General features: G+C 37.9%; 4 protein-coding genes across 4 annotated transcripts; 2 read left to right on the forward strand and 2 right to left on the reverse strand.

Moving 5' to 3' along the window:
* Positions 1 to 25,116: 25,116 nt before the first annotated feature.
* On the reverse strand, positions 25,117 to 37,144 carry cth (cystathionase (cystathionine gamma-lyase)). Its single transcript, XM_015008188.2, has 12 exons — positions 36,895 to 37,144; positions 34,733 to 34,814; positions 33,445 to 33,540; positions 33,195 to 33,304; positions 32,844 to 32,978; positions 32,708 to 32,765; positions 31,520 to 31,597; positions 30,981 to 31,133; positions 29,854 to 29,975; positions 29,294 to 29,346; positions 28,909 to 29,047; positions 25,117 to 25,538 (listed from the first exon to the last, which is right to left on the reverse strand). Exons 1-12 carry the CDS (start codon positions 37,075 to 37,077, stop codon positions 25,521 to 25,523), a joined length of 1,227 nt encoding a protein of 408 aa, XP_014863674.2. The 5' UTR covers positions 37,078 to 37,144; the 3' UTR covers positions 25,117 to 25,520.
* Positions 37,145 to 40,333: 3,189 nt separating this feature from the next.
* LOC106930554 (ankyrin repeat domain-containing protein 13C) lies at positions 40,334 to 73,041 on the forward strand. The gene is made up of 13 exons (XM_015008183.2): positions 40,334 to 40,970; positions 44,686 to 44,727; positions 49,972 to 50,076; positions 57,258 to 57,343; positions 58,239 to 58,284; positions 59,996 to 60,062; positions 61,230 to 61,374; positions 63,319 to 63,450; positions 65,561 to 65,722; positions 69,050 to 69,129; positions 69,253 to 69,351; positions 69,886 to 69,986; positions 70,079 to 73,041. Exons 1-13 carry the CDS (start codon positions 40,616 to 40,618, stop codon positions 70,207 to 70,209), a joined length of 1,551 nt encoding a protein of 516 aa, XP_014863669.2. The 5' UTR covers positions 40,334 to 40,615; the 3' UTR covers positions 70,210 to 73,041.
* Positions 73,042 to 74,136: 1,095 nt separating this feature from the next.
* Positions 74,137 to 81,093, reverse strand: LOC106930555 (uncharacterized). The gene is made up of 12 exons (XM_015008185.2): positions 80,760 to 81,093; positions 79,452 to 79,585; positions 77,017 to 77,126; positions 76,841 to 76,930; positions 76,710 to 76,756; positions 76,492 to 76,625; positions 76,178 to 76,259; positions 75,977 to 76,090; positions 75,785 to 75,874; positions 75,630 to 75,701; positions 75,378 to 75,555; positions 74,137 to 75,215 (listed from the first exon to the last, which is right to left on the reverse strand). The coding sequence occupies exons 1-12, from the start codon at positions 80,879 to 80,881 to the stop codon at positions 75,012 to 75,014; spliced, it is 1,377 nt and encodes a 458-aa protein (XP_014863671.2). The 5' UTR covers positions 80,882 to 81,093; the 3' UTR covers positions 74,137 to 75,011.
* A 376-nt stretch (positions 81,094 to 81,469) lies between these two features.
* xxylt1 (xyloside xylosyltransferase 1) lies at positions 81,470 to 102,653 on the forward strand. Its single transcript, XM_015008186.2, has 5 exons — positions 81,470 to 81,588; positions 82,454 to 83,074; positions 87,167 to 87,314; positions 93,919 to 94,051; positions 100,700 to 102,653. Exons 2-5 carry the CDS (start codon positions 82,544 to 82,546, stop codon positions 101,094 to 101,096), a joined length of 1,209 nt encoding a protein of 402 aa, XP_014863672.2. The 5' UTR covers positions 81,470 to 81,588; positions 82,454 to 82,543; the 3' UTR covers positions 101,097 to 102,653.
* Positions 102,654 to 144,179: the final 41,526 nt, after the last annotated feature.

The raw sequence follows: 144,179 nt of genomic DNA on the forward strand, positions 1-144,179 counted from the left end.
TTGAAAGCACCAAACATCTTTGGAAAAATTTTCTTTCTGACTATATTTTGTGCTTAAATATGCAGTTATCTTAAAGACAATGTTGCACCTAGTAAAAAAATTTACTTCTCTTTACATTTAATACAACAAAAACCCTACTTTCTACTTGATGACTACAGATCTTTTTCTAGATCTGGTACTGTTGCTAGGCAACACAAAGTTTCAGGTCCTTCCATAGACTTTCTGGCCTTGCCAATTTCTGGAGATTGGCGAGGCTACTAATAGTAACTGCTGTTCTTCAGAGAGATGTGATACTTGCAGGGCTGCTAAATCAGTGATTTCACTCCAAAAGTTGGCACATATGTTTCTGGCACTGCTCAAGATTAAAGTCATGATAACGCTCCTCCACATTGTGCAGCTCTCTGATATTTTTCTGATCCACTGAGGCGATTGAGATGATATTTTGTAGTCTGCAAATAATAACCCAAAAAAAAAAATATGCAGTGACATAAATCAGTGGCCAATCAATTAATGCAGTCTGATGTCAAACAAATCGCTTGTGCATAATGCCCAACTTAGCCTGCCTTGTACTACACCTGAAGTGGTTACAAAAAACAGAGAAGAATGGTGCAGGATCTGCTGTTCAGACCTGGTTAAAGCAAACAGAGAAGCAACTTTAAAGACCGACTAAGAGGGCTGAGAAACCCAGAATTTTTGCTGGTTGGAAGGTGACCAAAACGCTTACTTAATGCAATAAAATACAATTTAATGATAATACAACGTAATTTTATTCTTTCTTTCACAGTTAGATGAAGATTACCGGACTCCGAAGAATGAAGAGGTCCATTCTTAAATCCTGTAAGGACTGGTCATTTATCTCTGTCTACGCACCCATCAACCCTACATGTACTTTAAATAGCCATATGTGGAAAAATAAATCAATCCAATGAAAATATAACATGAACAATGTTTTAATTATTTCTTTCCTAGTGATATATCCAGCATAGTCTCAACACCTTTTGCTTCAACCACCATAATAATTGTGGTAAAAGCAGCTGGGTCACCTGACCCACTTCCATCATCTCTGAACCTCTGTGTCCAGGTTACAGTAGCTGACAGCAGTGGAGAGAACATGTTGTATCTCTGTTCCAGGTGATTTTTTTATAAAGCTCACTTCTCAATCTAGCTGTCCTCTTTCCCCGAAACGTAGAGCTTCATATTCATATTTAAGCAGGCACCAGTGTGTGCTGCCAGTTTCCAGCTGACCTGGCTGAAGGAAAAGGGAAGAAAAATTTCTTTTAATGGATGTTTTAAGACTCACAAAAACCTGTCATGCTGTAGACAGTTTAAGGAAGAAAGTTCAGAAATCTATGTTTTGCCATGTAATTAACTCTTAATCAAATAAAACAGGATTGAAATGTCATGCATAACTGCAGGAGCATTCTATTTTTTTTTTCTGTTGTCACACATGATGAGCACATTGAGTAGGATGCACTGTTACCAAAAGAGAGACGCAGTTGTCTGAAGCGCCCTGCTGAGAGGAAAGAAATGTGAGAATCACAGATTTTTATATCGAGTCACTGAAGAGTTTGATGCTCTAAGGCTGATGGTTCACTAAAGCAATCAAACAATTTCACAACACTGCATCATTTTTCATGAGTCCAGGCTTGTCATTAGGCATGAAAATGCCCGAATGGCACTAATCCCCTGATGTCGCAAGCAACGGGCTGCTTACTAATTACTTCACAGGGCGAGGACTCGTGTCCTACAGTGAGCAGGACCGTGGCATAAACTCGATCCCTGTTAACTAATCAGTTTGTCTGAATGACTGAGGGTTCTTGTGGTGCTGCGGTTTCTATGGAAATCTTCAAGAGAATTACCACTATGCACACCTGGGGTTCTCCTAACAGAGCAGCCACATGCTTCAGGGTGATGCTGATTTTCCTCATTTGGAGCATGTTCTTTTCGTGCCTGCTCCGCTACGGAAAGTTTTCCACCTTATCTCAGAATAGACAATGAGATTTATGGCCTAAAAAGTCTGAAAATGTTCCCTTTTTATCACTTGAACCTAAGCGGTACCACTTTAGCACTGTTTGCTGATGAAAATAAGTAGATGTTTATCTATGTTAACATGAGCGGGGCTGGTGTAGAACATGTTTATAGTTTCTTGGACTTGAGTCCTGCTTAGCAACATTGTTTGCACTGGCAACAATTGGAATAGGCACAAAGTTAAAACTCCTGCACATTGCAGCTCGTTCAAGCACACAAAAATGTTGTTACTGGCATTTCATGGAGCAGCTACAGCAATAAATCCAATAAAGAATATATATAAACCTTTCCTAAACGTATGATTAAAACTCTGTACCTCATAATCATCCACTGGGCCAAACAGAGGAGAGGGTTCACCATTACAAAGAATTAGGTTCAAAGTGGTTAAAGATTTGTATGTTGCAATAAATCGTAAAGCAATTACTTTAAACAGGGTGACTGGCTCAGGACACACAGAACACAGGCTTTGGTGACTGTGTTACCATTTGCGGTGGCCTGGTGCTGCCTCAGCGTTCTGATGATGGCGGAGAACCTGGCAGCAGCAGTAGGAAACCTCAGATCAATACGGAGCAACTCCACATTACAGCAATAAATAAAGACATGAATAAATAAAAAGGAGAAAATGAACAAAGTGTGCTGTAATAACACTTTGGACAACAAGTTCTTTATAATGGGACTTTTGAAAAAATAAGTGAGGAACTTGGCTGGAGGGAAATTGTATTTATGCTTAGCTGAGACTACAGGAGTTTGAAGATCCTAAATTACTCATCTAATCTAATCTCCAAATACAGGATTCAAGGGCCGGTGTGCTGCAAGGGTGTGCTGCTAAATAATGACACTTTTAATTCAAAGTTGACACATTTAATTGGCTTTTAAATTGAGTTTCAATGGAACTTTATATTAAAAGTATCATCACTTGCTGAATAATGCAAACTTTACACTTTTAATGAACTTTTAATGCAACATTTTTATTAAAAACCTTTGTGTTAAAAGTGTCATTATTTACCAAATGACACTTCAGGACAACAGTCATAATCATTTGTGAAGAGTCATTCCTGTTTATGACAGGTGTTATGTCATGTTTGTGACAGTCCCATGTCAGTCTTATGCACAGCCCTTCAAATAAAGTGTTACCCAAAAAACGGCATGTCGCCTAGAGCTTCAGCAAATATCAACTTTTTCTCAGTTCCACAACTCCTTTAAAATTTAAGATAACAAATATAAAACTGAGCTTCACAGATAGTATTGCAGTAAGAAAGCCCAGAGTTCAAATCCTTGTTTATGTTTTTCCCAACTTTATTTTCTTTATTGAACTCCGTAGTTTTGTCACACAGGTCAACAACATGCAAGTTAGACTAAATGTCTAACTTGTGTATGTATAGTTGTGTGTGTGGTTTATTTGTCCTTTGTGTTTCTGTGTTTCTGCTATGCAGCAGCCCCCAGCAGGAGCCCCCCGACTCTGAACCAGATTATCAGTGTGTAGAGAATGTGCTGCGGTTCTCTTGTATTTAAAGTCAGGGTTAGAATGTGTTTCAATGAATCATCTGGTTGGCTTTCTTAGCTCGTTTGCTTGACCTCAAAAGTGATCCTAAATACCAGGGCATTCATTTTGCAAGTAATTGAATTGGCTGTCATACTGTAACTGATAGCCAAAATAACACCAGAGTTACTTGTAACACACCTTATTGTGAAACATTTCCTTGCCTGAGAACCTGAGCTCATGCACTTTACCAGGGGTTTATTACTGCTCTGTCAGAAACGAGGCACCCAATAGCGAACTATGAGCATGCATGTCAGTCAACCAGCAACTTTTTTCTTTTATGTTTTTCATCTCTTCTTCACAAATATGAGCTGCTCTTGCACTCGAGCAGCGAGTTTCGTCGTGTCACTCTAGGCTGTGGACTGCTGACGCACGAGAATTGGTTCTGCCAAAACAAGGTGCTGCACTCATATTGAAACGATCGATCGATAGCATAATAATGACCAACTCTCACTCCCTGTGCTTAAGACTTGACATGAGAACAATAGTCCTCTAAATGCCCTATAAGGGTTCATGGGTTGTCGTGACTTTACTCACACAAATGTTCTACCAGAGCTGCACCAGGTTGTTGCTTTGCAGCAGTTTACACCTTTGTAACATCTGTGAGGGCTCAAATTCAGGAGTCTCTCAAATGACAAATGCAGTTAATTCACCGAGAAGACAAAAATACTTCAGAGAGCACAGCTTAAAGACATGATGTTTATTGGCTCGACATCTACTGCTTTGATCAATAAAGCGGCAAAACATGGACGAGGAAAAAGGAAATGAGATCTGCTATGTTGTGTTCTACAGTTTCTTTCTGTTCAGTTATTCTCACAAAAAAAATGCACTGAGAAATGTGGTCCAGTTTTCCATCCAACAAACCGTATACCTCCTCATTCTAACCTGCATTTCCTCCTCAGCGAAACACACTGAGCAGAGAAACATGCTGCAGGTCCATGATCAATCCTGGCTTTAATGATTGCCAATGTCACTGTGGTTAGTGTTTTTCCCCGGATAAAACCAGTTCCCACAACAGATGGAGTCGATGCAGCCAAGGGAAGCTTCAGCTCCTGTTTAAACAAATTAGCCAAAGGCACAACCTTAAATATTTCACTGCTCAGTGCACAGGCGTGTTCATTAGATCATCTATATCAATGTTCCTGCATGAGACGGGCAGTTTCTACCAGATGGCTACAGTCGGTCCAGGCAGGACCTGATGAATGCTGCAGCAGCTTTATTAGTTTTACTGACAGGTGCTTTTATCTTCGCTCTGAGTTAACAAGCCAAGCTAATTCTGGATGTACTTGTAGTTCAATAAATAGAAAGGCAGTGGGAAAATATTTTTGTTCTGGGAAAAATGAACACAACAGGATCTGACCAGTATACACTGGTCATCTTTTCATTTCAGCTGAATGTTTTCATCTCTGAACATTTTTTTGAAGTTTATGTGTCAGTGCTTTGATTGGTTGTTTCTGTCTTGATATTACATGGCAGCATTTGTTCATAATGTGTCATAGTACCTTGACAATTTGTAATTTTGCACAGCATTTAAAATTTGCATACTTTTTTTAACCATCATGAAGTACGTGAATATTTCTAATGTTTCTTATGTATGTCTTAAATTTTAAACATGCATTTCTTCACAATATGAACTTTCTTCTCAATAAAAATTGAAAAATCTTCATTAGTAATAAATAGGTCAAACTCTTCTTTTAGTTGCTGATAAGCACCTTGCATGTTTCAGTTGGTATATTGATATGTGCTGCAATTCTGAGGCCTAAAGCCTTCCTTCCAATTATCCTAATCTTTCTTTACTTTTTTATAATCCTAATGTAATCTTTTTATTATTATTATTATTAATTTTTATTACTCTTACCATAGTCTGTCACTCCTTACACAGAATCTCTTTTAGTTTCATGTCTAGACTCCAGGAGAGCCATTCCAAAACATTTATATTAGTTTATGTCAGAGGAAACAGGTTTGTAAAATTAAAAGCTTACTTTAAACCAGGGATATGAAAAACGGTGAACTTAATCGTAGCTCTGATTTATAGTATGTCTTAATATGCTCAGATAATATACAAAGAGACCCACGTGTGTCATGCGATTGGGTAAACGGTCATTTATTTAAAGAAAGCGTAACAATCCTATTTCAGAGCCAGACAGCCAAAACTCAAAGCATATATACAATTTAAAAACATTTTACTAAACCAACAAACAAAATGTCAGTACAACATCATTTAACAAACACAGAACTTTACATATCAGGGTAATACGTTGAATGAATGCCTAAAAGACGGAAGAGACTGCACGGCAAAAAAAAGACATCCTGATAAGACACTGATAAGATAAATGTGTAGACAGATCTGCAATGTTCACCTGCCCAGTGTCAGCATAAAGTGTTGGCTCCTTTCCTGCCGAAGACCGATTAAAGCTGGTCATAAAAATAAACTTCTAAGAGCCTGATGTCAGCAGTATACCTAGGGGTGGTTTATGAGCTCCAGGTCCCTTTTAAAGTCATAAAAGATCAATTTCAGTGAAGTAATGTTTTCATGAAGTTCTCTCAAAAATTATTTCCAAATCAGCAGGTTAGGATGTAATAGACAGGTACAGAGAATTTGTTCACTTGATATATTTAGTTGTTTTTTTTTTCCTGAAAGTTTTTCTTAGACTTATAAAGTATCATACCTGAGTTTATTAGGTATAAAAAGTGAACAAAAATAATGAGCTGGCTACAGAATTAGATTTCACAAACATTTCTTTCTAAGAACGATGTTTGTGAAATTTACAAGTCTTGCAACATGTTGTGATCAACCTCCTGCAGAAATTAAAATCCCTACAGTTGCAGGAATGGAGCTGAACAGGTACACTGATTAGCTCCTCCTGTAAAGCTAAACAGAAATGTGTTTTACAAACAATATAGTTGATTCTTTATGAAAGTAAATAAATGTCTTTTTTTTCTTAGTGACTGCTTCTACTTAAGCACAGCCTCATCTCAATATATCCATCCGTCCACAGCTTTAAAAATTGATGATAAACCGCCTTATGCTTTCAGTGTATTATGTAACTTCAACTATTAAACTAAGCTAGTAATCAGCAGCTGCTCTGCAGTCACTTCACATTGCTTCTTACTGTAAAGTGTCTCTGTACCTGCTCTTTTCTGACAGATGGTTTCCGTGATAAACCATCTGGCATAATATCATGTTAATTTGTTCCAGAGGGTAACAAAGTCATTTACCAACCACAGTTAATTGATATTACATGAAGAATATCAGCAGCCCTATCTAAAGAACACAAGTAGTCATCATGAGTCAGTTCATGTACAAGGCGCTTCATAAACAGGTAACAATATATTTGGCTTTTCTTCCACCAAGAGTGTTTGTGGCTCCTTTCTAATCCAAGTCAGACCATGACATGACTAATTTGTCATCAGTGTTTGTTTGAAGCGATTCTTCATGCTCTGACTCAGAGTTCTACGGAAATGGGAGACATTTGTATGCTGCACATCACATTTTTAATATCACTGCAGGGTGTGAACTGGAAAAAGTTGGCAGGAAATCCAAATGAATCGCACAACCACTTAACCCACTGCTGTGGTTAGTGGTGCATCCTTAGAGCGCCTTCTTTTTTGCAGCATCACATTGTGATTCTGATCAAGGAAGCCAGCAGCGGTGGAGGCGGAGTCAGAGTCAGACAAGTTCATTCCCATTTAGAGATGCCAGAGCAATAATGACAGAGTCTTGGATTTAGATGTTTTCAGAAAGGGACTGAGAGTAACTTTCTCACAGGGTGTTTCTGTGTTTGCAAACCACAAATATAAATTGGCAACAGGTAGAAAGACATATATTTTTCACTTTAGTCTCAACTTAATCATAGACACTCTGAGTCAGAATAAATTGATTTTTCACAAAAATTTGTGTGTGTGTGTGTGTGTGTGTGTGTGTGTGTGTGTGTGTGTGCGTGTACAGACAAAAAATATTTCTTCTCAAGTGCTCCATGTGTTGAGCATACATTATACTCCTTGTTGCTTTTCATGTTGGAATTTATTTATATAAATTTGCAGTGAAGTGAATTCCCACCTCTATCGGCCACTGTTTTAAATATCAGACAATTTGGTTGTTGTGATCTGTGTTTTCTGTGTATTTATTTTGAGGTTTTTCTCTGTTTATTGGCCAGTTCCCCTGAGTCTATGTTCTCCCTGTTAATTGTTCCCAGCTGTGTCTTGTTTCTTTGATTACCCTCCCAGTGTATTTAGTCCCACCTGTTGTCTTTGTCTTTGGTCGGATCCTTGTCATGTGTACTAGCCAGTTTCCCTGTGCTGTCGTGTGTTAGTTGTGCTCCCTGTTGTTCTGTTCTGTGGATATTTATCATTAAATCATCATCATCTTCATCACAACCTGGGTCTCTGTGTCTCTCCTCACCACCTCATCCACACATCATGACATTGATGTCTTCTACATTTCTACATGTGAGAACCCCTGGGAAAGCCATGGCCCTGACACCATCACTAACATTTTTTACTCTTTCTGCAAAGTTCTTACCCAGGAGAAAACGTCTATAATTGTACCTGTTCCAAAAATTAAAAGACCTACAGAACCCAAGGCCTTTCAACCAACAGCACTGACATCTCTGTTCATGAAGTGTCTGGTAAAGAGGTACCACCATCTTATGGAGCTACTGAAATTCTCCAAATCATCCAGGGGGGTGGAGGATGCAATTCTGACATTAATGAAGTGTGCACACACACACATCTTAAGACACCGTAGACTCATTTATTTGAGGATTTATCTTCTACTTTTAATACTATGATATCAAAGACTCTTGCAGACATGCTGGCTAATGAATTTTGGGTTATGGACTTGCAAGTGAGTCAGAGGAGGCTGTTTTCCCTCTGCTAAAATGACAACAAGCAGAGTTGTTTTATCACCTCTACTTCATGCACTAGCACAGGGGTGTCAAACTCAATTTCACCAAGGGCCACTTCAGCATCTTGGCCACCCTCAACGGGCCACATTGACGGTACAAATCAGGAGTGCATCCCTGCTAAAACACCCCAGACAAAAGGTTGACTTCCCTCATTCAGTTCTGTAGAGGCTTATAATGAGCTTCGATTTCAAAGAAGCCTACATTGAAGTCGATTGGCAAATGAACCATCACGAAAGAGGAAGGCTCTTGTTGTCTCACTGCACCCCAAGAGATGCATAACCTACAAAAACCGTTTCTGTCTGGTTTCGAACCAGAGACCTTTTGCGTGTAAAGCAAACATGATAACCACTACACTACAGCAAGTCATGCTCTTTGTAGTGTTCCTGGTAGATGATCCACATTTTGTTAGAGACTAATGTCAACCATTGGCATGGAACAATGTCAAATACTTATACCACAGATCCTCTCAGAGAGCACAGTAACTTGATGAACAAACTGTCAGACTTATAATTGTGCCTAATTTCACATTACAGTCCATAAACTAAGCCTGGGATCAAAAAATTGTATTGAAGATGTCATTAGCAGAGACAAATGGTTCTACAGAGACTTGGCTAAATGGCTATAAAATAAAATCAATACCTACAAATAAAAAATGGTTCAAAAATAAAATTAACACATTAAAATAAAAAATATCTCTGAAATACAATCAACACTTGAAAATTAAAAATGGTTCCAAAATACAATAAACACTTCAAAATACAAAATCTCTGGAAAATAAAATATTATGTATGTTGTTTTGAAAAACATTAGAATATAAGCACTTTTATCAAATCTTCATTCTGGTAAGATCATGTAAGTTCTTCTTAAATTTGTAAGGTAGGTTAGCTCAGCAGGTTAGAGCACCATGCTGGTAATGCTGAGGTCATCGGTTCAAACCCCGTATGGGGCAATTCATGTCTGAGGTCCTTCAGACAATCAACACTTCAAAACAAATAAGGGTTCAAAATCAACACTTCAAAATAAACAAGGGTTCAAAAATAAAATCAACACTTCAAAACAAATAAGGGTTCAAAAACAAAATCAACACTTCAAAAATAAATAAGGGTTCAAAAACAAAATCAACACTTCAAAATAAATAAGGGTTCAAAAATAAAATCAACACTTTAAAATTAAAAATGGTTCAAAAACAAAATCAACACTTTACAATTAAAAAGTGGTTCAAAAATAAAATCAACACTTTACAATTAAAAAATGGTTCTAAAATAAAATCAACAGTTCAAAATGTGTAATGGTAACTGTTTCTGTGTGTTCAGTCCATAAACTAAGCCTGGGATCAAAAAATGTATTGAAGATGTCATTAGCAGATACAAATGGTCATTAGCAGATACAAGAGACTTGGCCAAATGGCTATAAAATAAAATCAATACTTACAAAACATGGTTAGGAAGCACATTACAAACCTTTGGTTGAAATGGAGCATTAAATTCAAGTCTCCATTACAGACCAGAGAAAACTAAAGAGAATGCAACGTTGTGTTAATCCATTTGAGGAGCCGGCAGTTTATCTTGAGGAAATAAATGACAACGCAAAAGTTAATTAGACTGTAACATGCGCAATCCACTGCGGACTGCGAAGACTTAAAAACCGCTGGGAGTAACTCATCCAGCGGATTTAACAAATGGAGCCTTCTGGGTGCATGTTACCCAGGAGAGCGGCGCTCTGGAGGAGCTGCAGACGTAACATCTGTCCGTTTCAGAGAAGCGAAACCACGCAAAAAAAAAAAAAAAAAAAATCCTGGTAAAAGCTCACCGGACTGTGCAGGGTCAAACACTAAGAGTTCAGTTGATCTGTTTGGATCAACTGAATCTGGATCTGTCTGTTTGGATCAGACAGATCCAACTGACTGATGAATTAGCGCAGATTTTTCTGCAGATGGGAACCAGGAGGAAGTGCGTTCAGACCCCAGCGGGTGAAGTGATGCTAATTTAAGTGAAGTCGCTTAATTTAATTTATTAAAAGTTATTGGGGCCTCAGTCAGTGGTTTTTGTCACTACGAGAAAAATGGAGATGCATTTATCTGCTTAATTTGTGATGGGATCTGGATTCACGGTGAATATTAACTAAACCGCATAAAATGCGACTAAATAGCCGATGTTAATATGATTGTAATTTCACGGATAAAAATAGTACATGGCCGATTTTTTTTATGTTGCCGGTCAAGATAACGGATAACAAAAAAAGTCTAGCGCGACCTGCCGCCCTGACACCAACTCACACACATCTTCATTCACAGTCTTACTTGTAAATCGATGTTTCTTTTCTTGGACGTTTTGATGTTAGCTTGTCGATATCTCAGTTTTATTCGCTGGGAAAATCAATAAGCAGCTTGAAGTGACTCTGCTGCTCTCTAGTGGCGAGAAGCCGTAATGTTGGCTGGTAAAAATCGGAATGCATTGTGGGAGATGTAGTTTGTAGTCAATTCGTGCTCAAAACCTATTTTAAGTCAATCATCGGTCTATAAAATGCTGGGGCGGGCCACATAAAATGACATGGCGGGCCACATGTGGCCCGAGGGCCTTGAGTTTGACACATGTGCACTAGCACTTTACCTAACAGGCACTTTATTAAATATGTGGACAACTCAGCTTCGGTGAGCCTCCTAAATGAAAGGGATGCTGTGGTCCACTTTTATATTCCCTTTTCAACTGGTTCAATAAGTCAAACCTCATTTAAACACTAATAAGAATAAGGAAATGTCCATTGATTTTAGAAGGTCACAACCCTTCTCTGCCACAGTCATTAACGGAGAGACTATTCTGTCACTAATTACAAATATCTTGGCACTGTGCTAGACAACAAGCTGAAATGGGACGAATCTCATGCAAATTAAGTCACAGTAAAGATTACACTTCTTAAAAGAATTGCTTGTTTCTTGTGTCAACAGCCAAGAAAAAAACCTTTATTCCAAGTATTTTAGCTTATTGTATGATCTGTTACTTTGGCAATACCACTTAGGTACAGAAAAAGTCAGTCAGAAACACAGTCACAGCTGCCAACAAGTTACTTAGGATTGCTCCAAGTATGAAGAGAATTTAAAAAACTTTTTGGTTAAAAAGGAAAATCACATCATCTGTGACTCTACATACCCACTAGTATTTTAATTCAGACCCTCTCCATTGAGATGTTTCTGTAAACCTCTCCCCCTTATGAGCCCATCACTTCTAACCAAGAACAGTCATAAGTTGTTTTTTATCTCAGAAGGATTTGAAACTTTAAATGAGATGAAATAAACTAGTCATAAATCTGACCTGGTCAAACCCAAAGGTAATCTGCTGTTCAACTTGTGATTATGAATGGTCTGTGCTTGTTCCCCCGGTGCACACTCGTATTAGAAAACAAGTTGAAATCCCTGAGACGCCAACACACAGAGTCAGAAGCATAAAATTGTTCACAATGTCTCAGTAAGCTGCAGCATTAAAGGTTCCATTCAGTGGAACCACGTGGCCCAGTCCAATGATTTAAAAAATATGCTTACATCATAACTTTACACTTGACACAATAAAAACAAATGCTATTTTCCTGACAGCTGCAGAGCCTAGATTTAACCCATAGAGTCTCAGACAGAGAGGCATGATGATTAATCACTCCAGAGAACATGTTTCTGTAGAGTCCACAGGCAGTGTGCTTTACAACATTGGAGCCAATGCCTTGCATTGCATGTGATAATGTAAGACTTGAATGGAAATTTATTTCATGAAGCTAGCTAAACATCCTTCTTAGACTATTCTGAAGGACCAATAAAGGTCCTTTAGACCTTTATTAGTCTGAAGGACCAATACAGCATTAATTACTTTCTGTAACTAATGCAGAAAGTTAGCGTTCTCAGCTCACTACTTCTGTGACTTTGCTCTTTTACATGATCTACCACTTTATCACTGAGCTTCTGTCATTACTAATCTCTTCCATTTTCTTGTAACATCCTTAAAACTTGATAGTGGAAAATTTAACAGAGAGGAAATTTCACGACTGGAAATATTTTACATGAAGGCTCCCATCACAGTACGCACACTTGGAATTTACTAAGTTCCCTGAGAGCCACCCATTGTTGTACAAATGCTTGCAAAAGCGATCTGCATGTGAAAACTACAACACTTTGACCTTAACAGCTATTTCACAAAGATGTCCTTTCAGTCAGCACCATTTAATCAAGCATTTATTGACTTCACTAAATAAAGCAAATTATTTACATTAAAATGTTGGACTTAATAATTAACAACTGTAAAATACATCAAACTAATTTCTAAATTAAACAAAAATAAAAATAGGAATCTTGAAAAGATTGCTGTGCTCAATCTTATCCAAGAATCCAAGAAAAACTTTCATATGTACTGTCAGGCAGTCAGATTAACTAACTGTACAGCATCAAAACAAGGCAGTCAGCTCCTTATGTTTAAAGTGCAGGGAAAGCATAACCACATCCCTGGCAAATTTTGAAAACACTGTTAACGTGGCAGACTTAAAAATAAGTGTAGCACTGGAGAATGGTATTAATGTGAAAAAAACACTGAGGCCCCTGATATTTGTTACTACTGCAGCCAATGCCTCTGCAAACAAAATTTCAAAATTCAGGTGTTTCACTTTAAAGTCTTAATTTGATTTTCTTGATTTTTTTTTTCTTTCATTTTTGCACCAGTCCTTCATTCAAACGTCAAAAGGCTGATATTCCCCTGAGTATAATCATATTGATGATGGTCTTTAAAAATTTCATTGCAGAAGACAAGGTCCCAATAAATCTGGAGCATCACTAACAAGTCAATTTAACTGTTGCCATGCCTGAGTGTGAAACCAGGTCCCTTTGTGATTCCTGTCTGCTGAAACAGACGCCTGCTTTAATTACTAAACCATAGAGTGGCTACAGACATAAATGTCATCCAGATCCAATTTCTAGTTTAATTTGAAACTAAGTCAATGCAAGAGATGTAAAATAATTTCCCAACAGTTAGTGGACACATTGTTTTTTTGTCAGGCAGTTTGTGATAGTATTGATTTCATATCTTTAAGTGTGCCAAGTCAAAAGGCACACTTTTCATTCATTGTTCCATTACCAGGGAACAATGAATGTCAATGTAAATGTCTGTTTGGCTATCCAAAGATTTATTTCCTCAGAAGCAACTCTGCATCCCATTTAAATAAGTGGAAACTACTTAGCTGCACAGCACACTCGTTATTAACGTAAACAGATAATGTTTTGTATGAAAAGAAGACAAAGAAAAAGTTGAGATGATGAATTAAAAAGCAGAGATTCTTGTCTTTTTGTTCCACTTTAATGTGAATGTTTGCAAAACTTTGGAGAGAAACTCAATCAGTTACTATCTCATGTCGTGAACTTGCTTAAGGTAAAAACTCAGGCCAAAGTAAGAAAAAACACATCAACCTAAACCTACTATTTGTCTTACCGTTATTTATTCAGTTTATTTATTTTTCATTTTGTGTAATTGAGACATACTTTGCACTTTGAGTAAAACTCACAGCCAAAATCCATAAGAGAGTCTACATTTATTCTTAATTCATGTGTCAGAAAAATATTATCTCGCCAAGTTTGTATTGGAGGTATTTTAGCTACTACTTCTTCTTGCGGCAATAAAACATAAAAATAAAAAATAAAAAAACTGTAAAAATCCCAGTATTTATCAAATGTTCTGAATTATACCAATAATGAGAACTTTTATTCTTGATGAGAGAAATGGTTAAGAAGTCAAAATGAGGAGCCTGTTCAGGGTTTGTGAGCTGTTGGGGGACTCAAAGTGCCTGCTGGAGTAACCATGGTAACGAGCTGAGCAGATAATGGATGAAAATGACCTCTGGATGTGTTGTAAAGTAGTGATGAAAGACTGGCGGGGGATAAAACAGCATCCTGCTTTTAATTTTGTACTGACAATGTACAAAATCATATATTCATTTATTCATGACTGGGGCATGTTCTGTTCTCACAGCCAACATATGATCTTTTTTATACTTCTTAAGTGCCAAAGTTGTAAGAAATTCAGGTGGAAACTGCTTTTTATTCTGTTTGTCCATGACTTTATTGCCCTGAAGCGCCTCGCTGAGGGCAGGAGTTTGAAGAGGTGGTGGGCGGTGTGTGAGGAGTCCTTGATGATGCTGCTGGTTCTCCGAAGGCAGCGAGTCCTACAGATCTCCACTTTCTTCACTCAATCTTTTAAACAAAAGTTGCTGTGGTATTTATTTATTTTTTTTTTTGTCTAAAAATAAAAAATTAATTCCATGAGACTTATTTCTCCATTATTCTTTATTTTTGTTAGTCGAGTAGTCCTACATTTTATCTTGAGCAAATTATGATTCATAGTACGTGTGCTGTTGCTTTCAGTGTGCGCTGGCTGTGACTCATGTTGCTCGAGAGACTGAGGGTCGGATTCATCTGAGGATAGAGTGAGATACAGTTCAGTGAATGAGTTACAGTTAAAACATGTGTAAGCTGATGAAGGTCTTGCAGAAAAACACAAGGACTTCGGGGAACCAAATGAAACATCACAGTGAGCCAGAGCCAGAGATCAACATAACCCACCTACAGAGTTTAAATAATTGATACCACGGCTCCACTGAAAGGTTAAAAAATGAGTCAGTAATCCCCCTAGCAAAACTCCTGTCATTCATTGTTTCCCCTTTTAACACCAGCAATTTGTTTACATGTTGAGGCATTACTTTGTCCTGTTCATAATGTTTTCAAATCCTTCTGGGCTTGGATGGTAAGGAAACACAAAGACCAACACGCGGTTGAGTGCCCTGGAAACAGATCCTGTGCAACGAGCAGATGGAGAGTAATAATTCAAATGAAATTGTAAATTCATGTCTGGTCTGTACATTTCCAGATAGCAGCAAGTTGTCTTTTCCTACAATATGTCTTTTTTTCTTTGTGTTAATAGGGAACTTTAATAGAAAGCACAAATAAAACACACATCTTTCGGGGAATACTAGTTTGTTTATGTTGTAATTAGTAGTTCATCAGTAAAAGTTGAACTACTTGTTTTGGGAATGCATCTAGAAGGATTAAGTAATATTCATGCACTTGATCACAATGCTTATCAGATGCCAAACATTAGGCCAGAGATCGTTCAGCTTTAGTTTCATTCTCAGCAAAGGGAAAGTTTGAACTCGACTCTAGCTGCAGAAAATAAATCAATGCAGTTCATTTTCCAAACAAGCAAAAACTGTGTTGCTTCTCATGTTCTTCTGTGGTCTCTAAAGGAGTTCAAATATTGTATGGTCTGCTAGAAGGATTCATGAACTGTTTATGTCATCCAAAACCCTGTGAATCATTTTCACTTTGTTTGAGTGGCGACTTCTCACTTAGAATGGCGCTCCATAAGTTTACAAAAAGATTTATGAATTTCTTTTTTTCTTTTTTCAAATAACTTCAACAGTTTGGATTTTGTATACTCTCTTGCAAGTGGCAAGGTGGGAAGCATTACATTTCTTTGATAAACATTTAGATAATGCATATCAGTTGTATTTAAGAACTTGAAACACATCGTTTCCCTGGCCTTTATACAAAGCATTCCTTTTATTACGTCTCCTGATGTACCATGCAGGTTGCCTTTCATTTCCCGCAGCAGCTTGTGAGGCTGGCTAAAACCTTCTTCACCAGTATTTGCTGATTCATACTAGCAGTATTTTCCTGGACAGGGTCCATCAGCAGAACTCCTGGTATTGTTGCTGCAGAGGCACAAACTTGGAGTGGCTGACTGTTTATTGGTTGTAACCCCCATGACTTTTTTTCTTGGAGATGTGATGGAGGAGTCCCTGTCTCAGTCTGCTGCTGTTTAAATGTTTCACTGTGTATGTATTTGTTTATGTTTCGATCATGTCCCAAGATGCCCCCGTGCATTAGGATAAGAGTTTCAGGAATGTTTTGTGTTTTAACTATCAAAATGGACTTTTATAAACGTCTCTAGATGTGGTCTCAACTATTTGAGGAGTTCAGCTTTTGAGTGGTTTATTCTATTCCCTAACACTAATATAAAAGCAGGACTAACAATAAAATGAAGAGCTAAAAAATGTGTACACTGGTGTTCCTGCTTTTTATATTTTTTATACCAGTGAATCTACTGAAGCTCAATTTATTACCAAGTACTCCTGTTTTTCTATATCGTGGCATCAGCTCTGCTGTTTGGTTGTTGATCACTACTGGAGGCATGGAAGTGAAGCTTTTGCTAAAGTCAGTGCACATTTTCTTCATATTATCCACGTATACTTTTAAAAAGGAATCTTTTTAAAGCTTCCTTTTTAAAAATCTCTTCCATTTTAAAATAAACATTCTAAACAGACCATGTTCTGTGTTTTATCTACTGAAAAGCAACAGAATGACAGAATAATCTGAAAACTTGATGGCAATTCTAATAGTCATCATTGGTGTAAAAAAAAAAAAAAAAAAAAATATATATATATATATATATATATATATATATATATATATGCCATTATTGTGAATTTGATCTCATATATTCTGCATCTTCTAGAGGAGAAAAAAAATAGCTGTTAGATGGATAACTATTTATTTATTTGGCCATTTTAATTCCTGGCCGCCCAGGAACAGGCACTAAACACCAGAGCAATAGAGGCTCAGATCTACCACACCAGACAAGACCCAAGGTGTAGGTTGTGCAAGGAGGCCTCTGAGACAGTCCAGCACATAACAGCAGGGTGCAAGATGCTGGCAGGGAAAGCATACATGGAACGACATAACCAAGTGGCGGGCATAGTGTACAGGAACATCTGTGCCGAATATGGACTGGAAGCCCCGAGGTCAAAGTGGGGAACACCCCCAAAGGTGGTGGAGAATGACCGAGCTAAGATCCTGTGGGACTTCCAGATCCAAACAGACAAGATGGTAATGGCGAACCAACCGGACATTGTGGTGGTGGATAAAGAACAGAGGAAAGCCGTTGTGGTGGATGTAGCAATACCAAGTGACCACAACATCAGGAAAAAGGAGCATGAGAAACTGGAGAAATACCAGGGCCTCAGAGAGGAACTGGAGAAGGCCTGGAAGGTGAAGACCACAGTGGTGCCTGTGGTCATAGGGGCCCTCGGGGCAGTCACCCCCAAACTGGAGCAGTGGCTCAAACAGATCCCAGGAACAACATCAGACATCTCAGCCCAGAAATGTGCAGTTCTAGGCACAGCCAAGATACTGCGCAGAACCCTCAAGCTCCCAGGCCTCTGGTAGAGGACCCGAGCTCAGAGGATGAAAGAGACCACCCGCGGAGGGTGAGAAGGGAATTTTTTATATATATATATATATATATATATATATATATATATATATATATATATATATATATATATATATATATATATATATATATATATATATATGGGGAGAGACTACATGACCCCTGGGAGACGTGGCTGATAAAGAGGCTTGGATAAGTCACTATCTACTCTGTTGAAATTTGAGGTTAGATACAAAGCTGAAAAAAAATATAACATTATCTGATCAGAATCTTGATGCCCTCCAGAAGTTAAGAAAGCTTGGAAGTTCCCTTATTGCATAATCTACTCTTCTCTTTGACCAATAAATGATCTAGAGAGGGTCCAGTTTGTCCTGTATCAAGTCCAATAGCTCATTATTAATTTCTCTAATTTCTTAATGACTAAAGATGTCAAACCCACTGGTCTGAAATCATAAAATGACTTTGGTGTTTTGAACTTTGGGACAATTATTCACTCCTTTCATAGACAAACAACATTATGTAAATCCAGGGACATTTGGAAATAGAAAAAAAGAATATATAACCTACAGCATGAGTCCTACAACACTAGGCATTTCATTTTAATTTATGTATTCCTATTGGCTTTAAAATGCAATGAAGCAATATCTGTCAAAATAATATAGTGGTATTGTGCACAATATGGAAGCAGAGCTCCAGCAAATGGTGCTGAACTCCGTTTTATTGTGCATGCAGATCATTCTCGTCACCCGTGACTTTTCTATGCCCATCCAAGGCCAAGACCAGACTGCTGTTATGATCAAGCTCTGCTGCACCGCAGAGCCAGAAGAGTAAAATATGAGCTGTCAACTTTAAATTTAATATTTGGTGCCAAAACTAAAGATAAATTATATTTGGTGCTTACATTGAAGATGTAGTTCAATAAAATGCAGGGGGGGGGAGAAAACAATACTTCCCATCAGCAGCAGCGTTTCAACAAACATTTACTAACTAAATTAGTGGTAACGTTCCTTTAAATGTCTACTGTGGGATCCCAGCTGCATCTAGTTGTGGCTGTCGGTGAGGTACATCAGCCCACAGATCAACAGCTTGGACCGCTCATGGTTTTTCCAAGAACTGCAGCATAATTGATGTTAGTCACAATCGATACAGGAGTAATTTCGCTGTTTTTCTTAGTCGAACACAACTCCAAGTTTCAAGATCCTGTAATCACTGCTCTTCAAACCCTTGACAGCTATAGCATTATATCACCGGGGTATTTGCCATGTCAGCCTAAAAAAATTGTTGTCTCCCTAGCAAAGATTAACGACTACCGCTTGTTAGGGTTACTCTTGACCATATTTATAAAAGATAAAGTGTGCGAAATTAAAATTGCCAAATAAATAAATATTTATCCATCTAACAGCTATTTTTTTTCTCCTCTAGAAGATGCAGAATATATGAGATCAAATTCACAATAATGTAACATGCTTGAAAATATAACTGTTTTAGAGCTGAAAACAGAGTAATATCGTCTAACATTCAGGAAGAGGAGCTAAGCTAAACATGTTGCTTCTTCTTGGACATTTTTCTTCTTACTCATGATATCCTGAATGCAGGTATTTTTATACTAATTTCTGCAATTTACTAAACAAAATAAACACATTGTAACTAAGCTGGTTATTTGAAATTATATGGAAATATATAATATTGAGTAAATTGCCTTCACCAACACTAACCTTAGTGACATCCCATTCTTAACCAGAGTTGAGTTTTAACAGCCTCAACTCTTCTCTGAAGGTTTTCCACAAAGTTTAGTGTGTTTAGCTGAAAATGATTTTGTCTTCCCAAACGTCATTTTGAAAATAGGAACAGATGTTAGACGAGAGGGCCCGGCTCCCGGGCTCCACTCTAATTCCTCCCAAAGGTGTTTTATTAGGTTGAAATCAGAACCCAGTGCAGTCCAGTCACGTTTCTCCACACCAAACTAATCCGTGATTTTATAGACATTTTCTTTGTCCCCATGGGTCACAGTCATGTTGGAACAGGAAGGGGCAGCTCCAAACTGTTCCCACAAAGTTGGGAGCATGAAATTGATCAGAATAACTTAATATGCTGGACGATTATGAGTTCCAGTCAGCAAAGTGCTGTTCTCCTGGTGACAGCAAATCACAGATTTATCCATTGGATAGCCACACAGAGACGTGATTCATCTCTCGAGAGAAAATGTCTCCACCCCTCTGGAGTCCAGTTGCACACTGCTATATATTGCACCTGGCATTTTACATTGCACTGATGCAAGTCTTGGATTCGGCAACCTGGCCATGGAAACATATTGCATAAAACGCTTTGTACGCTGTTCTTGAGCTGACCTTAAAACCACATAAAGACTGGAGGTCTGTAGTAATTTACTCTACAGAAAGCTGGTAACCACAATTTGCCTGTTTTCTCCAATTGCTTTTTTTATTGTTATAATACCATTAATAGTTGGCTGTGGAATGTCTGTAAAACAGAAAAGTTCACAGCTTGATTTTTTGCGTCGGATTACACTGAAATTGGCTTAGCTCCTAAGAGCAACCCATTCCTTTACAATGACAAATCTATACATAGGTTCTGATTTTTTACATCATTGGCCATTGAAGTGAACACCTGAATTAAGTTATCTGAAGGGGTGATCAGATACTTAATGATTAATTTATTTAGATTCATTTCTAGACAATACCAACATATAGTCTGTTTTAAATCCAACTATATACAGTCCAATTCAGTTCTCAGATCCAGTTGGTGATTTAATGTAAATTCGTGAAAACAATCCAGCCCAGGTCAGGTGACTGAATGAAGCATATGAATTTTCAGCTGACTATAAACTTTATTTACAAGGGAATGTTTTAAACCTCTTCTAAAGAGTAGAAAAGGTTCCTGCCTCACATGCAAAAACTGGGAACTGGAGAGGAATCTAACAGTAAAAACTAATTATAAAATGAATGTTATCTTAAAATGATGTGTCATGCATTTAAGGTACTACATTATTCACATGCATAGGGGAGTGGAATGTGAGGTTTCATAGTATGAACAAATAAATTAATGATGCCGAGTATGAGAGCATGAGTGCTGCAGGCTCTTTGTCTCATGTGTTATCCATGTGATGAAGTGGTGATTTGTCCAGTGTGTGCCCTGCCTGCCCTCGTTTCTCCCCCAGCAGTCTGCGCATACTGTGACCCTGAACAGAGCAGAGCAGATCTTATGAATGACTGCAGCACAGCCATTTTATCACTACAAAAGGAAATGAGGAACATGGAAAAAGTGCTCCCCCGGTCAGATTCAGATTCAAAGCCCTCGGGTTTCTATAAGGAGACAAAGCTGTGCTTACAGTGAAGATGCAAAGCTGAGGTGTGAAAACTCCTGAAAACGTTCTGATAACACTGCTTGTAGCTTGGGAGAAGTGATTATATACATTCTGAAGTGGTGATGCTACGAGTGCACAATCACATCTGCAAAAATAAGGCACAAATGAAAAAGATAAAAAATTAACATAAAAAAAAGAAAACTTTTGGTGCATGTGAAAAATGACAAAAAATGAGAAAAAATATGATTGATCAAATACCAAAAATTATGAAAACAGGCAACACAACATCAAGCAAGAGCTGAAAACTCAGATTTGTTTTTGACAGCACAGCAGTTCCTGTTTTAAAACCCTCAAAGAGGCATACAGGTTCTCTTAGTTTTCTAAACAAGGAACTAAGAAGAGGCTGCAAGAAGTTTATGAATTAAATTTCTTGCAAGTGTTTTTGGTTTGATAAGGGGTTTTACCAAGGTTGAAACCAGATGTTTGTGCAACCATTTAATTATGACAACTCAAATTTCTCTATTTGCTAACAGGCTGACAGATTTTTTGCATCGCATTCTTTAGACTCAGAAGCTTGCATAATTAGAAATTAATAAATCTTTTGATTATGTCATAGCTTTGTAAGCTTTTGATTAATCATTCGGTTAATTGAGAAGATTTGAATTAAACTGATTTATTTTAAGGCAACACATCGAGCAAACTGCTTCCTTTGACATCATGAGGAAAAACTCAAGCAGCATATCAGGAAGAAGATTGTGGACCTTCACAAATCTGGCATAGTTTTCAGATGTTTTAAGATGCCATGTTTATCTAGCAATTATAGGTACAAACACCAGGACAGAGTCCAACTATCAAACTGTCCAGGTTATGTACTCCGGAAATGAACATTTTTTTAGTTTAAAATGTCAACTCCAGAACAAAAGACCTTGTGAACATGATGTCAGAAGCTGAAAAATAAGAGTCAGTATTCACAGTAAAATGTGTCCTGTGCCTACATGGGCTGAAAGGTTACTCTGCAAGACGAAAGCCAATACCTTGAAAGCAACATAAAAAGCCAGATTACAGTTTGCAAATGCACTCAGGGACAAGAAACGTAATTTTGAAGGATATTTTTTCAACATATATTAATACGGTCTGATTAATCTAAGATTGAAGTGTTTGGTTGAAATGACCATTTTTACATTTGCAGGAGAAAAAAAAGGGGGAGGTTTGCAGAGCGCTATCCCAAATGTGAGGTATGGGGGTTGGTAAAATCATGTGTGCATGTTTTGTTGCAAGAGGGACTGACGCTCTTAACAAAATAGATGGCATCATGAGAAAAAACATCATGAGGAAATACTGAAGCAACATTTCAAGACATTAAAGTTTGGTGTAAGATTTTTTTTTTCCTTTCAAGTCGACCCTGACCCTAATTATACTGCAAAAGTAGTCATAAAATGACAAAAAAAAATTCGCTTTAGAAATGTCCATTCCAAGTCTTGATCTCAACACCAAAGGAAATCTCTGAGCAGAGCTAAAACTGTCTGTGAGCAAGGCCATTTTCTGTGAGGCAACATTGATGTTTCAAACCAGTTCTTTGTAGCACAAATAGCAAGGTCACCTTCAAAATGAAAGTTTCTTTTTTAAATCTATAGATATTTCAAAATTAATATAATCTCTGACTTCAGATCAAACAGCAAGACGACTCTTTGAAAAAGACAAAAGGTGTGTGAAACACTGACAGAATCATGAAAGAAATACATTTATTTTACCTTCTAAACACTCCAAGGACATAATTTTATGAGTATATGAAGTCACTGTTCCCATTTAAACTTTAGATGTACCAGGACATGTTTTTTGGTCTTTTTCCAACATCCAAAATTAGTCCAACAGACATGGAAACTAAGATTTGGTTAGCCCAGTGTTTCCCAAACATTTTCTCCAGGGACCACCTCCACCCCGTGCCCCCCCCTCCAAGTGGTTTCCCAACATTTTCTGGGCCCCCCCTATGGATTATAAATAGGGAGAGCCAGACTCTAGACTCTCGCTCTGTTGTTGAACTATGTGTGTGAGCGGGGGGTGGCACAGACTTCCTGTTATACGATGTGTGTCTGGGTGTTCTCGGGACAGGGAGTTCTTAGAGACTCCCTGTTATATTCTTCCATCCACTCAATCACCCCCCCCCCTCCCACACCCTACCCCCAGCGCACCTCAGTTTGGGAACCTCTGGGTTAGCCCATCTGATCAACTCTAAACTTTTCAGTCACATTCTGTGAGAGGCATATTTATTTAGTAAAACTAAATACTCAGTTCAGATGAAACTGACAATGCTGAAGGTCTTCTGGAAACAGCCAGAAGACCTTCTGGTGAGTGTGACTTTCTAGCTTCAGCTAACAGCTAACAGGAAGTTACTGCTGGCTAATTTATGAGGTGTTGGTAGCAAAATGGTAAGCATACAGCAGAACCTCTTAAAGTCTTGCTTCTTTTAGTCTCCTCTTCATATTTGCTCCATAACCCCAAACTATCCCTGTCCGATTTCACTGAATTCTACAGGAATATGTTAAATCATCTTTATGAGGATGATTTAACATCTAGCAATTCAATTCTAAAAGTGAAACACATAAATTACATAATTCATATAGTTTTTTTTTTATTTTTATGATTGTGACTCAGCTGCTGAAAACCCAGGATCCAGTTCCTCAAAAAACACCAAAATTACTATAGCAATAAAAATATTTTAACACAGAAATTTAAGCATTTTGAAAAGTATGTTCATGAACTGCACAGTATACGAACTTAGCACTTTTCCAGAACTTCCTTCACAGGAATTACTGCATCAATGTGACTTTATATGGGGGTGATCATCCTGCTGCTCTGTTGAGGAGTTAAGGAAGTCCAGGTTGATTTAATAGCAGCCTTTAGCTTGTCTGCATTGTTGGGTCTGGTGCCTCTCTTCTTCGTCTTTACAATATCAATTAGATGAGGCCAGTTCGCTTTCCAATCAGGCAAAGTGATATCACAGTCATTAAACCCATTTTTGGTACTTAGGATAGAGTAAATGAAATCTGTACTTTTATTGAGCTTTCCAGCCTAAAGAAGCATGAAGTGCTCTTAAATTTAATGGCAGCTGTCTGCATGATAGACTTGATAAAACACAGGGGACCAACACCAGGATGACACTCACCCAAATCCCTGAAGGGCTGTGGAAACTACACTCTGCACGTCTGTTCAGGCTGTTCCACTCCTTCGCCAGGGCTCAAGTACCTTCATTTAAAAATTAGAAACTAGTTTTTTTTTATGTCTTGAATGTTTTCTAATGAATTCCTAATTTATTAAAATGTAACTTATATAAGACCACAAGTTAAATTAACAACTCTGCTAATGTAAACAGAGATTTGGGAATTATCAGGGTTAAATGATCAATGCTTATAAGTAAGGGAAAACTGAACGTTGAACGTAAATCTAAAGGATGGAAGTGCTTTTCTTTCTGGAGGAAATTAACATTTACCCTGATTTGTTATTACGAATTGACCTTAAAAGATACGAACTAGCTGATTTGTTTAACAGTCATTTCTTTCTCACAGGAAAGAAACAGGAACCGTTTCTTTCCTGTGAGAGAAGCTCTAGGAAATATGAAGTGTTTATTCATTAGGCTACATTTATAACCATAGAGCTGGTAACATGATGGATGAGTAGGAAGGAAGGGAAAAATCCACCAACGTCTGTTGTTAATAAACCATTAAAAACGAATTAAGTCTCGACCTGGGGGAAAAAGTTGCCGTCCACATTAGCCCAAATGTCAGCTATGAGAGGACAGAAACAACTCCTGCTCTTGCATCTTTAAAAAACTCATCCACAGCAAATATGTGCCGAGAAAGTCTGCTCCAAGTAAGATAAGTGCATTCCATGGCCTTTTGACTAGTGTTGGTGGTAAATTTGTCGACCTGACACTCTTTCTGCTTGGCAAGAAACACCAAAATCCTGTTCTTTTTTGTGCATAAGATGTTTAACATTTACAGGAACTAACATTTGATGAGTAGATCAAAGCAAAAGCTAAGCTTCAATTAAAAACAAAGTAATTTTTACAAGTTGGCATTATAAAACCCACTTTAATACAGATTTCACTTGTAAATGCAGTTTTTGGAGTTAAGATACTGAAAACCATTTCAAGATGTCTAAATGGAATTTTTCTCTCATAAAGCTTTCAAAAAAAAAAAAAATTAAAACAGACAAGTATATAAACAAAGCAAAACTGGCATAAGATAAATAAGCTTACAAGTGAGTGCAATAGTATATGCATTAAGCGGTAATAGTGTAAAAATTATGATAATTATTCACAGTTGACATAATCTGTGCCATTTCCAGAACATTTTGTCTCCTGAAAGGTGGAACCGAGGCACCACGTGTTGATCGTCATCTGGTTTTTAGATTTCAGGTGCTTCCGAGCATTGTAACCCCGACAACCTCAGGCTCGAGGACGCCAGGCGGATGTTTCAATTCTTCTTTGGGTGCTGTCAGAGACAACAGGAGAAAAACACAGAGATCAATAACCTGAGCATTCAGACACGGGGAGACAGATGTGAGTTTACAGCCGATGGCTCGCAGTGATCCAGGGAGCAGAAACAGGGAAGCCTAATCTACAAAATCAGTCACCTTGTCTTTATGAGCAGAGGCGGGATGCTGGGCAGCCTGTGATAGCTGTGGGTCAAAGCCAGAGTAGCAAAAGACAAACCAGAGACAGGGGGTGACAACATGTCCATCCATCCATCCATTTTCTGTACACCCTTGCCCCTAGTGGGGTTACAAGGGGTGCTGGTGTCTTTCTCCAGCGAACATTTCGGGCAAGAGGCGAGGTACACCCTGGACAGGTCGCCAGTCTGTCGCAGGGCAGGTGACAAAATGTCTACCGATTAAAATTCACCAAACCCCAAGAGAGTTTTCCACGGTTACCCAACAGCCAGGTTCCTGATCCGAATCCTTCGATAAGCATCACTTGACCTGGAGTCATATCCAATTAAAACTTTCACCATCAGAGGAGTTTTTTTTTTCCTGGGACCATATTTGTCTCCATTTAATTTCCATTTGCTACAGATGGCCAGCAGAAGGGATGCAGCTACGTTATCTGAATGCAGAGAGGAGGAGGCACAGGCAGTCGTGCAGGACGCAGCTAAAGGAGGTCGCAAAGGGGGTTTGGAAGAAATTTTTATTCTTTCCAAAGGATCCTCTACCAGTAGTTGCTAATAAGAGGTGAATCACTCAAACCAGCATACCAAATCTCAGTTAACACAGTTTTAACACAGAATCTCAACCACACTTGGTCTAAATAAATTTAAACAAGCTGTGGGATTCTAGTGGTTTTATTGAACTGTGTTTTTCAGTCCCTAATTATTTTTTTTCATTATATAAAACGCACAGGGACTCACATTCATGACCATCACCCGCTGAATAAAACAATCACAATGTCGTCAAATGAGTTTGATGAAACATCCTGGCAGGGAAAGAAGGGAAGGGGTGCAAGAAAACCCACGCCTTCAAGAAGGAATGCATGTGTGTGTGTGTGTGTGTGTGTGTGTGTGTGTGTGTGTGTGTGTGTGTGTGTGTGTGTGTGTTGGGGGCGGGGAGAGAAGGAAAATATCTGGACAACGTCTGAAATCTGAGTGCAGCGGTGCGCAGCGTGCACTCAGGTGAGAGAGAGGCTCAAACCAAGCAGTGAACCTCAAAGAGGATTCTGCGGTACTCATGATGAGCAGTCTGTCTGGCTCACAGATACGAGAAGAAATGTTTCACAGCAAATACATATGCAGCCAGTTAATTGAATGCATGGTTCGTTAACCAAAGATGTGTCTCTGCACAACGCCGAGTATTTGTTTCTCACTTTAACTCGGAGAACATAAAGACGAATTAATCCAAGAGATTTTTATGAGGAGAGCCATTCGTCTGTTTAGCTCTACGCTGCACCGCCTGCAGCAGAGTCAAGGAATGATGGATCTGCCCCGGCGGCACAGAGAAGGGGTTTATCTGCTCAACTCTGGACTGTTATTACTCCTGCACTGACTCTCTGTAAATATTCCCAAAATTTTCCCAACACTTCCTCTGGTCTGATTTGTCTTCATCTTGAGCCATCGTTCTCTTTACCACATGAGTATTAATACGCCGGTGGCTCCTAAGACTCACTTCTTGTACCGATAAAGATTGGAAAGCCTCCCACATTAACTATTTCTTTATCAGTAATGTAGTCCAGGTTTTCCCCACCAGCAATGCTTCTTTTATACCCGTGTGTGGGAATCGCTGAAGGCTTGATTTGCTTTTTGATGAAACGTTTAACCTGTCCAACATGTCCGCAGTTAAAAATGAGAAAGGAATCTGAAATCAAACAGCCTGTGCACATCAGCTTGCCCTTTGCCAATCCAAAAAGTATTTATCAATCTCCTGAAAATTTCTCAATTTGAATCAGTCTGAAAAGTGAAGAGCTCATCAAAGCTGAGGTTTGATGCCTCAGGTTAACTACAGATTTTGTAGGACAAAATGCCATACTTTTCCAAAAACGAAAGGGAGGGAGGGAGGGAGGGAGGGAGGGAGGGAGGGAGGGAGGAAGGAAGGAAGGAAGGAAGGAAGGAAGGAAGGAAGGAAGGAAGGAAGGAAGGAAGGAAGGAAGGAAGGAAGGAAGGAAGGAAGGAAGGAAGGAAGGAAGGAAGGAAGGAAGGAAGGAAGGAAGGATGGATGAATGAATGAATGAATGAATGAATGAATGAATGAATGGATGGATGGATGGAAGCAAGGAAGGAAGGATGAATGAATGGATGGAAGCCTTTCAGAGAATGGATTGGGAAAGAATATCTGGATTGAAATTTCCGGGAATGGGATTGGAAGAAAAAGAAAAGACTGGATGGATGGATGGTACGTGTGGGGAGAAAGGCTGGTTGGCTGAGTCATTTAGAAAATGGGATTGGGGAAAAGAACCTTGGATAAAATATACGGATGGATAGAAGGACAATTGGAAAATGAATGGATAAAAAAGTCAGGAAGGCTTGATTAACCCTTCGGAAAAAGGTGATTAGGGGGGAAAAAATCTTGGATGGATTGTGGCAACCAATAATGTAATACCTGCTCATAACGTAATAACTTTGATCATATGTAATAAAGTCAATAACCTGATAACAATCTAAAATTTTGATCAATAACGCAGGCTCATCAGGTCCAGATTCTTTGAAAATTACATACTTGCAGCTGGTAGAGTTAAAACACATGCAGTTCTTGGAAATTTGTATTTTTTTTGTTAGTTTTTAAATAAAGTTTTATGCAATCATCACTGTATGTGTGTTATTGTTTTGTTTATTCTGAAAAAAATATGGAAAGCCTCTTTGGGGTTTAAATCTGGTGGGCCTTCTGAGCTCTCTGGTGTCCCCTGTATGTTATTCTAAACCACACGCTCTGCACCAAATAAACCCAGGAAAAAAAAAAAAAAAAAAAAACATGTGGCAGCGAAAGAAACAGGATGGATATTACATGTTTCTGTAATCAGTAAACTTTAGATCATACATACTTGGGGATCCATCCCACAGCTTTTATCTGCTAGGTTGCAAAAATGTCTGTGATTGAGCCGAAAGACAAACATTCTTATTGTAGTTTCTACTTATTGTAGTTTCTACTTTGTTTTAAAAGTAAAACAAAGACAAAAAAAAAATCTGCAGTCAACTGTACTACAGGCTTACTTTCTCCTGCTGGCAGATTTCTAGCTGGAACCCAGGAGAAACAGTTTATGCCTTAGTCTTGCTGGGAAAGCTGGCAAAAGTTCAGATTCTCACACCCATATTTAAACCCTGTTTTGACTAACAGACTGAGGTTCTTCCTCAGTTTGTTTTGACTATTACTGATACTTACAGCAACGTTCAGTGCCTGGTCAAGGTCTTCGATGATGTCAGCCGCGTCTTCCAGTCCCACTGAGAGACGGATCAGTGTGTCACTGATCCCAAGAACGGCCCTCTCTTTCTCTGGCACTGAGGCATGGGTCATGATCGCTCTAAATCCAGACAAGAGACAAGAAACTTCAACATGTGCTGAACACAGAAAAAAAATCCTGATGTCCTGAAGGAAAGCAGAACAGTCATTGCAAAAAAAAAAAAAAATCCTAACGTAGGGGTTGATTCTATTTTTGAGCTTTGCTGCCCTCTTGTGGGATTATTTCAAAATGCAGTTTATCTTGCAAAAAGAAAGGTGTAAAATTGTTTCGAAAGCTCTTTTAGGAGTACAGATAGATGATACTTACGGATGTTCTGCTAAGCTTTCATAACCACCCAGGCTCTCTGCGACTGCAAACATCTGAAACCAAACAACAGACATGAAGGAAACGGCAGCAAATATTAAACCGCATAAGGATTTCTGTTTTAGGTTTTACTGATCTCACTGTCGTGTAAAGTCTTTTTTTTTGTTTTTGTTCTTCCACGTTTTAAAGGTTCATTGATTTAGAATAAAGTGCTGGACTTCGATACAACACTTTACTGCAGCTTTTGTTTTTAATAAAATGCTTGATAAATAAAGTAGTAGTAGGAACGATTAATGAAGAAATGCACAAATATTTAACCAGAAACAGGAATTACACTGAGTAATTTCTGCTTAGGTTCGTTGATGTGTGCCGTATGGACACAACTTGCCTTTCTTTCTACCCATCTTTGTTATAATAATCAGGTTAAGCTACAACAATAACATAGTAATAATGTGATGCTGCCTAAGGTTGTTTTTGTCTAAACTGGGTCCATTACCAGAAATTTCTGAATACCAACAACAACAACAACAAAATACACTTAAAACATATTATCTATAAATTACTTTAAGGTTGCTGAGGAAGGTGGTGGCGTGTTCGAGTTTCCCTTTGATATAGAAGGTGATCATCCCTGGACACCCGGTGCATTGTTTCTTCACCAAGTCATACTGTGGGTGGGAGGGCAGGCCTGTGTGGAGGAAAAAACCTGAAAAACCAGTTGCAAACACCACCTAGTTTCCCTACACAAAGCAACAGGGCTCGTTTTTTAGGCTTTTGTTCAAGATTGTGGCTTGAATAAAAGCTCTAAATTAGTGCAAGGAAGTATGTGAACTCTTGATACTTCTGCCTGAGCAGCTCAAAACAGCAGCTGAGAGAAATGTGTTTTTTTTAGACAAGGTTCAGCAAAAAAATGGATACATGCCTGTGTGTCAAAACCTATTCATGCTACTTTTTTTTTAAAGTCTCTTTAAAATGTCTGCATTTTTTTAAGACTTTGTAGTTGGTGTTCAGGTACTAATCTTCCAATAGTGATACTTTCAAATTTCCTGTCAGGTTTAAGCATTTTTAACTCAAAAACACGACGGGCCGCTGGATGAATGATTGCCCTAGCACCCAACCACCGGGCTTAGCAAGTTTTCTGGGAGAAACCTTGAACAATACTGTGAGAACAACTGAAAACAGGAAAAGCACAAATGTGTGATTCATTTAGGCATAAAGGGAAGGGGTCCTTGAAAAGGGAAAGCTTGGGGTTGTAAATTTTTATCAAGTCTGTAGTGGAATAAAACTGAAAAAGAAGGGAAAGGTCACAGACACACAGTACGCTGGCATGAACATCAGAGGAAACTGGAGCTGAGAATGCTGATCATTTCATTTCACATGGTTAAAGGTTAACAGTTTATACGAGAACATCAAAGAGTCCGCTTTTTATTATTAAGAGCCAGGCTTATGCAGCTGAATCGCACCTTCCTGTACAAAAGCATTAAAGAAAACACATATAAATGTTCCATCGCAGCAGATAAATAAAAAAATAATAAAAAAATTCAAATGAATTAACCTCACTTTGACACACTTCTCAAGAGCCGTCTGTTCTTTACATTGTGGTTCTATTCCAGTGAAGAGTAAATTGCTGTGAGCAACTCTAGAAAGTTGGGAGGCATGTCTCAACAAATATTAGGTGTGACAAAGAATTCACCTGGGAAAATGACCCGCTCCACCCTAGGATCTGCCTCCAGAAACCTGGCAGCAGCCATGGCGTTTTTAAAGTGCTGCTCCATGCGCAGGTGTAGCGTCTTCAGGCCTCGGTTGCACAGGTAGCAGTCAAAGGGAGACGGCACGCCACCGATGGCTGGTCGCAGGCAGAACATTAATCACAGAGGTTAGAAACAAATCTTCCAAAAAATTTTGATCAGGCAAACAGAACAAAGCCCCAACAATGTGAAAGGTTTAGTTTGGTGAAGGACTTTGGCCTCAGACATTTGTGTTGGTTGTTTGCTGAATGAAAGCAGAACAGGTTCAAGTAGCCACTTCACCAGATGCTAAGTAGGCAGAGAAAGACTTCGAAGAAAAAAGAAAATGAGCAGCTGACTTGCAAACTTAATACTTGATCATTTTGATCATTGTAATGGGGTAAAAAGACACATACTACATGCAGACCAAGAATGATTTTAGCACATTTTTTCTTAAAGTATCATTTTGGTTAAATCTATAACAGAACAGTAATCATCTCCTCACCGTTTTGCAGAAACCTCAGTCGTTCATTCAGATCATCGTTGTTTAAAGACACCAGACCCATCACGACGTCACTGTGACCTGCCACATAAACAGAAGCAACAGTTCGTGTTAGAACAGAAAGTAAGACATCACTATGTGCTCCTGCAGCATTGATGTAGCCACGTTGAGTTTACGTACTCATATAATGGGGTTTATTTCAGGGACTTTGAGTTTTCCCAAAATATCTTAATATCTTCAATCAAAATATGTGCATGTTTTTGTATTCTCCCTCCAGTTATTATGAGTCTGACTACATAGAAGGACTCTCACTCATTTTCTTGGTTCACATGCGACCCAAATAAAAAGTATTGATATTTTAAAATAAAATGTCTGTTATTTTTTTCCATTATAAAATAAATAGGATGTTTTATATGCAAAGTGTAGTCTCCCTCCCTATACAGTATATTCTAAAACAGTCAAATCACTAGCTCCTTTTCTGTGTGTGTGTGTGTGTGTGTGTGTGTGTGTGTGTGTGTGTGTGTGTGTGCGTGTGTGTGCGTGTGTGCTCTTCTTCTGCCTTGTTTGTTTTTGTCAGTTTGCCTAGATAAATTGTAGGAATAGCCCTGACTTTCTGGGAATATTTACCTACAGCAGTGTGCCATCTTTCTCACCACGAGACATAGATATAGTCTTTCTTCATCCACTGAATGTATACTCTCATGAAGAAAACTGACACTTGGAGTTGTTTGTTCTTTTTCTGCATTAAGTTGTTTTCTCCCTGATTGCACTAATTAAAATCAATTCCATCTATTCGGTCTGATTTTTGTTCTTTTTGGTCCGTTTTGATAAGCTGTTGACATTTATGGAGAAACTATTCTTATAAAAGCTCAAGGTGATTCTTGTTTCTAAATGTTTACTTTTTTCTTTTTTTTTTACTTTGACAATTTTGACATTTTCAGGGTTTGATTGTCAGCTGGCCAAAACATTTAACACATTTAAAATGTTTTCTAACGGAGTACCAATAAAAAGCCTGGACAGTATTTGTAACGCTCTCTTTGGCAACATTGAAATCATAATATTGCATTTTTTTCCAGAATGTTGGTCATTTACCTCATCGAATGTCTAACCCCACATCAGAAAAAAAAAATGTTTACAACAATGTGCAATAAAATAGATTCAACATTACACGAGGACTCTTTTATAACCTACCATTCATGTATTTGGTGGCGGAGTACATACAGATATCAGCTCCTAAAGCCAAGGGGCGCTAAGGGTGAACAAAACAAACACACAGGTTAATCATTGAATGAGTCACAGGAATTTGATTACAAGGAATCATTACTACCTGGAAATAAGAAGACATGAAGGTGTTGTCAACAACCACTACAATGTCTTTGCTGTGCTCGTGCACCAAGTCAGAGCAGGCCTTGATGTCCACCACCTTCATCATGGGGTTGGTTGGAGTCTCGATCCACACCAGCTACACCGGCAGAGACAAGAACAGGCATTAGTGAAGCACTTAGTCAGGTGGAATAAATAGGAGGTTAAAGTAAATGCTGATTACACAAAGTGCTGACTCACAATGACTGCTCTGAGTTAGCAGTAAAAAAAAAATGGCATTTACCCCCCAAAAACAGGACAAACAATTGTGACAAAAACAACAAGAACAGTAAGTTCTTCCCTTTCCTTGACCTACTTTGGTGTTGGGCTTCAGAGCAGCTTTCAGCAACTCTGGCTTTGTACAGTCAGCAAAAGTTGTTTCCAGCCCAAATCCAGCTGCGACTCTTTGGAAGTATCGGTTGGTACCTTTACAATAAACAAGGGAACCACCGAACCGTTCAAGATTGTTAAAAAAAAAAATTGTAATAAAAAAGAAAGAAAGCAAATTGTTTGTATTATGGCAGACGATTATAAGAGTAGATGAATATCCCAAAGCTGAATCTCACCTCCGTACACATCGTCCATGCAGACAATCCCGTCTCCTTTCTTCAGCATGTGAGTAATGGTCGCCGTGGCTGCCAGTCCGGAGGCAAAAGCAAGGCCTGTAGAGGAGGAGCAAAGATGGTTACTGAAAACCAAAAAACAACATTTCATCGAGGGGGAGGATTAAAATAGGAAACTCTCAGGGTTTTAAGTAGTAAGTTATCATTATAGAAAACTAAAGTGTTTAAAGTTAAATGTGAAAATTGCTAGCATTTGCAGTCAATTGATTTTTGCAGTTTCAAATCCTTTTAATGAGATGTGAGAGAAATGACCAGAGTTTTTCTCAGCTGCTGGGAGCAAAGAACAGTATAGTGCTACCCTTCCCCCACCTGTTACTGGACACTGCCAGTCAGGCGGCTAAAAGAAGGCTACTACAGTTTCCCGCATAAAATAAAGACAAATTCTGTTGTTTGGAAATATTTCTACAGAGTATTAAGCAATTAAACCACACCTGTTTGGTCTATTTTGTGCAAATACTTTGACACCAAGGCAAATTTACTGAAGGTTACTATACTCAAAGAATTGACCTTAATGCCATAATTATGCTTTTTAAAAGTCACAAAAATCTTACCATCATCATGTTCCTATGGTTAAAGGTTTGATCAATGAGACCAGAAAAAGTACCAAAGTGAGCAACAGCATTGCAGTAAAGCAAATTTTATGGCTGCTTATACCAATAACTATATATTAAGTGATTTTAAATCGACCAACAAAAACACAAAAAGCTCACAGAGTTAAACCTTTCCCCTTCGCAATGGTCCGGGTCTGACCAATCAATGGAGAATAAACATCAACTTCAAAAAAACTTTTATTTCTATGTTTAGAAGTTCACATCAGTTTCCAAGCCTGGCCAAATTCTCCATGAATATTGCCATTTAAAAGTAGTCTAATACAGAATAATGTGCTTTTGCTTATTTAAAATGGCAGAAAATAACTGGTTGATATCCAATTTAATTAGATTTTACCTCCGTCTTTAGCTATGAAGTTGGCAAAGTTGCCAAATATGCAAGTCTACATAATCAAAAGCAATTTCTTCACTTTATCCTCCTTATCTTCAACTGTGCATGAATAAAGATAAGAATGAAGTGGATACTTTTCTTAGGCCTACAAGAAAGACTAATTCAACTGTTTGGAAATAGCTTAGGATGTGAAAATCCCCAACAGTTATGGTGTTTTAAGACATCAGATAAAACTATAAACTTTCCACATGGTAAGAATGTTCTGAATCTGCTCTGTGATTGCGCTGCTTACAGTGTTTTGCTCCGTCCAGCGCTGCCACGGCCTTTTCCAGACAGTTCCTGGTAGGGTTTCCACTCCGACTGTACTCAAAGCCCTGGGAGGAAAAGAAGAAGTTCACTTGGAATGTTAGTGAACCTGGTTACCACTTCCAGCCCACAGGCTTTCATTACATTCAGTGTTTCTGCAGAAGCTGGGAAAATATATATAGTTAATGGAAGGAACTACAACAGAGGTTATGCAGCTAAATCTGAATATTTCAAACATATTTAGGACAATGGAAAATCAATCAGTGGATGATGCTTCTGTTTACGAAGTTTTATTTGTGCCGTCTACCATCCTTGAGCTTTTCCTTTAATTTATTAAATAGAAAAAAAACTTGAAAAAACCCTAACATGAAAAAACTTTCATGCAATGAAAAATTAAAACTTAAATATTACATTGTAGGTTCGTTCACGTTTCCTGGACAAAAATGTAACGAGGCGACCTTTTCTAGTGTTTTATATTTTCTGCAGCTGTTATGTTGATGTCATGTAAGTAACATAAGGTTTGTGTAGTTCACTGTGAGTGAGAAATACACCTCATCGACTTTATCTACAGCATACTACATGAACTGCTCCCCTACATCTATAAGGCTTTGCTTGGTTTGCACAAAATCATCTACCATTTCAAAAAATGTAGATTATTTTAGGAATTGAATGAAGATTCAGGAAACCTATGGCTAATTTTGATTAACAGAAAGAAAAGATTATAGATTGGTGAGGTAATCTTTTGTAAAAGAGCTAATAAAAAAATAGAAAAAGGTGAACTTTTAGTTGGACTTGCAGACTAAATTAGAAGGTGTTTTTATCTGAACATAACTAAGATTTAACTATAATTTATTAATCTCTGCTTACATGTTATCTTACGTTCAGTTTTCTCTAATCCGCCTAACTTGCAACATGAAAAACAAGTTTACAAATAACCAGCCATAAATGATTGACAGTAAATAGTTAGCTAGTAAATGAATGCATCTTTGCTGGAAAGGGGAAGTTTAGTAATCAGAACACTGAAGTACTTTTCCATTTGAGCCTTGATTAACAGATTTTACATTTTTGGGCATTTTGTTTTAACAATACATAACATGTAGTAAGAAGGGGTTGGAACAAGTTAAATCATTAACAAGTTGTTGCACAGGTAGTGTTTAAAGTCTGTCTGTTCAGCTAACTCTTAATCTGTAGGAACATTTCAGTAACGTAGAATATTAGCAAAAATCTATAAAGAGGCTTCTGGCGATCGAGTTGTTGGAAACTTAAGTGGAAGGAAACCAGCTGTAGAAAAAGTTGCACATTCCACAGTTTGGTGGAGGTCTATGCTTCTTTCTTTAAGTGCTTCTTTAAGTGCTTTAAGGCACTGAATTTTAAATAGGGTTGAAGCCATTTCAGAAGCTTAATCTTAGCCTGCATCATTTATTCCAACAGCAATTTTGATGTGTATTTGGAATCATCATTGAGCTGTAACACCCAATTGTATCCCAGCTTTATCCATTTCATTTGAGGTGGGGTTGAAGAATTTCTACCCAGTCTTCCTCTATTATTCCACCACTTTGTTTGATGCAGAATTGTCACCAAGTACCAAAACACACCATCAGAATAATGCTGCCATTACCATGCTTTTTGCATAATGTATTTGGCTTCTTTGTGGAAGTAGCCAAATAACCTTATAAACAGGAGTTGGTTTTGAAGCAGGGGGCTCTTTCTGGGTCGCTATCTTAGCTTCTTGTTGATTGTAAACTCGTCCGGGATCTGAATTTTGGATTTTCAATAGATGTAAGCCACATCACAAAATTTACTAAAAATGAGCGCTTACAACATCACATTGTGTAAGTAATCCGAATATAATAGTTTCGCTTTCTAAATTTAACCACTGAAATATATAAAATGCTGAATTCCATTCATTTTTTTTTAGATATGCCTACATTTCTCGACCACTTTAAAAGTACATTATAGGACAATAAATCAATGACCAATAAAATGAGAGTCCACGTAAAACTCATATTGTACTATTACTGAAGTCTTACACAAACATGTTTATTTTTAGCTTATTTTATTTTAGGTATATCCTATGCGTATGTATTACAGCCACTCCCTCTTTTCCTCCCCCCGCCTTAAACAACTGAGTCTTATCCGGCTACTTACAGCGTGGTTCCCCGGTGAGTGCTGTTTGAAGGTGGTAGAGAGGGAAATCGGCGGTACCACAGCCATCGATGACCACTGCTCCGGCTCCTGGCCGATGTGTATGGCATCTGTGGCGAAAGATTTAAAAGCCGTGCGGAAGCCAGCGAACAAATCGCCAGCCTCATGTTTATTTGACTGGGCCATAACCGTGAGCTTCTGATTCACCCGGACACACTGAACTCAAGATGAGTGCGCATTACCGTTTAACGGCAAAAGGGAAATACTATTTTATGGGGCTGTTCCACAAGCTCGTCCTTTGCAGCCAATCAGCGCTCATCAGCATGTAGAGCGAGGCGCTGATTGGCTGTAGCGCCGGGGGCGTCCGGCGTTTGTTACGACAGCACGTTGTTTGCTTTCCTGTCTGTCCTGCCGCTGTGATGCAATGAATCTTGTTTTTGAATCAGGTTAAGAGTTTAGTTGTCTCTTGTGAATAACGAGTTCATTTGAGTTCAGGTCTGTGATTTTACAGCTAAGTCATCTCCAGAAAATATTTCAGACCGTAAAAAGGCAGGTTCTTGAAGGAATAAAGGCAGCCCACACCAACAAATCAAAGAAGTTTGTAAACCTTTACGCATGTTTCTCCATAAATTACCATATTTTGATTATTTGTAAGCCACTACCATAGCAGTTGTTGACGTTGCTGAAAAGACACGCAGAATTTGGTGGATTGTTCCTTTTCAAGCTTGGGAAAGAGACAGTAACTCGAAGTGCACTTCGATGTTTGAACCACATGGGGTAGACGTGCACCGTATTGACTTTCACTGATAACAGAAGTCTAGTCTAGCAGGACTAAGAGTAGTAGTGTCCTGCGGAAGTGTTCATACTACGTAAATGTTTCCACTTTTTTACGTTACGACCCCTGGCACTAATTTATTTTATTGCTTTTTAATCAAATAGACCAACAAAACATACTGAGCCATAACAAAGTGACAATTTTTTTTCTAAAACAAATTATCTGGCAGTTGCTTTAACTATTTATTGTTGACATTTTACAAATTAAAGTTTTGTTACTTTTCAATTTGTTTACATCTGAATTCTGAACAAGTTAATTATTTTCTTTCTAATTTTGAGGTGTGGACTATTTGTTAGATAAAACAAGTGAACGTCTTACTTTAAGAACTGGTCATTTTTACTGCTTTAAAAAAGGGTTTGTTTGTTTTTTTTCCTCTTTGAAGCCAAGGCCAAAAAAAGATGCCACCTAGATTTAACTGATTTAACTAGACAAATGGGTGCAAATGTGCATCCTGGTGGATAATTTCTGCATATAGGCAATTATTTTTCAACTGGCAACAAGTTGCTTGAACCTAACAGATGCAGTGAATTGCATTTCCATTTGGTTGGGGAAAAGATGTTAGCCTCTTTAAAAATGGTCAGATTATTGGCATGCATCGTCTACATCTAAGCAGATCGCAGAATGGGTTAAGAACTGTCAAATGCTTTATTAGAAACTGGAGGAAAAATGGGGAACCACTGCTTTCAAAGAACAAATGTAGTCAGATTACTACATTTGGGGAGATTAAATTGGAGAAAGAAAAACACTGTAACGAAATGCAGTATGAACTACATTGATTATTAGTAAGGTGGCTAAATTTTGAAAATGCAGCTTCTTGCTGTGAAAAGAAATGTCTGGAAAGAATATATGATCTGATCAAACTGCTGGATCACACCCATAACTGTACCTTAAATTTTTAATGCACAGTTGCATTGTGGGATGTTAATTGGTAGGCAGCGAATGTTTGAATTCACAGCTATGTTTAATAGAGAAAGTAAGAGCATATGCACACACACATTGTGAAGGGAACTCGAGGGATTGGGACCGAACAGCTGTGAAGTCATAAGAAAACAAATCAGAAAGGCTAACTGAAGAAAAAGGCTTCAGTTTGCAGGAGAGCATAAAGATTGGGTTTTGAGGCAATGGAAGACGACCATATGGTTTGATGAGTCCAGATTTACCCTCTTCCAGAGTAATGGTGCATCAGGGTAAGAAAGAAGGCGGATGAAGTGTTGCACACGTCATACCTAGTGTCCACTGCAGAAGCCTGTGTGGGCAGTACTATGATCTGAGATTGCTAGTTAGTCAGGTTCAGCAAAATCATGATCCCAAAGAATGAGGTCAGCTGACTATCTGTACATTGAACGACCAGTTTATCCCATCAATGGATTTAAATTCCTGGTTGGTGTGGACATATTCCTGTATGATAATGCTGGGATTCATTGCGCTCAAATTGAAAGAGAGGTTGAGGGAGACACCATTTTCATTCACACAATGAAATATTAGAATGACCTATTTTGGTGATGGCTTTTTTGTTTTGGCCAAGCAGTGGACAAAACATTTTGTTCTATGTGAAATAACTCACTAGTCTCTGTTATTTGTCTAAAAATATAATAAATAAATTCAAATTAATATACACAGTCATAAGGCAACATAAACTAGCCTCAATACAGTTTTTCCTGGTGTAAGTTTCAACTCTTGTGTGTTTGATACCACAACCTGTTTCTTAATCACCATCTCCTAATGTAAACAGATGACCTAAAGAATTTTCAAAAACCTATGTCCATTTGAAGTCAAGAATAGCTTGACTTTGAAGTCAAATTCAAAGTCGTTTGGGATTTACCTAGTCGAGCCTAAAGTCACCAAATTTGTGACTTGAGTCTGACTGGAGTCCATATCATTTAATTCTAGTCAAAATCTTTTTTTTGTGTGTCTGAATTATTATCAATATTTTTTGTTTCTTTGTTTTGATTGGATTTCACTGGTCATACAAGTTCAGTTCTGATTAAAAGCAAATAGGCTGAATTAATATTTTTTTCTCTCCAAAATACAGTAGCCCACATTAGAAATATTGTACTATTTTATTTGTTTTTTTATTTTTGCATTTTTATTTGCAAAGAGCCATAAACAGTCAGGCAGTGAGAAATTAATCAGCTACAATAAAGGGAAAAATGTAAATGAATTCATGCAGTTTAAGATGGTGGGTGTTAATGGGAAAAAAAATAGAAAAGAAATTGCAGTTAATATATATATATATATATATATATATATATATATATATATATATATATATATATATATATATATATATATATATATATATATATATATATATATATATATATATATAAACCCCCTCCTCATTATCTGTGAAGGGAATATGTTACCATATCTCCTTCATAGCAAAGATGGTCCTGATATTAGAGATTTTGTTTTTTGTCATTATCAAGACAATATAGATAATACAAAAATTAAACAAAGCGATGATTTGTGTCAGTAGTAAAACACACAGTATAAAATACAATATTTATTTTAAATCCGTGTTACATTAACAGTAACCTGAGATAATAACCGTTAGTAACCTTTTCTGAAGTCTCGCGATAGTTGAAAGCGGACTCTTTCGTACTAGTGAGACGCTTCTGTGTTGAGCAGCAACGACAGTTTAGGACGGCGGGAGGGGAGGGAGCAGTTTGTTTTGACAATAAACCGGTAAACAAAAGCTTCCGCTACTTCTTTCTTCAGAAAAGTGGCGTTTTTGCGTCTTTGGTGGACGGGTATTCGTTGAATTAAATGTTGTACGATTTCCAGCGTTTGCGTAAGGAGCTCCAGCCGGCGAATCGCATCAATTCGCCCGGAGGGTCATCGTCAGCGGCGACACCCTCTGCTCCGTCAGCCTGAACCGTTTAGAAAATGACCGGAGAGAAGCTCCGCTCCCTGCGTAAGGACCAGAGGCCGAGCAAGGACGAGGATCTGCTGGAACCGGACGAGGAAGCTGCCACCGGGACCTTCGCTGTCCCCAAGGCGAATAACAAGAGCAGGGCGAGTAAAATATTCAGCAACCACAAGTTAATCAAGTCACCGTCCACACAGTCGCAGAATAATGGTAACACCAATAACACATCGGATGTTATTGATGACAACAACAAAAACCCGATCATCAAACCGGGGCTGGACTTTCCGGTGCACGAATGTGTCTTTAAAGGAGATGTCCGACGGCTGTCTTCGCTCATCCGGACACAGAATATTGCCCAGAAGGACGTCCATGGTGAGCATACTTACTGCTTAAATTGTTAGATTCATAAAAACACCTGACGCAAACATTTTCTGGGTTTATTTTTGCTCATGTACCATCAGTTTTCATCAGCAGTAAAAGTAGGCGAGGCTTCTATCACGCAAGGCCTGAGTAACTCCTGACAGATCACTACTTTTAATCCACTTCTCTGGCATAACCTGAAAACGCACCAATTAGTCAGACAGCGATTGGAATCAGGTGATTTTGTTATTACAATGTTAAACAAACTCTGAAAAATCTGCTGGATTCCCCAATATATGCAACACAACTAACAATTGCAACCATTTTCTCTGTAGAAACCAGCCACCTACAGTATGTGCACAGATGCACTCTAGTTTAAAGAGCATACATTATCATTATTACAACATTCTTTTTTTAAGCAATTTCTATTCCTGAAATCAAAAGTTATGCAGCAAAGCAATAAAGAAAAATGGTGAGAACACAGTTGAAAGTTGCTAAAGAGTGAAAGAAACCACATATGGACTTGAATTGAAGAAACAAAAATTCAGGCAACATTCCTGTATAAACCATAATTTCTGCTCTCTTTCTGAATTCAATGGATGTCGTAGCTGTCATCTTACTCAACAACAGTTTCACTAGAATGGCCTAAAGTGTAAAAGTATATCAGCGGTTATTGGAAGCAGCAGGAATTCTCAACATCAGTACATGTTTTGTTCAACTGAGGGTTTAACTGTGTTGGATTAACATAACTGTTAAAACGTCAACATGGTTGATCACTCCAGTTAAGCACAGTTTCCTTGAAAAGTTACTTCATGCTAATGCTACTCATGTGGTGGTTGGAAGAAAAGTTAAAATCAGGCAGCAGCTGCAGTCCAACATCCACACACAGAGAAAAGATAAGTTGGAGCTGTAGGTCATTATCATAGTCAACCATGCAGGGAGGGATTCATTTATACTAGCATGATCCACAGACACCAGCAGATATTTTGTTCTGGTTGAGAACCCATTAGAAAATAAAAGCACCAGTCAAACGGAGCATTTTCTCAACTGAGAAACTTTATGCTCACAAACATGCTCACGAATGATCTATTTTATCATTGACTCCCTAGTCCATCTGTTGTAGCTTTTACAGTAATCTTGATATTTTTCATTAAAATGTCTTTTTTTTCTTCTTTTCTTTTAAAACTATGACTTCTTTGTTAGATGTTTCAATAGTGGTTTGTTTTCACAGCTGTGTTAATTTGTAGTCTTTTTAACCGTGTTGCAATTTGACTTAGTTTAGTCTTCGCAAATACTTTTATCTGATTATTATAAATAGAAATAGTTTCTACCTCATCATCCATGTGTAATAAAATATCCATGTTTTTGGTAGGAGTGACTTCAAAGGTTCTGAAAAATGTGTTTTAAAATTATGTTTTCTTTGAAAACAATGGTAAGCCTTGTTATAATTTATTTCTTATAATTTCAAGATTTTTTTTCTACCTCTAAAACGTGGTACTACCTCTTTACTAAAATTTAGAAATTAGGGAAATATGCTTAAAATAGTTTTTTATAATCTTGTAATTCCTTTATTTATATTGGGTTCAAAGCTAGCACCTCTGTCAAAGATCCTTTAGTACATTCTTTCTTTGTTATGTGTAGTGTTTTTTGGGGAAAAAAAAGGAAATCATGGAAATTGGTTCAGGTAAGTCAGGCCTGAAATCAGCTGGATCAGCGCATCTTTCACATAAACTAGTTCCTTCTCGTTGTCACGAAAGAAGTTGTATAAGAGGCTTCCCATTCCAGGCAGTAGCATATCGTATCACCCCTGAGCAGTGAAATGAACAATTTATCAGCAATACTTATAGAATCCTGATTTTAATTCAGCCTATATTCAAGTTTATAGATGATATATTAAGGTGCGTTTTACAAAACTTTGTGAACGACCAGCTTGTTGCAGTTATTCTTTGGGGCAAAGTCTGCTCAGATAACAAAGTAGCTTCCACATAAAACCCCTTCTACCCCAAACTGGACTGACAGCAGGACAAGATTGTCTTGTTCTGGCTCACATACCAACACAGAATTTGGCCCCTACTTGTACCAAATGTCAACATAGGAATGTGCTCTCACATTGCCTGATTCAACAGGGTGTCAGACAGAAAGGCGTTGTTGTGGAACCTGAACCTGTACTTGTCAAAAACTTTTCCTCTGTGACGTAGGTTGGTCTGGTTTGGCTACTTTTCGAATACCTATCTCCACAGTAGTTCAGCTTCTGACAGATAACAGAAAAAAACCCCCAATAAATTTCAGTCATGTAATGCCAAATTTAAATACAAGAATAAAAAACAAACAAAAAAAAAAAACAACAACATTTATTTATTTACTTACACAAAGAGCATTTTCTGACTGTTAAATCGCTGTCTGTTGTGACGGTGTCCAACAGTCCCTTTGCCAATTCTCTACCATTTCACATTTAACCACTGGCATTTTGTCCTTTCCTACCTCCATTTTATACCTGAAAAGGAACTCATTCATAATCATTTACTAATTTGACAAATAGTAAATGTCACAAGATATACAAGATATTTGTCTTGTATTTAAGACAAACAAGACAAATATCTTGTTTGTCTTAACCAACAAGATATTGTTTGGTTAAGATGTAAAATGCCATGTAGTTACAGCAAACTATATAAGTACAATATAGTCAATTATTTTAAAATGTTTGTGGTAAAAGTGTGTATGGAACAGACATATTTTCTGGGGGTAGTATCCCTCTTTCAGCTAGCTGAGCTGCAGTGGGAAGCAATGTGTGGGGGAGGGGCATCACAATGCTACTCTGCACTTTCATTGACATCTCAGTGAAAGGAGTTCAAGCGTATGAATAGTCTGGAAAATAACTTTTCGAACCTCAGTAGCTTGATACTGATGAGTAGCCAGTGTATGGAGTGGCTTGTAGAGATTCATTACACTAATAGCTAAATTCATTATATCCACTTTTAAATTTTCTGGAATGGATCCTTTTAAAAAGTTATAATTGATTTGGAAGTGTATCCTATTTTAATGTGACCGACCTTAAAATCTCTAAAACCCATATCAGCAAGATCACACCCATGTGTTATGAGAAACAATTTTATGGCTGCCAGTAAAATGGGAGATAAGTGTCTCGTGGGCATATAGCACCCCTTCCCACGTAAAATACTCACACCTCTAATCATTTACCACAGCATCATGTCAGAGTTGTAGCTTGTATTTTACACCATATCAGGGCTTACATCATTTGAAGGCACTCCCTACAGTGACTGCCTGTTCTCATCATGTTTTCCGCAGTAGAATCCTTTAAGGAGCTGACTGGGCAGTTTGGCTTCCTCTGAGGCACATTTTATATCTTGGGAAGAAACATGCTTTTTTTCCACACACCTGTAAAAGGTTATTTTTTGGGGGATTATATATAATGTTGCTCTTGCCATGAAGTGATTATATTTAGCTAACTAGCCATGTCACCACCAGATAAATTTAGATTAGTTTGTGGTGCAGTTGGTTGTTAGCTGCTGGAAAAGACTGTCACAGTGAGAGAACTCATAATAGGCATTTATCATGACCATATCATTTTGAACTCTGTGTGTTTTGCTTTCCAGTATAAAAGCACAAATTATCCAAACTGACAGTTCTACAGATAAAGTTCTTGTCTTTGCTTTCTCCTGTTTCTATTAGTCACTATAGAAATTCATTTTTTTTCTGTTGTCTACAGGAAACACACCATTGCACCTCGCTGTCATGATGGGACACAAAGGTGAGCATTGTGAAACGGTCCCTACCATGTGGTGTGTTTCTGTTTCTGACTGGCTGTCTGCTTCTGTTTTGTGAATGAAGATGTCTGTAAGCACATATGACGTCTGTTTGTGTTTTTCTTTGTTTCTGTTGTGTGTTTCAGTTTATTTTTCTGCCTCTGTGTCTGTGTCTAAGCACCACCAGACATTTGTGACAGATCACCACACAAATCCCAGCAGGCAAGATGCTTATGCATGAGTGAAAGGGTGTTGGTGGTGTTTTATTGTTTTCTTCTGGTTAAGAATCAGAGCTTAACTCTTTATCATTAGGGTTTTCTATCATGAGTTTATGGAAGATAATAATTCTGATACTGGAAATATTCACTTCATTAATTTAACTCATGATGTGTGGAATAGGCTTTTGACTATCAAACCAACATACTTCCCTGTAAATAAATACTTATTGAGTGAATATTAAATATATAAAACCATGATGGAACATTCCATTTTAAGTGGTATAATATAATAGGGATGCACAATGTCAGGAAAATATGCAATTGCGATTTCTGAAATATACGAAGATGAAATGAATTAAGATTAGCAGATTATCCTACCACTAAAAAAATAGATCAGGTGTTAGCATTAAGGAAAGTTAGAGTCTATGCCACAGGTCACATCAAAATGCAGAGCTTGAATACAAGACACTTCAGATATAATATTGCACCAAGTTTTGTGTCCAAACAGTTCTTACATCATGATGACAATTATGATATTGTGTAACTCTATAGTATAATTACAAAGACAAGATAAAGTGTCATACTTTAGGTGATATTCTACTGTTAGCCTTATAACGATAAAGCTGGGAAATTATGCTTCAACATTGAATAATTAACCTTTGATAACATTTGCCATATCTTATAAGCGTACATAAGCCAACCTGTTATGCTTTATTGGTATAGGTTGGAATAACAAAGAAAATGTATTTCTGAAAAAAAAAAGTTTGTATATTTGAGAACATTTAAATATATTTTTCAGTTATATAGTGAGCATATTATGACATCAAACCCTTGCTACTGTCTTTTAAGCGATATTGTTTTTAGCTGAATTGAATGGGACTGAAGGCATGTGTCTACAGATTTGAAGCATCTTATTTGTGTTACAATGAAAAAAATTTACTTTTGTTTTTTGCTGCTGGAAATTGGTACACACATCAGGCACGCAGTTGCATGTACTGCACAGCTCTATTCATTCAGTGTCAGTCATGGAAGCACTAGTTTCAATTGATTTCACATTCACAAAGGTCAATTCCTGTCACTGGCATCAGAGCCATGCCACTACAATTTTGGTAACTCCGCCAGCCAAGTGACAGTGTTTTGTCGTATAGGAGGCCATGGCATTGATTGCGCTAATGAGGTTGCTTGTTTTCTTCCCTGTCCTCCAGGGAGACTCAGGCGAGTCAGGCTTAAGGCTACAGCATGAGATCACTGTCTGGGCGTGGCTGCCCTTTATGGATGGAGAGGACAAGGCCCTTTTTGTGTGTAGTATTGCATGTGCAGATGTTTATCATTTATTTACCGTTCCAGCAGTGACAGTTATGCAGTTATGTATATGAGTGGCTTGAAAAACTGGAACATTTACACTGGCTTGCTGGCATAAGCTGGTATGCAAAAGTGTCAGAGAGGCCAGAATTGCAATAGACAATGCTAAGCATAATGCCGGACAGATGGGTGATGTTGTTTGAGGTGTAAAACAAGTTTTGCATAAAATTTGCCACCTGCTGTATTATTTTTACTGCTCGACTCCGTCACAGATTGTGCATAAAAGGGCAATTTAATTATCAATTAACATGTTGTTTTGTTTTGATTCATTTATCTTAAATACTATTGTTTTATCCACAGTCATTACACACCAAAGACAAGCAAAGACAACATAAAGTGCTTAATTAAAGATAAAAACAGGTGGCAATGAGAAAAGCATATAGAATTCAAACAGTACTTGAAAGGGGAGCTTCACCTGCCGCATCTCTTGACCCCAAGCAGCAGACACAGTATGGCAGCAATGTCTCTCCAACAGCTTGTGTCCAGTCTCTATGGTAGTCAACTGCTCTTCTGTTCATATCATTCAAAGATGCAGCCTTGTTGTTGTTGGTTAGTGAGTTACTGCTGTTGAAAAGGATGACATAATAATGGCAGATATCATAGGTAATTATATAATAAGTGTAGTAGAGTGTTGAGATCAACATAGTTGTTCCAGGTCAGCCCAGTGGTTATAAAAGTTAAAGCGATACTTATTTCATCCATAAATGGGAAGTAGTTGAAGGTATTGCATATAACAGAAATCTATTGCCAAAAAAAAAAAAGTCTTTGTCCATGTTTCATGATGACCTACAATATCACCACTCCATCTACATAGCCAGACAGAGTACTTAAAGTGCCTAATCCCAGACCAGAAGGACATATGGCCTGACTGCTCTTCCCATGGTTCTGCATATCTGCTAAATGCTCTTGTTGTTATTACACAACCACTGGATTTAGCAGAGTGATGTAGAGGTCAAAGGCCTCTGGGGACCTAAGGCTTAGATCAGAAAGGGAGCGTACATCTGTGCATCTGTTTGCCTGCATTTTCTCAACATCAGCTTCAGTTATCAGAAGTTTCAGCCCCGGGCTCTGTCACAGGTCGACCGATGCATTAGCAGGATCTTGCTGTTAAGTTTCATAGTGTGAGGTTGTTTGTGATGCATTCTGCCATCTTTGTATTTAATAAAAGCCTGGGATTTGACTAGAATGAAACTGGAAGTAAAAAGCTCGAGGACAGTGTTGGAAAAATGTGTCAAGAGGAGCAGAAAAGGGAGACGTTTGAACATGGTTGTCTTTGTTTTAATTGTCTTTTCTCTGTCTCCTTTTTGAAGAGCCAATAACTGCTTTAAAGGAATGCAGCCGCAGTACTTTTGTTGCTGTCACAAGATCCCTTTTACTATTTTCCTGTGAACAAACTATATACAGCCATGCATGTTTTTGTTGTGTTTTCATGTTTATTCAGGAAACGTTTCAAGTGTGTCACTCTCACTTATTAAGAATACATGGGACCCTGGCTGCTTTCTCATCTATTAAACATGGCGAGGATGTAGGTGGTTGATGTGGGATTGTGAGAACATGTTACACTCAAAAGGCAGAGGTTATGGCATTTTTTTTCATACTAAAGTTTAATAAAGGACAAGTCTGAACATGAGCGCAAAAACTTGAGGTAGTTCGCATTGACTCAGAATCAGCTAAAATACTTTTCATTGCCGCCTCATGTGAGAGCCCAGCATATCCACTCAGCAGTAGTTAGGGCTGGGTTTTTGCATTTGTTTGCTGCAGTGCTCACAGGACTGTAACTGCTCAGCCCATGGCTGAGACAGAGCTGTACAGATGCCAGCATTATAATAAATGATGTCACAACAACACAGACAGCTGAGCCGGAACAACAGACTTCATTTTTGGCTGGCTGTAGTTTGCTGACAAGCTGCCCAGAGAGTGGAAGGATTTCTGTGCTGCTCTCAGAGTTGATCTTTGAATTAAAAAGTGACTGTCTGGCCAGTTTTCTGTTGTACTATAATTACAGCTCTGAGATCCACTCTACACAGTACTAGTGTGTTCCAGTGACTTAACTGTTTTATTCACTTGGATCTGGACTTTTAGTGATAATTAAATTAGTGTTCTGTGTCTTTTGTAGCTGTATGTCCCACATGGCTCGGTTTATTAAAAGGTCAGCTGTCATCTCAGTCCTACTTAATCTGTCTTTATAATCAGAGTTATTCTCAAAATGCTCAATTGATTCTGTATATCAGACATGGTGGAGGTAGCTGACATCACCCATATTAGAGTTCGCTGGACGTGGTCCGATATGTTTACAGTGACAGTATAAACAGAAACTGCAGATACATGTTTACCACAAGAAGAATAAACCTTTCTGTCATTTGTTAAATTCAATGGATGATGAATCTGAACAGAAAACTTCTTGACCTGCACATAACCATAGCAACATCAAACATTCTTAGAATATGTTTTTCAAAAAATAGATTTCTTGAATCTATTTCAAGAAATATACTCCTTGATTGCTGCACAGTGCCTTACAGCATTTTGTCACATTTTACAACTACAGAGAAATGCATAACTAGAGGAAGGAAAAATCTACAGAAGTTTCAACAGTTTATACAATTACAAAATCTGAAAAGTGTGGTATGCATTTGTAATCATACCCTTTCTCTTTGATAGCCTGGAATAAGATCAAAAGCAACCAGTTGTGGCTAGAATTCCCTTAATTAGTAAAAACTAGTCAACCTATGTGTGATATGAGTACATCTTTTCTGCGAAGGTCACTGAGGTTTGGTAGAGAACATTACAAGCAAAAAAATATGAAAACCAAACAACACAGCAGACAAGTCGTCAAAACATTTTGGAGAAGTTTAAGGTAAAGTTAAATTGCAAAACATTATCTCCAATTCATCTGGCAGAGGACTGGAAATAAAATTAAATGCAGTGTTTATGTCTTTCTACTTTGGGTTCACAACAAGCATAAATGCCACCTATTACCTGCTGAAAAAAATAATTATTATTTCCATCTTAAAACAAAGTGTCTCTTAATTTATTTCAGGGCTGGGGAAGCCTGCATGCAAAATATGTAAATGTTAGCATTTATTATAGCCCAAAGAAAGCACATATTTGTGACATGTAAGTTACATACAAATGAGATATTGATACATTTGCCATATGCTGTGCAGCTTTTCTGCAAACCTACTAAGACATGGCTTTCCTCCTGAAGTGATACACATGGCAAGACTCATGGTAATTCTGGAGGAGCTACAGAGATCCACATCTCTGGGGAATGAATACAAGGAAATCATTCACATCAAAGCTTGTGTTATATTTGCTCAGCCAAAGTCCAGACCCAAACCTAATCTGTGATGAGTCAAAAAATATTTGTCAACACATTCTCCCCATCCAATCTTCATGAGCTTGCAAAGAAGAATATGAATAAATTTCAGTCTTGATAATGTACAAATGTAACATTTGAGAGAATCGTTTGTCTTCCATCAAATAAATATTTGTAAGACAAGTTTGAGGTTTTAATAATAAGTCACAAATGTACTAGTCAAAAATGTCTATGTGAAAACGTGTCTTTGGGTTTGTGTAAGACAAACTGTTCCTCTCTGTCTGCGTAGCTTGTCAGTGATGTTTGGTAGATGTCAATGTTTATGATTGTTTACCTGACTGTCCTTTTCACAGAGTGTGCCCATTTGTTACTGGCTCACAATGCACCCGTGAAGGTGAAGAATGCTCAGGGATGGAGCCCCCTTGCAGAGGCCATTAGCTACGGAGATCGACAAATGAGTAAGTATCTGAAACAAACAACAAGTGTGAAGCCCCGCTGCAGGTGCATAGTGGTTGCATAATGTCAGTCAAACAGCCCGCTTACAGTCATAACTGTGGGTTCAGTCAGATTTTTTTTTTCTGTATGAAAACCACGATGGAACAGAGGAAAGTCTTGATGCAAATCAACAAAGACCCTGCACATTCCTCCAAACTGCTGCCTCCCAGCAAGGCCATGATGGTGGCCCTCTTCTTTTGTTCATCAGAAAGAGGGTACATTCCTCAAAGTTCTCAGAGCCTCTGTTTTAATGAAAGGATATTCACTAGACATTTCTTTCACTCATCATACACTGATTCCACTGAATTCCAACACATTTCAGAGTGTTAAAAATCTTAGCTTGAAATGTTCTGAGTATTTTGTTGTTACATGTAAGCATAGCCTTGTTACCCAACAAAACTAACTCCTCAAAGATGTCACTTCAGTCAGATTTGTGATAAATTTTGGTGAGGAAGGGATAGAATGAGGGGGACAGAAGTTTGTTTGCACAACAAACTTCTGTTAGTAGGATTTAGATTTTAATTTTGCTGCCTGATATATGGTGTATCAGTTGGTTTTCTCTGTCATGTAATAGGTCATCTGAAAAAAAAAGCCCTGCACTAATAATCTAAGAGGGCATAGTGCTGTCTGTCTATCGGTTGCAGAAGAAGTCTGACATAGTATGGTTAAATGTATTCTACTTTCATACTTGTACAATGATACAAGAACAGTTGCCTTATTAAATGGCCTACTCAAGTTGCAACTATAGCTAAACGTACCATCCACATGCTTAAGTGCAGTATTGGCAAAAGCAATTTTATTTCTGCCCTTTAAAAAAATAAAAAGGAAATCACATCACATCAAAAAGGTATTAGGGGATTGCTTGAGATATTTAATCATTTATTTTACAATGGCATGTTCATTTAAAGTTTACTTGAAGCTGATAATTTTGCAATTACATCGTCTTGCAACCTTCTGAAGACCATGTTTTCCTCTACAACACAAATATAAAGGCAAAAAAAAATAAAAAATAAAATAAAATGAACACATTTGAACAAAGTATGTCAAGACACATTTTACAATTGTTTTATGTGGATGCTGACGATGCTTATTTCTACCAAATAAGGGTAAGGTATTTCAAATTGACACAACATACTTTTCTTGTGCAGCATGATGTTTTGTGATTTTCTTTTAATTTTTTATTATTATTATTATTTTTAGTTCTGCCAAGTTCTGTGGGAACATCAAATAATAGTGTGAACACAAAGGAACCAAACAGTTTCTGTCACATCTTCTGATGCCAAAGCAGAAACCATGTCAAGTCCAATTTTAACGCACCACAAATCAGTTAGGCATACAAACATAATGAGAGCATACCTGCAGGAGTATAAAACCCACCCAGTTATCCTCTGAGAGAACCTTAAGAAGGAAAGGCAAAATGGGGGAGTTGACATGCAGGCAAATTTAAGGGGAAAATTCAGAATTTTCACAATGCACCCGTGTCATTCTGTTCTCTTAACTACTGTGGCTAACAGCTTTGTTGTCCAGTAATTTTGTTTACAAACCCTTAATTCAGTCTTATTATGGTATACTGGACAAAAAAAAAGGACCGTAATCATTCTTAGCCCATTTATAAATAAATGACAGAGTTGTGAAGGATGCTGTAGCTTTACACCTCCAAAACCCTCAATTTTCCTTACATAATAGTCAAGATTACAACATTTCACACACCGTAACAGTCTGCGTTGCCCAGGATGTTGACTTCTCAGTTAGCTCAATCATCCCATTGTTGTAGCACTTATGTGTACTGCAGCACACTGCTATGTGTCCAGACAACAGAATGAATCACTCTCAGCCTGTTTCTGAAAATACTATTATGGTTTTCTGGCTGTAATGATTCTCTTTGCTATCTTTATCACATAAAGCCATTATGTTGCAGTAATGAACATACTGCCTAATAAAAATATAGCAGTTCCTATAAAAGTACACTTTAACTTATAGTATTAGGATTTCATATCACCAATGCAAAGTAATGCATAGTTGTGAATGCATACAATTTTGAAGTCCTATGAAGACATGTATTTGTATTTTCTATAATCATTATTCCAACCACCTTTTCCCTCTTGAATCTGAGACGATGCTAAACATCTTGCTCATAGATGCTACAGTTGGTCTGTCTTAGCTGATGGATCGGGAATCCAAAAGGGACTTGAATCTCTAATGCACTAAAACAAAAATGATCGGTCCCAGCCAGTCTTGTGACAGCTTAGCCACAGATGGCTGACTTAACACTTTAAAAGGCAGGGACTTGCTTGGGTAATAAGAGTTTGCTTGATCTGTGGATTGCCAGATCACTGTATTCCAGGTTTTTGTTTTCCTTTATGCACATATTTTGATTGTCCTGTTCCAAGCCTGGATCACGTGTCTTTTTTCGCTTGATTTGAAATTTGCTGTTGGCAAGAAAATATTAATTAAAAGAAGGGGTGAGACTTCACCCTATCTATGTGTAAGTCATAATAACAATATAAAAAAAGTGCTGAAGTATGTAAACTGTAACAATTGTTTTCTGTCCAGCACAAAAATGCTGAGTATGTTTCAAAGTTAGGTTGATAAAGCCAAAGTTATCAAAGACCAAAGTTATCCAGTGTGATCTGAGTAAGTGTTTGTCAGGGCTTCAAGATGGAAGTGGAACCATAGAAGGTTTTGTTTGTTTTAAAGACAGACAAACATCCTGGGTTTAATAGGACTGAGATTAGTTCCTGCTAGTCATTTGTTTCACTTATTGTCAATTCATAAAGCTGTTTATGTACATAGTGATAATTTCAGAGACATTTTTGCCAGCAGACACATGCATCTCTGACTTTTATTTGTGTTTGAACAAACACAAAACAAAGCAAAGGGGGGCTCAAAAATAGACTGTGTTTTGTGGAAAATAGCTCTTTCTGTCCTTAGTTACTATTCTACTCACACACTTGCTTTAAGATCTGTTTTAAAGGCTGTCTCAGTAATGTTTAGTGTTATATGATTGGGAGCGGTTTTTCCATGGGAGTGTCTGCCTGAAGTGCTTTCTGCAGAGGAAATAAACAACCAAGCTACACCAGAGCTGTCTTCTGAAAAACTGAGGCAGAAAAACATGTGCTCAAGCAAATTAAAATCTCAAGCAATGTTTTTCAAATGCTGCCACTTACTCTCACCCAGCAGTTTGAGGAAGCTTGAAGCCTCTGTGTTGCACACTAGCATCTTTTTTGGGGGTGGAACATGACATGGTTTCAGACTGTTTATTTAGGAAGCTTTAATTTGCACCCATATGTGAAGTAGGACACGGGGCAGTCAGCACACTGCTCTTATCAACAGTACTGTTTCTGTAACACTGCCAGTGTCTGGACACACATTGATCTACCACTGGACCTACCTCTATTTAGTTTGCATAAATTAGCCAAGCCAGAATGGTTTTTTTATCCCTCAAGGAGCAATCCGTGTGTGAAAAGGAATAGTGTTAGTGTTTTGGGAACTGTCCTTTTGAGCAATATGTTCAAACAAGGCTTTGATCAATATTTAGATGCTATTTTCTGACCTAATAATTTCTGACTTAAGAACTAATCTTAGATTTTGTTCATGTTTACAGCCAGTTAAGCTACTGAAAAGCAAAGCGTTGTAATGTTTCCAGCATCACATATTAGTTTCAGTCAATTTTTAGGCATCACTTAGAGATCAGGCTTTTTTGGGTCAATACCCATTTCTTTGAGATTTGCAACTGATATTGATAAATTACTTTTTTTTTTTTTCCAAGGACTGTCACGGAAAGAAATACAAATGTGGCAGGTTCCATGACGGAGGTGTCATGGAGGTGTTCCTAACCCTTATTTATGTTTTATCTTTTTATAATAACTTGCCTTCCAGATCACTGATTAGACCTAATAAAACCAATTCCAACTAAGTGATTATTGTATCACTTAACAATAATCATTGTTAAGCATTCATTAAACTAGCCCACAGTGTCAGAGGAAATATCCCTTGGCTACTTATAACTTAGTCTGGTTCTGCTGGAGGTTAACCAGCAAGTATCTGTTCTCATATTCTTTGAGAGCTTCCAGAAGCAGTTGTGTTATTAGTTCCAAGGACTAATTAAGTTGTTGCAATTTGTAGTGATGGAAAATGTCTGTTTTCATTAGATGGCAGTAGTGAAGCCCCTACGGTTAGTCACTCAATTAATGCCAAGAAAATTTCCCAATGTCTCAAGGATGAAGGGTCAGTTTGGTATTGTGCTGCGGTGTTTCGCATCGGTTTCTCAGCCTGTGTTGGCTAGGTGGTCCATGGCCAGATGGTGAGATTATGCTCCTTTCCTTGTCATAGTGAGAGGCGTTGAGGATCAAGAGGAACCCCGACCAGTGCTTGTCAGCATTCATTAAACCAGCCCACAAAGATCCCCCACATCCTGTGATTGTGTCAGGTTCAGTTGGCACAAGTGTCTTCATGTGTGTCAATGTGTGTGGTTGCCTGTGCTCCACTTTGGCCCAATTCTACCTCTGAATCTGCACTGCTACATGGGGGGGCATCCATGAAATAATAACAACAACAACCTGTTTGTAATGTTGACTCATGGATTTGATAGGAGTGATGATCTCCTATTGGTCAAGAAGTTTTTGTTTTTGGTCTTTTTCAAAAGTAGGACATTTGGGCTGTCATAGACAAAATAGAAACTCTATTTATTAAGTGTTTCCAGTGCTGTAGCTGGTACAGTCATGTGGGCATTTATTCCCTTCCTGGCTTCATCAAAGAACCACAACTATGTCATGAGCTACAGATGGCTGGTTATCTGCTGAATAGGAAGTAGCACTTACATAAACACACAACTCTCAGATGTGAATCCCTATTTTTCCTGATGGGTCTAAAGAGCTGCGAATGCTTGATAATGTGACTGGTCATAGTTAAAAGTCTGTGAAAATAACTCTCCCTCTGGTCAATAGGGAGGTCAAAGGCAGCGCTTATTACCAGAATGCCTCATCTCTGCTAGGCTCATTCCCTTTGAACTTCCTGTAGTTTTTTTTGTTCCCTGCAGTCAGAGCATCATGATTGCTTAGAAGAATCAAGTGTATTATAAAGTTGGCCTATTTCTCAAGAAAAATACATTATGCATTTTAGCTGGATGTTTTTAACCTCTACCCTATTGCATCGTCAGTCGTGTCTAGGGAGAAACTGTTAGTTTAGCTATGTGTCCTTGCATGCCCACTATATTTATCCATTGTTGATGTTTGCCAAACATCGCATCATACCTGCCAGGGGGATGTTTCATACCAGGGCTACACAATAAATCATGAATATGTCATCTTCTCTATCTCTTCTATCTGTGTGCACAATATTAATATTGCAGGCTATGTGGAAAGTTGAAGGGTGATAGATTTCAAGTACTGTGAGTTTACACTTAGCACACTCATAAGATATTCAGCCAGGATGGAGTTTTACTGCATTAGTAGCTCACACTAAACACAGGTTACAGAGTTCAAGATGTTAAATGTCACAGATAAAGTTGGAAGAGCAGAGAAGGAAAGGAGCTCATAGCATCATTACATTGTACCAATATATTGCCATCAAATGACTTGGTAATGTTGTTCAGTTCTATTTTTTTGTGCTTGCTTTTACACCTGATGAGGATTTAAAGTCATTTTGCATTAGCCACTCTTCTCATGAACCAGTCACTGTTGTCAATGTATCTCAAGGTTTCAAAATTCTTGATATGATAGTTTTAAAGCTGAAAAACTTCCCATCATAATGTTTGCATGTTTGTTTGTTTTTTGTTTTTGTTTTTTCAGAGATGACAGAGATAGTGTTGTAGTGGTAGAAGGAAGGTTCCCACACATTTCCGTCGCTTCCAAGAAAGCCAAGTTTAGCTGTCGGGAAATATTTCCAGCTGCAAATAATATGGCATGGAAACATAAGGAGAGCCATCCGTCACCCTTAGGAAGAGAACATGCAACCTACAGCTTGCAAGTTAAGAACAGCATGTCTGCAAGAAACGTCAGACTCTCCCAGACCAGCAAATATCTAGTCATACAAACAAATTATTGCCAACTTTAGTTTATCTTCATTCTCTATACTATATTATTTATATTACTATAAATAACTGGTAAATATAGCATCATCTATATCTGTTATTCAGTAAGATGTGTTGTTTTAGGAACAGAGCACTGGGAAAAAATCTTTCTAATTCATTTAACAAATGATTATATCATTATGTATGCACTGTTTTTTAATATGTTTTGTTAATACTGATACAGTAAAGCCTGAGGATTTATACTTGAAGTTGTCAGTCATACTCTACTGTACTAAAATGCAGTTGTGTGAATCCAACAAATACTATCAACCAAAAGGAGGTCAATAAGAGTTATTTTGTTTTGCTCCAGAGCCATGATATGTGATAATTTGTAAATCAGCTGACCCATGCAGAGATACATATTTATGGGAAATAAGGTGCTATACGAAGTTGTTAGGAAATAATCTATAAATAAATCCAATTATATATATCATTTATATAATTTTATGACAATATAATATAAATAATTCCCCCTCAAAAGGAAAAAAAAAAAAAACTTCCCAGGAAAAAAAGAAATGTGCACTAAATAAGTACATCTATACAAAATGGCTTTCTTGTCCTGTGAGTATAACATTGAAGGAGGTTAGAACAAAATGACAACAAACGGGTATAAATGCGGGTATAAGTTTGACTTATTCCAAAGTAAATCCCCCAACAAGTTAGACTGTTAGACAATTTTAAATTAGGCTTTTAGAGAGTCTAGGAAAAAGTTCATAAAATAAAGATCAGTTAACCACTAAACATAAACATGAAAATTGAGCTTTTAAAGCGAGTTTCTCAGTGATGAGGCTGATTTTCAGGACATGTTGGAAAAACACAGTTTCCTTCTGCCAAAACAGCAACAGCATAACAGAGTGCATAGATGACCTGCTTAGAGATCGTAAAATGGGACTCAGAGCCATTAAAGCAGAGTATTAAAAAGTCAAGAGTTCTCTTGTGTTTTTGGAGCTGATTGCATGCATCCAGTGTTCTTTTTGCTGTGCTAAAAAAGTTTAAAAGGCAGTCCTTTTTTGAACAGAGATGAAAAGCTTCTTCAGTTTTAATGGTTCTTTTTGTCTCTTTCCTCTCCCACAGTCACAGCATTGCTGAGGAAGTTGAAGCAGCAGTCCAGGGAGAGCGTAGAAGACAAGAGGCCCAAACTGCTGAAAGCCCTCAAAGAGGTATGTAGTGCTTGATAGTGCTTTTCCTGGCAACCACAGATGAAGCTCTTTTGTCAAAGTGAAATGTTTTCTTCCCGGTTAGTTGTAATAATAGTAGTAATTAGTTCCTAATTTTCATTAGTTTCTAAATTCATACGCATAACATGGATTGTCAGGCCTGTATACACCAACAAGCAGGATGCTTACACAAACTGTTTGGTGAAAAAAAAAAAAAAAAAGATTTAACCTTTTTCTCAGCATCTGAGATTAAACCAGAGTAAACATTTCATGTTTTAGGACATAAGATAAATAAAATAAATTATATGTGCTAATTGGCGGAGAATTAAGGGATATTTTTTATCACGATCTTCAAAATCAGACACACATCTCTCTTGTATTTGTAAGCATTGTCCGTAAACTGTATGATATCATTATGCAACTTTTGATGAGCAAGCCAGAAGAGAAATGAAATTCACTGTTGAATGAGAGTCATTTGTTGGAAATATTGTGTAAATAAAACTCCATGTTGACACACACTGTTAGGGAAATCTGACATCGGCTGCCATTAGTTAAAACGTACCCTAACCCTCCCCCTACTCACCTCCGATTAGACATAAAGAGATTGTACGTTTATAGTGAAGCATGGTAGTTTTTTCCATGTCATAACGTCTCAGAAATGATTAAGACTTTGCAATTTATTACAGACTGAGTTAGTTATGAGTCAGACTCATTGTTAACTTCCTGTTGCTGTAAATGCTCAGTTGATGACTCAACATTTATTGATACAAAGCTCAATATAGTTCCCACTCACTGTTTATTCCAGTTTTAGTATTATTTGTATAGAATCACAGTTACTAATAATCAATATTAATCATTAATCATCTTGTTCTAACTAATACCGAGTCTTTATTACCAGCTGGGAGACTTTTACCTGGAGCTGCACTGGGACTTCCAGAGTTGGGGTAAGTTAAACACCAGTTCTGCTGTTCCAAAGCAAAAACTCTCTGTAGTAGTGAATCACTATTGAGATGTTCTGTAAAGGCCTCTGGGGTTTGCAAGAGGACACTACTGCACAGACAAAACGAAGAAGACAAAGTAACACACTAGAAAGGTGTCAAGGGTCTCACAAAGCACTGTTCAATCGACTGTTTGGAAAAGGTGAAAATATAGCTCAACTGCAAACCTACCAAATTTCTGTTCACTTACTTTGACAAGCCATGGAAGAAGACCATTTATCAAAGGAGCAATGAAGAGGACAATGGAAACCTAGAATTTTTTGACAGTACACCATGCGCTCCAGAAATTTGATTTTGCAAAATAAAACTTGTCCTGTTTGTAAAAGTCATGTGGGACAGAGCAAAAGTAGAAGTAGTTCTGGTCATGATGCCAAAATGAAACTTTTTGGTCTAAAACCAAGACGTGTTCTGGAAAACTAACACTGTAGATCTCTTTTAAAACACCATCCCCTCTATCAGCATAGTGGTGGAAGCATCATGCTGCTATGACGTAATGGTTAGGATGATAGGAAGTCAAAAGTCCAGACCTGCCTGAATCCAATTGAGAATCTGTGGCAAGATGTGGAAAAGTATGTTCACATCTGACTGAACTTGACATATTTTGCAAAAAGTAAAAAGTGATAGAAATTTCAGTTTATATGCCGTGTGTGTAAAACTGAAGGATGTACCCCAAAGCAGCAGAAGCTGTGCTTCTAGAGGAAAGGTAGTTCCACAAAGAATAGAATCACGTTGGGTAAATACAAAAACACACCACACTTTTCAGATTTTTATTTGTAAAAAAAAAAAAATGTGTCATTGTCCCTCCACTTCACCATTAAGTGCTACTTTGTGTTGATTTATCACACAAAACTAAAAATACACTGAGGTTTGTGGTTGCAGCATGTCGAAACAGAGCAACAGTTTAATTTCATTTTGTAAATGTCCCTCCCAGATTCAGTTAAGAGGTAGCCAGATCTAACAGTTGAGTCAGACTGATGTGAAGCGTGTTAAGGAATCAGTTGGTTTATCAGCTCAGTGACTTCCTTCCAGTGCTGTTTGGAGAATGACCACTGGAACACTACTCTTCCAGCTGGACACGAACAGACACTTCCTCTTTAAAGTAGTTTTCCAGGATAAGACAGCTGTTATTGTAATTTCAAGTATTATTAATGTTGGATCTTTTAATGAAAGTCAGACAAAGTAAGAAAAATGCTTTCTCTGGCCAAAGAATAATTATTGGCCAGAGTAAGCCAAGGGTAAATGCTCAATCTTTGTTTACTCTGGGGTAAACATCACCCCTGGGCATGTTTGTAATTCTGTAAATAATTGAAAAAGTGGAAAAGAGCAAATATCCATGCATTTTAGAAGCTGAATTTAGTTTTTATCACATCCATGGATGTAAACTTTACAGAAAACGTATTTCTCCCTTTTTGACGGCCACAGCAATTTTTTTTCTACTTTTCACTTTACACGCATTTGCAGTTTTTCTTTAACTGTTAACGTGAAAGTACTAAGCTGTAGAAGTGCATGTTATTGCCCCTGTAGATAACACTAGCTGCACATCTACACGCTTTTGTAACTTTAAAATTAATGTTGCCCTTAATTATTCACAATCTTTCTAAATTGGGATGTAGTTGAGATGTTTCACATGTGCTCTCTGTGTCTCTTCATGTTGCAGTGCCTTTGCTGTCCAGAATCCTCCCATCAGATGCGTGTAAGATTTACAAGCATGGCATCAACATCAGGTGAATCTTATAAAAAAAAAAATGCACTTGAGAAAAGTTTTTTCAGTAAAATGAGTGTACTGAAATTAACTTTAGAACTTCTCTGTACTGCTCTCAACAACTGCTCTTCTCAATTCCCCCCTCTGCTTCCTATTTGTGCTTGTCAACTCAGTTTTGTGAACTAGAGTGTGAAATCATAGCCTGCCTGGGAGAAAAGCGAATGGCACAGCCTCCGAGTATAGATTTGTAACTTCTGTCTTTCTGTTTGAGTCGAAGCCTTGTAGATGGAGTTACTGTGCTGCTTAGCTCACTCACTAAAACTGCCAGCAAAAAGTCGTCAAACTGACACGCTGACACAGTCACAGTAAAGACTCTTCGGTGGGAATCCATATCACTTCATTGGCTTTTGGGCAAAAACCTAAAGCTGTTGGGGCAAAGCTTGTGTATCTGTGACATGTAGACACTCTTATTAGCTTCTTGTAAGGTTATGAAAATAAGAGCTCCTCCTTTCTCCAGAATATAAACATGAGCCTCTACATTTTAGTGCCATAACCTATCACCTAAACCTATTTGAAGTATGAATTTGAGTTTTTTCTGTCAGGGTGCTTTTCCTATAAGAGCTAACCTTGATGTGGAGCTTCTCATTATCAACTGAAACTGCTCCTGGCTGTCTAATTTGGTATTCAAAATGCCCTCTCATTATTCTGGGGATTTAGAAAGGGAAAAGAGAGACTGAGAGGAGAGCGGTGGGGGGGGAGGGGGGGGGAACTGTCACACCAAGTTAATTTGCATTCTGCTGCTACAGCATGTCACACTTTTCATACCTACTCATGGCATCCTCCACTGTACTGTCTGGTGTTCACATGCAGATCAGTTATTCTCTTTGCTGTCGTGCTTCGGTTGAAAGCTGCAGACTTTGACAGCACACACATAAGGGGTCTGAAGTTCATTTTTGATTTCCCATGGCAGTGATTAGCATCCAGAACCACTGAAGCCTGAGAGCAAATATGAAACATTCTCACACCTCATAGTATTAACACTGTACTTTCTACTGGTTTTATTAGGTCAATAAGTTTTGCAAGTGAGTTCCTTGGTTGTCATGTTGCAATTTATTTTAACATCCCACCCCCCCACTCTTTTAAATAAACCTTATTTCTTTGTCTCTTTAAATGTAATTTGTGGTTATAGGTTGGATACAACCCTGATAGACTTTACTGATATGAAATGCCAGCGGGGAGACCTCAGTTTCATCTTCAACGGCAATGCTATTCCCTCTGAGTCATTTGTTGTTCTGGACAATGAACAAAAGGTCTACCAGCGGATACACCATGAGGTGAGTGAGAGCTGGTGGTCGCCAAACCTGCCATGTTCATTATAACGAACACAAATGATCTGCGTTTGGCAAAAACGCTGTGGTGTATCTCAATGGATTAGAATCCCATTAAGAAGTACATTTATTTATCATTCAATTCAAATTCTTGCTCTCACTCTCTATACAAGTTCATTACACATAGATGTATTCCTAGCATTCAATTCTGTTAATTTTGATTATTACTACTTACTAAAGACACAAAATGCACCTCTATGAGAAGTGTAAACCTCAAAAGGCAATTGCCAAAGAAGCTTGTTGTTCACAGAGAACTGTATCCAAGTATATTACTGGAAAATTCAGTGGAAGAAAAATTTTGGTTAAAAATGTACCCAAGAAACAAGGATATCCGTGAGAGGATTGTGAAACAAAGCATATTCAAGACTCAAATGGGTTACATTCATGAAGGACAGGATGATGGGAATCAGAGCTTCAGGAGCTACTGAACACACACATAAGGACATGGGCTACAAAGGTTACAACCCCTGTGTTAAGCATCTCCTCAATAAGAAACAGTATCAGAAGCATTATACCTGGGCTGAGGAGGAAAAACAATTTAACCTTTTCTTAGTGACCAAAAGTCATGTTTAATATTTAAGTAAATTTTGTGTTTTATGTGGAAATTAATGTCCCAAAATCTAGAGGAAGTGTGAAGACGCACAGCATTCAAGTTGCTCAAGGTCCAGTGTTTCCACAGTTTATGATGATCTCAGGAGCCATTTCTTCTTCTCGTGTTATTCCACTGAATCAGTACCTCCTATAATTACACTATGCTTGAATTACAAGCAAACTGGCTGGTTTTCAACCTCTCTGAAGATCTATGACATATTTTCTATAGGAAGATGAAACCAGACACAGGAGCTTACAATGCAGATGAGCTGAAGGCTGTTATTAAAGAGATGTGGGCTTGCTGAACACCTCAGGAGTGCTGCAGGTTGATCACCTCAGTGCCACTCTGAAAGTATTCATGAAAAAGGATCACCAACCAAGCACTGAGTGCAAATATGTGGAGATACTTTTCAGTAAAAATCTAAATGTATTTTATTGGACTTGTATAATATTCAGTTTGTGTTTTCATAAACTGTTAGCCATTACCATCAAAATGAACAGAAAGAAACATCTGAAAAAACAAAATAGGTATAATGCAGAATGAATTTTATCTTTTGAATTGAATTACTGAAATCAATTAACTTTTCTTTGTTATTCTAGTCAGAACAAACGTCTCTTATTTTAAGTCATTTAGAATCACCAGGATTTTGAATAACCTGTTTATTGCCACAATAAAGAGAAAATGAATAGGTCAGATTTATTTTTGGTAGCATTGCTGTTGAACTGTATGACTTGAGTCAAATCTTTAAGAGTTCCTTCCTTAAGCTTCTTACAATAGTTTACTGGAGCTCTGGTCCATTCTTCCTAACAGAACTGGCAGAACTCAGTGACCGGTAAGATGATTGGACATTCCTATAATTGTTATGCTTGAGTATTATTGTTTGAACAGATGAACGCGACACCTTCTCATTGTGTCAAACCAGAAAGCAGTGTGTTTGAGGGGTGGTCTTAATATTCCTCCACAGGCGTGTCTCCAGTTAACTCAAATCTCTGAATTAGCCTATCAGAAGTTTCCAAATTCATGACATCATCATCTGAGCTTTTTCCTCGTTGTTTAAAGAAATGGTAATAATTATGCATGTATATTTCAGATTTGAAGACATTCATTAATAAATCTCAGACATATACTTTCTCTCATTATTGTGGCATTTAGCAAATATACATAATTTTGGTCATTCTACCTGACCTAAAACAAGACAAGTTGCCTATGAGTTCAGCTGTATTTGTCTCAATATTCGCTGTATGTAATCTCCTGGTTTCAGCTGTAGGTATTAATGTCCCTCTGTTCTGTCTTCATAGGAGTCGGAGATGGAGACAGAAGAGGAGGTGGACATTTTGATGAGCAGTGACGTTTACTCCGCCACACTTTCCACCAAGTCCATCACTTTCTCCAGGGCGCAGACTGGATGGCTTTTCAGAGAGGACAAGACGGTTGGTGTTGGTTATTATGAGGGTTTTTAATTTTAACACAGACTCACCTTTTAATAGGATGTTCTCAAGTTCATAAAGATCTACAAATGGTCTTACATTTTCCTTAAGCAACATCTCATACATAATAGAGTTCTTGATGGTGAGCTAACCAGGTCTAGCTGCAGCAAAATATCCCTGAACCATGACACTTCCACCTCCATGCTTCACAATTAGTTTGAGGTTCATTTTTTGAAATGCTTTGTTGCATTCATGCCAAACATATCGTATGTTCAGGTGTCCATTGTTCCATTTTAAACTCATCTCACAAAAGACTGTTGTTCCAGAGGCCTGATCTTTGTCTTTGGTCTCTCTAGCAAACTTTTGTATTGCCTTCACTGTTTCAGAGGTTTTCTCCTGGCACATTTCCCATGAAAGTCAAACTATTGGAGTCTCTATGTGATTGTACAGGCATGTAATTTCACATCAACAGTATAGTAAGACCTTGCTGTAGGTCTCCACAAAGATATGTTAGGGTAGAGGTTCCCAAACTGTGGGGCGCGCCCCCTAGGGGGTCGTCATGCCATTGCAGGGGGGGTGCGGGAAGCCGTCTGGATGAAAAAAAAAACAAAAAAACATGAACGCTATATGTGCTGGGTTTTTACCTTAGAATGGCCAACTCTCTGTTATTCCTATGTCAATTTGATACAGTAGGGGCTTCTGCACTTCCCATATCCGTGTCCTCGGTCACTTTTATCAGCAGTTAAAGCTGTTTAATCCATTGTTAACATGTGGTAGCCTGTTTTTCTGAGCTGCCTTTAAACACAACATGAGCGCTACGACACTCGCGCTGGGTTTACACCTGTGCGGCAGTGAAGGAGACCTGCTGCTGTTGTGCAGAGCTACACAGGTGTGTTAGAATCATGGCAGCGAAACGCAAAGAATTTTTCAAAGTTTTTTCCCCAAAATATCAGACTGTTGAGTAAAGCTGTTGGATACAGGTAAAGTTAGCTAAAAGATAACTAGCTAATATCAATACAGCACCTTAAGTTTAACAAGTAGCCTGTAGGCTACCAATGTTGTTGTCTATGTCCAGCTATGTACATTCATTTTGCCCTCAAAAATGTCGATTCACCCCACCTCCCCCTCCGCTGTTGGAGACAGGGAGTCTCTAAGAATCCTCCCCCCACCCACAAACTTCGTTCAAGCAAACAGCTATTTGTAATCCATAGGGGGCGCCCAGAAAATGTTTGGAAACCACTGGGGGGGCCCAAGAGAAAAAGTTTGGGAACCACTGTGTTAGGGGATTTGTTTTAGCTTCTATCTTTATTTATCTGGACAGCCAGACATGTAGGTAGTTTGTTTTTAGTGTTATTTCCCCTCACAGTGGAATGATTTCATTTATTTTTGTGGCCTCCTTAAATCCTTCTCCACATTTAAAGAGATGTTTACATCATCTTTCTGAAGACCACAGACAGACCTTTCTATCTCAGCATGGTGTTTAGTCTCTCATCAACCAGTCTAAATGTCTGAAGTTTAAACTGGATAAACCTTCTTCATTCTGGCCGAATAAAGAGGTTCTAATCATGTCACATGATGTGATACAATTGGATGTGGTGTTAGCGCTTTTAAAAGGGGTGTCCTAATTTATTTTTCACCAGAAATTGCATTACTTAACTTCATTGTAATGAATATTTTATTATCTTTTCTTCAGTTGTATTTGTTTAGTCACACTACTTAACTCTCTCAGTATTGTCAGCCTTTTTGTCCAATAATTCTAAGTCCTTATACGTTAGAAAGACACAGGCTTTCACAGTGTGTCATACTTTTTTCTCATGACCTTAAGCTATTTGCTTTTACAATGTGATTACTTTGTGCCATTCTGACCCAAATACTCATATTTTCCTGCTATTGTTGTGAAAACCGGCATGAAATAGAGTAAATAAATAAGAGAGGACCACAGGTGATGGTCTTGAGGTCTAAAACAACAGAGATGGGGCAGGAGGACACAGAGGCGGTGAATGAGATAGGGGGTATTGCATTCCGTCTTCCTAATCTTTTGTTCTTTTAACTTCTGTTTGGAGAGGAAATTGGTGATAGAGGAGGCAGACTGATCTGTTTCTTCTCTCTCCAGGAGCGCGTGGGAAACTTCTTGGCAGATTTCTATTCTGTGAACGGCCTGGTGCTGGAGTCCAGAAAAAGACGAGAGCATCTGAGTGAGGAGGACATCTTGAGGAATAAAGCTATTATGGAGAGTCTGAGCAAAGGAGGAAACCTCCTTGAGCAGAACTTTGAGGTGACACTTCATGTTGTTTGGATCTTTCGTTGTTTATTGGAAAGACCATAACCATCTAGTATCCCTTAATCTTTGTTACATTTTGTCTCTACTACATGAATATGAAATGTTTCTGGTAGCAACGTGAAGTGTGTGGTTCACTGAAAAAGTAGTCTGTAATTGGATGGAAAGGTCGGGGTTGTAACTTCGTCCCGCCGCCACATTTCTGTGTTGCTTGGGCAAGGCGCTCAACCTCAAGTTGCCTATTGATCTTTGAATATCTGACGTTATTACACATAAATATAAATCCTGTTTACTTGTACCTGCAGCGTAACCATCAGTCCAGTCTTGACACTGTATTGTCCCGCTGGACCCTTGGGGTAGGACCTGAGTCTCTCAGACTAAATAAAAGTCACAATATCTCACTGCTATTTGCATTTGAGGATAAAGCCTGTGGAAACAGCATGGATTTCCTGATGGACTTTGTTTAGAAATTCTGCATGACTTATTGAAAAATTCCTGCCTGCGTTTGGGGCAGATGATTCTTTGATGTCCTGTTTGTCAGCCACCCGGTCTGCATTTTAGACTCACTTCTGCCACCTTGTGGTGAAAAAATTAAAACTACACCTCCCCTCATGGCATCCCCTCCCTCTCACTGTCGTATGTTCCAGTTTGCTTAGCAAGCTGTTGTCTGAACTCAACAGTGAACTGGTCACATGGGAAAGACAAAGCCTCTCAACACCCACTGGATGCCTTTTAACTGATCTCTTGTTTTTTTTTTGTTTTTGTTTTTTTTTGTCCTTGTGCACTCTCTCTTTTGTTCTGTGGTAGGCTTTGTTTCTTCACATTGCCCTCTGTTGTCATCGAGTCCATCAGGGCTATGAACGCGAAAAGCCAGGGTGACGGTGGATCTTAGCTCCGCTTTAGGAATAGTTCACCTTTGATTTCAGCAAATAGGGCTTCAACTGGTGTGTAAACAGTTGCGTGAGAGAACATGTGGGCTCAAGCAATTGTGTAAGACCTTCAAATTAAGCGTGACAGTATTGATGACATGAGGGATCTGTTTAAAAACAACAAAAAAACAAAGAGAAAAAGTCAGAGGCCAGGGGGACTGGCACACCAGTAGATTCGGTTCTGACCAGCTTTTGTGTTCTCTGTTCTCATCACAACAACATGCTTGGACTGGCACACAGTGACATGCGGGAAAAACACATCTGTAAATCTGAGGTTGCTTTTCTTGGTTCTTTTTCGCAAGTTGTTCAACTTTCTCTTGGGACATTAAGATGACCTGTCATCTCCCCTTGTTGCTTTACCACTGCTTGAAGGAGATGGGTCAAATGGAGTAACAGTGAAACATTTTCATACATGAACATCGGCAAGAAGGAGTTAATTCCGGGAGAATGTCAATTTTAGGATTAACGGGATGGCACTTGTCCCAGATCCGGTTCAGGGACAGTCAGCACAAGCTGTCCAATCCTAAAATAAACTGAAACTGAAGAACACTTATTAGAGAAGGCTGAACAGAGATTCCTCTCTTCGGGAAAGATGATTTAGCTTGAAAAGAAAATTCCTGCATGCTTTTTATGACTTCCTTTTCACGCTGCTTTGGTGGTAGGAAGAGTTTCCTTTTGGGGGATAAAATTAATCAGAGGAAGAGCTTTGATCTACCTACCTGCAGCAGCAATACGTTTTAAACCATCTCACATTTCAAGGTCCCTTCACTACAGTTGAATGGTGCACCTATAGTGCCTGTAATCACTCTGCTCCCCATCCCGTTCATCAAATAATCACAAACATCTATAAATTCTCTGTTGATTTTATGTTGTCGACCAATACTTAGTAGTTCATAATTGTGATGTGAGAGAAAAGTGATGCATGATTTTTAAAATTTAATGGAAAAACATTAATAATCGAGCACTTTTCAAAACATTTGTCACAAAGAGCTTTGGATAAAATTCAAGATAAAACCAAAATGAAATGCAGCATGAGTAAAAGTATTACAGAATACTCACAAGCATTCACATATGCAAACAAAAACATTAAATACATTCCAGTTAAAAAAAAAAGTTAACATCTTCATGGAAAGACTCTTCCATAGGTTCAGAGCCACCACAAAGAGAATTACCTGGCGATATAATAAGAGCACCTTGATCAAATGAGCAATCCTAACTGGTTTAAAGGGCTAGAATAAAAATCGGAACAGTGTGATATTCATTTATGTTCAGCTTGTCCTGAATCAACACTTTGATGAAGAATCATTCACTTCATTTACATCTGCAGCTCATTTGGGGTGTGTCTCTCTGTACACACTATCAGAGAGGACAGAGGCTCCCTGACGAAAACTTTTGTGAGTTGTTTAATTGTGAACAAGAAGTTCCCACAATTTAGGAGGATTCTCTTTAATTGGGGGAACTAATTTAAGAGAAGCCTTCTTAGCAGATCGTATAAGTCAAATATTTAAATAACTACAAACTAAAATCTGATTGTTGACATTTTTTGGAGGATCTCTGGAGACGACCATACTGTGTTGAAAATGTTTTTAGGTATCCCCATGACTGCATTGTTTTAGGTTTAAAGTCCTAGCAAGGTCTCTGTATGTAAACCAGGCTCAATGGAGCAATCAGATTACCAGTAAACTGACAATATGTATAAAGGTGAACCACAGCCTACCTATTGGGTAATTATGTTACATAATCAGTCCACACTCAGAACCTGAGATACGGATTTCAAAGGCTTGTTTCCTCAGGAGGGAACTGATCTTGTGACGTATTTAACTCCAGATCTTTTTACCTGCGTGACTGCATGATTATGAAATAACATTAACAATTTTCCCATTGTCTGAACAAAAGCTATGAAGCCAATTGTTGGACCACATCACAGGCTTGCGTTAAAAATAATTCTTGATAATTATAGACCCCCCCCCTCCCCCCCCCCCCGGAGTGCAAACCTGAACTCAATGTTAATGTCATTAGAAGTGCCTAATAAAAACAGCTTTGTGGTAATATTAATATTGCAAAGGACTGCTTAAATATAATTTTTCTTAATCATAAATTCTTGCCTTGCATTCCAGTAGTATGTTCAATGAAAAAAGTGGATAATACACTAAAAGGTCACATAGTGTTGTGACATGTTAATGTGGACTTATCATAATTGCAATATGCAACAGTATCTTCATAACATGACTTCTTAATATTGTACATCCTAACTGTAAATATTTGCAAATAACTATTCCTTTCCTTTTTAGGAAAATAGATATGTTTAAATAAAATTTTACTTCCTTGATTATTTTTTGGGGGCTGTTTCCATGCCGATGATTTTTAAGTTCACCCTTCCCTTTGTTTCTTTTAGCCGACGAGAAGACAGTCTTTAACCCCCCCTTTACCCAACACTATTTCCTGGGAGGAATACATCACTGCAGACAACGGAAGGTAAGTGCCTAAAACTTGCTTTGTGAAAGAGAAGTCTACATGATCAATATATAAAGAATTTTTAACTGGTGCATGATGGCATGTTTTGAGATGTCGTCTTGTGTGCTGCATCTCTCTCCACAGAGCACCTCATTTAGGACGGGAGCTGGTCTGTAAAGAGAGCAAGAAAAACTTCAAAGCCACGATAGCCATGAGTCAAGACTTCCCTCTGGGCATTGAGTCGTGAGTGTTTATTTTTAGATGCCCTCTAGTCAGTCATTAAATAGATTTGTGATGAAAATTTGACTTCTCCAGTGATGCTGAGAAGTTTATAGAGTCATGCTAAGTGTCTCTTTTACTGGTGGGTGGGACAATGAAGAATAAAATCTTCCTCTAAGCAACTTCCCTTTATGTCCTCAACTGGCCATTTAAAGCAAAGACAAATTTGGATGCTTAAACAGGACAATGATCCCAAACAAACATCAGAACTGGGTTTGGAATGACTTATGGCCCTCGACTTGTGTATACTGAATGTTGTTTATGGTTCTCAAAAGCAAACCACTTTAAATGAGCTCAGTCTGTCATTAAGAGCCAAATATTCAGTCTAAGGCATGCCAGGGTCTTGTTCATAGCTACCAATCGAATAACTTAAAACCTAAAAATTTGATGACATTCATGTTGAATCTGCAGTGCATGTAAAGGTCTAATCTGTGCTGCTTATTCGTTCTTGTTGATAAAGCCAAATCTGTGACGATGATTGCTTTCGCCCTCCTTCAGGTTACTGAATGTCCTGGAGGTGATTGCACCCTTCAAGCACTTTAATAAACTCAGGGAGTTTGTTCAGATGAAGCTCCCCCCTGGCTTTCCTGTCAAACTCGGTAAGCAGACACTCACTGTGGACCAGATCGCTGCGGTTTGGGGAAATATTTCCATTTCACTCAGTGACTTGTGTCTTTGTGGTTTCTTGCAGACATCCCCGTCTTTCCTACTATTACAGCCACGGTCACGTTTCAGGAGTTTCGCTACGACGAGTTCGATGAATCCATTTTTACCATTCCCACTGACTACAAAGAAGACCCAAGCCGATTCCCCGACCTTTAACCTCTCGCCTTGGTTTTTAATCCTACAAAACACCTTTTATGAATGGAAACCCCTGTCACATGCTCAGACTCTGAACACAGACTGTACAGCAGCGGGATGAGAAGAGAGACAGGAACAACTCCGCAGAGGAGTTGACCTCAGTCGATGTGAACATAAGCTGAGGCGTTGCTGATTCTTACTCTAACCTCCAAATCTGACACGGCACAGCAGGAAGTGTAGGTAGCCGAGATTTTTCATCAAAGGGCATTGAAGTGAAAAACATGGCAGCAGAGCAGGGGGCTTTATTTATATGAGGTAAGAGTAGAATAAAGAACTACCAGGTCAGTTGACGCTTTGTATTTAAGTCTGTGTTGTTTTTAAAGGGACTGTGTCTAACTGACATGTAGTGACGCACTGATAATACTGTGTGAGATGCTTTTATGGGAAGTCTGCTCAGAGTTCATTTTAGGTTCTTTTATTATTTGAGCACAGTGGACAAAACCAGCTCGAATTGCAAAAACCTTTTAAGTTTATTCTATTTACGGTCAGTACAAAGAGTACAATCATATACCGCTGAAACCAGATATTTCTGTACATTAACAAAAAGACAAATTTTTTTGACACCGACACTTTCTTCTTGTTTTAGATCTATTAGTATTACCAAAATTATTTCTGGAGTTTTGGGTTGTTTTTTTTTTTTTTTTCTTCCAAAAAGTTTCCACATATTTCCTCTGTATTTAAACTGTATGACTTGAGTTAAGATGGTTTAAATATGTTGGTGTCTTGCTCACAAGTGATTGTAGGACAGAATTGAAAATTAACCATTTGTTCTGGGATTTATACACACATTTCAAACCAAAACACGTACTTGTGTGTGTGTGTGTGTGGGGGTGTGTGTGTGTGCGTGTGTGTGTGTGTGTGTGTGTGTGTGTGTGTGTGTGGGGGTGTGTGTGTGTGCGTGTGTGTGTGTGTGTGTGTGTGTGTGTAATTCCCTTCCCAATATCTTTGCCAATTTCATTTGGTTTTTTTGTGATATCACACAACATGGGGTTAGTTTAAGGTGCTGACATACAATACATGCATAAGTGAGCCTTCAGGTGATGCCTACAAAAGCATCACCTGGGCTAACCAAAATTATTAAAAAGGAATAGTAGCATGTAAATGACGAAAGTAATCAAAATTAATTAATTACTTTTATTTGTATAGCACGTTTCAGCACCAAGGTGGTTTAAATTGCTTTGTTTCATAAACCCCCCCCCCCCAAAAAAAAACAAAAAACAAAACAAAACAGTGTAATCGCTAATTGAGAAACCAGTAACAACATTACGTTTTGTTGATTTGATTTAAAGGAACTCAGTGTTTCAGGTGTTTTGCACTTTTCTGGACATTTTGTTCCAGATTTGTGGTGCATGGAAGCTGAATGCTGAGTCTCCATGTTTGGTTCTGGTTCTGGGGATGCAGAGCAGAACCAGAAGACCAGAGTGGTCTGAAGGGTTGATATAGCAACAGCAGATATTTAATGTATTTTGGTGCTAAGATGTTTTCTCATTCTTCTGGTACTTAGCAAATAGAAATATTTTTGCTGTCCTAACTGATTTAAAATTGATCTCTTTTTTTTGGCTTTTCATACAGTATGTAAATGTCTGGTTTACACGTTAAAATTATTGTATTGCTTAATGAATTACTTCCACCAATCAATGATAACATATTTACTGGATCAAAAGACGTGTAATGACAATTGTACATTTGGGAAAATAAGTTCTTTTTCTTGGGACATAATCAGCTTTTTTTTTTCTTTTTCTTTTTTTTTTTTAATAATTCCTCCTTTCCACATAGCAAAATGTGTAATTGTTTGTGTTGAGCGAAGATTTTCACAAGCATGGAGTCGTATCACTCTACACCTGGTCACTATTTAGACTCTCTAGGACAACTCTTCAGTTTAGTCACTTGTTTTGTGATGTCAAACTTTCAATTGAGCTTCTGAAAGATCAAAGTTGCAGCCGCGGATCTTCATGGTACATCAGTCTCATTAACCAACAGTGAGTCTTAAGTTGTTATAATTAAACCTTTTGTTTTTTATTTCACATTTTAATCTGTGTAGCAAATCTGTTAAAGCAGGCTCAATATAGACAACCCAGATCTTATGGTTTTAATGATTACAGTATACATACAGAGTTAACACATAGAACCAGGGCTTTTCCTCTGTGCAGTATATTTGTTGGGTTTTTGGGTGTTGTTTTTTTTTTTAATTCTCTGAACTGACAAGAGAGTAATTTCATTTTTTTATGTAGCATTTGGGGTTATCTCAAGCTCTTATTGGTTTGTAAGTTGTGGTACAATTTTCTACGTACATTTGTTTAAATGAGCAGTAAATATCTGAATTGTTTGATCATCTTTTTCTTCAATAATGCATCTCTCTGATATGTTTGGAATAATTTATTTGAGGTTGTGTTTAAAAAAACAAAAAACAAGCACAAAACACCTGCAAAGATTCCATCTGAAAAGATGAAACAAAGAAACTGAGCTGCTCTTGTTCATAAAAACTGGCGACTGCAGGATATTCCTGTTGTACAGGTGGATCAGTCATTCAGCAAATGTTGCTTTTATTTAGTTCCAGTTTTCTTTGTTTCATGACATTCCAAACTACTTTAGGTTCAGCTAGTGGAGGTGCGTCTCTTCTTCCGTTTCTATGTTTTATTTGTTAATTTCCTGCCTCCAATTTAAATGTTTTCTGTAGGCATTTCTCCATTAAACTACATGTCAGTTGTACAGCTAAAAACTGTTGTATAAGTCAGCAACACTATTTTCATATAAAATGTACTAAAAAATAAAAGTTTCTCATATCTGTCTGGACATCGTGCCTCTCCACTTTATTAATGGCAAAACATACATGCTGCTGTTCTCTTATTACAAACTTCAGGAAACTGCAGAAGTCAGTAAAAATATTTTTAATTATGTCATTTTTAATAATCTGGTTTTATTGCTACAGGTAAGAGTTTTTCTTCTTTCCTTGGAAAATATGTACTATAGATGTGCATATTTCCTATAAAGAATATATTTAAGTTTTAGATTTTACCTGAAGTGTATTTGAATCCTTGTTTCTTTGCACATATTAATCCTTCAGATCATCAAATGCATTTTTGATAACAAAAATGCCTTGTGTAAATCCAAAAAACAGTATTCAGAGGATTATTACGTGAACAATGTTTATTAACCTGGCCTTATAGCACATTTCAACAAAGTGAACAAACAAAAGAAAAACATAAGACTGGCAGCATAGCAAATAAATTAAACAAAGGCAATTGTAAATAAACGGGTTTAGCCTTGATTTAAAGCAACTCAAGTGTTTCAGTAGCAGTTTTCTAGGAGTTTGTTCCAGAGTAAAGAAGCATCGAGCCTGAATGCTGCTTTCTCTGAGCTACATTGTTTGTATTCCTTATTTCTATTTAAGGTAGAACCATTAACAGATGAACAACGTCTTTATGATTCCGAAGATCTTTAGAATTATACAGTCCGGTGAGACGAAAGTGGAACTTTTTTGGAAGTATATCCTGAATCATTATGCTAAATTGTTTCCTTGTATCGTCAGCAGGTTTTGCAAAGGTCTAGTCAGCCATTACTGTCCAAAATATTTCGGGTTGTCACAGATAAGTTAGTAGATTCAGATAGTTTTCCCCTCTCTTCATTAATTATTTGGAAAATGGCTTTTTGTTTCAACTCTGGTTTGATGACCTCAAATATCAAAGTATTATAATGTACCGGTAGTTAATTTTGTATCATGATCGGCTAAGTAACGGTAAAGCAACTTGATTTGGTGCAGAACACAAAAAATGACCAAGCAATATTAAGTACAGTAGTTTTCTGATGGCAGGTTGGATTAAAGCTGAGCACACCTGAGTCCTCTTGTAATAACAGACGTCTGCATGGGTCAGTAATTCAGCAACACAATTATTTAGACAGTGCTTTTATTTAAAACCCAGTTTTCATTGTTCCATGACATTCCTTTGTACAGTAAAGTTTTGCTAGTGTGTTTGTGCCTCTTGACCTGATTCAACATGTACATTTAACAGACATTTCATCCTGACTTCAGCTGCTCCAATCCCAAATTTCTTTCTGTGAGAATTTATATCAACTCTACAGCAAAAATCCCAACATAGTCCATATGTCCCATAATGTCCACTGTTTCTACTAAGAAACAGTGGACATTATGCTGCAGCAAAAGCTAAATTGTGTTAGCTGCAGTAAATCAAAAGTACACCTCCAGAAATAACATAATAGACTCAAAATGTTTATATATTATTAAATCAATTATTACTGCTCTGCCTCAAGTAGAGTTGAAGCCACTTTGTTTTGTAATTGTTAAACAATGTATTGGAGCCAGTTTACACACATCTATATTTCTGGTTAACAGCTTCATGTCAGTGCATTAAAGTTAACCTTAACTTTCCCACAGTCTATAGAAACATGGTGCTGGTTGATAAATGACAACAACGAAAAGATTTTTAAATCAAGACAAGTGAGGTGGGGAAAAAAAAAATACTGAAAATGTTCAATGTTCAGTTTTCAGGAAAACTACACAGCATTAAAAACATGATCTCTAAACAAACGGCACAAATCATAGTTTAAAAACCATATTTCATGTCATTTGTATCCTGATCTCCTGATCTCTTATTATCTTTACAAAAATGATCAGATCTAGGCTCTCTGTCCACAAGGACTTTGCTGTTAAGATAAAAACCTGCTAACAGTGATGAGGCACAGACATGATGAGGCCCAGATTAGGAATATGAACAGAATTCAGTAGATGGTGGCACAGAAAGTTCTTAGTCGCTCATCTCCATGTCCTCCTGATGGCGATCGTCTCCGTTTAGTTTGGACCTTTTGGACGTTTGACGCTCGTCTCGCTCCACCTCCTCCTGATCTTTGGGAGATGACACAGAATCCGATTCGCTCCTCCTCTCATCTTCCTCCTCCCCTGCTTTATCGCTGTCGTAGCCTTGCTCCTCTTCATCGTAGTCCCGTGTAACCTGAAACACCAGAGTATCCTATCACTCAACAAACGTGGGAGGTTTTGTTTGCATATGAAAGCACAGATGAAGCTAAGTAGCTCCAACATCTACAGCACAGCTTTCAGTCTGGGGTATTTTAAGATCAGGGCTACATGTGAGAGTTTGTTTCTGGTCACATACTTTTACGTCTCCTTTCTCGCTGTCGGATTTGCGGTCTCGCTCTCGTTCCTTGTCTTTGTTCTTCTTTTTCTTGCTGTTGGAGCGTTCTCGTTCATCTCTGGTGTGGTTCCGCTCTTCCCTCCTGTCCCTATCACGGTTCTTATCGCGGTCCTTGTCCTTCTTCTTTTCCTTCTTGTGGCTGTTAAAGTAACACATCCAGCCTGTCAGTCGGCTCGTTTCGATTAGTTATACAGAAAAGACATGAAAACTCACCGGCCGGAGGACGGAGACGTGGAAGGCCGTTTCCTTGGGGACCGGGAAGCAGTGCGACTTCGCCTGCGCCTCCTAAAAGCCAAGCAGGGTTGGACTATAGATGAGTCACGCAAGATGACGCCTGTCGTTCCTTTTAGCAACACACAGCAACTCACCGACTGATGCTGCAAGACCTCCTGCTACTGCTGTAGCTTTTAGGAGGCGTCTTGGATTTTTTCTTGGACTTTTCTTCTTTTCTCCTGTCCCTGTTAAAGAAATAAAACATCTAAAAGTGCCTCGGTGCTAGCAGACATGGGTTTTGTCATGACAACAGCAATAACCCAGTAAGACTTCAGAGAGCTGTGGACCTGGATCTGCTGCGACGGCTTCTGTCCCGAGAGCGAGTCCTCCTCCTCCTCGGGCTCTTGGATCGCCTCCGGCTCCTTGAGTGGGAACTTCGCCTAGATCTGCTGTTTGAACGTCTGTGTAAAATATATATGGGTATGTATTTTAAGTAATTTGAAACTGTTGTTAGTGAAAAGCTAATTTTACCTGATTGTTTTCTTTACCTGTGTTTTGACCGAGACCTCGAGCGTTTGCGGCGCGACCTTGAAGGAGATCGGGAATGTTTGCGCTTGTCATCTTTCTTACCTGCAGGCATTGAGGAGACAAAATAAATTGAGCAGTGCCAATCTAGAACCTAAAAATCAACTGAATTTTTTTCCCCCATTAGGTATTAACCATAATCACTAAAAGAACAAAATAAACCCCTCAAGTATTCTCAGTGTCTGTAATGAATCTATGTGAGTTTCCTTCTTTTGAATGAATTTCTAAAGTGTTACAATGTGGTTTAAAGGTTTAGAGCACTAAAAGCTGAACTCACTTCCAGGTTCGATGGCAGCAGAAATCAGAGACTGGGCCTCTCGGACTCTCTTCATCGCCTCTTCAATCTCCTTGTTGGAGGAATCTGGCTTCAGACCCGGGGCCAGGTTTAATCCGGCTGCCAGTGGGTTCAGTCTGCAAAAAACATTCTTTACATTTAAAAAATATATATATATAACAACAGTGACACTGCAAATTTCGAAAATAGTAGTTTCTTACTTTGGGTCAATAGACTGCATAAGCTTGAGGAAGTCCGTAGAAAAAGCCTGAGAAAGAAATGAGAGAGGTGATACGCAAGTAAAAGAATTTAAACTTTCCATGTTGGAACTGTAACTGTAGCAGATTCTTACTTGGGGACTCATGTTGGGCCCCGCAATTCCCATAGCAGCTAATTGGTCCATGCTGGGAGCCCCAAGACCTCCGAACGGGGTTGCTCCTATCTGCAGTGTCGAACATTCGCACACTTAACAAACAGCAGTCTTAATAACAATAATAATCATAATGCAAAGGTGACGTGAAGACTGACCGAGGCCAGAGGGTTGGGTGTTGGAAGAAGACCTCCTCCTGGCATCATTCCTGCTACAGCGTTGGCTGGAGCCAGAAGCGACATCGCTTTAGATTCATCAGGAATGACTCCTGAAGAAAAAAATGAAAGGATCTCAGTTCCATGTTCGGGGAGGGAAAAAAAAACGTCAGCAACACTAAGACAAGACTTTCAGACAAGCCACCTCGGTTTAACTACTAGTTAAAAACATGAAAAATAAAAATCCGCTTTTTGTCTTGTCTGTAAATCTTGATACCTGACTTTTTTTTTGTTTGTTTTGTTTTTTGTGAAAGTGTAATTGTGGGATTAGTAGCTATGAGATAAAAAAAAATAATAATCACAATACACACTGTGATCAACACTGCCAAGATTTTATCACCTGTACTTGTTTTTTAAGTCATGAACCAAACGTTAGCAAGCACAGCCAGTTGTCCCGCGGGATGTGCTCTCAAATTTCATTATGAACAAGCGACTCGCGCCGGCTGCTTCGCTATAAAGCACACAAAAACATTGAGATACAAAACAAAAAAACAAAAAAAAAAAAAACAAAGTTCATGATTTAGATGTGGAGACAAAGATACATTTCAACATCACTTACCATAACTTCTATTAAAAATACTCAGTTGTACCTTTACCCGCCTCATCCTTACATTAGCATTAAAAAAAAAAAAACGTGGCAACCACATTTCTGTAATGCTACATTTAAGTATGTTGCGCAAAATGCTACACAAACATAATATGTGCTATACAGTCAAGGTTTAAAGCCAGCAATAATGAGAAAATGACATGAAAGATTAAGTCCAAAGCTGAAGAGAACCAAACAGTAAAATCAAAGAAAAAAATCTTATCAGATGATCATCCATGGCTGTGTAATCTGGAAACAGGCTAATTTTAATCATAAAATATTTCCTTTTTTTTAAAAAAAAAAAAAAGAGAGAGAGAGAAAGGGAGAGAAAAAGGGAGGGAGGCAGGGAGAGACATCTGATTTCACACACACTCATTCACACAGACAGACACTTGAGAAACGGGGTAAGGCTGCGGAGGACAAAACTGTTGGTGGCATTTTCAGCAGGGCCTGGAATATAGGGTTGGCTGAACCAGGAAAAACAACTGTAAAACACAACAACAAAAGAAACACCACTGTTAAACGTTAGAGTGACTCAACTCCATCAGAGCTGTATGTATGGAGAGGGACAGTTTCCAAAAGGCATTTTAACAGCTACATCAAGCAAAGCTTTAGGACTAAGAACACCATTTTATTACCAAATGCAGCACATATGCGTATAATAAATATGAATACCATAGTTACTTTAGCCGCCAGCATGCACACCTGACTGGTCCACTTATCATTTGATCTTGATGTTTGATGTCCCATATATCTTTTCTCTAAATGTGACTGATTTAAAACCTCGAAGCAACAGATCTAGATCCAGTGTTTATCATTTTCTATAAATGTTGTTTTGCAGAGAAATTTAGGCTAAAGTAAAATAAATTGTGAAAGTTCATCCAACAACAATTTGTATATCTATCTAATTTCCTGAGACCAATTAGGTCCTTTTTGAGTTGTTGGACCCGATTAAATGTTTTTTTTGTGTTTGTGTTTTTAGCCTTGTAAGTCATAGCCGTATTTCCTTCACCTTAAGTGTCTAACCTGAAAGTTTATGTTAAAATTGTAAAAATTAAATCTCAAAATATGTCAAATTTAATAAATCTTATTTTTTTTCTAATGTGAATACTTCGAAAATATCTGCATAAAACATAGATAAATCTACCTGTCAGTTAAATAATTTTGTTTGAGCTGCATCATATTTGATCTCTAGATTTATCAGTATGACGTCGTCCACAGTGCTAATGATCATCGTCTATTGTGACTCAAGGATGCTGCATTTTCTTGACGGTGACGGATATTTTATTCTACCTGGTTTATCCCTCACTTCTGCATGCCTACTTATCAACATAGCTCGTTATCTGCAAAACAAGGACATTCACTTGAGGAATAACTCTGCACAGCTATCTTTTAAGAAAGGATGCCTTGAACAGAAAGAAAAAAAAATTCAAGTTAATATTTTACTGCAGGGGAAGAAACCGGAGGGGCTTGTGAATCTGGTACCATTATTTTTTTTTTCTAACCGCCTGACGGCAGCAGAGGACCACTTTCAGTCTGCATGGATGGGGCTCTCTGCAAATGACTTGTCCACTATGAAAACCACAACACAAATAACAGAGAGAGAAGTTTATAGCTGGTTGTAAGACAGAGACACAAATGTACATTTCCCTTAAAAAAAACTTTGAAAAATATATTTTAAAAAAGCTAGTAATGGTTCAGGTTCAGCTAATTCTACCCAGTATACCTTAAACCTGTGATATACAGTCAGAGACAGAAATGTGAACGGCAAAGGGACAGACTGGACACCCACCTTCAGCAAAAGGAACCACAATCAAGGCCCTGTCCACGAAGTCGGTGTTCGTCAGATGCTGGGACACTCCGACAGACTCAGGCTCATTGAATTTTACAAAACAGACACGGGAAGTCACAGGCAAGGGAGAGTCACTGGAAGAAAATACAGACGTGTTGTGCAAAGAATACAAAAATCAGAGAATCAACAAGCCCTTTTCCACCTTGCTGCCAGGAAAATTGGATCATAACGGATTTCTGCGACAGGGTCCAAAGTAATCCAGTTTTACTATTTCCATTACATTTATCCAACTGTGACTTTTAGAAAAGAATATCCGTTTAATCACTAATGCATTTTATTTGTTCACCTCTCCTAAGGGAATCTATACACTGTTGTATGTAGAGCTGCTGCAAGTTGCTGTCATAGCTAAGAACATTAACTACTGTAATGCATAAATGTCTAGATTTTTAGTCAATACAATTTTTTCTTCTTCATTGTTTATTTTTAAAAAGCAAAAGTATAGATCGTTTTCCTTCCAACCACTTTATGTCTTTACTGCCATTTACAACAATATTCGTCTATACTTTTGTACATTTAATAATGTTTTTGCAACATTTTCAAAACGCAAAAGTTAATTTTAATCAACTTCAGTGTGGTCCACACAAGAAACCCATTATGAGCCCAGCCAGACGAAATAATCATAGTGAAATCTATATGAGGTATAGGTTAGTCTAATGTAAAGAAAAGAAAAATTGCTGATTACAATCTTATTACTTTATACCCAAAGACAAAATACAACACCTGATCTTCTGCAGGCACCAGATGCATTTACACTGGACCCAATAAGAAAAACAACAAGATGCAGCACATATTTTAAGTTGTTTATTATTTCCTTCTTACTTATTACAACTCTACCAATTTTATTCTGAAACTTTTGATAACAGGAAAAGCACCAGTTGCTTTACTTTTACAAATCAATAAAACCCCTGAAAACCTCTCGGAAGGTTTTATTTAATTATTACAAATAGTTGGGTAAAAAAACCACTACATTCTATAATAATGTATTACTACAGCAGTAAAAGCAAAGACAGTTATTTGTTTAGTTGGCCTCATAATTACGGTCTGAAGAGAATCTGAAATTCAAATAATGTTCTTGGAAAAAAAAAAACAACAACAACAAAACCACTGAGGATTTCCATGGATGAACTGACGGGGAGGCGGTAAAATATTAGCATTAGCATACAGCTAGGCCTCTGGTGATGCCAAAGGCCTCAGCTGCCAGAGACAAGCTAACGCAGACTAAGCAGGGCTTTATTTCTGAATACTCACTCAGGTGGAAACAGCTTGAGCTCCTCTATGGTTCCGAGAAACCCAAACAGAATCCTCATTTGCTCGGACGTTGTGCTCGGGGAGACGTTTGTCACCTGGATGACGTGAGTGCTGGAGCTCATTTTCACACGCGCTAATTAAGCTAGCCAGCCCTATGCTAGTGCACTAAAGTTAAAATTAAGCAAATACTAAAGCTTTAGAGTTTAAAAAGCAACAGGCCTCTATGAAACCGGAGCATGTCTTCTGTAGGTATAAAAATGTGGATGCTTTCAGCGGACAGAGCAACTGTGCTTCTGACGAGACTTGCGATGCCCTGGTGCTGCTTTCAGGGAGAGTTTGTCACGATCCCAGTATGCATAAACGTAATACATATGAAACTAGATGGATGGATGGATGGATGGATGGATGGATGGATGGATTTTGGAAAGAAACTTGACATAAAACCTGTAGTGCATGTTTACACTACTTGCATTACTTCTTCTTCTTCTTCTTCTTCTTCTGGTGTTGAGGGTGAAAAATATTCAAAGTATCTTTTAACCTAGATAAAAAGTATTTTCCTCATAATTAGTGTGCTTAAAACTATCGAAGACTGAAGGGGTTAGTGCAGTCTTGCCTACCGGTTTACACGATTTTAGAGGAATCGGTCTCATAATTCGGATCGTACCTGAAGGAAGCACAACTGAAGTGGGCGTGGCTAAACCTGTGTCACAGGATCTGGTAAGGTTGTTAGCAGGCGGCTTCTGCTGCAGACATTTAGACATGTGCTTAGCTTAAAATACCAAAAACGAGCGTTCTATGAAAATATCGTGATGTGTTGAGAGCGACAGAGGTATGAAAGGATTTAAATTAGTTTCAACAAGTGAAACTTTCTACCAAAATATCCAAAATAAACCTTAGCGACATACACCTTGGAGCAAATCCTCTTGCGTGCTAACGTAGCAGCACCCTTATTACTTGTCAACAAGTTACTCTTGTGTACATTAATGTATTACATTTGATTGCATATCAGTTAGTAATAGAGACATTTCTGTCCAGTGATGGGAATAATAACCGTGCTATGCTATAACAAACTGTTGAAGTGAAGACAACGGCATTAAACAGCCATGTACTTTCTGTAACTGCATGTACGAATTTAATTTATCCTTTTTGCATGATAAGTTTGAATGGTGATAGTTGTGTTTGTCACAGTGAAACTTTGGTGCTGCTGCCTTGGGTGAAGTGTATTTTTTTGCTTCTGAGTTTTATATTTTGTTTGCTTTATGAAAACGAAACTGTCAATGGTAGAAATAACAGAATGCTGAGAAATGCAACAAAAAAAATATAGAGGACATCCGTGTAACCTCCTATTAGATAATATCCAAGGTGTTTATGCAAATAATAATTAAATAATGAAAAAATAAACATGCAAAATCAAAGCATCATCCCTTTCAGAAATGCATTTGGTGCAATTTTATTGTTGTGGTATATATTTATTTCGTTATTTTGTTAAAGATATTTTTGAGGACATATTGTATCCTGGTGGTCTGATGGAATGTTAAGTGTTTTTCTTTTATCTACCTGGTGAATTTCGTAAAAAAATTGAAGATTTTTTTTGAAAAAGGTAGAAAACATCCAACGCTTCTAATGATATACTTTACAATCTATAAGCTTATATACTTTTATCTAAAACTAGATTTTTTTTTTTTTTTTCCCAGGACGCACTTGGACATTTGTGATGACCACCAGGCGCAAAATGGTGACTCCCTTCTCACCTGAACCTCACTTCACATGACTAACATGTGAATATGGGCTTCCTAGTGCTGGTAGTAAGAATCATGGGAAGGATCAGCACATTCAGATCCTATCAGTTTCTACTTCTACTGGCTGCAACATTTGCCGTTATTGCTTTTTACTACTTTGGCTCTGAGAGGCACAGCTTCTCCAGCACCACAAAGAGGATAAGACAGACCCAGGCCAACACCAACAGAAATGATGCTGACCTAACTGTGGACACCAGGATTTCACACCTTCCTGCATCAGACCAGCAAAGAGGGGAAGAGCTAAATGTAGGAGAGGAAAGTGACATTTCTAGGTCCAGAAAAGGGAGCTCCGAAGCTGGCGGCCAGCGCTACCATGCTCTCATGATGTTCACTAAGGTGGACAGGAGCATAAGCCTGCAAGACAAATTCAGGGTGGCCATGTTGTCCATGGTGAAGCTTGCGCATTTCCTGGAAGGAGAAGTGTTGGTGCTTCATTTTGTCAGTGATCAGGTGAGCCAAGAGCTGGGCCAGAGGATGCTGCAGGAGTTTCTGCAGGATGCACCATTTAAATATGAGGTGAGTGTTACCTGTAGTCACCTTTGGGGAAAATGGGAAGTTTTATTTTATAATAAATGTTCTAATTTCAGACAAAATTCCTTTTGATGTAAAATCAAGTTACCTGAATTAGGCGCTCTTTGTTCAAATGCTAAGCTTTGAAGCTTTCAAAAATACTCATACATGTTTTTTGGGGGGATTGCAGCAGAGACCTACACAAAGGGCCAAATTGTGAAATGAAACAAATTGGTATCTGATTTTTTTTAAACCTTTAAAACAAAACATACAAACAAAAAAAAACACTCAGATCTGGTGTGCATTTCTGTTTAGTCCCTCTGTTTCCAGATTGTAGAATGATTATTTTCTGTAATTACAGCTGTAGATCTTTGGAGATATGACTCTGTTAGCTTTTCCACTTACACTTAACTGTTTCTACCCAATGTTCTGTTGATAAATGTTCAAGATTGAATGGTAATTATCCATTTTCAATTCCCAAGTCATATCGTCTCAATTACATTTAGGTCATATCACTCTAATACTTGATTATGCTTTAATTTTAGTTATATGTTTAAAGCTGTTGTCCTGCTGGAAGATGAGTCTCTTTCCCTGCCTCAAGTCTGTTGCTGCAGCTAACATGATTTTGTCCAGGCAAAAAAAAAAAGTATGATGGCCCTTCCACTTCACAGTTTCAACAAGTTTGTATTTTTCTACCACATAAAATCACTGAATTCACTTGGTCAGATGACTTGAGAAGGTCGTAGCGATATTATCACTGAATGGATTGAGTCGGCTACTTATCATACACGGCCCCGAAAATGGTACAGTTTAGATCACGCTGGAAAATATGACTTGATATGACGCTCAAATCCCCAAGACTCCTTCAGCTGGAGGTGCAGCTTAAATTTGGGACACTTGGGGGCACTGTTTGCCAGCTTAAATAGCCCACCACCAGTGAATGGGATGTAGATTGTTTGTACTGTTCTTCTTGCCAAAGAGGAGGATTATCTTTCTAGCTTGTTTTGTAAAATGTCCTGACCAGTTTGTCCTTCTGTGTCTGCTTTTCACAGCTCGCCATCTTAAACCGATTAAGTTTCTCCCATAAGAGCTTGTGTCTGTTGTTTTTTTATTACAAGAAACATCTCGTCAGGTTAAACGTGCATTTCCAGGCATTACCTGAAGATGACTCAGTCACTTCCTGGGATGGTTCAGGTTCCGGGAACCTGAACATCTTGGCAGTTTAAGGCCGGAGTGATATTTTGTCTTCTTGACTGTTTCGTAGCATGTGCAAAGATGGAATGTAAAATGCTTTTCCCACTGTAGGTGGAAGCTCTTCAATACTGCTTTTTACAGTCCTACCTCTGCTGAGGTTCCTATCAAACTGTCCTGATGATAAACTGAAATGGAAACTACAGAGCAGCAGTCCACAGCTGTGGGTGTATCTGCAGCAACAGCTGTTGCCCTCACACCTACACATGCTCTGGCTATCTAAAGGATATTAAACAGAGCTCCAACCAAGTCTGGAAAAGTTTGGAATTTGATTCAAGTTTTTTTCCATGTGTGGATAAGTGCAGGAAAAATATTTTTCCAGACTTTTTAGTTTCTGTCCTATTTGCTAAAAGTGTGATGACATGATGCATACAGTATCTGTTGTCCAGGTACTGGTCCTGTTTGTCCAACCATTCATCCATCAATCGAAAATTGAAGTATGTAAAATTTTGAATGCATGAGTTGTAAAACATAAGGAAACATCATAAATTGTAGGATATCATGTCTGTACAATTTTTAAACTAACACCCTCTATAATTTTTATGGGATCTATTCCAGATCAGCAGGTAACTAAAAGGTTAGTTGTGCTAATCAAAAAGCACTAATCCTTAACTTTTGTTGCACTAATGCTAAAGTCCTACACCAACAGTATTAAGTGGAAGTTAATTCTAAGCTTTAACTTCATATCATATCATATCATATTGTAGCTATACTTTGAAAAATTGTAAACGTCAAACACAAATTTAATTTTGACACATTTTCAACAACACCCTTAGTTAGTCTGTTTATGTTTATACCTTGTTCGTCTGGTTTTTTTTTTTTTTTAGTTCATGTATGTGTCTTGTTTGAAATAAGGTTAATGGTGGAAAAAAAAGAGAGAATGTGAGGAGAGGAGATGGAACTGCCTTGTAAACACTCACTTCAAAATAAAAGCAGGAATGTAAAAATATCTTTGAGTCCTCAGAGATTGATAACCAGGATTTTTTTTTTCTTTTTTTTCTCCCTGGTTCAACGCACTTGGATCACATGATGGCGTGTTAGCAGGCCTCTGCAGAACTCTGACATGCTGAGGACGTGGTGACAACCACCAGAAAGAACTAAAACACTCAGGACACCAACCTCTAGAGTCTGACTTTGGACATGAATTTTAGTGAAGCTAACTGTGCTAAACATTTTCAAAGTTAGCAAAATGCTAAAGCGCTAAGCAGAAAATCAGCTCCAGAAGTGTGCCTACGGCTGAGTAGATAATACTCTTTGTTCTTTGGGTTTTGATGCTTGCACAAGCTTTTCTTATTCTTATGGAGGAGCTAAAAGCTGTTTATGACAGAGTCAGTCTTTTATAATTTAAAAGACTCATTTATAGCTGTTTGTTTTCCACCCAAACACACACAGACAGACACACACATGGATGACGCCTGGACTCAACCTCCAGGCTGCCTCTGCCGGTGTTCTGGTATCATCCCAGACTTTTTAAACATGGTTCTTTTAAGGTTTTGAATCTTGAAACATCACTTCAACTATTTTGACATAAAGCACTGACACAGCCTTTTCACTCAGCTCTGCTAGGGTTAAAAATGAGACAAGGAGTCCCCAGAGAGTGGTTATCCGAGCATCCCTGTCGGCTCATCTTGAGTTTAACTCCTTTTTATTATTTAGCATTCAGAAGTACAAAGATAGCACACTGGCTAGATAATATATCTTCAGCCCCATTACTTCCCAACAGCCATATATTCAGGGAGCTACTTGACATTTGCAGCAAACAGCCTGCAGAGTCACACAGGCCTGCAGCTGTGCTCATTACTGCTGCATGTCCTTCATAGAACATCCTGGAGCTTTTTGCAACCTGTTATTTATTGCTAATGATGGAGTAGTAACGAAGCAGAGTCTATGCCTAGTTTAAAAATTTATGTCTGTATGAAAATTTGCTGATTTGAAAGAAAAGACGACAAGATTCAGGCTGCAAGAAGTACAAAAAACAGCTGAACGGGTCATTTGATTAATCAAATTCAGAACAACAAGCAAATGTTTGTGAAACATGGAAAAGAAATAATGGATTCCCATTTTACACGAAATCTTGTGGAGTGAAAACCCTGCTGACCGCAACTCTGCTGTTCAGAAAATTTGTTTGGCAATCACATTTTAAAGAAATGCGGTGCTGCTCAGACCAGAACTTACCCAAGCATCCCTTCAAAAAGCACCACAAAGAATAAAGGTGACAACTGAGAAGAGAAAACTTTTTTAAAATCGGTTCTGACCTTTCATAAAGGCTGCAAGGGTTTGATTTAGTTTTTGTTGAATATTTGGTGACACAGAGTCACAGTTGGTGTTTATTGCAATATGGATCCATTTACATGCCCTAAATGTATTATTGGGACTACATATCATAAGACGTTGAAGTTAATAGATGAATGAGGGTTCTTATGGAAAACATTTACCCGAAGTCTGCTTTGGTTAAAATTATTCTGCATATTTAGCAAATGTAAAGAATACTTAAAGAAGTGTATTTAAGGTAAAGCCTAATTGTTGGTACCATCCAGCAACACAAATATTTATGTCTTGCACACATAATGGTGTTTCTGTTTTCTCTTTAAATAGTTCATACTTTTGATATACACAATTAAAAAGACTCCCCAGCCAGTCATGACAAAACATAATGAAATAATAAAATGGAATCATGTCATTAACTTATTTGTTTTAGTACAACTGTCCCATTTCTCAGTGGATCATTTAACCTACTTCCTGATTTAATTTAAAGGGATGGGGACAGGAAAAAATGCCGTTTGTCTACTCGTGTATCTTATCTTCCTACAGTAAATCGTTATTGATATTTTCATATTTCTGCCCCAGATCATCTTCCATGATGTGGTGGAACTCACACAGAAGCTCTTCCCCATCGTGGAGGCCATGCAGAAGCATTTCAGTGCAGGATCTGGAGCGTACTACAGCGAATCCATCTTCTTCCTGTCTGTAGCCATGCATCACATCATGCCTGAGAGTAAGAAGAACAATATCGTCATCACTTTTGTATCAGTGAAATTTAGAACGGAACAATTCCATCCCGCTACGTTGTGCAGTAATTCTCTCCCAGAGTGCTTTGCATTGAGTCACATGCTTACTTATCTAACTTAGGCGGTGCGCAGCTGGATAAAGCAGCATGGGCAGGTATCTAAGAGACACGTGGCGAGCTGCAGAGGCCCTGGAGAGTGAGGAAGGAAGGATGTGCTTTGTCGCTGCTGCCCACTTTAGAGCCCCCTGGGCTGGCGCCGGCAGTGATCTGTCCTCTGTTGTGCACTGTTTTGGCTCACTTCAGTAGGCGTGCAGCATGGGGCATCACTGCAAAGATGAACCAGACTATTAGGCTTTGAGGTTTTAGTCGATAGCATTCAGAGGCACACATGTGAAAGCTGTCGGGTAGAAAAACACCATCCCAACTCAGGGGGCACAGCAAACGCAAACCAAACGACAATATTTATACTTTCAGGTAGAAGGCTGCAAGAAATGCAAAAAAAAATAAAAATAGCTGAACAGGTAATTTTAAGATTGCTGCTAAAGATAACTGCAATCTTTAACATTAGTTAAAGATTGGATAAGGTTAAGACTCCAGCAATCTGGAGTCTTAACCTTACTCCAGGTTACTCTCAATGAGAAACATTGAGAGTAAGTAATACACAAAATTCAGAGGAAAATTTTTTATTTATTATTTTGAAAGTCAATTTAAAAGAGTGTAAATATGCTTATCTTGTTTCACTAAAGAGTATCCGACTACTCTGGCATTAAGGTGTTCATTATTTTCATTAGAGAGACATTCTTGCGGAAGAAGTGCAATTATCAAAAAACAAAAATACGTGAAAGTTTCTCGACAAAAAATATCTAATGCTTAATCTTTTTTTTCCGTTAGTACAGCTAAATGTCTTTTCGCTCTGGAGCAGGCGTTGAAGCTTTGTTAAATTAGACTTCAAATTACTTTTCCTCCCACCCCCAAAAAACAATAAAGCTTCAGTGTTTAAATCACTGACAGTCTCCTGGCTCTGCATTGGGGCTTCCTTAATTTTTCTCCCATCTTACCATTATGAGCTCTTCTTATCTGTATTGTGAAGTTGTGAAGGAGCAGAGCTGTAGGCTGTGGAGCTCAGAGTGGTTCAGGCTGTCCTTTGACACCATCTTTAAGGAGGATTCACTGCTGCATGTGACAAAGAGTTCGAGTGGTGTTGTGTGATTGGTCCCTCACGTTTTGCCCTGAAATGATTATTGATCATCCACATGCTCCACCAGTGTGCTTCTGCTGTGTATGTGTGTGTGTGTGTGTGTCTGTGTGTTTTCCACATTTCTATTTAAAGAATGCTTTTACCAGAAAGGGCATGATGTGTTGTGTGTCTCAGGAGGAACAGGTGGGTGGGGGTGTGTCACGCACAAATGTTCTGTGTTATTTTCTCCACAGCCTTTCTTTGACTTGTTTTTTTTTTCATAATGTCTTGTCATTTGTTGAGTCACGCAGCAAACGTGGAACATTGTTTGCGATTAATGACAGAGTGCAAACAAAAGTGATGTGCACAGATTACAGCTGTTAGCGGAGGCTCAAATTTTTATTTCTCTCTCCGTCTCCAGGAGAGAAAGATGCCATTTATTGAAGAAGACATTTGCAGGCTCAAATTTAGCTGAGCTCTGTCTTGTTTTTACTGCACAGCCTGTTTTATTGGAATTGATTAATTGTTTTTGTACAAAAAAAAACATATTTAGTGTTTAATAAGCAGGCACACAAATGCTCTAAGTTTTCAGAGGAAAATGAGGATTGACTTTAAGTGAAGAAGTGAAACCAGATATATAGAGGTAAATAGGGGTTGTGATGCTGTTTTTACACTGTCTGCCCCTGGAGAACATGGTGTTAATTCCACAATGAAAAACAGTTATAATTATCAAGAAGGTGTCCAAGAGAAAACTGTTTGTATTAGTGGAAATTTGTTGTATTTAATTGTATCCCCTATAGAGTGCTTAACATGCAGGGACTTGAGGTCCTCCTGCAGCAGGAGACTATATTTTCCAGTCTATTAATGTGCGACTACTAACTCACCTCTATTAGAAATCTAGCTGTACAATTAAATTTGTCTTGCATTGCCTCAAGTGGGGCAGATTTGCTCTTAACTTCAAAAGTCAGAAAATGGCTAAAAGAAAACAGCTGTGAGGGATGTGGGATATATATTTAAATATTTCATAGTGTGGTATTTATGGTAATGAAGAGAAAAGGAGCGACTAAAACTGCATGAATGCAAAACATCACAAAAACAGATTCTGCTCAGAAAATAAAACTTGCTCATGGTGCAAAAAAGTTCTCCACTACGACAGACACCTTCAGCGGTGCAGCTGTACTGCTGCTGCGCATTTACTGATGCGCTCACGGAACCAACAGGGGACACAATAGTTGCAACATCAATAATAAACATCTCTGTCAATATGCTAATCATCTGCAGCAAATCATCTCCAAACCATGACACCTCCACCTCCATGTTTTAAGGTTGTTTTCCAGAAATGTTGTTTGGTTTATGCCAAAAATGTCCTGCATTCTGTCCAAAAACATTATTCCTATTCGCTATTTATATTTGAGGGTAAATGCTTCTGTCTTGTACATCTCACATAAAAGTGCTTTAACATCAACAACAGTTACTCTACTCTAAGTCCGACATGTGACATTTAAACAGTTTTTGGTAACACTTTATTTGAAGGGGGTGAATAAGACTGTCATGACACTGTCATAAACATGACATAACACCTGTCATGAACATGAATAAGCCTTCATGAATATTTATGACTGTTGTCATAAAGCGTCATTCGGTAAATTATGACACTTTTAATACAAAGTTGACATTATTCAAAATGTCTTTGTTATGACAACTTGACATTAACCAAGAAATCATTACTGTTTAGACTTTACCTTTAATAACATAAAGTTACCTAATTTTTAAAGTGCAATCAGAAATACCTTTATAACAAATTTATATCAGTAATGATTTATTGGTTAATGTCAAGTTGTCATAACAAAGACATTTTGAATAATGTCAACTTTGTATTAAAAGTGTCATAATTTACCGAATGACACTTTATGACAACAGTCATAAATATTCATGAAGGCTTATTCATGTTCATGACAGGTGTTTATGACAGTGTCATGTCAGTCTTATTCAACCCCCTTCAAATAAAGTGTTACCCAGTTTTTTTATTATTATTATTTTAGTATAAACCATCACCCAAAAATAAAGCTACAAAGGGTTTTTATATTTTACCTCAACACGTTTTCTAATGAAACCAATCTAATCAAACCAAGGATCACTTTTCAATGTGTTTTTGCAGTTAGTGAAGGAGAAACAAAGCATTTGGACTTTTTGCAAAAGGATTTTGAACCTATGGTTTGGATAGCAAATACACTAAGTGCAGATTTCAAAGTGTTCATGCTGTGACATATGCTTGTGAATCTTGGTGTTTACACCGAGCAGTTTTGAAACGGGAAACACACCTACAATTGGATGCACTTGAGCTTAATGAAGCTGAAAATAAACAATAAACAAGCTGTTTTTCAGTGCCGGTGACGGCAGAGAACAATGTGCCTCCCAAATTGACCGTAAGTGCTCACATCAAGAACAGTTTAAGGGCTTAATAAGGGTGACCTACTTTCTGAAAAATGTGCTGTTAGATAACACTGTCGCTGCTGTTGTAAAGCCCTGGTCTGAGTCGAAGTTTAATGAAACAGAAGTGAGGGATCTGAAAGCTTTATTTCCTCCCTTAGGGTCTGCGTAAGGCTTTCTTCATACCAGTAGTTCATATTTTTGCAAAGTGGTCTTCAGTTCTCATTTCACCCAGACCTCATTTCAGACCATGTCTTTAATGGTCTTCAACTAAAACTTCCGTTTGTTTTATGATCAATGTGATTATATATAATTTAAATGTCTGATCCACTAACTATTGGTGATATTTTAGAATGCTTTGAAAAAATATTCATGTTCCTTTAAAACTTTTTTCTTGTTTTTGTGGTGTAGTCCCGCTAGCTGCTTGTCCAAACTGAGTTGTTGAATCTCTGCAGCTCCTCCAGTGTAACCACAGCATCTTGGCTTTTTATTTGATGAGTGTTTTTCTTGCCTCAGCCTAGATATAAAACTTTTATTGATTTGAAATTGTGCCATGCACCTTCTATTATCAGGTGATAGATTGAACAGTGTTTCATGACATTGACAATGTTTGAGATATTGTTTTGTTTTAAACTTCTCCACCACTTTCTTAGCCAGTCTGCTGTGTTCTTTGGTCTCCGTGATGCTATTCGTTCAATAATGTTCCCTAACAAAGCTTTGAGACCTTCACAAAATGTTAAATGTAACATTAGTGATTGATAAATAGTTTGAAAATCATTGCACAGCATGTGGTCTATTACATCGTCAATCATGTTGTGATACCAGAGTCCTCATCTCCTCCTCCTGATCGACCCCAATTCACCCCATAGCGAACAAACTTCTGAACGTGACATGATTCAGAGTCATGCCAGAAGTCTGAGGTGTGCAGACGTGGAAGAGGAAATGGGACGGCACGGTTTCCTGTGGTCAGCGTCACATGTGATGTCCTTCAGCTTAACATACTGCGATCTGTTTGTTAGGTAATTGGAGATCCAAGCAACCAGGCTGCGGTCCACTCGCATCCTGGTCAGTTTGTCTTGGAGCAGACAGGGCTTGACTGTGTTAAAGGCACAGTCCAGGAGCAGAATATTGACCACGCCACTTCCCTTGGCCATGTGTGAATGAGCTCGATTTAGGAGGTACAGGATGGAACATTGACGATCAGCGAAATAATCGTCAACTAATTTAGTAATCGAAACTGGAGTATTCAGACTCAAAACGGCCATTTTCTGATAGAAAAACACAGTCAAGGCAGTAATTAAGTTAATTATGTTAAAAGAAAACATGTACAGTTTGCAATTAAGATTAAATAACCTTCATAAGTTGAGTTCATTTACCATTTGTCTGTAAAAGGTATAGTTTTCGCTTCACCCAGTTCAAATAATGTAAAAAAAAAAAAAAGAAGAAAATCCTGTTAATCACCTCTTGCTATCCAATCCCAATCATCCATCCCGATTCTGACCTTGACATCACTTTGTGTCGAGTCATTGGTCCGACATAAAACCCTCCATATCCCAGTGTTGTAACAACCGAAGGCCCCCTTCCTGTTAAACTTCCAGCAGTTAAGCCCCGTTAGTGCAAACAAACAGCACTGACCACGCAGAGATTACGCTCCCATGTTTCCACAGTGAATCAAGGCATTGTCGTTAGCAGCCTCCTCGTTTGGAGAGCACATAAAAACAGGCCCCTGTCACATCGCTGAGTCGTCATTTTCCCCTCAGAAACCAGTCTAAACTTGATTTACGTACAGTTACATGGGAATGTTTTGTTTTGTGTTTTAGAGTTGTTTTTTCCATCTGTCTTTGTTCATTTTAATTGCTAACAAATTCAATATTTGATGTTTCTATTTGAACAGATGCAGAAAACAAATATAAATCAGACACTTGTCCAACCCTACTTGAGACGAACAGAAATGCTAGATATATTTGTTCAGGTTTGGCTGAGTAAAAGTTTAGTGGCATTTCACTATTACTGATACAAAAAAAAAATATATATATATTTTTCAAGAAAAATGCAGAACAAAAACAACTGCCATGAACAGGCCTTTATGCAAGACTCTGTTTTGGGAATGCTAGCAATGCACATCAGCCTGACCACACCATTCTCATAGGGGAACATGGTGGTGGCAGCATCATTCTGTGTGGAGGTTTTCATTCTGCAGGGAGAAAGAATTGTTTGAAAGATACCTGATGTTGCAAAGGTTGCAACCAGTGGCTTTATCTCACATAAGAATTTGGAGGAAAACAGCAGCAACTGGTTTAAAAAAAAAAAGAAAAAAAAGAATTTGTTTTAAAAAGTCATCTGTTGGCCAGCAGGTGCTGACAGATTTTTTTTTTGTAGTTGGCATCACTGATTAGTTGGATTAGTTGCAGCTGCTGTAAGACGCCCAGCTTTTAAACCAGCGCATCCATATTTTTAGCCTCAAACTCCAAGCCATCATTTCTCATTTCTGACAGTGTCTCCAGGTTCTTGTTGTGCCCACTGTGCACCAGTCATGACTATTTCCTCTGCTTTCGTCACCATAGCTACCAGCAAAATATAGGAAGCAGAAACAATGAACAGATGATGGTCTGAATATCCTGGTTACAGTTGGTAGGATGTTGTTCTTTAAGCAGCAAAATACATTTCTAGGCCTGTCTTCTGCTCCGGGCTCACGGCTTTACTGTGATTTCATTCCTGGAACAAAATATCTGGTGCGTTTCTGATATGCTTTTTTTTTTTTTGAGTCATTTAAAACGCCGCAAAAATGTTACTTTTTCCTCTTTAAAAAGCAATCTTCATCTTTTATTGAGCGTGGATAATTCTGCAACTGATGCAAGTGAGGCAAACTGTCATGGTTGTCACGTCAAGCTGATAGAAAATAATTTCTGGAGATGTTTAGACTTTTGTTTTGTTTGTTTTATCGTTTGGTCTTTTAGTCATCAGCATTATGTTGTTCTCCCTTAGGTCTGACACGAATAGTGCAACTCGACCTCGACTTAAAATACAAGACCAACATCAGGGACCTTTTCCAGGAATTTGACAAATTTCCTCCAGGTGCAGTCATAGGAATCGCCAGAGAGATGCAGCCGGTCTACAGGTAAACAAACTCACCTCCAGTAAAAGTGGTCAGTCGAAAAATTAAATCATGGTCAGAAAAACTTATTCCCACATAGAATATATACACTGCTCAAAAAAATAAAGGGAACACTCAAATAACACATCCTAGATCTGAATGAATGAAATATTCTCATTGAATACTTTGTTCTGTACAAAGTTGAATGTGCTGACAACAAAATCACACAAAAATCATCAATGGAAATCAAATTTATTAACCAAACGAGGCCTGGATTTGGAGCCACACACAAAATTAAAGTGAAATGTTCCCTTTATTTTTTTGAGCAGTATATATTTGGACATTATTTTTTAGCCATTATCTTCTGGATGACACTTTTAGTTTAAGAAATAGTGCTTCTAATGTTCACGCAATGAATATATACCAGTAAATCTAACCTTGTTTTTGTGTGTGTGCGCGCAGTCATAATCAAAAGGCACCAACTTTCAATCTCTTTGTTCCTAAGCTGATTTTTTTTTCCCATCCTTCTCCAAGATAGCAAATCAAACCCTCCTGGTCATTTCACTGCCTCACTGTTTCCACACGGTTGCAACATCAAAACAGGACGTCACTGTGTGCGTGTTGGGAGGGTTAAAAGTACATGATGCAGGATCAGGTGGCATATTTTGTGCAGCAGCTGCTTACAGGGACAAACACAGGCAGGTGGTTTTCTCTGGGGTCTTTTGGACCATGGGTGAATGAGCCTGTGAATGTCTGGTTCGAGTAGGAAGGCAGGACTGGCCTGCTGTCAGCTATTTATTGTCTCTGTTTACCAGTTTTTGATTTTATTCGACGTCCTTCAAACAATATTGCATCCATATTTAGCTTACCGTCACAGCCGCCACATTTAGTAGGCAGTTTCACTCATGTCTTGTAAAGTACTTGCAGCTTTCATCATTAAATGATTTTTATTTATTTATTTATTTTTTTTATTAGAATTGACCTGCATGAGTAATTGCAGTGCATGTTTTGTTTTTTTTTGTTTTTTTTTGGCTCCTGGCTGCTGCAGAAGCTGAACTGTAGTTTTCCTGCCAGGCTCCAGCTGGCTCCTGCCTCTCCAAACAGATCTCTATCTCTGCTCTGCCACTGTGTTGGTTGGGGGCTTTGCCAACCCTGAGAAAGCCCCTCTAATGTGGTTCCTGTGAGGCCGGACACACTTAATTTGAGTCGGCCAGCATCATAGCGAAGTGCTGGGCTTCTTGGCTCACACCGCTCCGCTGGTTCAAAGCTCCCACACAAGGTCTCGGAAATGATCGAATCTACAACTACAACTCAATAAATGATTGAAAAGTCACTTTATTTCTCTAGGTTTATTCACATTGATTTTTTTTTTCAAGAATTCTGCTGTTCCTACTGATTGTCATTGCTTACAATTACATTTTTCAAAAAATTTCAAGATGTAACCTCCCCTCAAGTAAGAATTTTAAAAACAGAAATGTATAAATATAGTTTATGCACTGAGTAATTGGGTGGGACTCCATACACAAATTACTGCATCACTAAAGTGAACAGCTTGTGGTTCTGCTGAGGTCCTATGGAAGCCCATGGTTATCTTAACAGTGGCCTTCAGCTCATCTTCCTCTTTTCAATACTCCATTGATTTTACTAGAAGGTTTAGGTTAGAGACCAATGGAGCTCAGTGTTTTGAAATTTACTGATCTCTGGAAAATGATAGTTTTATGTCCTAAAAGCTCTGGAAAATATTAATTGCCGCCCAGGAAACGGTGACACCTTGCACAGCCATGACAAATGAAAGTAACTATTCCAATACTTTAAATGGATTTGCTTCATGTTTGCATTATTAGTCAGGAGGCTTTAAAATATTGTCATTTTAAAAGCCGGCTTTTAGTGAAGCACAGCTTGCTTCCTTCCTATTGTAGTGTTCTCTTTTGTAGACAGAGGGGACTCTCAACTCCCACTCTGTTTTTGTGTGAACAGAGGGAACATCATGCAGAACAACGCATCCTCCCACCAGCCACATTCACACCACATCCTGCCACTGAAAAGTTCTTTTTTTTTTTTTTTTTTTTTTTTTTTTACAAAATACCTCTCACTTCCCTGCAGCTGAGTCTTTTTTTTTTTTAAACACAGAGGATGAGACCCATTTCCTTGAATGTCCCATGAACAAGAACACAAACACACTCTTTATTTCTGCAAGAAGATCCCATTAAAATGCAGAATTCTTTGAGTGTTCTGGGCTTTCACTGAGCAGGAGGGGAAATGCTCTTTCTATGCTTTTTGTGATGAGTCGCCCACTGTGTCAAGTTCTCAATATGAAATATGTTTTTGTAAAATCAAGAAAGTGTAACTGGTTAATTATGTCATGTCCATTTCACCCACTACCTCTAATGTGTATTAGATTTTACAACATCCTCCCCAAATAAATACACCCCTGGTTCAAAGTGTGTAACAAGCCTTGAAATAAATGACTCTTAGAACTACATAACAAGCTAAAGTTGCACACATTTATTCAGTACAAAAAAATATAATCCAACTGTAAGAAAAAATGGTCTAAATGTGTCACAGGGATTGAATTTTTTCTGAGCTGTTATAAATAATGGGGAGGATGAGAGAAGAGGCCATGTAAGGCAGATGTGGGTTGATTGTCATCTCAAAATATGACAAAAATGAATATAGCTACTTGCCCAAATTTACTGTACATTCAGGGCAGTAATAATAAGAAAAACTAATAAACTTGAAAACCAACTTTAGCTGTGACATTCAAGAATACAAACAATTTAACCATCAAACAAAATGATGAGAATAACGGAGGTCAGATCTTCAAAAAAATTTAGTTTATGGCATGAAAAATACTGCACACCAGTAGCTCAGATGGGTCTATATGAAAAACAAAAGCACATTGCCAAGTAGCTGTGATGCTGTTCCTCTAACAAACACAATCTATATATTCATGGGGCCTAAAGATTAAGGTGATGTCAAGGAGATCTTCCAGCTTTGGGAGGATTTTCATTACACCCAAATTGCTTAGTTATTTTTTTATTTTATTTTTTTATTTTTGTATTTCATTTGATTTGATCTAATATCCCAATCTATATTGCTGATTTATTTTGTCCTTAAGAGAAAAATCTTCATAACTAACAGAAATAAAAGCTTGAAGGCATCAGTCTTGACTATAATTAATGTGTTTTTGTAGTGAATTGAGTTGCTCAAATAAACTTTTCAATAATATTGTAGCTTACTGAGTACATGTTGACATCCTTTTTACACATCATTACAAGGCATGCAAAAACTTCTACAATTTCATATTTTCATGCTTTAATGTTTAATTCCCCACATCCCCCCAACATATGTGGGATTTTTTTTATTATTGTGCAGCCACTGCACCTTGTCCAAGCAATCCATTAGTGTTACCAGCTGAACATGCAGCCTGATGTCTGCCTGTGGGTTTTATAGAGCCGTCAGAGAGAGCAGGCTGCTTGTTGTCCCGAGCGAATCAAGGACACATTAGGAGGAGATGGCAGCACAGAGTGTCCTTGTCCCCCGCTAATGCTTTCCATTCTTTCACAAGTCTGAGAAACTTCACTGGGAAGATTGGCAGCAAAAACTGACTAGAGGACGAAAGTGTGAATTGACTGCAATCTAAGCTGGAGCTGTGTGAAGTCTTACTGGCGTACTGGGTGTACTGGTAGAAACTACAGAAAATCAAAACTGTCCTTACGTTGGAGAGCAGAGATGCTCTCTGTATCACTCAGTTAAACGTGTAATGTTCTACAAGACTACAGTGACTGTTGTTTTTGCTTCACATCCCAATAAAACAATTCCCAGAGGAAAACATTGGCTAAAGTTACTCATGTACAGCCTTTGCAGTCTGACATTTCCCCTTTTTCTGCAACCATTTAACCCTCCCACCCCGGAAATTCAGCAAATTAAGTAAGATTTACCAAAACAAGAATATGTTGCAGCTTTTTAGACGTACAAATTTAGCACATAAACTATCTCAGACTGATGATAGCACTATTAGCTAATCCAAAACAAAAAATAAATAAAATCCATCTCTTTCTAATTAAACCGCTACTGTAGGAAACACATATTGGAAAACAAGGAGAAGCAAAAGTAAAATAAAGTTAGAGTGTAGAAAAAGTGTTGTTTAAAAACAAGCTTCAGCGTGATATTAATGGAAAGTTGAGTGGAAGGACATTGTGTAGCAGAAAAATGTACACAATCAACAAGAGAAATGTGTCAAATATATTGTATTTTTTATTTATTTTATAAATATGTATGTAGATTCACTTGTTGAACACAGAAAGAAAAGATGAACAAGACACTAATTTTCTGTCATGTATTTTGTAAAACTTTGCCACTTTAACACATAAATAAAGGCGAACATTTTTCGCATTCTCAATGCCTAACCGTTGCAGTCTAGTCATCTGTGGCTGCGGAGACCCTATGTGTGTTTCACATGAACTCTCGAAAACATTTGTGCAGCTTGCTACATAAAAGCTGTGTTCCTTTAGCTGTGCTCGTCTAATAACCATTGTGGTGTCTGTTGTTTATTTTAGCCGTCTTGACACTGATGCCGTTCCCCTTCGGTCCACACAGTAAACTCCAGCGGTTAAAACAGCCTCATGGGACGGTGTGTGTAAATGTTCCTTGCTGACCTCACTCACCCAGTATGTGTTTTGGGGCACGTAGACTCATCTTCGTAATGATACATACACCACAAAGCCTCAGATACCAACAAACGACACATAACTAACGGAGCAAACAACAGGAGCTGAATGTAGGTCAGTAATAATATCAAAGCATGACTTGGAGAATCTGCATGATCGCGTTTCACAGACAGGATGCATTGTACAATCCAAAACCTCCCAAAAATCCTTGCGTCTGTATATAGTTCTGAAACAGGCAGCATGAAGGTTAAGCGTGTTTCTAGCTGCTGTTATAAAAGTAAAATGTTCTTGAGCTCCATTCATATTTTATTTACTGTAGAGCTCAGCAGGAACTAAGAATAGTCCAAATGTTCTGGCATTAGGTGTTCATGTTCACAAACAATCGTGCAAGGTTACTTTCCCATTCATCGCTCAGTATTGATGGAACATTTCAACGAAAAACGTTGTTAACGGTGCAGACAAGAGCTCTCTGTTCTCTGAATCTGAACCATCCACAGAGAAAAAAAAAAGTTGAATTACAGATATGCAGTTGATATTTTTTTCCCCCTCAGACCCTCTGAAAGCATAAACCAGCACAACACAGAGAAAATATTTAGAAAATAACATCAGGTCAAAAAAAAAATAAATAAATGAAGGTCTGTGTTATTTCTATTGATAGGATAAATAGTATATCCTACGCACTTTTGAGTGGATTAATTTTAGAAAAACTTTTGTTTTACAGAAACACTTAAAATATTCTCAACATGTTTTCTTTGCAGTCTGGAAATATTTTTGCAATGTCAACAGTAAAAAGTCAAACCATAATAACTTTATTATGTTTACTTTATTTGAGGCAGCATTTTTACATTCCATCAGAAATGGGTTTTTTTTAGCTCCTCTTCTCTTTTTTGGGAAAGACCAGAACTTCAGAAACACTTTGAACACAAATATGAGTTTAGGCAGGCTGCTCTATCTGCTGATGCACAGCTTTCTGCACCCTGTGGGCTGCTTATACCCTGCTATATTAAATTTGTGTGTGAGTTACAGAGAACAAGATTTAGACAATCTTTAAAGGTTTCATTGTTAAAGCTTAGAAAATAAGAGATTTTTAGCATTTCTGTGACTGTGGTCTTTGACGATGGTTTGTACAGCTACAGGACTCATTTTTTAAAGCACACTAAATGTTTTTTTCCTTCCGTTTTTCTTTCTTTTACTGTGTTGGATTAAATGATTCTGCGAAGCACATAGGATTCCAGTGCTTAACCAACACTGATAATAATAATCTGTAAAAGAACTGGATTCCTTTTCCATAATCTGTAAGGCAAGTCGTCATTACGTCCTGATCAGTGACTTCTCCAGTTAACCATATAAGGATCGTTGTGCATGAAGACAGTTCAACTACAGGTGATGCTAGCGAACATTTCATAATCCTAACCAGATTATTATTTATTGGTTGGTTGTTGTTCTCCATTAGTTCATCTCTAGCTGCTGATGAAAGTGGCTTTACCTCTGACCTTTTCTTTAAGTTGGAGTTTGGGAAGATCCAGTTTTTTGGGAACATAGCTTGAGCTTGCTGTGATGGTAACAAAAAAACTGGTGCTGAACCAGTTTGGGGGAAAAGAGACAGTGGATTGTTAAATTTAAATCAAGTTATCGTTAGAACAAATTGTCACAAAGCAGATATATATTTAGCTGACTTTGTGCAAAAGCTTTAAGTCACCGATACGATGAAGGTGGTTCTGGTTTAAAAGAGATTAATTACCATGACATGACATGTGGGGTCATTCATACGCACATAGATGCATGTATGAGTGAGTCCGCGTGTGTGTTTATGTTTAAGTGGAGGCACTGAAGTTTTGCTGGTGCAAGAAGCGGTCTGTCTGTAAAACAGGTTGGGCGCAGGAGAATGCCAAGGAAGAGAACCAGATCTACCAAACGATCCCATAAATTAGACTACCTCATTGAGCACAGAACGACATTGAGTTTTGCCAACTAATCAACAGCCTAACACTTCTTTCCGTAGACACACCTTCTGGCTGTATCGTAAGGAGAACCCCAAGACCAGGGTAGGAGAACCTCCTCCTGAGGGCCTTCCGGGCTTCAACAGTGGTGTGATGCTGTTGGACCTGAGCGCCATGAGGGCTTCGACTCTCTACAACCAGCTGCTGAAACCCAGCAACGTGGCCAAGCTAGCAGACCAGTATCGCTTCAAAGGCCACCTGGGGGACCAGGACTTCTTCTCAATGATCGGCATGGAGCATCCTGAACTCTTTTACTCTCTGGCCTGCGGCTGGAACCGACAGCTGTGCACCTGGTGGAGGGACCACGGCTACGGAGATGTGTTCCAGTTGTATTACGGTTGTGATGGGCCCGTTTATATCTATCATGGGAACTGTAATTCCCCTATTCCAGATGATTGAGCTGAAAAAGACATTCATTGTGTAGCAGAGGGAAATATTTTTCCTGCGAATGTGGGATGTAGGACTTGTTTTCCAGAGACAATGGCTTTCCTTACCAGTCATGGAGCCTGCCTCTGCTGGCCAAGAGGATATGAAAGGCTGCCAACCAAATGACTGATTTTACGGCTTTATTTTATGTTCAGCCTGAAGTCTAAAGCTTCTGTCTTTGACAACAGCAGTGCAGAGGAAGCATGCTTTTGCATTGATGGGATTGACTCATGCAGCGCCTAATGCCATGATAATACATTACATTCCCAACATCCTGAATTTTACCCCAAATGGCTACTGGGCATGCAGGACAGCACTGATGACGCCAAAGCATCAAAATGTTACAACAGTTTGAAAGAAAGCAAGCATCAATAAGCTGATGTTCTTCATGCGGCTGTTTCCGTCTCCATTCTCAATGGATGTATTTATTTCCACTGAGGCTTTGCAGAAAGAAGGTCGTCCAGTTTTCTGCCACAGTGCAAAAACACGCATATCACATTAATTAGCCTTTAGCTTTATCATTGTTCATGTATATCTATCTGTCCTCTGTTTCTCATTATTATCCTCTGGTGGACTGGCAACTTGTTGATGGTGCACACTGACCCTGAAGGCACACACCAGTTCACCCTGTGAGGATAAATATAGCCTGAAATATAGATGGATGGATAATTTAACAGGAATTCAGCTGACTAGATGATACATTAAAACCACCCCAGCCTTCATGAGGACACTGGTGTCCTCATGGACTTACATGTTTAAAGGCTTAAAATTGTTCTCTGTGTATTTAATCCAGGATATCTCATCCCCATATTGACAAACCTAAGATTTACCCATTTAGTTTAGTTATTTATATATATATTTTTCATTGTATTGTTTCATTATTTGTTGGAACCTCCAGAAGTTAAGACCTGACTTCGATTTTAGCAGGTTCAGTGTTAATATTTTGTACTTATATGGCCAAAATGTTATAAAAACTGCAATACGACAAAGTTAAGTTTGAAGAAGAGACACTTTGCAAAGAAAAAAGTGTTGGAAGTCTGATCAATGTGGACCCGAACCAGAAGAAAGAAGAGCTTTCAGCAGATACTGGGCTCTGGGCTGCTGGAGGATAACGCGCAGTCGAAATGCTGTAGAGGTTATGTTTTATTTAACTAATTTAAGAAATAAAACCCAAAAGCACAGAGCCTCGGTACTTACTGAAAAGTCACGTGTAGATTTGTTCAGATTTTTTTGTTTTACAATGTCACAGACTATAGGTGAGTCACTGTGCTGCACGGAGCTGCTTTCCGTGATATTTTCTCAATTTCGTTTTTGAACACTGGTGATCTTTAAATAATGGCAAAAGTTCTGTCCTCATTCAAATGAACAGATTCACGGATGTAACCTGACAAATGATACGTTACTGATCTGTCTTTTTGTCAGTTGTGTAATTTAAATGAATGTTGTGTGTTGAAAGCCATAAGAATGATCAATAACTTAACATTTATTGATTTTGGAGCGTTTACATTAATAAATTTTCTATTCAGATTATGAAGACTCATTTTTTATTTTTGCTTCATTCGGGCCAAACTTTAATTCAGTTTCTCCAAGTTTCTCCTGTATTTTCTTTTCCAACAACCTGAGAGCTCATTTTGTTGTTTTTATGTGCCACTTCAGTTCTGTGTTTGTGGCTAACGGACTTCAGAGCTCTGTGGAAGGAAAACATCCTTAATTTCAGGTGGACCTTCTTGTAGGAATTAACATGCAGGTGAGCTGGGCTCCAAACTAAAAAAAGGTTGACCAATTAGTGTTAACAGCAGCGGCACTGATCGTTGCTCTCCTGATTTGAACTTCAGCTGCCGCTGAACACAGTCCTCTATCAGCCAGCACACAGGAGAGACGGCATCAGAGCCAGAAGCGTGACTGCAGACACTGACCCATTTTCAGTTTTCTGGCTGTGCTGATGTTCAGATTCTAAGAAACATCAATGCTCCATAGCTGTCACTGCCTGACTTGACTCACACTTTTAACAAAGAAACGCACAGGGAAAATTTCTTTCTGCACAGTAGGAATGGATTAAAAGCTCATTGCTATTCACTTTATTTTATAGCATCCAAACTACACTTGCATTGAAAAATGTATTTCATATTCTCCTTTAGGCATCCACCCGTGTTTTGTAAATAGTTTTGTTCTCATGCAAAGTGTAAAAAAAAATTAAATCGCATTGCAATGCTTAGAACTGAAGTTTTGCACATAAAAGCACTATATAAAATTTTGTAAATATGGGAGAAATATTTTGAAATAATTACTCATGCAGGCCTCAGTTGAATTTCATAAGAATCTTTTTAAGATTCTATCAAATTCAATAATATTTAACCATATACTGTTTTTATAAAACAAAAATACCAAAAGCTGGTTTTTTAGTTTTATCTTCTACTATTTTTTTGTTTTTAATGTAAAGGAGATGTCAAGAGCTTTGTGAAAACACCTTTGCTCAATTTCTCTCCAATCCAGTTCAGGTAAAACATTTCCCATAGGGTAAACTATCTGTTTCCCTACGATAATGAACATTATTCGATATTTTAAATTTGGATAAAATTAATCATTTTTCTCAAAATAAATTTTGCAAATTTATATAAAGTAGAAAAACAATCAGTCACATGCACGTGTCTGTAGTCTTAGTGCCTGGACTTGCTTCTAAAAATCCTATTTAATCAACTGCTGTGTCGGGATTTCTAAATCATTTTCCTTCCCCCGTCAGCAATAAAAACTGAAGAGATATTTGGGTTCGTGTAATTAGCAGAAACCTCATAGCTGCTTCAGATCTGATGCCTCCACAAACAAATCTGCCTCTAAATAAATGAATCAGTGACTCAGTCTGGAGCATTTCTCAGCAACAGCTTCAGGAAGATAAAAACAAATATGCAGAAAAAGCTGTCACTTTGGTTCCTGCCTGTCATGGCTGACTAGTGCACTTTACTCGAAGCCAGTTGACCCCATAATGATAATCCTGCTGAAATACAGCTTGTCTCAAAGGGTGTTTTGGTGTTAGTCTTTGGTAACATATAGGGTTTAACATTTAGGTAAATATAATACATTTCAGTCTCATTTGAGTCTCTTTCCATGTTTACCGACTCCCATGTCTCATTGCTTTCTTTCAACAATGTTTTTTTTTTTTGTTGTCTTGCTGCTCTTCTATAAAGGCTGGGTTTTTCTCTATATACAGATGTCACAGGAGTGGAAAGAAGACTGATATTTGCAAGAAAATGTTCTGTCTGCCGATCCTGCCTTTCAATCATTTATTCTCCTGGTCCATCTGTGGTCCGGTTCCCTGCTGTGCGCCAGCTCTCACCTTCTTTGACCAATATCTCTGACCCACTATTATTGACAGACATTAAGGTTTTTTCATTCAGAGAACTGCCACAAAAGCTGCTGAACAACTTATTTTCTGGCGATTTGACAATGCCCCAAGAACTGTCAGTGTCACGCCAAACGTCAGCACTAAATCAAAAACCCGAAAAGATGTTGCTCTCCGTTTGAAAAGCCTTCACGTGACGGTGGCTCACGTTGCTTCATCCAGAAAACAAAGAATGTCACATCACGTTTAGTCCTTTATAGCTTAGCCTGAGTGGAGTTTGTGCCTGTGCAAATTTCTTCGACAGCTGCAAACGTTGATTACTTTCCACAAACTAAACACGGTCGTAATTCTGCATTCCCATGTGTTTGAACAGTTTGTATTCAGAGGTGCAGTATTGCTTAATAGAATAAATCTTTACTATAAGTGTAAACAGCACAGAGGCAGTTTTGTTAGGTAGGTTGGATTTAGCAGCTGTGAAAAAACGGGAGCTATTTAGATTAGAGTTTGACTGATATTGTTTACGCTATAACTACTGCTGATGCCAGTGTTCATAAATCAATGCAGGCAGTGATCAGTAATCTTAAGTGAAATTGCTCCAAGTACAAGGTCATACTTCTGGCACTATTCATCCTGCCCGTATTGAGTTACGTAGTGTTGAGGAATAGACTGAGAAACAAAGAATTATATGAGCAGGCCAACAGGACCAGATCTCAGACCTGAAAGCTTTTTGTCCAACAAGATTGTGCTTCAAACATGAAAACCACTCTGTGGTCTAATCTGGTAAAAATGCACTTTATTAATCGTGCTGGGCCATTACATTTTACATGTTTGGTCAGATTTGACATTGCTGAAAAATACTATCTTAAAATGAGTTAAAACAACAGTGTGTTTTTTGGTATCTGCTCCCTCCGTCCCTCCTCCACCTCAACAACACTACTCTGGAAATTCATTGAAACAAATATATTTTTCCTTCTGAAATAAAACATCTCTGTCCAGACAGGAATGCAATAATAAGTTTAAAAAAAAAAAAAAAACGTCGATGAAACTTCACCTTTAACAAGGCCATAATCTTATCTGAAGCTTGTACTGTCACAGCCAGAAGTTTTGGTTGTGATACAAATGTTGTGTTATGTGGTTTTCACATACATTTTTTAAACATAAATCAGGCTGTGGCCATGACTTATCGCCTTTTGTTAAATAGTGTGATGGTAAGTTGGCCTGGAGGTAAAAATCTAAATATTGTGTGTCCAGAATAGGTGTAGTCTGCAGAGACCTAGATGTCTGCAGACCCCTGTACAGGTTCCACATGAAGGGAAGGTCTGCTCTGATCATCCTCGCTGCAGACGTGATTTTTCATTGCACTCTGGCCCTGTCGTGCTTTGTGGCAGAACCAAACCAAACACTGATGGATCTGCAGAGATGTGATGTTTAAAGGCAGTGCAGAATAAAACCAGGAGTTCCTGCGTTTGGTTGTACTTCTATATAGTTGCTGCAGGAAGCACGATATCTGCTGGGTCTTCTTCTGGACAGTATCTTCATATGAGGACCATCTCAGGCTGCGTGACGTGTGTTTCCAAGACAACAGAAGTGATCCGCAGTAGTCCCAGGAGAATGGCGAGGCGAGGCTTCAGTTGGGTGCTCTGACAGCACATTAAAAGGAAACCATTGCAATCACTGTTGAAAATATTTATTTTTTCAAAATGTTATACTGAAATCCTGATGCTGCAAGAACCATAGTCTCATAATAAGCTTATCTAGATACAAGAGTTCAACTGTGTTTGAAGTTTGGTGGTAACATCGGATTAATTTAGGTGATGCATTGTAAACCCCGTCGTCCCGCAATAGGCAGACAGGGATATGTTTGATCTGACTGTCTCAAGAGTCACATATTATAATCTTATATTCAGAAACTGTGATGCTGTGATCTGTGACACTGTCTAGGAAGATAACGTCCTGGCACATTGGCTGGGAGGCTGACCCATATAATGGACAGCACTGTCAGGTAGAAATTAGGTCTCTGTGTTGCCCCACTTTAACGTCTACAAGCAGAAATGTCTCAATAAATGTCCAAGCTTGTCTTTTGTGGCGAAGGGTGGACAACAGGTGGCTCTTACCTGAAACTCTGTTTTTGTCCACCTCATCCAGCTTTTAAATATTTAGATTGAATCAAACATTAAAATAATTCAAATTAAGCAAATAGAAAATTTTGACTTCTTCACAAGGAAAATCCTTTGGTTTGTTTTAGTGTCGATAGTACTTTACAGCACATTTTATTTGACAAGGAGGACTTTTTACGTGTGCTCTAATTCAAAAAATGCATTCAGTGGATGCTTTATGTCCATAGATATCACTGAAACATCAGCTAACATACTGTCAGGTTCTGGGCTGTTTGAGCTGTTTGGGGGTTTTGATTATTGTTCTGTGTTCCTTAGTTTCTTATTTTGATTAGATCAGCCTGGTTTCTGTTTTACATTAGGTCGGTCCTTCCTAGTGATTCTAGTTTAAGTTATTTCGTCCTTGTAGTTGTTCTTTGTTACTCTTAATTTAGTTTCCTTGTTTGCTTTCCCTCGCCTCCTGCTGCCACTCCCTCTCCCCTTCACACCTGCAACCTGTTAGCTCAGCCCTGGTCTGTTGTTCCACCATTTGCTCTCACAGTATTGAAATACATCTCCTGCTCTCACTCCTTGCTGGTTCCTTCCATTGTTTTTCTGTTTCTTCCCCATCAGTGACCTGCTGTAGTTTTCTCTGGATTTCAGTTTTTAATCTCCTCTGGCTCCCTGTGGTCCCTTGATTTTTTATTTTTTTATTGTTCTTATTTTTTCATTAAATGAACATTAACTTGATGTCTCTGCCCTACTGTATTTGGGTCCACCATCACCACATGCTACCATGACAAATACAGTCTCTCTGGGTGGCGTTAACCCGGTCTCCTTAACATGTGTGAGGAATTGTGAACCTAAGTACCATTCAGCTGCAGTGTGTATTTGAACATCTTGAAACTGATGCAGCTAAGTCAGAGTTGATAGAGAGACTTAGCTCTCCATCCACTTAGTTAGTGATGGCGTATTTAGCTTGTGACACTTCTCTACTGTTTTTTCATAGATTTAGAGTTTAAGAACTCAATCTTGACTGAGCTCTTTGAAAATGAATTATGCTTTGATTATGGCTGCACAATATATCACAATATCAGTCTCAGAAACAGTCTGGACAGCAGTAAATACTGAATAATAATACAATTAGCATGCATTCGAGCTCTGATCTTTGTGCCATTCTTTCATTATGGCCAGCTTTATGGGGTACACCTGAGCTCTGGGTCTCTGCAGCTCCTCCAGTTATCATGGACCTTTTTTTTGGATCAACCCAGACTAATTCTTTCTCTTATTAAAACATTAGCTTCTTTATGCCTAAGACTATTTTTTGACAACAATAAAGTCTAATGCTTATTAAAACACCGAACCCAGACTAAGTTGCTTAATATTGCACAATTTGATTTTCATAAATGCGACAAGGGACCTAAAGCCTAAGATGATAAAGCCTAACTGGAAGTTGATGTGATCACAAAAGCAAACAGAACATCTAGTTCCCTTTAAAAACCTGCGTTGGATTTTTCTTGTGCAATGAGTCAAACCCTGCAGTGAGGGATCTGAAATGACAAGCCGATTTGTGCTTTTCCTAAAGAGTTAAAAACCTTTGACCCCATGTGTGGTATTTGTTGGTGATATGACGTCTTTTGCTAATTGAGGTCACTCAGATTGCTCCTGGCAGGATCCTAGGAAGGGCATTTGTTGGAGTTCATGGAAGGAAGGCGATTTCAGGTTGTTTCTATGTAATGCTAAAGGACAGCAATGCTTACAAAACAACCATGATGTCCCTGTGCTGATTTAATCCAATTGTTTTCACCCTTTCTCTGCTATGACATATTTAACTGAGCTGTAAGACTTACACAGTCACATGTGCAAATCCATGAAGCAAAAAAAAATAGTGGTTGCCATAAAGTGGCCCAGATATATGTGCATTTTTCCAATTTGTGGTTTTCAGACAAGATATAAGGCGGAGGACTGCATATGTAGGTCAGTATGCTACGTTGCATCCAGCAAGCAAGCAGTGTTGAAGCTGCAGGGGAGATTAACTAGACTCTGCAAGTTTTTAAGTAAATTAGACATTTTAACATGGAACAGAATGTTTTCCTGACACAATACTGTCTTAGGGCAAAACCATTTAGAGCTCTTCAGCTTGGTTAATGTGATTAAAATATTCACTCATTTCCGAAACTCACTCTATTCAGTTTTGAAGGAAGCTATAAAATAGCTTAGGAGATGATGTCTGTGGATCAGAACCAGAGTTCAGTTCTGCTACCTGCTCTGATCTATTACTAATGCAGACAACAGTGACTTGTAAGAGTATTCTGCTTAAGAAAAGCACATGATGCTGTAACCACCATGTTTTGAGGTAAGGATAGTTTCCATACAAAATGCCAGATTCTCAATTCCACATTTACATTTAAACTTGACTTTTGACTAAAGCTGAATCCACAGAGATCACAACAGAGTGGTTTCTCTCCTATGTGGATTTTCTTGTGTGTTCAGATTTTTATTTTATTTATTTATTTTTTGATAAATGCTTTTCCTCATTCATCACAAGTAAAGGATGTTCGTGTTGTTAGGACTGTCTTTTGTGAGTATACGGTTTTCTTGACCCAAATTAATTTCTTACCAACCAAACAGCTTGAACACCCTGTTCTTGTAAGATGTATCATGTCTCTCTTCAAAGTGATTGTTAACAAATTGTTTTGTTCAGTATTGACACAATACAGGTATCTACCTATTATGAGTGGTCTTGCATAAATAAAATATCTTTAATTATATTTTATTTAGGGATATGAGAAGAACAGTTGAAATCAGTGACCAGTCTCCTTCTACTGTACCGTTTTGTCTTACCTTGTGCACATATAATCCCAATATAATACTTTGAAATTTGTGGATTTGTGTGAGTATAAATCAGAGTACAAATACTTTTCACAAGGCTTCCTTGCATTAAACACATTTGTAACTTCTCAACAAGCAGCGACAGTTGCTGAAGGGATCATCGTTAGTCCTACCAAATGGCCTTATGCTGCTTGGCATGCAACTCTGCCCCCATTCCTTGGCCCAGATGGCCAGCATTCACACCATCTGTCTCTGATAAAGCAGTGGTGGCATGGACTCACTGGTATTCATCAAGTCAAATGGCCACAGCCTTCTGAGCTGGCTGTTTCAGAGGACTAACATTACTGGCACGGATGCATCTCAATCACACATGCCTCATAGGTTCAGTGCATCAGCAAAGGCAGTTCGGGTGGGTCAGTTCAGACTTGACAGGTTTTAAAGTATCGAATCAGCCAAAGCTGCATGCTTTGCAGTGATACAGGCAGCAAATGCTGTGACTGATACAAAGTCAACTGTAAAAATATGTTTTAGGTCACGAATAGATTAACCATTGAAATTATTCATTTGAAAGAAAATTGATGGCTGAAAGTTTGACTAAACCTTGTGCACTTGGGCTTTATTTACAGCATTATAACAACCTTAGTTCGCAGAATGTTTTTTTTTTTGAATAGTGTGATCATCAGCAATGCTAGAGAAACGTCATGAAAAGGGGTGAATGACGCAAAGTGGGAAGAATGGGATAGGAGGAGCAGCTGACCGATAACGCTTTTCCTCTAGCTTAATGAAATGAAACCAGTGATGCAAAACAAATCGACCGTGTGCAGAATGCACTGTTGCACGCAGAGGCAGACACATGAAAATTGCCGCAACGTTATTTAGTTCAACCTGGCAGACAGAGGGTGAATTGTTGACGCTGCTGGTTTAGAGCGTCAGTGTTTGTCAGCTTGACCCACATTTTGCCTTCAAATAAGACGCAGGTGTTCTTCCTGCTCCGTCTCTTTCTTCTGTCTCGGAGTTGATTTCTCTTCAAGTGGATGATTTTACTACACAATGAGAAGAGTGACTAAACATTATTCCTCCCCATTAGAAGGTGATTTAGGAAAACAGCAAGGTGCCCAACAAAACAGTCACTGCTAGAAATGTGCAATTATTGGATGGATTAAGTTCATATTCTGCTTGCATTTTAATAAAGACACTGGGTGCCAGTGTGTGTCTTTGTGTTTTAGCTACTGTCTGTTGTTTTATTGGCTGGATGACTGCCTCATATGACTATAAACTGACACTTATGACGTTGCACGTTTCTTCACTAGTGTGCACCCTAAATTTCTGCTCATGTTCCAGCAATCCATCCATCAACAACTGCTAGTCTGCTGAAAAAGTGTACTACTCACGACAAATGTGAATATTATGATGACTCAGTTAATGAGTCATATGAGATTGTGCCTCAGGAAACAGCAGCTGATCAGCTGCTTAGCAAGGCATCACAGTGTTTGGTATGCACACATGCTTACAAAGGCATTTGACTTTTACTTCTTCAGCTCTACGCTGCATTTCAAACATCTACACCATCGGCCTTTTGATAGAGCCCAGCTTCTTCCCGAATCATTTTTCTGCCTCAAAAAAACGTGCAAGATGTTGTTCATATATTCTTTTGTGTTCTTACTTTATTCATCCCAATATTAATGCTATTTCTTGCAACAATATCATTACACTCCAACTGCCCTTCCCTCCCCACATGGCACTGTGACTTCCTCCGTCTGCCCCCGAGAGGATGCCAGTTCTCCCCTGGCAAAATGTCCAGATCCGCCACTCAGTTGTAACTTCTGTGCCTTTTTTTTTTTCCCAAACATGCCAAATGTAATAAATCTTGCAAAGAGCATATACTAGCTTTACAAACCTTGAAACTCTCATTCTACTTTGCAAAAATAACACTTGCCCTGTTGGGTTGACCACATAGCATCATCCATGAACTTCAGTGGGACCATTTTATCTAAACTGCTTCATTGTAGCTCTTTGTTTAGGGTTGTTGTCCTGCTGGAATGGAAACACTTCCAGCTCAGTCTCAGCTCTCTGCCAGCCTCCGGTAGGTTTTTTTTTTTTTTTTTTTTTTTTTGTTCCCTAGGATTGTGTTGTGTATAACTCTGTCCTTCTCATCAACACTAACCACTAATCTGTCCCTGCTGAAGTAAATCTGCACAGCATGAATCTGCCCTGCCACCATCATGTTTCACTGAGGTGGCATAATTAGGAGCTATGCCATGTTATTTTTTTTTTTACCAAAAATAACATTCTGCATCATGTAAGAGGATTTAATGCAAATGCATATTGTACCTTTCAGTTTTTTTATTTGTCACAAATGTAGAGAATAATGTATTTTGTTTTTTGAATGTGACAAAAATGTAAAAAAATATATATATACATCTCCATGGGTGGGAATACTTTTGCCAGGCAAAATTGTAAAGGTAAGAGAGAAACAAACAAATAAGGATATTTGCCATGAACAAGATTGAGAAAGTGTCCCCTGCACATTTAAACAGCAGTTAGTGAGAGGCTCTCATTGATGCTGATATTTGCCTCAGTAGACAGTGCTGCTGTGCTGCCGGCAGGACTTTGGTCTCGACTCATTATTTGCAGCTTTTACCACAGGGGAAGTTTGATTTATCGATGCCAGTTTGATTGCTGCTGCCCTCATTCCTGTTCGTGGCGGCACTGTTGTTTGGGTTACAGGCTGCCGGGACTAAAAGGCTGTCTCCTGTCTGTTCTTTCGTGTTAACTTCAGTCTGAACACAAAGTGCATCAGATCATTGTGCTCTAGTCAGACTGAAAGACTGTTTTCCTGGAACACACAGTATTTTGTGCTCCAAACACAGAATGAGAAGTCTGTACTTTGGCTGATTTGGCCTTTGGGTGACATTGCTTTGGGTCCAAAAGAATTAAAGTCATTACTGCCTAAATTAAATGAGAAAAAAAAGTTGAATGAATTGTGGTATTAGTTTATTAAATGAGGACAAAAAAAAGAACTTAAAAGGACTTGAGCTGAATTAATAATAATAATAATAATAATAATAATAATAATAATAATAATAATAATAACTCTCAGAAATCTAACTTAGTGAGTCATTATATAAAGAGGTTTTCACTCAACTGAGGCCCATGGGTGTAAAACAGGAATTCAACCTTCTCAGCTGTACATCTTGTTCTCATTTATACATCTGATTAAACTCACTTCAAAGTTCCCCTGGGCTGCCTAAAGGAGGTGCTGCTGTACTCTGACGTGCTGTTTTTTGCACCATTTGCATATAAATTCTTCTCTTCGCATCAGTTAGGAAAGACTCTATGAAATCCACGTGTTTTAGCTATTGGGGATGGCAACAAAGGTCTGGATCCCATTCTTTGTTTTTATAACTCCAGTATTCCCATTATTCAGTCATAGCATGGGCTCAACTCAGTCCTAAAAACCTAAACATTTTATGTTGCATTCATAATGGATGTGAGCAATAGTTTTACCAACAGTGGAACAGCTTTGTGCACAGTGATGAAGTCATGTAAGAGTTATCATCTGTTAGGTCTCACTACATACACTCACAAAAAACAAACTAGACATTTTCTTTCCTTTAATATTAGATTTTTTTCAAATGTTGCTGTACCTTGAATACTTCAGTCTGAGACACAATATGTCCTTATTTCACCAGCTCATATAACTACTGCACCCAAAGCAATCCACACTTCACATTGATTTTTTTTCCTCTAAATTCTCTAATTTTACTTCCTCGTGCTCTTTCCTAACGCTCCCTCAAATTAATTATCCATTAATCCGTTTATCTTTGATTAAATGCATTTTTTTCCGTGTCTTGCACACAGCTGTCTGAAGTTCTGTCTCCTGCTTTTAACACACTGACACACATTTCTGAATTGCTGACCTACATTAGCAAATCTGTGCTCATTACTCACCCGACCCTCTTTTCCCCTTTTTCTCTCTCCATCACCTGCCGTCATCCTCTTTTCCAGTCACATGCTGGTTTCCTGGTATTCATGACCGATTTTAATGCCTTAATATCTACTGAGTGCTGAAGGAGATTAAAATAAAGTTTGATCTTCTATCAGCCCCGGTATAAGTATTTAATCTTTCTAGTGCTTGTACCTTATTTCTGCCTTATTTCACACATTTAAGGTACCAATTTGATAAAACTATGAGGAGCTCCATCACTGATGTCTGCTGTAATGTTCCTAAGTACTGTCTTTTTTAGACTTACTCTGAAGGAGATTAACTCTAGGGAGGAAAAGAGAGTAGATAATGAGGTGTTATGTAAGTGCTGTTATGATTAGTGTAAATATGGAGATGCTCCAGCTCCTCCCAACACAAACAGTCTTTGGCCAAAAGGTGTAACGCCCCGGATGGGCGTGCAGTCCACTTCAGAGCAATACAGACTTGCTCATGTTAAAAACACTTTTATAAAGTCGTCTTTCTTTCTCCATGTGTTTTCTGAAAGGATCGATGGGTGAGGGGCTTTGAAGCCTGGCTGGCTCTGCCATGGCCCTCACTTACCAGCTGACAAGCATAGCAGGTCGAGAGAGTAGTAGTAGTCTGCAGACAGAAAAACATAAATCATTTCCAACGAGAAGAATAAGAGGCTGAAATTTATAACCTAAATTAACAGGATCGCTTAACTGAGTTCGTCATGATTATTGTTTAGGAAAGAATCTGGAGTATGGAGAGACTCTTGACTGATGTTGTATCTCACACACAGCTGCGAGAGATCCCTCCAACCTCATTTGTGATTTATGATTCCCAAGAAGCGGCTTAGAGGTCTTCTGGGTTTATGACGAAAATGTTTTGTGACACAGAACAAACAACCGTCAACGACAATACCGGTTTCAGACATGTGCAGATTTATTAAATGCATGTTGGATTTTAAGAATGAGGAATCCTCAATGAAACCTGACTCTGCTTTAGTTTGTCACACTTTTTCTTTTCATCATCGGTAATTTGTGACTCTCTGGATTGGCTGCTGCTGGTAAACTGCAAACGTGATGCGCTGCAGTCAGCAGAGGAGAAGCCTCTTTGGCATCACACGAGCTTGATGCATGCACTGAATTTGATGAAAGCAAACTGGGGGGGTAAATACCAATTCACTCCTCCACCTGTGTATTCCCCCAGCTGCAACTTATTATCATCCATCCACCATCTGAGTGTTTCTTTCATACATTTTCTGCCTCTATGCTTTCGTTTTCATGCCTCTTTTGTGTCTCCACCGTATATTTTTCCTTCTCATTTGCTCTGTCCTGTTATGCTTTGAATTTCTCTGCATCCGTGATAATCCCCACATCCTTGTTCTCCAGCTATTTCTGCTTCCTTCAATCACTACATTTCTTCGTGGGCTGCCGCCTGCCTGCCTGACTGATCCCTCTCTGAGCAGCAGGTGCTCTATCAGCACTTGTTTTTTCCCTCCCGCAAGGCGACAGGGTGCCACAGCGGCCACGTGCTCACATCTTTCCCACTGTGACACCCCTCTGTATGCACTTTCATCCAGTACCTTGAAAAAAGCATTATTACCCCATGAACTTTTCCATGTTTTCTACCTTCACAACCAGAAACGTTTATGTATTTTGTTGGAATTATGTGATTGACTGAGGAGCTCATGATTGCATTTTGGGAGTATGTCTCCAAATTTGCACATCTAGCGTCTTAAAATGTTTGCCAGTTCTCTCAGAGCTCTGTGAGTATGGAGAAGTTTAAATGTTTTTTAAACTTCTCCATACTTTCATTCATGTCTTCCTCTGCCTCTTCTTGGTGTGGGCTTACAAATGTTCATTAACAAACCTTTGAGGCCTTATTCTAGGAATAAATTATTCATATACTATTTACTAATCTGTTGTCTTTTGAAGGGAGTTGCCTGAGTATCAGAAAATTAAAATACATTTAAAGGATTGTTATGTGAAAAATTCCTACAAAAGAAACAGGAGTTTAAAAACCTTTGCGAGGAGCTGTATTTACTCTTCATATTGCACTTTTTACTTTTGTTTTACAAACTTTTATGGTCTAGAGGATCTTCTGGGACCGAAGTATTTATTTAAACATGGAAAAGTTCCTGACACATTTTTGCCAGATAAAGAATTAGCCACAGTTCTTGTGAGAGCTAAACTCTCACAAGGTTGTTTAAATGCAACATGATAAGTTTTATTTCCCACAGGCATCGTCCTCTGTGTTTCAGCCCACACACTTTTACAAAACAGCCCACATAGATTTAAAAGTTCAGTGTGCCGATTTTTTAGCATTGTTCAGTTAATGTGATGCTGATTTTTCTTTCCTTCATGTGGCCTCAAGAGCAACAGTCTGAATTGCTTTTTGATGATAACACTTTAGCAGGTCGCTGGTGGGTGTGATGCAGGCTTTAAGTCATGTTTTCCAGTCTGTTGCATGTTTTAATCCTTTATGTTGTCTTGAATCAATCACCCTTCATCAGGTGATTTTCCATTTATTAACACATGACTTAGCTTTAGAATAAATTGTCTCACATCAAGTAGAAACCCCTTTGTTCCATTATTGGCAATCATTCTCCACCTCAAAAACCATTATTAAGAGTTTTCCGCTTCCTGATCCCGGAGGTAAATGAAAAATAAATTACAGTTTCACTTTTATGTATTGGCTGTGTTGAATTTTGCAACATTTTTTTCCGTTTTTCTCACGGCGGTGAGACAATATTAAGCACTTCTGCTGTCTGAGCTGGTGGCTAAAAATAGGCCTCAACAAACAAGCTAAAGTCACAATCAAAGCAGCAGACGAAAGCCCCAGCCACAATCCTTTATTTAGCTCTAATGCACCTACTAACTAATTACATGACAGTGGAGTACTTAGTAAAACAGATTAATATTAATGCTGCTTAAATATTTAATGTTGTTTAGCAACTGTACCAGTTTTAATGCTACACATGCATATTTTGCTCCAAAAGTTTGTCATATTAGCAATTAAAATATATTTCAGCATATAGAAATTATAGAGAAAGAATAAAGGCATCTGCAAACAAAGAGGAAAACCTGATTATAATCTAAGAGAAAAAAATTCAACAAAAGACAAGAACAAACTAGGAAATTGAATGTGGCAAGAAAACTAATAAACATTTATAAAATGCCTAAAATACCAACACAAATATGAACAAAAACACAAACATGGTGGGCTGCCTTTAGCTGCATCCTCTGGGTCCAATTAATCTGTATTTATACTACATGATGAGACAAAGAGAGACACCTGCTGCAGCTATAAAATACAGAACCTCGCTTAAAAATTTCTGAACTATCCCTTTAAGACATGGCTTTTACAATTATTCTTGTTTGAATTAATAAGAAAATACCTAGTTTTCCCTTTAATTAGAATACATTTTTGAAATCTTATTTGTCACCAGAACTGAACTTCTACTTGAGGTCTGAAAACACACGCACACACACGCAAAGAGATTCCAGTCCTTTTTCATGTGTGCAATGGAAGATTTTCCACTCCTAAAATGAGTCTGGAGACGAATTTGCATGACTTAAAATATGTAGAAGAATCACATCAGATAGAAATGTATATTTCAAAACCTCTCTGCCACAGTAACAGCTCTCTTAATGGCTAAACCTTGAAACATATGTATAGAAAGTAAACTGTGGACTGACTTTATGAACTAATAAAGTCAGTTAATCTATGTAAAAAAAAATTATTAAGATGCTTTATCTTGCTGCCCTGTTATTAATCATTAAAAAAACAAAACAAAACAAAACAAAACATTTAATGACTGAAATTACGGTAAGTTGCTAAACTTTTATTTTTGCATATTTAAATATAAGTCAAATTATATAACCTATATTCCCATTAATGACACAAATATTACATGAACCGCAATGAGAAAGTGCACTTACTGTCAGTTTGACTCACAAAGAAACACTAAGCAGAGGGAATCTGATGGAAGTACAGAGAGACAGGCTGGAAGAAGACAGTAATCTGAGTGATCTTGGTCTAAATGTGAGCATCTAGGAATCCAGGATTACTGCAAAGATCTCATTTCAGTCCTTAAATGGGGTGAATAGAGTGAGAGTTGGGGATGTTAGGCAAGATAGAGAAAGAATGCAAGAAAAAGAAAAAAAGAAAGAGCATGTCTGCCCTCATCTCGCAGATTCATCTGACAGGGACAAAGAAACACCATGTTCTCATTTTTCAGTTACGTGCAGCAAACAACAACAACAAAAAAAACGGACAGCGAACGACATAGTGTTGGTTGTAACGTGTGTCAAATTACAATGTACTGGATTTAAGATAGAAACTGGTATTTCAAAAAAACAAATCTATCTGTATTTTAGATTATCTCTGGGATAACTTACTTACACATTTCCGTGGGAGGAAATGTGGAGGAAATTTACTCAGTTTATATCCATGAAAATAATAGCAAGATAAGTACATTCGTCTTAAAGTACTGAGCAAAGTATGGAGTAAAATAAACATTTTCCTAAATAATTCTGCTACGTCTGAGTGTCTGAAAATAGTAATTACTGAAAGCTGTTGTTGGCCTTTCAGCACCACAGCAGTCCAGCCTCAACGCTCTACAGCTGCATGCACACAGACTTGGCACATGTTTTTCACTGGATGCCCTTCCCACTGCAACCCCCCTGATTGTTTCCAGGAAGGAATGGAGTTAAAATATTATCAAAAGTAAATTTTAAAAAGTGAAAGTGCACATAAACAACGTTCTTAAATTCATCTTACCATTATGAGAAGGGTTGCCAAAGCCAAAGATCATTTAAAAAAAATGGTAATTTGCCATGGAAATTAAAAGGAATTTCTAGGAAATAAATTTCAGTCAATCTCTAAAAATTTGTCAGTGTTTTATAGGGCTTCAGAATCATCTCTTGTTAGCAAAGGCACTAGCAGAAGATTTAAGTAATCAAACAATCATAATCGAAAAATATTATTATTACTACTTTATATTCTGCTATTTGGGAAACTGTTCAGCTAAGTTTCTCAGCCTGGGAGACAATTGCTTTTTCATCCAATTTAAGGCTGTTTTCTACGCTTAAAGAGCAACTACTGCAGGGGCTTCAAATGAACCAGAGACACAAGATCTGACCTGAATGTGTCATTTTATTCTCATATCTTTTTCTCTTCAGAATTTATTAGTCAAATTCCCAGGACGGGTTTTCTTGCAGACAATAATATCTCAAACTGGAGACTCTGAGCGGCGCACCGGAGAGAGAGTTGGCTCATTAGTCTCATTGCTGCAGGTTTATGTGAATTCATTTCACCGCGGTGCTGTGTAAACCAACACATGCACAAACATGTGTCGACTAAAGACCTTAGCGGTGCAGTGCGCTGCAGCAATTAGTGGGCATTCTGTTACTTTAAATCCCACTCAGCTCTCTCATTATATCTCAGCATTAGCCTTCTGTCTTTCCATTTCTTTCTCCCTGTGCTTTCTCCGACAAAAGCTGGATGGACAGCTCAGGGGCTCAGCGACAACAGTCTCCTGCATTCCTGAAGGATTTCCTGATGTTATATGGGTTTACCAGTTGTGTAACAGCTTTTTTTATTTATTTATTTTTTATAACAGCCCTGGTATTTTGTCCACGCTCCTATTCAGCTGAGCTTTCAGCAACGGTATTGAAAAGTGCCACAGGCAGAAAATATAAAATGCAAAGTAAATCCACATTATCAGCTATACTGAAATGTCTCTGATGGATTTGTGTAACTTTATATGTGTGTGTGTATATATATATATATATATATATATATATATATATATAATTTGCCTTAGGAAATAATTTTCCTAAGGCAAATAAGCTTTACAAAAGTGTGACCATGGCAAGATTTTCTTTGAAAATCTAACACAAGAGGAATTCTTAAAATTTGTGTGACTAATGGCCTTTGTGTTAAAAATAATCTCCCATGATGTATTATGGATTGTGAGTGTGATCTGCAGGCCCACAACAGCTTCATGTTTGATGATATTGCAGAAGATGATAGCTGGGTGAAGCTGCAGGGCCAAACCCTGCTTTAAATCTCACACTCATTGAGGAAGGAAGTTGTGCTTTTCATGCATGGATATAATCAGCCTAAGCAAAGACTCTTAAGATACTCATAGAAATTATTTTCTTCCTAAAAATAAGAAATGCAAAACAAAAACATTTAAATATAAATAAATATAACTTTTATGTGCACATTCCTACCCATCTGATTGTGCTTTTATTGATACTTTAATAACTGGCTGCATGACGTCTTCATTTTTGCTGGTGGGGTAAAGTTACACGTCTAGTTTCTCTACCTCTTGTCATTTGGACAGTGACAGAGACCCTGTCTGGATCCTATGATGACCCCTTTCTTTCCACTACCTGCTTCGTATCGATCAATTCTGTTGGAGCCTTTCTGAGTATTACACTTACTTAAGGCTGGCTATGCTATTTGTGAGTCATAGATTTTTTTCAGATATTTTATGGGGAAATATCTGAAATTGGGGATGGCAGAATAAAGTGAGACTGTAAGGTGACTCAGGGAAAGAGTCTAAAGAGAAGCTATTAAAAATTACACCTTAAATGTTGATATCTGAATGCATATTGCTGAATGCGAAGATCCTGATATTGTGTAGATAAACACCGACATATACATTCAAACACACATCCACGCACACACACACACACACACACACACACACACACACTGTTGGTAAAAGCTTAATGAGAAATCAATTGAGAACTGTAAGGCTGAATTCAAGCTTATCTGATTACTGTATCAAGCTTTTTGCAGTAGGCAAAAAAAAAATGCTATATTAAGTTTCCTGTTTAGCTCTGCATCTCCTCTTTGAAAACGTGACTGCTGGAATAAAAACAAAGGAGGGAAACGGAGGAAGGAGGGAAATTAGCACGAAGCTAAAACATGCTTCTCAGGCTATATAAAGAAGTCAGTTAGTTATGCTTGCTGCAGTTTGTTTTCCAAGGCAAAGAACCAAATTAAGAGAAGCAACACACAGGAAATTGAAGTGTTAAAATGGACCATTACATGTGACTTTTATCTCGTGTCTATGCAAATTGATTGATGCTTCTGCACGTGTGGAAAAAAAAAAAACACAACAAAACTCCTTCTGTTCTGGAAGTCTGCTATCAAGAGGTGTAACTTACTACTAGTTATATACTGTACATGCTGTTTACAGTTACTTCAACCAAGAGCAAATTAAAGAGAAAATATCCATTGAATAAAACTCATATTTTAATATTTTAAAAGTAATTTGGGTGGACCAGGAAATACCACAACTGCTGAGTGTTTCATCCATTTGTGGATAATGACTCTTATTTTTTGTTTTGCTATTTGCTGTTCTCCAACAGCCTCTGAAATGGCTTCACAACCCCCGTCTAGACTGACGTCTATGAAATTGTTTCCTGACTGTTCTTGAGTTTCTTTCAGTCCCACCATGATGTAACCCTACTTCATGTTGCCCGATAGATCAAAAACATGTTTGATCACATTGGACTTGGTCTTGGTCGTGCCTTAATGCTGGGTTAGGTGGTCCTGACTACAACACAGATATTAGCATTTCAACTGTTTACATTTACGTCTCAGATTCTCTACTTCTACTAACAGTCTGCTTGCACCAACCAGAGAGAAACTAAACATATCGCAGGTGCTCGTGACATCACGCTGCTAAGCCACTGTACCTCTATTTTAAAACTTTGACTATTTTATTAATTTATATCAGCTTAGCAATATTAGATGCAATCAATGCCACTCTTTTTTCTGCTCTTTTAAAGATCATGAGTGAAAGTAGAAAGATGTTGTTATGACCCATCGAGGGGGGGGCCAGGAATCCGCATCAGCAGCTTATATTTCCGGCAGGTCACCAATTGGACGTCTCTGCCGTCTTACGGGAGCCAATCAGGGACAGGCACCTGCAGAGCTATGTTTGTATGATTAAAATTATGACCCCAGCCATGACTGATGTGAAGTCTTATCTAAAAAAAAAACCGCAATTTAGTATGTAGATGATCAGGCTTTGCATTAAACACTGAGCAATTCACTTTTCGAACTGCATTGTGGTGTTTAACTCCAGGCATTTCTCTGCCATCACAGTGGGTAGTTTTCTTCAGCACTCCTAAAACATTTGGAGGTTTTAATTTGGGTGTGCAACATTTGTGTCTTCCACTGACCCAGTGTCCTGCCTCTCACTGTCTCACAGACCTCCAGGGACCTTCGGTCCAAAACGAATGAGTGAGCGAGTCCGTTAGTGTAAACCCACATCATCAATAACCAGAACACGAACAACTTTACTGCATTTACAACACAAGATCAATAATCTTTACTACCCAAACTGAAAATTATGAGCAGTTGTGCACAAGTTATGCCAGTACTCATCATTTTTATGAGGTCAGACTTTGGGGGACCTCAATCTGAGTGAAGAGAAGTTCATTTTAAATCAGCTTTCTCATTAAATCGAAGCACTATAAAAGATCACTGATCTCTTCTGCTGCTTTATTGAGCCTCGACTCCTTTTCCTCCCAAGTGCTGAATGAGGCGCCACGGGTTAAATTACCCGTTCCTTCCAGCTCTCTTATTTTAAGATGCTTAACTTGATATTATGTGATCCAGAGCTGCTTTAATAAAATTATGCCCATTGACCCTGTTTGCCCCTTTGATGTCTTTGAGTCATAAAGTAGCTTCTAGCTGGATTCCAAGAACAGAGAAAAGCTGCAGGATGCTTTAGGACAGTAACCCTGAAAGTCCTTGTTATGTAAGGTAAGTTTACATGAACACATGAATTATGCTCTATTTAGTTCTGAAGAAGGTAGATTGGTCTGTGTAGTGTTATGAAATGGTTGTGATATCACTTTTTCTGAAAGTGTTGTTTCTTCTCTGCACTTTATTTGACTTCTTAGGCAGAGAAGAGGACAGATTTAGTCTGTAAGGAAATAATCACCAACTGAGTGAGTATTTTATATATATGTGGCACAATTACAGCTGCAGTGCAGAGGTTTGGCGATGTCCTCACTGGGTTTCTTATTTTAATAACAATTGTGTTCACTCTAATTAAGCGAAAAGGTCATCATCTGATAACTGATAGAAGGAGCGACGTCAGACTGAGGGTGTTTGGTGTCAGTCAGAACTTCGTGTTTTTATTTTGCCAGGCAGTGATGGAGAGTGTTACCAGGTATGGAGTGACGCCGCGGTTCAGCAATCTTTTCACACAGTCCAACTTTAAGTTCTAGTGTTTGGTAAAGATTAAAGATATGAAGACGTCCATCTTCATATCTTTGGGACGGATACATGAAGGATGTGGGACGTGCTGGACACGTCCCACATCCTTCATGTGGAATATGAACCCTTCCCTTAGAATAAACACTAAAAATTAAATTGAACCGTTTTAAATGCTCTTTGTATCCACCTCCATCAAATTGTTTAATCAATATTTTAAATAGACGCTGTGTTGAGGCCTAGAAGGGGTGAATTAACTTGGTTTTCTGCTGTTCTTTTTAAATTGTTGTGCAAGTTGTCTACACTTTTAGCTGTCTATATGTAATTTACATTTCCTGTTTGAGCAAATAATTTATTTTAATGCCTCGTTTAGATTTACGCTAGGTGAAGTTATTAAAAAGGAGGAAAGAGACAGTAATTGTTGCTGTTAAACGATATCTTTTTTTTCTCTTTTCCCTGCTTTATGAGGCTGGAGAAACTCTAACCTGTATGCGCCTTGGCTTGTTCACGTCAGCAATATCCTCAATGAGGCCACTATTTACCTGGCAGCAATGGTGTCTCACAGCATCTTCATGTTTCACAGCGATCTGGTGAACTTTGATCTGGGATATTACAAGAACAGACCCTCACACACAGCAAGCTTTGTGCCAACGTTATTTAAAACTGTAACAGATCAGACAGATATCATATATAAAAGCAAGCTAACGCTTCTGTGTCTTTACAGAATGAATGTTTTATCTTTATCAAGATTATGAGAAACCTTTAATGAGGTAGAATTATTCCTGTCATGGTTATCTAGCTCCTAAAAAAATCACATTTGTGCAACTGTGTTTAAGTTAAGTTTATTTGCATGAAACTATAGGCAATTCAAAGGTCTTCACTTGGAGATAAAGAAACAGAATTGCATTACTGAGTTGAGAATTACATTAAAAGAGTAAGATTTTAGTATCACATAAAAAACCAACACATCACAATGCAAATATAAAACACACAGATTACACGGCACAAATTAACTCATCATTCAAACCATTTGGCCTCTTTTTGTGAAGTATGAATCCAAAATGTTTCCCTGTGCAACTAAACTCTGCCTCTGTTGCCTTTTTTTCTGGGAGTCAATTTTTGAGTAAATGAATCCCTCCAAAAAGACAGACCAAATGGTTAAAATACTGCAGTGAACATTAATTATCTTGGTTTTATTGAGCTCTTTGTGCTGAGTGGACCCAAAGGGAAGCAGAGGTGCTTGCACCCTTTGGCCTGTTTTGAAGAAATGAGATTAGAAGGTGCAGAGCTAAATTTAACTGTATCTAAAAATAATCCCCCACACAAACAAACAAACAAGAGGAGGGGGCGTAACAGGAAGGAAAATCTTGTCCCATTTGATCAAACCTGTATTGGTCTGATGATGCTACTGGAAAAAGAAAAGTAAATTCCCTGAAATGGCTTCTAACATTGAATGGGTGACAAGAACTCTCAAATAAAAACAAATGCAATGTCACCCATGAAAAAGCATTGAAATAGCCTTTTTAAATTGATCTGTAAAAATATTTTCATACTCTGTAAAAAGAAAACAGCTTGCTCTCACCGACTATAAATCTGACAAAACCAGTCAAAACTACTTCTATTAATTTTTATTTAATAAATGCCAGAATGAGAGAGAAAATGTTATAGTAGGGTTTTTTTCTATTTCTTTCTTTCTTCAGAGTTAGATGTTAGCCACAGTTTCCAAATGTCTGAAGGAGGCATGTTCGTCTCCCCAAATATTTAAATGTAAATTTATATAACAGGAGATGTCTGTCCGTCATGCTGGTCAGGAAGGAAACTGACTGGTTCTGAGTGCAAGAGATGAACATGTGGCACAATGTCAAAATAAAGACCAGAACAACAGCAAGACACCTTGGGAAGATACTGCCTGAATCAGATCAGAGCCACAAAAGTTAACAAACATGGGCTGAAAGTCTGCTCAGCGAAGAATACTAAAATATTATAAAAAGTCAGATTACAGATTGCTAATCCTCTTAAGGACAAAAGCCTTAATTTTGGAGACGACATGTCCTGTTGTCTGTGAAAACCACTATAACCTTTCTTACTTTCAGACAAGAAAATGGAAAGATTGCAAACCTGAGAACACTGTGAGGATTTGATTTTTCTGTGTTTATTTAGGTTTCTGTGTCAGTTGAGTCTCCTTGTTGTCCCATCGGCTACCTCTTGATTGATCCCAGCTGTGTCTTGTTTCCTTGATTACTCCCCTGTGTATTTAAATCCACCTGTGGCTTGTTTCCTTGTCGGGTCCTCATTAATTGGGTTTCCTGTTAGTTGCAGCCAGAGTGAGTCTTTGCTGTTGCGCACCTGTGCTGTCTGGGTTATTATGTGTATTTCTTCATTAAATTATCATCATCTACTCTCCATACCTGGATCCACCACATCTACCTCACCACCACACATCATGACAAACACCATCCCAAAAGCAAAGACAGAGGTGTCATCATGTTGTGTACGTATTTCGGGACTGGTACACTGAAAGAAAATAAAATCGGCATGACAAAGAAAGAACATGTCAAAACATCAGCCAGGAAGGTAATGCTTGGGCACAAGCAGGTCTTCCAAACGAACAGTCACCTTTAGCAAAACTCTGTGCGCACGTCTGTAAAGCCCGACCTCAAAAGTGTGAAACACATCAGCTCTTGAACTCATGAAGGAACTCATTAAAGTGTTCAATATAAGCCCCAGAAAACAGGCTGTCGTTTTCACTGCGCCTGCAGTCCACACTTATATATACATATATATACAAATGAACAAGGGTAGATGTGCATGGCTATATTTAGTTGTTCATGAATGTTTGACAGCATCCTTTGCCTCTTAACATTCAGTTTCTTGCTCTGCTGCAAGTGGCAGACAATCTGTTGTCTGCTCAGTGCCACCGGATACAAGAACTGATACTCTCTTATATTATGCCACACAGTGAAATAGATGCTCATTGCTCAACAAGAGGTCTTTCCACCACCAGCTAACAGGTTAAGGCTGGTTTAATTTTAATCTAGGTAATCTGAGAAAATTGCTAATTTAAAGTTATAGTAGTAAAGTTCAGGAACAAATGTAACAAATGTATTTCTCAGTGATTTTATGTCCAACTTTCTAATTTTTTCGCTGGCCTTGTCACATCTACATCATAGGTTTATTTACAATTGTTCATATTTATGTGCTAGTTTTTCTCCACATAAAACTTTGCATGTTGGACAAAGATACATTTTGCTCTCTTCAGACTACCGCAATTGTAATTAATGGACAATTTCCAAAACTGAACAAACCCTACACATGATAATGATGATGATAAAAAAAAAAGATAAAAGTAATGGTTGGACCATTACTTTGTGTGGTGTACAGAAACACAGCAAATACAAAGCACCACAGATTCCACTCATGAACATCCAGAGGTTCATGAGTGGACCTTGCAAAAACTCTTGAGACCAAAAGTGAGTTAAGAGTAAACAAACATGTCCGACTGGGGAGAAGTTTGTGATAGTTTGTGGAGTGTGTTTAACAAACCCCTCCCCCCAAAACAATAGAAAAAGTCGTCTTTGATGTCCACCGGACTTTTTGGTGCGCCAGGAAGTTGTTTTGCCTTCCTTATTCAGAATTCCCCGCTGTGTTTCCGTCTCTTCTCTTTCTGATTGGCTACACATCACATTCAGCAGACTGCGTTGCCGTTCGTCCTTGTGGGAACAAGACACATGCTGCGATATCGAGCCAAGACAATACAACATGATGAATATTTCTGATTCGAGGTTCAAGTGGCTCTGACATCCTTATGATCTGACAAGATCACTCTAAGCACACTGCAGGAATATCTTTTACCATTATCTTAAGAGCCAACCTGTTTACAAATGAGGTCCAACCGACCCCACACACATACAACTTGCATTATTTGCCTAAGTCCTCGGACACACAAGGGTTAAGATTATTGAAAGGGAGGAAGCTGTTCTGTAAGAATATAAAGTTGTGTAAATGTTTGCTTGATTTTATATCCATTGATAGAAAATGTAACATTAAAATCTTGCTGCATGCTTGCTTACATTGAAATCCTTAAAAAAATTAAAAATCATTTAAATAAGGCACGAAAAAAACAGTAAACTATTCAAAGGCAAATCTCTCTATAAGATGTACTGAAGGCTTTTGAGTCTCCAGCTTATTTTCAAGGACAGTCAAGCAAGCACACAGACACAAGAATTCAGCACCCATCCAGCAAACTGCATTATGTGGACCTCATTCCTAATAGGGTCATTAATAATGAAGGGAGCTTGGCTGTGCCAGGCTTTCACAGAGCAGAAAGGTTGGGCACGCATCAAAAACATCAGCCAGCCAAATCCAATTGGAGTTACGCAACTCCCAAAATCAGCCAGGGCCGTGCCCTCGAGTTGTTTTGGTTTTTGATGTGATGTAACAGATAAGTGGCTGCAAAACCTTGTTGATATCTTTTCTGGTGGCCTCTTGAGAGAGTTCGTGAGGTCCAGCTGTAACGTTATCAGAGCTAATTCACAGCTGGCCTGATCTCTGGGGAACTGGAGGTTCTGGGCAGACGTAATCCTTGGAGAGCTCGTATCAGTCAGGAGCAGCAGGTCCAGGGTCAGCGTTCAGCCCCGGTACCCTCGTCTGCTTTATCCCATCTGAGGACTAAAGGGGAGAAATCAAAAGTGCTTTTTTTCTACTAAGATTATGCTTCTTTTCTTTTCTAAGAACTTTGACAAACTTCTCTACCTCTGCAGAGTGTTATTTTTCTTAAAGGAGTGTATTTGTTTTCTTAACATTTGCTGATCTTTTACTGGTCAAAAACTGATATGTCAAATCATTAACCACTCCACTCAGCACTATAATGATGTTCTTCTTTATCATTTTACAAATACCTTTCTAGAGGATTGCCGTTTTATATAACACTAGCAAAGTAAAACAAAACAAAATTTTCAACATTACTTAGAATCTAATACATAGAAAATACTTAAATCAGTTTACTTCACCAGGTAATATATAAAAAAAACAATAATAGAACTGAGGTAAACAAAAATTATAACCACACAAAATAGTCAAAATACAAAATTTTAGTCAGGAACAAAACTAATATACCCATGAATCATCGCAAATGCATTAGTATAGTTTTCAAAAATATAGCTGACATTCTGCTCCAGCTGGCATTTTGTGTGTTTTTTGCTGGTGTCTTCATGTGGTGATTAGTAACATTTCCTGAGCTGCACACATTGAATTTTTTTCTGACTGGTTTGATAATCACTTGAGCAGAAGTCTTAACTAATACAGCCAGAGAACCTGTTGCTCGTCCCCTGCAGCCCTGTTGGCTATTAATTAAAAAACACCTGTTGTAACATTTTCATTACTTTTTTTTAATTAAAAAAAGTCACAAACTTAGGAAAAGATATTTTCTGTGTCTTGGCCATATGACACTTTCAGGCTCTTCTAATTGTAAATTGTCACGTTTCCTGTAAGTAGGAGAGGCATGGACTGGTTTGCGCACGGGTAAATCTTGCTGCCCATCTTTTCGTCATGTTGGATTTGCTCAATTCTCTATTCCCTGCAAATAACATTCTTTACTTTGAGTTTTGTGTCGCACCAAAGAAAGTAAAGCATTATGGAGGTCCTACATATAGCATAGGCAAAACTTAATTGACCCATTTTGTTGAACATGACTTACCCTGCATTCGTCCTGTTTTATGCATCGCTGAACAAATTTATGCATAATTCCATCACTCTCTAAGTGTTAGCTCTGTTCACTCAAAAAGCCTGTTCAAAAAAGACTTTCTGTGCACAGGACTAATTCTCAGGAATGTTCGCCCCTGGTGTTAGTTACATCATAATACAAGGAACCCATTGAGAGGGATTTAACACTCTGACGGTCCATCGCTTATCCTGAGGAATATACACCAATAGGTACTTAAATCAATCAACACAACATCTGCCATCTAATCTGCAAAGCCCCTCAGCTCTGAGGAAAGCCTACATTAACACACTTTTGACAGAGTGCTGATGAACATATGTTTATACGTATGTTAAAGCTTGCACATGGGTTGCTTTTATCGGCACTTAACTAATGTAATTACTGAAAGCTGTTGGTCAAACTTTACATCAGAGTATGAGACGGATGTCTTCATTGGGCAGAAGGATTAAGAAAACCCAAATGAAACAACATATTTCTCCTGTGTTAAATCAGAAAATGAGTGGGCTCTCTGTGCCTAGTGAGAGAAATATCTTCCATTAAAACCTAAACAATTAACCAACGTTCACCCATGACAAATCACTTTAAAAACTTAGCTGCGTCTTAGGAAATTCATGATTCTCCAACACAATTTGCATCAGTTAAGCATCGCATTATGACAACCAACAGGTGAAGTAAATACCATTATTGTCTTTATTGCCATTCCTGGAAGAGATGCATAAGGAAGCAAATGCCCAAAGAAGAAAACTGAGCCTTTAATTTACTGTGACTCATATTGCCAGAAAGGTTAATAAATGTCAGAATATACAGTACATTACAAGTGCTTTAATTTCTTTGATGCCATTCTACATATTTCCTAATCTGAATATAGAAATTAATCAGACTCTAATCAACTAATTGCTTTCTTTTGCAGTTCTTCAGAACGTCATTTTTTGTGAATTGCCATTATGTGCATACATTGAATTGAATTAAAAAAAAAAAAACAAGTCCTCATTATGGTATGATTAATCAGTGTCAAAATACCATATCAGTCAAAAATTCAAAGGCACTTGAATTTAAAGGCTCTTTAACAGTAAGCTGAATTGTTGGTATCTGACCTTGCAGACTTTATTCATCAAGCATCATGAACTGCTTTCCTTGCCCTGAAAAGAAAAGGTCACCTTTTGATTTTCATGCTTAAGTGTTTCTATAACTTCTAGGAATAGCCAAACATTTTTTCATTCTGTAGAAGTTACGGATCTTCCAAGAACCACTAGCTGAAACCACTCAGGTAGAACAAGGTTATTTTCTGAAAACAAAATCGACCTGAAACTTATGTAAGAGAAAGTAGTCGCTACTTGTGTTCTGTTTTTGGCTCTCACCCTCTTGATCTCTTTCAGGATGTTGCCCTGAGTCATCGCAACCCTAAAAGTAATCTGAGCAGATGAGGGCAAGATGCTAACACTGATCGTTTTATCCATAACAGACATGCTAAATCTGCAGAAACTTTAAACATAGGAAGCAAAATTCTTACCTGAAAAAAGTCCTAGAGGACAAATGCATATGAGTGACTAGGGGTCTTCTGTATATATTATGCATGTGGGCCAGAAATATGTCTGCAGAGTTATGTGGCAGATTTAGCAGATTCCTGCTATTGTCTGTGTCTATAGGGAGATTTAAAGTGATTGAGTGAGGTTTGTTAGAAAGCCGGCCCTCTGTGACGCTCCAGCAGAGTCCTTTGTAAGTCAGAGAGGAGCTGTAGGAGGAAGTGGGTTTCGTCTCTATTGTTCAAAGACATTGGGGAAGGGGCGGGGGGTTACTGCTGCTCAGTAATTCATTGGACCCGGCATAATTTAGAAAGATTTCTATGGGGACCTGATTAACACAGGGCAGCTTCCATTTCTAATTATTGTCTCAGCAGCCTATTGTTGGAAATCTAATGAGTCTGAATGAACACAGGACTAAATTAAATGGCTCTCACAGTAATAAACAGAGGGGAAATAAAGTTTAGACTAAAATAAGCAGTTGGCAGGGAAGGGTAACCTCCAGCTAGGCGTGATGAATCTGCTCCATTCAGTGGTGATGGTGCTTAGCCCAACCATTTGTTTAAAGGGGAATAAAAGCAGCACTGGAAAGGGTTGAGGTCAGGATTTTTCCACATTGACCCATTCTACCATCTAGCAGTTGATTGAATATGAAGTTGAAGGATTTGGAGGTATTTCTCCATGTTTAATATTCCATCTAGTATATATAACGCTGGACAGCTTTTAGGTCTGAAGCCTTCCAATGTGATAAGTTATCAATGTGCCCTTACGTTTTAATCTTCATCTTGTCCGACCGTGACATTTTTCTCCAAAGGTCCTTTGGTTTGTTGACGCTGCAGATTTTAGCTGAATTAAACGGTTTGTGTTTTGATGCAAACCTAACACAAGCCTCCACAGTCAGGTGGTTCGGTTCAACATGCCATTTCTGGTGTTTTGTAATCTTATTTAAAGTTTAGAGAGCCTTGAGATTAATACCTGCTGTGAGATCGTCTGCATAGGCAACTGTAGGGTTTACCAGGATTAAAATAATTTACTGTTATTTACACTGAAACACTTGAACCAAAAAAAAAAAAAAAAAATCATATCCAGGAGACCTGGATAGAAAAGGCTTTTTGATTGTTGAGAATTGTATTATGCAGTTAAAGTTCCTCACTGTCTTATATTGAGTTAATTAAATCTGACTTCTTTATGCTAAACCATAATAAAGACAGAGAAGACATGGGATTTCTTTTTAAAACCTTTGTTTGAATTCAAAGGTTTACAAGCATTTCTTCACTAATTGGTAAAACTGCCTTTAAAACTGTGTGACTTGGGTCAAATGGATCTTCTTCCAAAACATTTCCACAATATTTATCATAGGAACTTAGGATAATTCATATATTCATATATATATAAGTTTTTTATTTCTTGCTTTAGGTCAATTTAGGATGATGTTAGAAGCCTTCTCAAAAATATGTCTGCACACTCTAAAGCAGACATAATATTAGTTCAGTGATGAGTGAAATTTAATTCACAAATAATACTAAAAAATTGATTAAAAAATGTTTCCCTTACCCTGTCTGTTACAGTTCTTTAACAAAATCATGCATACTGGGATATTTATACCTCCTCTCTTCCCAAGTTAGTAACTAGGGCCTTTCCTGTTTTAAACTCTCACAAGTATCTGTTGTTAACCTACATAAATCATGATTGAAACACTTTTAGGTGAATGGGGTTAAAAAAAAGTTCAATGATTCAAAGAACTTCAGAATCAGTTGAGCTTATTATCCCAGCTGGTGATGCTGGATGGGTAGCTGAACAGATAATGAAGTGCAACAATAAAAATATGTCAGAAGCTCCTCTTATGCAGCCATCAGAATATTTATTGTGTTTTCTGGTGTTTATTTTCTCCAACAACGCAAACAGTTTTCTGACAGTAGCAACTGTAACTACAGTGCAAGTCTGCTGTGGATACATGGTTCACGTCTAAAGAAAGTTCTGGAAAGTTGGACAGTGTGAAATTTTCAACGAGTGTGCCATGTTGTCATTGATGTTGACTGCAGTGGGGCCCAGATGACGCCACATTTTTGTTCGGGAAGCCTTTATCAGTGAGGTCAGACCAGGATATCATGTGTGTTGTTCTCTGTTGCAGCTGACGCTTTTCACACACACTCGTTTTGAGAAGGAAAACAAGCGCACACACACACACACACACACACACACACACCCACACCCCCACACACACACACACACACACACACACAGGTCACATCTGAAAAGTTCAGACACTTATATCGGATCTAGGTTCTCATATTCAAGTGGCCTGGATCACATCTGTGGAAATCTAATTTGTGTTGTTCAGATTGTTACAGGTTGATACAAGTTACATAATTGATTTCACTTTAATTCACTTTAATGCTCTTATTTACTCTTTTAGTAGTGAGGAACAAACTGTAATGCAGAAGCTCACAACTGGGGTAGTATTGAACCGGACCTTAACCTGTCAGAGTGAAACTTGACAATTGATAGGCAGCTTAATATTCTCTATAAAAACTTTTAAGTCTTTACAGAATGGCTTTATTAATACAGATAACAAAAAAAAACAAAAAAAAAACACAAAGGTGGTTAACTAATTAGATGAAAAAGACGATCTGACAGACAGGGGTCTGTTTCCGTCAGACCCCTGGTGATGCTTACAGGGATGGATTTTTTCTAAGTGTCAGTCAGAGAAAAGCAGGCTGTAAAGAACATGTTACAGTTTTCTGATTTGTGTTTGTTACGCATTTTTAAATCCATGTCTAATTTTCTTCCCAATTCATAACTTTGTGCTACTTCTTTCTGGTCAACCATGTAAAAGAAATTGAACGTTGTGGTTTTCACAAGATGTAAAAAAGTTCAAGGGATATAAATTATTTTCAAAGGCTTCATTAAAGTCTCTCAGCTCTGATCAGTCCTGAAATGGGAAAGTAGTTTGTTCCATAAACTTTAAGCAGCCACTTCAAAGCTGCAAAACTAGAAAAAAAAAAAAGAAAAAAAAGAAAAAGCAGAGATAGGAGAACTAAGATCTGTGGTTTTGAAGTTTTCATAAACTAGTCACACTTCAGTTTAAACTCCTAGAAGAAGAGACCTTCTCTCCAGGCACTCTCTACTTTACTGAGCTTCTCATCCTCACAGAGTTTATCTGCATCTCACAGCAAAGGACAGAGGATCCGATTGGAGGCTCTAGCCTGAACCTGAACTACTAGTGTGTGAAATAATTAGTACTTAGTGTGATCCATCAGGGTTCTTCCTGCGCCAGCCAACCAATCCTCTGGATCACAGTTCCTCAAGCTTAATGAGTCTCATCTTTTCGATGGTTGGTCTGGCACACACAGATATAACATCTTATGGTAAAAATGTGAGCATATTTATATATATATATATATATATATATATATATATATATATATTTTTTTTTTTTTTTTTTTTTTTTTTTTACATTTCAACATTTAACATCAGATCAAAGAACTCAATGTCTCAGTGTAATTCTTACTTTCTCCGCAGAACAAATTATAAAAGTTTGGAGACTTTAGAATATGTATTTATTTTTGTATCTTAAAGGAGGGAAAACTGGGCTCATTTAAAAATGTCACTTCAGTGCACTGCCAGGCCTGTTGTAACTTTTAAAACAAACGAAAAGTCTGATTTTGCTGGAAATAATCATGCAGTACATGTATGTTATTGTAAATTAAATTGTAAATTAAATGTGGTTTTACATTTTTTTTAATCTACATTTGAAAAGTATGACATTTGTATATAGCCCCTTTTTCAATAGATGCCCATATTTCTATGTAAATTAACCTAAGCTCAGCCAAATGTTATTTTTATCTAGCTGTCATAGTTCTGGATGTGTGTTTAGTGTTCATGATGTCTTCAGGATGTTGTGAATTGATCACATGATAACTTTATCTTCAGGATGGCTTTGAACTGGAAGCAGGACTTCTCATGCGTTTAATTTTCATCATTCAATTTTCTCCATTAAATAGTTTTCCTCTAAATAATTATACTTTACTTTGTTTTAGTTTGTCACACAAACCCTCCAGAAATGAATTAATGTGTGATTTTGATCCCAAAAAATGTAGAAAGGTTAAAGGAGTATGAATGCTTTTAGAAAGAACTGTAGCATAACGACTCATGTATTTAGTGTTTCCGTCAGACCCCTGGTGATGCTTACAGAGCAGAGCAGATGCTACCAGGGTTTCTGCCTGTGTAATCTGCTCGCAGAGTTTTGTCTTCATTAACTCCTGAAATGTCAGGTCCTGCCACGTGAAAATACCATCAGTGACACGAAAAGTGGGCGCTCGCTGCAACGTGCAGCCGCTGAGAGTCTGCTAATACCGCTTCCCTGCTGCTGTGGATCATCGTGTTATCACATAATGTTCAGGCGTAAAGATTTGATCCTCTGGGTGGGACACTTTATTAGAGAAATGGACTGAGATGGAGTGTTAATATCTCTAAGAGACATCACAACCCATTGCAAAAAAAAAAAAAAACACGGAGATGGGGACATCAATAGAGGTGCATCAATTGCATGAGACTAGTTTGGGTCTCCTGATTATAGCCACCCTCTCCATGGTTACGGAGAAGAGCTAACGAATTGTTAATGTTCGAAATGGACTGTTCACGATTTGACTGCTTCTAAATTTTACTCTCTACAACAAAACATGCCCCCTGTGAGTATGAAGTGAAACGCATATCCTCTCTTGCCCTTAGATCTTTGTCAAGATCTGTCAAATCAAAACACTGAAAAGATAAATGAAAGGTAAAAGAAAAAAAGCTTATTTGTAAAGATTGTCTTTTTAATTATTTTATGTGCAAGGTGACCTTGTCCACCCATGCAGCAGCAGATCACTCTCTTTCCTATTCAGATCGCAGTGTCGGGTCAATATGAGCCTCTGGAAACAGGATTTTGACCCAAAGTTAACGTTGTTTTCCCAAACACATTTCTCCCTTTGAGATTTAATTTAGAAAAAGGCTGACGGCGTCTTGTGCTGGTGCTTTTAAACCAAACTGATGTCTTTTCAACTAAATGCAATCTCTGCACCCAGCAGTGAAAGGCTAAATTTGTTCTCTTTTTAAATTCTTATCATAATACACTTTCTTTATAGATTCATTCCCGACCCCTCAGCGACACTATTAAAATGCAATTTAATATGTTAATAATGATGATAATAATTTAAGACAAGACATTTAACAATTATGCTAAAGAGTGTGTGTAAATATCTGGTTTCAACTGTATATGTTATTGAGTAAAAGCAGCCAAGGTAATCAATCCACCCATCCAACACAACCTTGCTTCCTCCACCACATAAGTGTTTTATTTGAGATGCAAAACATCCTGTTGCTCTCTGCTTTTGTCGCTCTGCTGGTTTCCTGCAGACCCTTCACCACCGTAGCAACCCACTTGTGCTTTGAGGTCAGAGACCCTCTCTTTGCTCCCTCACACATGAAAAATATGTTGAGAAGGTAGAAATGGTCTCATAATGAGCAGCATTACGAGACTTTTTAAAAACCCAGCTCAATTAAATTTCATCCACTTCATGTGGATAAATTCTTCATTATAATAAAGTTAAAGTTAAACCTTCATTCATCCAAAGCATGTGATTCTACCCAGGTCTGCTAAAAAGGAATTAATGTCCTGAGGGGACAAATCAGAATGGAGAAGATTTATTTGCTTCAGCATAAAACTAAAATTTGTACAGGAATTATTTTCATCCAATTTTCTTCTTCAGATTTGTTTGAAGATCCAGCATATTCCAATGTGATTCTCTTTTTTTTTTTTTTTTTTTTAAAAGCAGAAGTCAGAAGGAATGAACTTCATTTTCACAGCCTGTAGGCGCGAAATGAGGCTGAACTCGTGTGTTATTCTCATCCTCTGAATAGGAAATAAATGTGGGTCACAGAAGGCAGAGAGCGTGGGAACAGTTGTGAATGAATGGGATGTGTTGCTCCGTGAATACCTCTGTTAAAATCCAGTATTAAAAAAAGCATTAGAAACAAACAAAAATGAGGAATATAAATATATATATTTTTTTAATTGTGAGTTTTTTCTGACAGTTCAGGTCAGCTGTGTCATGGAGTATAATTATTTGTGCCAGTTTCCCTCCACCCCAACCACATTTAGCAGATGGCGTACCAGCATTCATCCATCATGACTACAAGAACATGCAATATGCTGCATGAACCACCACCACCAGCAGCAACATCATAAATCAGCATTTCCAATTTGTTTTTTTTCCAATATTTTATCTTAATAAGACTTAATTATAAAGCAAAACTTACAGATTTTTTTTTTTTCAAGATGCTGCATATAGGTAGCATTTTGCACTTTGAAGTCCTTATTTTCATCACATTTCAAATAAGCTTAAACTTTTCCTTAGCCCTCCTGTTGTCCTCATTTTCTGTATACACCCTGTGTCCTCCAGGTCAAAATGACCCGTCTTCACTAAACCCCCAATATAAGCAGCTTAACTGAATTTTAAACACCAAATTTCATCTTGTATATTGTCATTCACCACAAAATGTTTGAATACTTGAGTTTTCCCTCTCCACTTGAATTTCTATAGCTTAAATTTGGCAAGAATATTTTGGTAAGCCTTTTTGTGTAAATGATAATAGAAGATGACATTGTCACTTTTTAAAAAAAAAAAATCTTAATCTTAATTCATTGGTTTAAATCAGTAAAATACTTTACGTATCTGTAATGTAACTTATACTGCTCAAAGCTGCTCATTGTCAAAACCTGCAGACATTCTCTTTCCAAACTTTCTGGACTGCAGAGCAGGAAAAGTTCCTAATAGATTTCATGAAAAACTGAGTAGTGTGGAGGTTGTAACTTCCTGCCCTGCAGAAGCAGATTATCTAATAAGGCATCAGGGAACAACTATATGCTCATATGATTTGTCATAACCACCTGTGTTCCCTTAAAAAGATGGTAGCTTGGCCAGGCGCTGCAGTGTGGACCCCGGAGTGCTGAGGGAGAACAACAACAACAACAGAGAGAGGAAACATCTGCAGAGGGGGTCAGCTGAACAAAGCTGAATTTCCGCACATGGAGAACGACTTGTGCTTTTGTTTTCCGTCCTTGTCAGAAAATCTAATCACAATGTAAGCTCTTTAAAAATGTATTGATAGAAATAAAGTCTGACAAAACACAGCTTTTTACACACCAATGTTTAATTTTGAGGATACGTTTAGAGTTAACAGGATTTTTTTTTATTTTATGACATTCGGGTATAAAAAACGAAACCAGTCATTATTTTTCACTTTTTCTGCTAACCACAGTAGATTTAAGCCAAAAATCAGAGTTAATAAGTCTAAAATTACTAAAGTAGATTTTATTTCTACACCAAACGTAGCAAGGTTTGTCTTCATCTTCAACATGGATGCAGATCTCCAGCCTGAGCGAAACCAGACAGACGTCACCAAATCGGTCACTCTTGGGTCAGTCACTACGTCTGCTCAGCTAATATCAGGCTGACCCACTTTAGCAGCACCGGTCATTTACTAACATTGGTTTGGGCTCAGTGTGAGCGCCGAGGGGATAAACATCGCGTCTGAGGTTAAATGTTATTAAATTTATGGCACACAAAGCACCAAAAGAATCATCAAGAGCTGAAAACAGGCAAGCAACTTTGCTTTGATGGAACGACCTGGAATACAAAATCTCATTTAAAACTGGGTGGGTTTAACTATAATAATATATGTGCATAAAACAAAAAAAAACATTATTTAGATTAATAATTTACTAATTCACCAGTTTTAAAGTTCAGTTGATCTGATCAGTAACTATATCAGGAGTCATAAAAAATTCTCATCCACTTACAGCTCAGTTTTTGACTAATATAACCTAAAATCTGTCATTCCTTGGATGTTATTGAGATGAAATATCGTGCAAAACTACTCATATTCATGTGTCTATGATGACCAAACATATATATTAGCCATTGATTGAATTATTAGATCATCAAAACACTCATACATCTATGGGGCCTAACAGAGACTGCTCTGGCAAATAACATAAAGGAGCGTCTGATGCGTTCTTCCTTCCTCCAAGGTCACTAAACACCAATCTGATCTAATTTTGTTTGCATGGAACAAAAAGCCCAATCCACAGAAATCCCATGTTACAGAGCTGAAGTAATGTTTTCCTAGAACCAGACACGTAGGAAACCCTCCTGTGTTTCAAAACAATAAAAATGTCGCTTTTAGAAATCGGTAACAATAGCACACCTCGCTTACATAAGCAAACATAGCAGCACAGTACACGCTAACACTAGACCTTTTCCTATCCCCAACAACTTTTTTTAGCCAAGGAAAATGAACATGTTAAAAAAGAAAAAATGAATAATTCATCCCTAGTGGAAGGAACAAGCAAATAAATAAATAAATAAATGAATATATAAGTAAAGTTAAAAAAGCACACACACCAAATAGACAAAACAGCCACATTCCCCAAACAATAACTGCGACAACAATAAAAACAATAATAAAAAATAATAATCTACCGCTTGCCTTATAGAGTAAGATGTTGGAAACATCCGTTTCCCTACACAGTCTAAGTGTAATGACAATAAAATAACTCATGATGATCCTTCTAGAATAACTCCTGCTATGTTTACATTATCATCTGCTGGTGAACTTAAAATTACATATAAGTAAAAAACATAACAGTCGTGTTAATTCTGGGTTGTTGCTGCAAAATATTTTAGTAGAACTTGCATAACTTCCATAGTAGTGGTGCATATGCAGCAAAATGTTGCATTTCAAAGTTACAGTACTTATACCACTAAAGATTTTGATTAAAAAAAAAAAAAATCTGTGAGAGCCTGGCTTAGCTGGAAATCAAAATGATTACACTACAGTGTCAGACATGTTGAGAGGCAATGTTGGAGAGTTGGTTCGCTTAAGGCTCCTTCAAGCAGAATTAAATGCAAAGGTTTTAAAGAATGAAGTGAAAAAGCAGTCAATAATCAAGAAGAAAAGTTTTAAATAACTCCATTTATTAACGCAAAATATGTAATCATACTAACTTGGCTTAATGTGAAAATATAATTACTTCTTAAACGTATTAACTGCTTGTGCCACCCTTTATGATAATAACTGTGGTTAAGGGTCTGTGATAACTAATAGTGAGCTTTTGTTGTTTTTGTTACCTCGCCCTGAAGGACATTTGGTCCAAACAATTATTTTAAATTAATTCAGTTCAAATTACATTTAGTTCGGTTCATTTATATAGCACCAATTCACAACATATGCCTATGTTGTGAATGACTGAATCAAATTCAGTCATGCATTTATTCCAATTGATGTTAGTTATCAAGCAGTGCATTAAGTTTAGCTCATTACTCGAATTAGCCACGTTGAGAGTTTGAGCATATCAGTCAGAATTCAGTCTGGATTTTGACAAGGACACTGCAGGGTTTTGTTTTGGGGAGTTTATTTAACCTTCCACAGCTGGAGATGCTAGTGTACTTCAGGTCTTTGTCCTGGTGCATATTAATAACTTTGTACATTTTCAAATTTAGTACCAGATAACATTTGAAGTTAAAGTTTTAAAACCTGATTGTGATCCTCTGTTCTTTACTTCATATTTCATCTGTAAGGATGTACCTCCAGGAATGGCTTTGCGACCTGAGAGCCTGGGTGCACATGTCCTGCTCAGTCTACAAATGTGCGTGTTTTTCATGTTTTATATTTCAGTAAAGAGGACATGTTGCCCTTTTCCTCCATCACCTTTCTCAAATTCGCCAAATCACGTGGATGGAGCATGGGGAGGGAGGGTGGTCTCAAGGCAAACTAGGCTACAGCAACACCCAGAGTCAGTTTTTATTCTATCTGCCTCTGTGGAGGTAAATATAAACCTTCTTTAAGTATTTATAGAAGCCATGAAGGATTTTCTTCTGCATCAGTTGGGGTGCATCAGGACCAAGTGTTTCTATAGATAGGCTTCACCAGCTGTGTGTAACAAGGTGGCCTGATTCTCTCCCACATTAGAAACGGGGGCACTCTAGGTGAGGCCACAAATGTGTGCCTTATACAAGAGCGCTTTGCTTGTTATTTAAAATAATTGAACTTGTTCAATTTATTGCAAAAGGTGGAAGAAAAAGCAGAATTATCTCTTGAATGAATTCAGACTGATGACATCTTCATGTCATGGCTTATGATTTATTCCATATCTAACACAATTATTACTGAATCAGACGAGTATAAATAAAAAGATAAAAATTATTGTAAATAAAAGGGATAATAAATATGGACTATTACTTTTAGATATATTGAGGCAGCACGTTTTTCTGCATTCACTCCCCACCACAGATCTTAGTACTTTTCAATGAAATGTCTGCTTTTTCCAAAGTACCAGCTCAGTTTAACTTTCTTGTGAGTAGCATTTACTCATGTTCCTGTGTTTCCCCATGTTTGTACGGTTCAAGTCTTTCACCTCTGTTTCTTTGAGGTATTTTAGGATTTTCCTTCCTGTTATTTCTTAGCCATCCTCAATAAGTTCATGCTTCGGCAGAGCAGCAGCAGATTTAGTTAATTAGACTCACCTGTTCTTCCTGCCAATCATCTCTTTTCCCTGCATCCATAGACGTGTCTAGATAAATTAGAATATCACTAAGAGTTCATTTATTTACTCGGTCTGTGATGCAAAGTTACTAACTTCCCACAGTGACATAATCACGTGCATATTCTGCTCGTTAAAATCATAATACAGTTGAAACCAGAAGTTTACATACACTGAATAAAAAGACATGCACCTTTTGTTTTTCTTGCTCTGAAGTTAGGCCAGTTCAATCTTCACTTGTTTTGTAGGTCGGGTAGAATTACCAAAATTATTTCAATTTGTTCTATGGCACTATAATGAGAGAGAAAATGTCAAATATTTATTTAGTAATCAATTATGTACAAAAAGGAATAAAGCTGAAGTGCAGCTGGATCAAAGCTCAGGTGATGGTCTGAGATGCTGTGGTGAAAGTGAGCAGTGAGGTAAACTTTCCTCAGACTGATGTCAGGATCTGGCTGCAAAAAGCATCTCACTGAAGTTACTTTACCCAGAAATGGTAAGACTAGCAACTACTACCTTTTTCATTTGCTAGAAAATACATTTTATTTTATATCATATGTTTCATGAATAACAGAAGTGTAATGTTTTGTTTGTTTGTTTTGATGCAATTAAAAACACTTACTCTTGTTTTTGCATGAAAGTATGTTTTTATTTCTTGTTCTCTTTCTTTACTGTCTTTTGTTTGGCCTCCATGTGGTGGACATGCACATTTGTGGGAATGAATTTGTGTATCAGTTACACACTCGTGACGTCTGAGTTTCCGAGGTTCTGTGTAAGTACAGATTATGTAACTGTGGTATTTAGCAGAACATGGCCTCAGGTCTCTTTGGTAAACCTACAGCGCAGACCCACTGAGACCAACCAGCTCAGTGTGCGACTCTTTGTGTTCTCTCAGTGGACGGCTGTGACAGTTGGCATTAGACAGAGTCATGCTCATGCAGCTGGACTTCCTCCGTCCTGAATATAACCTGCAACCGGCGGAGAGGCGGAAGCAGCTGGAAGTTTGGAGAGATTAATTATTATCACAGGAACTACTGTTAAAAGTATCCCACTGCTACAGCGTGTGCAAAGTTGACCCAATAAATGATTCTTATTATGTAATAATATTGTTTCCTTCTGTGAGGATGTTCAGCCGTCGTTTTCTTTTCTTACCTTTGCCCAGACAACACATGTCAGGAAGTTTGAAGCAGCTGGCTTATTTTAATGTAAAATCTATATTTATGATTCACAATAGATGTAGTGAATGGAAGAATAGCCCCTGGATAGTTGCCTCTGGTGATTCAAGAAATCCTCAGACATGCAGGAAAAAGTCAATGAAACTCCAGGGGGATAATATTATAGCATAATTTAAAGCTCAGAAAAGTCAATTTTACTTAATAATGGCCCTTCAATTTTTAACAATTTATTCCTGAAAGAATTTCTTACAATTATGTAGCTATGATGTGGTTATCAGCAGGTGATAACATTAAATTTTAGGGTCTATTCGCTACATGCCCCACTAATAACTGAGTTAAGCCAACAATCCAGTCCACAGCAGCTATCATAGTTATTCATTTTTCCATTTAGGAAAATTAATTTGCAGTATACTGTGATTCATCACTTTAACTAATCTGCCTGAAGATAAAAACAAGTATTTGAAAATATTCTCTGCAAAATTGCACCTTTGTGACAGAAACTGAGGGAAAAGGATAAAAAACAATTAACTTTTGAACAAATAGTCAGTTTATTATTATTATTATTATTATTATTTTGCTAAATACAACCTCAAGTCAAACAAACCACAAGTCAAGCGGTTTCTGATATTTTAAAGTGGTACTCTTTGTACAGGTATTTTCTACTTTTCAATTCATCATATGAACAAAAAAGAATATTTGTTTCTTCTGACTCTTTTTAAAAGTAATAAAAGTCTATTTAGACGTCATATTTTCACCATGTTATTTATTCAGTTATAAATGTCACATTTCCAAAATAAATATTTAGCCAGCCAACTATAAATATTTAAGTAAATTCACTTGCTGATAAGAGGAAGTGGATTACCAAAATAAAAGCTGGGTCTTGTTAACCTTTAGAATGAAGTCCTGCTGGAGAGACCGAATCACTTTATTTGTTGCTCATTTTACCTCTTTATCAGCGATTATTTTTCTCTCAACATGTCCGACCTTTTAGCTTAAAACATAGGATGACCTGATTAAACGGCAATAGACATTTACGTACTGATAGATCAACAGCATCAGCATTGAAGTGATTTAATTTTATTTTTGGTCATCCACTTCTGCTATTGGCAAGTGAATTTGCATATTCACCAGCACCCTCGCATATTCCAGTTTGAATAATACGGTGATAATATCACTTTGAAAAATGAACTCCCATTTTTCCTTGTATGACAAACTGAATAACTCAAAGTATTTCTGCTAAGTTGTTAGTTAAAAACAGCCACCTTTAGATGACTTTCCTGAAAGTTGAAATAGGCTACTCTAACTCGCCTCTCCGATTGCAGAGTCCCAGAAAACGTTGGAGGCTTTAACAATAATCACTGCAGGAAACTTAAAGAGATCCCCCAGTCAGCATTAAGACTGAGTCAAACCTCTTCCTCAGTGAGTTTAGAGAAACCACTTAGCCGAACATGCTTGTTTTAGAAAGCAGACTCATGGATATGAAGATTAAGCAAATTATTGTTGCTCAAACCAGACCCTCCTACTATGAAAAAATAAGAGGAACATCCACCCCACTGGGCTTTTAATCATTTAGGCTCTCACAGCTGCTTTACTGCAGCCTGAGTATTACTGAAGCGGCTGCGTGTATCAGGAAGTTATGAGAATTACTTATAAATTTTTTACTTTCTTTTATTCAACAGAGCTATTTTGGTTTTGCAATGCATCATCTCTTGTTCTATATGTTCCTCCTAGGTTGATAAGCTGTGACTTTTTTGAAGTTCTGCATTCAGAGTCTCCCAGCAGAACAGAACTACCAAAATAATTTTGTTTAGCTGCAAATAAATAAACATGTCAGGGAAATTCTTCTCTAAAAATGTGAATACTCCTTCCTTTCTTCTTACATCTCGACCTGCTGCGGTACCTCGGGTGAGGGTGGTTGATTTCAGTAGATTGCATCAGACAGAGACAGAGTGAGTGGGTGTAGATTTGTGTGTGCAGCATCCTATAAGGAACGCAGGTAAATCCCCAATGGGGGTTTTAGGTCCAGTGGAGAAACTACAGTTTGATGGTTATGGAAGAGTCTGCTGAGCTGTAAAGCTAACTTTGGAAACATATATTTTCTCAATGCCTCGCAAAATAAAAAAATAAAAAATAAAAAATCCTTGACCTTTTTCACATTTTGTCCTTACATTCTTTATAATTAAAATATGAAAAGTGTGGCTTTCAGCTGCATTTAGCTCTTTTATCCTCCTAAATGATCTATTTGTTAAAATTCAATGCAACCATCTGTAACGCAGCTTTTTTGAAAGAATGACAAATAGAGAGCTATTGATGGAAAGAGAGATAAGAAGTCCCGTTTCCATTACATTTTCGAGAGCTATAATGTAATGGCTAAGATCAAAGAGTGGCCGTGTTTGATTATTCAACGTCAAGAGCTGGTATCGATTAAGAATCTGTGACAATAAAGGTCAACTATTCAGTGAGTGTGTGAAAAGCAGATGGAGACATACCCATTAAGACTGGCAGCTCTTCTCATATCAAATGTTTGCTCAATAAATAAGTGAACCACATGAGCTGAGCAAAAATGCATGGGACAGGTTTTAGATCTTTTTAAA

Source organism: Poecilia mexicana, unplaced genomic scaffold (assembly GCF_051168715.1).
Source record: "Poecilia mexicana isolate PSO_F unplaced genomic scaffold, ASM5116871v1 scaffold_4, whole genome shotgun sequence".
Classification (NCBI taxonomy): domain Eukaryota; kingdom Metazoa; phylum Chordata; class Actinopteri; order Cyprinodontiformes; family Poeciliidae; genus Poecilia; species Poecilia mexicana.

Excerpts from the sequence above, each read along its gene's own strand:
- cth (XM_015008188.2), bottom strand. The coding sequence starts at position 37,077 with ATGGCCCAGTCAAATAAACATGAGGCTGGCGATTTGTTCGCTGGCTTC. Across the intron at positions 33,541-34,732 it reads GCTGGACGGAGCAAAACACT|GCCTTGCTTTTGCCTCCGGA; the intron begins GTAAGCAGCGCA and ends CCTCCTCTACAG. Across the intron at positions 29,976-30,980 it reads GGAGCGGGTCATTTTCCCAG|GCCTGCCCTCCCACCCACAG; the intron begins GTGAATTCTTTG and ends TCCTCCACACAG.
- LOC106930554 (XM_015008183.2), top strand. The coding sequence starts at position 40,616 with ATGACCGGAGAGAAGCTCCGCTCCCTGCGTAAGGACCAGAGGCCGAGC. Across the intron at positions 58,285-59,995 it reads CTGGGACTTCCAGAGTTGGG|TGCCTTTGCTGTCCAGAATC; the intron begins GTAAGTTAAACA and ends TTCATGTTGCAG. Across the intron at positions 61,375-63,318 it reads ACCAGCGGATACACCATGAG|GAGTCGGAGATGGAGACAGA; the intron begins GTGAGTGAGAGC and ends CTGTCTTCATAG.
- LOC106930555 (XM_015008185.2), bottom strand. The coding sequence starts at position 80,881 with ATGAGCTCCAGCACTCACGTCATCCAGGTGACAAACGTCTCCCCGAGC. Across the intron at positions 75,875-75,976 it reads AGCCGTCGCAGCAGATCCAG|GGACAGGAGAAAAGAAGAAA; the intron begins GTCCACAGCTCT and ends TTTCTTTAACAG. Across the intron at positions 75,216-75,377 it reads GCGAGAAAGGAGACGTAAAA|GTTACACGGGACTACGATGA; the intron begins GTATGTGACCAG and ends CTGGTGTTTCAG.
- xxylt1 (XM_015008186.2), top strand. The coding sequence starts at position 82,544 with ATGGGCTTCCTAGTGCTGGTAGTAAGAATCATGGGAAGGATCAGCACA. Across the intron at positions 83,075-87,166 it reads ATGCACCATTTAAATATGAG|ATCATCTTCCATGATGTGGT; the intron begins GTGAGTGTTACC and ends TTTCTGCCCCAG. Across the intron at positions 94,052-100,699 it reads GAGATGCAGCCGGTCTACAG|ACACACCTTCTGGCTGTATC; the intron begins GTAAACAAACTC and ends TTCTTTCCGTAG.